General features: G+C 32.4%; 8 protein-coding genes and 1 long non-coding RNA gene across 13 annotated transcripts; 4 read left to right on the forward strand and 5 right to left on the reverse strand.

Annotated features, from left to right (window-relative positions):
* The first annotated feature begins 7,769 nt into the window (after positions 1-7,769).
* On the forward strand, positions 7,770-15,221 carry LOC123193390 (probable sodium/metabolite cotransporter BASS4, chloroplastic). Of its 2 annotated transcripts, XM_044606357.1 has the most exons (14): positions 7,770-8,107; positions 8,455-8,562; positions 8,901-8,968; positions 9,572-9,650; positions 9,734-9,792; positions 9,877-9,945; positions 10,461-10,574; positions 11,585-11,606; positions 12,083-12,150; positions 12,740-12,825; positions 13,362-13,491; positions 14,310-14,411; positions 14,483-14,592; positions 14,880-15,221. In XM_044606357.1, exons 1-13 carry the CDS (start codon positions 7,858-7,860, stop codon positions 14,555-14,557), a joined length of 1,230 nt encoding a protein of 409 aa, XP_044462292.1. In that variant the 5' UTR covers positions 7,770-7,857; the 3' UTR covers positions 14,558-14,592; positions 14,880-15,221. The 2 variants fall into 2 exon arrangements, with proteins under 2 accessions (XP_044462292.1, XP_044462291.1); XM_044606356.1 differs by lacking the exon at positions 14,880-15,221 and having other exon boundaries at positions 7,771-8,107; positions 14,483-14,878.
* Positions 15,222-15,395: 174 nt separating this feature from the next.
* Positions 15,396-17,672, reverse strand: LOC123193559. Its single transcript, XM_044606593.1, has 5 exons — positions 17,422-17,672; positions 16,770-17,032; positions 16,465-16,676; positions 16,001-16,250; positions 15,396-15,925 (listed from the first exon to the last, which is right to left on the reverse strand). The coding sequence occupies exons 1-5, from the start codon at positions 17,522-17,524 to the stop codon at positions 15,617-15,619; spliced, it is 1,137 nt and encodes a 378-aa protein (XP_044462528.1). The 5' UTR covers positions 17,525-17,672; the 3' UTR covers positions 15,396-15,616.
* Positions 17,673-18,397: 725 nt separating this feature from the next.
* Positions 18,398-18,742, reverse strand: LOC123230307 (formate--tetrahydrofolate ligase-like). The gene has a single exon (XM_044656475.1). The coding sequence runs from the start codon at positions 18,702-18,704 to the stop codon at positions 18,447-18,449; it is 258 nt and encodes an 85-aa protein (XP_044512410.1). The 5' UTR covers positions 18,705-18,742; the 3' UTR covers positions 18,398-18,446.
* Positions 18,743-32,770: 14,028 nt separating this feature from the next.
* Positions 32,771-33,155, forward strand: LOC123193772 (formate--tetrahydrofolate ligase-like). Its single transcript, XM_044606865.1, has one exon. It carries the CDS (start codon positions 32,849-32,851, stop codon positions 33,104-33,106), a length of 258 nt encoding a protein of 85 aa, XP_044462800.1. The 5' UTR covers positions 32,771-32,848; the 3' UTR covers positions 33,107-33,155.
* An 18,480-nt stretch (positions 33,156-51,635) lies between these two features.
* LOC123230346 (diphosphomevalonate decarboxylase MVD2, peroxisomal-like) lies at positions 51,636-55,697 on the reverse strand. The gene is made up of 10 exons (XM_044656534.1): positions 55,298-55,697; positions 54,587-54,785; positions 54,223-54,286; positions 54,009-54,072; positions 53,839-53,919; positions 53,018-53,104; positions 52,570-52,727; positions 52,436-52,484; positions 52,145-52,269; positions 51,636-52,061 (listed from the first exon to the last, which is right to left on the reverse strand). Exons 1-10 carry the CDS (start codon positions 55,508-55,510, stop codon positions 51,839-51,841), a joined length of 1,263 nt encoding a protein of 420 aa, XP_044512469.1. The 5' UTR covers positions 55,511-55,697; the 3' UTR covers positions 51,636-51,838.
* Positions 55,698-60,727: 5,030 nt separating this feature from the next.
* Positions 60,728-71,069, reverse strand: LOC123193467 (proline-, glutamic acid- and leucine-rich protein 1-like). Of its 3 annotated transcripts, none has more exons than XM_044606480.1 (13): positions 70,679-71,069; positions 69,966-70,063; positions 67,727-67,791; positions 66,972-67,077; positions 66,423-66,494; positions 66,042-66,101; positions 65,802-65,931; positions 65,276-65,460; positions 64,895-65,079; positions 63,982-64,109; positions 62,750-63,033; positions 62,140-62,383; positions 60,728-61,667 (listed from the first exon to the last, which is right to left on the reverse strand). In XM_044606480.1, the coding sequence occupies exons 1-13, from the start codon at positions 70,716-70,718 to the stop codon at positions 60,922-60,924; spliced, it is 2,343 nt and encodes a 780-aa protein (XP_044462415.1). In that variant the 5' UTR covers positions 70,719-71,069; the 3' UTR covers positions 60,728-60,921. The 3 variants fall into 3 exon arrangements, with proteins under 3 accessions (XP_044462415.1, XP_044462413.1, XP_044462414.1); XM_044606478.1 differs by having other exon boundaries at positions 69,966-70,082; XM_044606479.1 differs by lacking the exon at positions 66,423-66,494 and having other exon boundaries at positions 69,966-70,082.
* An 11,705-nt stretch (positions 71,070-82,774) lies between these two features.
* Positions 82,775-89,110, forward strand: LOC123193078 (ACT domain-containing protein ACR12-like). 2 transcript variants are annotated; one of them, XM_044605864.1, is made up of 10 exons: positions 82,775-83,022; positions 83,711-83,765; positions 84,037-84,159; positions 84,328-84,422; positions 87,040-87,124; positions 87,288-87,350; positions 88,137-88,192; positions 88,369-88,474; positions 88,565-88,633; positions 88,856-89,110. In XM_044605864.1, the coding sequence occupies exons 1-10, from the start codon at positions 82,850-82,852 to the stop codon at positions 88,916-88,918; spliced, it is 888 nt and encodes a 295-aa protein (XP_044461799.1). In that variant the 5' UTR covers positions 82,775-82,849; the 3' UTR covers positions 88,919-89,110. The 2 variants fall into 2 exon arrangements, with proteins under 2 accessions (XP_044461799.1, XP_044461800.1); XM_044605865.1 differs by having other exon boundaries at positions 82,777-83,022; positions 87,288-87,347.
* LOC123193079 lies at positions 84,429-85,974 on the forward strand. The gene is made up of 2 exons (XR_006496992.1): positions 84,429-85,512; positions 85,620-85,974. It is a non-coding gene; the product is annotated as an uncharacterized LOC123193079 (long non-coding RNA).
* Positions 89,111-90,931: 1,821 nt separating the features above from the next.
* LOC123193077 (protein trichome birefringence-like 36) lies at positions 90,932-93,520 on the reverse strand. Its single transcript, XM_044605863.1, has 5 exons — positions 93,069-93,520; positions 92,308-92,479; positions 91,866-92,044; positions 91,481-91,639; positions 90,932-91,397 (listed from the first exon to the last, which is right to left on the reverse strand). Exons 1-5 carry the CDS (start codon positions 93,410-93,412, stop codon positions 91,079-91,081), a joined length of 1,173 nt encoding a protein of 390 aa, XP_044461798.1. The 5' UTR covers positions 93,413-93,520; the 3' UTR covers positions 90,932-91,078.
* Between the last annotated feature and the right edge of the window lie 11,183 nt (positions 93,521-104,703).

Here is a 104,703-nt window from a genome sequence, read left to right on the forward strand (position 1 = left end):
TCAGTAGGATCAGTAACAAGAGAGTTGTCAAGTGCATTTTGAAGAGGGCTTGAACAAGGACTATCCAACTCTTGACTTGATTTATTAATTTCATCAACGGGCAATTGCATCTGATTACTTCCTACCGGAGTTGCAGTATGAGGACCACTTTCAGAAGATGTTAGCTTTTTAAAGGATTGAGAATTTTGCATGTTAACATCTTCAATATTTTTCCTTTTATTAACCAAAGAGTTTTCAACAGACATTCCTATCAAATAGTCTAAAATTTAAAATACAAGTTAATATATAACATAAATATTAAAACTCATAATGCGAATCACAATCAATAAACTTTACTTTTACTAAAAATAAGTTCAAAAAATTTGGGTCAAATACAAGCACTTAAATAAGAATAATTATAACACACAAATCACTTAAACAGAAATTTTCTCGTACTAATGTTTTTTTGCTTTTCATGTCACCTCCAAGAAAAAGAAACAGTTATATGGGGGCTACACAAACAGAACTGAAATAAATGGAGCAGATGAAACCAAAATAAAAAACTTACAATGTGATGCAAGTTTTACAGGGGAATACATAATGTACAAGTATGTGCTATTACTTTTGCAAAAATAATAGTGTGTACCTTGAAGTTAGATTTTCTCACTTTTACCTTTCATATATTTATCTGTTGTAATCTATTCATTTTTAACGATTTTTACCCATAGCTCCCTATTGCCACAGCTGACTCCTATGACTAGAATGAAGAAACAAGCAACACTATATTTTTCACACGGAAATCAATTCACAGACTTGCAGTTTCTTAATAACCAAAACCTCTTCTATACTAATCATGGTCACCTTGACCCAGTCATAAATTCATACAGTAGTCAATTTCAATAGTTAATGAAGATCCTTAAACTTCAATTATACAGGACCATATTCACAATAATACCTAAAAGAAACACTTACATGCTAAATTTTACATATCCCAAATGCTAAATCTTGCCAAATCTGATAAGAAATCTTGCATTCCTTTTGGGTTTTTTCTTTTTCGGTTCATTTGTTTTAATTGTTTATAAAGATTGAAAATATTTTGAACAGTAAATTATAACATTCTCGTAGATCTGACTAAATGATCTCTTCTGTCTTGGATTTAGAATTTTTTTTTTATAAAATACGAATCAAGTAAATTGCTTTGTGTATTTTATCTTACTTTTTTCATGTTCTTGCATTGTAAACTGAAAATCAATCCTAAAAACTCCGACAATAACAATTGGTTACATGATACATGATAAGCAAGCAAACTCGTGAGGATTGCATCAGCTGTGGAATATCCACGTTTCATTCTGTTGGTATAAGTAAGCTACCTCATATAAATCTAAATGTTCTAATACATTTAGCACATTGTGGAGGGAAGAAGCTTACCTTCAACTACAAGACAAAGAAGCTTTAGCTGGGAGAGGGAGTGTGCAGTGCAGCTGTGGAGTGAAAAATGGAAGCTTTGGCTGGAAGAGGAAGTGTGCGGTTGTGGAGGAAAAATGAAAGGAAAAGGGGATTTAGGGTTAAAAGATAGGTGGCAATTTTGTAATAAAAATTATTAGTAATATATGTGACCAGCCAACAAGAATCAAGCTTGATTTTGTCCATTAGCTAGGTTTCCTTGCAAATGTTGTAGTACGAATCTCTTACTACAACACTGGTACAAATACAATTAGGCCTGGATAGGATTTTAAATTTAAACTGGAATTTTGGTGTTACCTCCTCTTAATTATAATGTAGTATATGGTTAGGAAACATGAAGTGACATGAGATTCATTAAGTGCTGAACTAAATCTTTTAATTCTTCCTCTAGGGTAGCATTAGTTATAAATTTATATTTATTAATTACTCCATTTTGGGGGGTTAAGTTTGAGATGAGATTTTAACCAATTAATTAAGAGGGATTTATTCAAAGTTTAGCATCAAAGAATCACCGTGTGTTACCACTAACACTAGTCTTGTTTCCATTTTTTATTATTAATTAGTTTATGCTTAATCTTATTTTTTTCAATTCTAGGGTCCGAAAGGAAATAATTCAACAGTGATACCATTATTAAATTATAAATTCAAATTGAATCAAATTATAACTACGAAATCGAGTTAAATTTAAAATAATGAAGTAAAATTATAAATTCAAATTGAATCACACTAGTATTGTGTGATTGTTAATGAAGTAAAATATTGATGTGACATCAATTTATATAAATTATAATGTAAAAGTTTTATATAATTTAATAGTTCAAAAAAAATTATATTAATATATTAGATTTAGGGGGTGGGGCGGGCCGGGGAGGGGAGGGGCGGGGCGGGGCGGGGCGGGGAGGGGCGGGCTGGGGACATATGTATCCCCGTCCCCGACCCGTCCCCGATTACGGAGATTTTTTTCATCCCCATCCCCGCCCCTTTCCCCGTTTTTATCGGGGAATCCCCTCCCCGTTAGGGTCGGGGAGAGTCGAAGCCCCTATAATAAGGTCTAATTTGCCATCTCTAATATCAACTCATTAGTCCGACAACAAAATAAATGTCAAATATATGCATATCATAGCGTACGTAAGACTTCTAACTGCATTCAAATAAGGTACCATGGATATTTCTTTAGACTCATCTTGAGTTTTAGGATATATTCTTGGCTTAACAATTAACCTTTTGACACAGGATTATCCATAGGTCTGTAGTTTACCTTATTGAATTATTCTAGAATCTTTTAGATATAATACTTTTGTGACAGAGCTAAAAGTTTCTTAAAACGATCTTTCTTTATTTTATACGAAAATGTAATCAAGTTTTCTACCTATCCATAACTCATAAGGAGTGTAAACAAATTATTTAGTAGGCATTTGGTTAAGTACATAGGTAATAATTAACAATGCATTTCCTTAAAATGATATTGAAAGATTTGTCTACGTCATCATTAATCTAACCATTTCTAGTAGAGTTTGATCTCTCTTTTTCGCTACTCCATTTTGTTGTGGAGTTCTTAGAAGTGTTAGTTGCTTCACTATACCTTAAATTCGATAAATAAATATTCACGACCTCTATTAGTTCTCAAAATTTTGATTTTTCTGTTTAATTAATTTTCTACCTCGTTTATATAATGTTTGAAACAATCTATTGATTTTTTGTAGTCTCAAAATTTTGATTTTTTTTGTAGTTTTTTAAATTAGGCAATGCTTATAAACAAATAGATCTAATTTTGTGATAGGTCATAATAAACCTTCACAAGGTAATTTATTCATTTTATCTTAACTAATGTGCCATAATCTAGTAGGTCATATATTGCATCTATACCTGTACTATTACGAGTCATAAATAACGAAATACTAATAACATTATCATAATCATAAAACAAGGTGTCAATACCATAAAACCATTCAAAAGAAAATAGATTCATAAAAAATAGTACCAAGATAATGTTTAACAATATTATAAGAGAAATTTAAATTATATCCTGACTTTTAAAGAACAAACACAAAGACCAAATTTTGCTGAATTTTTTAAGCGTATAAGGCTTCATATAGGTATAAGGTTTGACTACCTCGGAAAACTAATATGTATGTGCCCATTCCTTTTACTTCAATTTTTGTATTATTGTCTACACAAATCCATCGAGCCTCTTTTGGTATCTAACAAAACTCTACAAAAGTTCTCTTATCATGAGCTATATGGTTTATGACTTCTGAGTTTACACTCTACATAGGGTAAGATTCAATTAATAAAAAAAATATGGGAAATATAAATCTCATAATTTGAGATAGGATAAGACAACACCTTTTTTGGCTTTGTGAATTCATAGGCAAAGTGACCCTTCTTGCCACAGTTAAGTTGGTCGGTTTAATGTTTTCTCTTTTTCCAAAGTGCTTACCTCTTTTGCTCTTGAATTGCTTATTCTTATTTATCAATCATTGAACAAACCCCTTCTCTTTCTTAAACTTATGCCACTTTTGCTTAAAGTTAGAGAATTTCTTAAAATTGGATTCAACAACATATGCATGAGCACTTGATTTAGCAACTTCTAAGTGCTCATCTTCTTGCTTGAGGTGGTGAGAAAGTCTCAATATTCTCATTATAGGTCATGTTGACTTCCATGTGCTTCCACACTGTCAGAGAAAGATCGTATAATAATTTGTACTTGTTGCTCATTGGTCAAGTTATGACCAACCATTTTTAGCTCTGTTATCATATTCAATATTTCCCTTAAATACTACTACATCGGTTTGTTAGGGATCTTTTTATAAGTGTCAAATTTGATAGTTAATTATCTAAGCTTGGAGATAGTGGTTTCTCCAGACTTATCTTGTAATGCCACCTACATGGCATGCGTAGTCTTATATTGCTCATACTTATAAGCTAGGTCATTGTTCATGGGGTTGATCAGAATTCCTCGAGCTGTTGAGTCTTTCTTTTTCCATATGTCATATGTGTCCATGTCATGCTTGTGTTGGGCATTATTAGAAAGATGCCTCTCAACCAACTGGGGTTTTTGCATTTCTTGATTCACGGCTTCTAAGGCTTCTTGTTCATCAAGGATATAAAACATTCTCAAATGCTAGATATTCTAATTGTCCCCATTCAATTTCTCTCCTTTATTTAAATCAACAATAATACTTTTTGAAACCATTATTTATAAGACTATAAAGACATATTAAACACAACATCAACTAATGATGCTATATACACATATATTGCCACAATTGTGCATTAAAATTAAAAAATTTCTCACATAAAGCAAAAAATAAAAAGTTTATTATATTCTCAATCATTTTTTATGATTTGAATGTTTGATATTTTAAAATTTTATTCAATTGTGACAATCTTAAATCAAGATGAGAATTATATTAAAGTCTATCAATCTTTGAATTCCCACAAAACAATATGACAAGTATTGAATCAACAAACTAGTGAGAAAGGATTCAATTTTTATATGTAATGCAAGAAAGTTCAATACAAAAAAACATTTCTAATATAAAAGGTTATATACATGAAATCCAAACATTTCAATTATGATTAAGACCAACTTTTGAACTATCCTTAATTCGAGACTTATAATCATTAAAACAAGACATTCTAGTTGTTAACCAATTTTCATATCTATACCATTTAAGAATTGTAGGGAGGGAGGGAGGGAGGGGGGGCAAGGAGGATGAAAGACCATTTCTTGTTTCCCAACATTTCTTGGAGTAATTTTATCCGTGATAAAATTCTCATATTGTTTGCCATAATTTACATGTCTTACACTCTGTTAATTTAGGAAAATAGAAAAAGCTATGGATTTTCTCATATTCATTACGATATTTCGCTTTTCAGCAAATTGTAATTCATCCACATAATCCCAAAAAAGTCTTTATTTTTCTTGTCTCAGACAAGATTAATAATTGTGAAAGTCCAATGATCAGATATGGACATCAGAAGACCATAAATCCTCTCTTTTTGGGTTAAAAATATGTGTTCTTATTTTAAATCATAATATCTTTCAATCATAATCCCATTGTGTATGTAAAGATTGTGAGATGGCCTCATTTTATAGTTTAGATGATGGTTCTTAGTCAACATGCTCATCCTATATATAAAGATAGGCAAAAATAAATTATACAGGCATAATAATATAAACAAACATATGTTGACATGTCAATAAGCATTACATAATCTAAAACATATGTCCAAAAATACTGTTATGAGTTTGCTTAATACGAAAAGAGGTCATACAAGCTTTTATGTTGAATTGGTACCACTAAATTCAAGTCTACATGCTGATCCAAAGAGAAACACAATACCATGCACTGATAGGAAAGGTCCATGTGTGCTTATGCGCCAGAATAAGATTTTACGCATCAAAATAGTGTCCATATGCGTTGTCACATGTTGGAATAGTGTCACATGTGTCGTCACATGCTAGAAAATGCTATTTATGCATTGGTACCAAATTTTGATCAGCTGTTGGTTAAACATTGATTGTTGATCGATTAACTGATTTGCGGGTGTTGACTCAGGTTAGGCCACTTGGTTGATCAGGTGGGTTGACTCATTGATTAACGGGTTTGGGCAACCCATTGACCGATGAGTCTAGTAATCAAGTTTTTCCAATCCAATTCAAACCCATACGCATATGAATCCTAATCATTCGATCGATTCAATTGGCCGTCCTTCAACCGTTAATCGAAGATAAGATGTTGGGGTTTTGGAAGAGCTTTGATGACGGTTCTACTCGGACCAATACTGGATTGAAACTTGTCAAAATCCAATGAAACGCAAGCAAAGATAGTAACGTTTTCCTATGCATTTTGATTTTTGATTTCAACAATTTAAGGTTAAATTAAATGCAATTCAACATGCAAATCATGTAAAAAAGCACTGATGATTCATCGTAACATAATTCTAAGCACCAATTACATGTAATTGCATCAATTTAATGTAAACCCAAAAATTTGATTTTAATAAAATTGAGCCAAAAATTAATCATCAACACAAATTAAATTTCTAGAATTAATAGGTATTGTTTCAATTTAATCATCAACATAAATTCCACATAAACACAAACTCTGATATTAATGTTGGAATATCTTTCATACAAGATTGAATTGGTGTACCTGAAATAAAATATGAGTAGATTGATGATGAAGTTGAATTGGTGACTATTCGAGGTGTTTCCACAACAAAATTTGCTTCTTGATGTACTAGATTTTTTGTGTTTAATTTCTTCTATAAAAACAAAGAGTAAAGGAGAAGCAGGAGTTTTTGGTTGCGTTTTCATCATAATGCTCTGTTGTTGGTTATGCGGTAGTTTTGCAGTATTTTATACTAAGGTAATTGCTTCCACAACTATTATGAGCAGTATTGTAACTCAATATTATATTGGGCATGAGTCAAGTCAACCAATCTTTACATAGTAAATGACCATAAAACCCCTTAGCTTTTGTTTTTAACATAAACGTCCTCGTTTTAAGTTTGATGTTGGTCCTTAAATTATCATGAAGTTTAGCATCAACATTAAATTTGCTTTTCTAGCAAATAATTTGATTGAATTAACTTTAATCTCTTTTAATATACTCAAATCATACTCTAAACTTAATTAATTAGAAACAAATTTTAAATCTTAATCAACTAAACAACCCCAATAATGATAAAATTAACCGAGAAACCCTAAAACATCAACCCTCAAATATAAATCAGAATAATCAAAATTAACACATCATTTTTTTATATAGTCATATTAACAAGTAATATTGTTACACAAAATTGTAAAATTTTAGTTTTTTTCTTATATTTTTTGTTGAAATCTCTTTAAAAACGAGAGGTAGAAACTTGATGAGGATGGCAACAAGTAACATCTACAATGAACTCCAACGGTGAGAAAAACAAACCATAACCTTGAATATTGCATTCTAAAGTTTGAAGGATGAACACAAATAATGTTTTTTTTAGATTTTTATCAAAAGCTTACATGAAATTTTTAAAATCGGCTGATGAATAACAAAAGTTTCCATTTATAAAGAGATACTTTGATTATTTTGTATTTTATTGATCACAACGGTTATTTAAAATAATTTATTCTAATTATGGTATATTATATAAATAATAAAATTATACAAAAATATTTTTAAAATATAATTTGAATATTCAGAAAATTTTAAATTAAAAATATAAAAATTATTAATCATTATATATTATTTATGTACGGTAAAGTACATAGTGTACTGACGTGACAGTGTATGATGTAATCGTGATCGACCCTTCGTACCGTCATTTTTGGCCTTGTTTTTTTTTTTTTTTAAAGGTCCTAAAATTAGAGCCAAGAACCATTGTCGACTGTTATCGTGTTCAGTCGACGTCAACTGTTCAATGGCGGGAACACTACAAACCCTAATTCTCGCTCCTCAACCTACTAAAACGCCGTCATTTCATCACCGGAGCCTGCATTTCCCTTCAAATCGTTCTGTTCTTAGCCGTTCCACATCCTTCAATCACGGCCATTCAATTTCAAGATCCATAAGAGCTTCTCATCCTTCCGATCAGGTTTCCGGTTCTTCCAATATCTTTAATTGGACAAAACCTTTGTCGAAGTTCGTCGCCAATAATTTTCTTCCTTTAGGTAATTTAACCGAACGCTGTAAAATGTACTTAAAAATTGCTTCTGTAGGAAGCGCTTTCTGGAGAAACACATGTGAATTGTTATTTATATATTTATTTTTCTAATGGTATTTCTTGTGTTCTTTCTCCTATTTAAAAAGAAATTTACTTAGCCTGTCCTTCTGCTATAACCACCTCTGTGTCTTCCATTTCAACCAAATACTAGAAAATTGACTCAAATGTGCTTTTAGCTTTCAATTGTGTTAAGGTGCTCTGCAAAATCCATATAAGTCTATTTCTTTTATAGAAAGCACTTTCTGATAGAGCAATATGAATTTGGTTATTTAAGGATATTTATGTTATGTGCAGCTCTTGTTGGTGGAGTGACATTAGGATTTGCAAACCCTAGTCTTGGCTGTCTTGCTGATAAATATCATGTATCTAAAGTTAGCCCTTTTGTCATATTCATTATCTCAGGTAAAGATTTCCCATTTCTCAATTGTTTCAAAATTTTGTGGGTGATTTATACAAAGCATTTTTGGGTTAAAAAGGCCTTCTACGAAATTAGTAAAATAATATGATTTCTTGAAAAATAATTTCAAATGCTTTCCTTATCTAAAAGTACGCATCAAGGGCTTATGAAGTTCTAATATCAAATGGTATATTATCAAGTCTTAAGAATTTGACGAGAAGGTTTTTGAATATTTTGAAATACTTCTAATGTTGTCAAAAGTGCTTCCAAGCTCGCCATTAACATATTAGTTTATTTGACTTCGTGAGTTGCATCTTACCTGTTGTTTTGCTTTCTAACATAGGTTTGACATTGCGTAGTCAAGAAATTGGTGCTGCTGCTGAAGCATGGCCTGTTGGAATCTTTGGGCTAGTATGACCTTCAATCTTATAAGCCATCATGCATTTTGTAGGTTCATTCGCTATGGTGTTTTGGTTTCTTAATTTCTTTTCATTTCAATTTCATTTTTTCATGTTTTCATTCAAGTTTGGGTTTTAGCTAGATGATAAACTGAATCTGCATTTTTCATACCAGATTCGAGCATGGATTACATAACAGAACTGTCAAAATGAATAGATAAATGCATAACTAGGGAGAGAAGTGGTAGAGGAAGCTTTAGATTGGATGTCTTGTAAAGCTAATCTCAATAGCAACTTACTCTTGTTAAAGATGTTGCAGCTTTAAGAAAATTTTATGACAAAGAAATTCCTCAATTTCCATTTTCTTTTTTGCATTGAATATAATGGGAATAAGTTATAGCATTATTAAAGAGGAAGACAGATACAAGGAAGGACAAAATGTCCTGTTGAAGACCATGAAAGCTGAGAACAGAAAATTGTGATGTTAGTTACTTAGTTTGTGTTGCTTCCTTTTTTTCCTTCTTTGACAATCTTGATCATAAAACAATTCATGCAACTCAGTTGCACGGGTAACTCTTATGCTGACTTACAAGCTGCTTCTCCCTTATCAATGCAGTGCTCAATTCTATTATTTACGCCATGCTTCTCAAAGCTAATATTGCAAGTTCATCTCCAGCCTCAAGAATTTGTTACAGGTTTGATAATTGAACTTACTTCATTATAATTATTATATTTTGATCTTAAATAAGAATCTCATTACTGTATATTTTGGTTACAGGACTGGCCATATTTAACTGTATGCCAACAACATTATCAAGTGGAGTGGCTCTTACTAGTGTATGCCAGTCTTTGTTTGTCATAGTTGCAATATCATGCATCTTATACATTTGAGTTAATAGTGATTTGAATTTCTCAATGCAGCTTGCTGGTGGAAATTCTGCACTTGCTCTCGCAATGACAGTAATATCAAATCTGCTTGGAATTTTGATTGTAAGCAACTCATGCAAGAGTGACATTTTTTTTTGTGAACTATTGGAATTCTGACATGCCTCAGTTGAACATTTCTTTTTTGTTGTTGGTATATGTATATGTTTTTCACATGTACAAGATCTGGAGTGCAATCAAGTGTATACTTGCAACAGAATGGCCTTTAGATATTTCTGACTGCAAAAGTTATTCTTTTATTGGTATGGATGAATGGTTTTTCTGATCATTAAGTAGCTGCTGATCTTACATAAGGCATTCTCTTCCCTGTATTTCTTGGACATGTGTCTTCTTGCACATTGTATTTACATTTTAATTGAAATAATAAAATTGTAACTTACCTTATCAAGTTTAATTATTTAGCAGAATTGGATTGGTCTATGCACTTTTTTGCTGTCTTTTTTCTGCCTTACTCTTATGCATACATGTCCCATTTATCTTATGCATTGGTTACCTTGCTGCATAGAATGCATTTGCTTCAGTTTTTTTTGGTAACACCTGTTTTATATTTTTGGCCTCAGGTTCCATTTTCTATCTCACGATTCATAGCTTCTGGAGTTGGTGTTTCTGTTCCAACTGAGCAACTGTTCAGAAGTCTTGTGCTCACTCTTTTAATTCCTCTAATTTTGGGGAAGGTGATATCTTCATTGGCCTTATCAGAGCTTGAAAGAAGAAACTCTGATGTTAATATAACAGGACAGGGGTTATTTATTTATATTTATTACTGTTATATTATAATAATAATTTTTTTGGGGTGGGGTCAATGCGCTGGGGGTGGGTGAATGGGTTCTGAATGTGTATCAAAGATTTTCATAGTAGATTATTAGCAAACTGAAGAAAGTCTAGTCCTTCTGCCTTGGTCAAATCTAAATTATTGTTAATAATTACCAACTAGAGATGAACTTTGACACTGTTTGTTCAGAAGTTAACTTTTTTTGCATCTGCATCAAGAAATGGTATGTGAACATCTTGGGGTTGTCTAGATAAATTTGTTGCCAGCTTATGATCACTCTAGGAAATATTGAGATCGCCAGGAAGGTGCCTGACAATGCCTAGACAATTTAGGAAGATTTAGGTTTTGAACATTTCACTTCAGTTTGTTCAAAATCTATTGCCTCCTTTTTTTCCTCCCCAGAAACAGTTATCATATAGCATCTCCCTGTGAACCAAAGACTAAGAGAATTTCCTTGGGTATTGACTGATGATAGAGTTAACTAGAGAATTCCTAAAATGAAAGCATGCAGTGATAGGATTCATCAGATATTCTATTTTTTAGTATGCAGTGGAAAAGAGCCTAGGAGAGAAGGGATAGTAGGTGATGAACTTCATAATGCTTTTCCTCTCACTCTATACTCAAAAAACAAAGAGGAATCAGTTTGATCAGTGGACCCTATTATTTCTAGATTGAAAGATTGCAGAAATTTGTTAGTTGTTGCAATTCATTTTCTTCCCTCTGTTTCCATTGACCATATAATATGTTCTCTTTGCTGTGGTGGCTAGCAGCATATGAAGTGGTTTGTATGCATTTTGTGATACTTCTTGCTTGTATTACTGGTCCTATGGAATAATAGAAATACATCACTGTGTACATTTGACTTCATAAGGTTTTGTTGTTTTAAATAGTAATTCATGCCTTTATCTACAGATCTTACGAGAATCCTTCAAAGGTGAGTGTCTCTCTATTATTTCTGTCTTAGAATTTGTTGCCTCTCCCTGTCTCTCTTACCTTTTTTTTCAAAAATATTTTTTGATGCATCGGATGTGATTAGACAAATACACATTAAGCATTAATTTTCTTTAAGTAACTAATATGTAAGATGTCACAGCAAAATAAGCAAGGGTTGTTGGCAATTTCTCAACGATAATACGAATTAAAATGGTAAAAAAGAAAGAAGGAAATTTCTGTTGTAAAAACTTTTCCGAAGGAACTTGTTTTTTTAAAATTAGCAACATAACATGAGGTTTTTAAAAAAAAAAAAAAAATCATATTTTAGTTTCACAAACAAAGACATGCATAGCATGGAAATAATTTCATAACTTTGAAGAGCAGTCTAATATTTGGAATTCTCAAAACACATGATCTATTTTCACATACAATAACTCTTTTCAAGCATTCCTCCCAATTAGTATATTTTCATTGCAGGGTTGGCAAAATTTGTTGATCATAATCGTAAACTCTTCTCCCAAATCAGTGCAATCTTCCTGAGTTTGGTTAGGCTTTTACCTTGATTTCAATTCATTATTTTTAAAGTACTCATAATTTCATAAAATTTACTACTACAATTTCAAATTTTACCATAATAATGATATGATGGCACTGTTTCTCATTCTAGTTTTTGTGTTTATCAGACAGTTTTGGTTTTACAATTCTTTTTTGTAATGTTCAGATCTTTATTTTTTGCATGATCTAAATGGTTTTATAAGAGTATTTGGTCTGCATTATTATGGTTACTAAGCTTAGCCTGTGCGTTATTGTTCCAACAAAACTTTCTCTGTTACTGTCCACTTGAGAACACTGAAAATATTGTTTGCTTGCACATGCGCGACTTGAAGAAAGTGGGTTTCTTTATATTTTTTAGACTCTCATGCATTCATTAGTATTGTTGTTCTTTGTCACTGTCCAATTGAATATGCAAATCCTCTTAATGCTCAAAATTTCGATATTTCTTGGAAATAGCATCTAATCTTCAGGACCAGTTCTGAAGAAGCAAATGTGGATCTTATGTCATAAAGACGATAGATGTTTTTGCTGTTTGGTTGGAAATCTCATTAAGCTCTAAAACCATGGTGGTCTTTTCAGGTGCCTTGGATACAAGTAAGCAGGTCAAGGTCATTGCTGTTAATGGTTAAGCCTAAAGTTTTTTTGCTGGCTATTGGAATGGGAATGTATGTTCTCCAGTGTTAATGCCTTTGTACTCCTTGGTGCATTTGTATGTTTGTTTGATATTTACAAATATTTTGTTTCTATATATTTCAGTTCAATGGTTGATGTCAAGCTACCATGAAAATGAAAAAAATTTTCTGCACTCCCTTTTAAGGACTAAACAGTGTAACAACCATCATTATTTTGTTGTTATTGGGTTTGATTGATGATTTTGTTAATATTAACCAGATTATAGGTAGTTCAGGTGTAGAATTGATGTAGGTATTATGTTCTAGTTGTACTTGATCATGTGATATCTTCTCCCCTCAGGATTTGATATTTCATATTGAACGTTTATCAATCCATGGTTGAGTGGTCTGGTAAAACCTCAATCTGGTTGCATCCTAACATTTTCATATCAGATTTTTTTTTTCTTTTTCTTTCTCTCGGGAGGGGTAGGGATATTACAGCCAGTCACTCACAATCTGGATGTACAGATATCTTTCTTGAACTTCAAAGGATTAACATCAACTAAGAAAGAAATTTCCTTGTACTGCAGACTTCTTCATCTCATCCTATTAGCTTTCAATGCTATTGCTGTAAGGAGCCTCTCTGCTGTCTCTGGTGGTAGTCAGTCAGCATTTGCCAAGAAAGAGAATGTCAGTGCATTTGTACTTGTTGCAAGCCAGGTGAATGGAATCTTAATCCTTTTCAATACAATCATAATACTGTGATATCTTTAGACAAATCTTACATTGACAAAACACGAGAGAGATGCGAGATTTGTATGTACATTTTACGTCATTTGGGAATGCTAAGAGAAACTAGTTAAATAGTCTATAAATTTATTAAGCTATCAAGATACATTTTGGTTTGTAAAACTCAAAATTAAAACTATAATGGACTATGTTCAAAGTAGACAATATTTTGATAATGAGTTAGACTCTTAAACCAAGAATGTTAAAAATAATATTAGAACCACTCCGCTTGTCCTCTTAAACAATGTTGGGAATGTTGAGTTTGTATGTGTATTCCATATCGCTTAAGGATAATAAGATAAAGCTAGTTAAATAATTTGTGAACTCTTTAAGTTGTCAAAATGCGTTTTGAGTTGCAAAATCCAAAAACAAAACTATGATGGACTCTATGTTCAAAGTGGACAATATCTTAACAGTGGATCAGACTATTAGACCAAAGATATTACAAATAGTCAAATTTGTATAAAAATTATTATGTAAAACTTTTTCGTTCCAAGTAATGTGGCATTATTTATAATCATGCACTTAAAATGTTACCATGAATTAATGACAAATCACTTTGTATAAAAAAGTTTGACATAAGAATTCATCATGTGTAACATTATTCTGGTACTTTGTATAAACACTAGAAGTGAGCAGAAAAGTGGAAACATAATTTTCTGAATTGTCTTTCTTCCTGCAGTCTAATTAATCTGATGCTTCTCTGTTCTGAAGAGACATTTCTTTATATTGCCTGCGTTCTTTTACAGAAAACTCTGCCTGTGATGGTGGCTGTTGTGGAGCAGCTTGGTGGTGCATTTGGAAAATCTGGTTTACTGGTTCTTCCCTGTGTTGCTGCGCATTTAATACAGGTTACTTTGTTCTTTTTCTTATCCTTCCATTATGTGAACTGCACCGTTTCTGACCTTTGAAACTAATGTAGATCATCATGGACTCTTTTCTTGTTAACTCCTGGCCTCGGGAAGACATCTCATCCAACAACGTCAAGATAGCCTGAGCAATGGGAACAAAGACCAGAATACTTTTTTTTGGGTAATTAAAGACCAGAATACTTGATATGAGCAACATTCTTCAGAGAGCATTTTCATTTTCCATGGAATTGCAAGTAAATTTTAACTTTAAAAAGGGTTAAATCTGCTAGAGTTATCTGATCAGTTTATTTGCTATTTTATCCACCTGCCCATTCTTTTGTGCATGTAAACATCTGTTTATAAAGGTTATATGCATATATTTGTTGTTAGTTGATAAATTTCAACTAATCCCAACAAGTATTGAGACATTTATAATTCAATTCAAATAAATCATTTATCATGTCTAAGGTGGATTTTAAGTCAATCCAAAGCTGCTGGTGACTTATTGATTGCTGATGTATCCCAAGCTGAAACTCAATGGGTGAAGGATTGAAGGCAAATTACGATTCTCAGTAATCTTTTCTCAAATGGTGGAATATTGACAATAAGCAAAGATCAAGCAATTGCGGGCTGATTGAATGGGTGATAATAAAATACCCTGGTAATTTAAATGTCTCATGATTTTTGTGCCCACCGAGATTCTGACTGTAAGTACTCCATAATATTGACTCTCTGCAACTTCATACCCTACTAAATTTGTTATTCATTGCCATGATCATTGAATGCAAAATTCTCTGTTGCCCAGTGTTACTTTCTTTCTTAATGGAGGGCTGTTTTGTTAGAAATATATGTGCACACACTTTTAAATACACAATTAAATTTATAGATGATATGTCATCATATGTATAAGTGATTTTAAATTAAAAATAAAATAACACCTAATCACATGATGACATTTAAAAACGTGCATATAACATTGCTCTTAGGTTATAAATACTGCACTGATTAGTAATCACTTATAAAAACAGTAGTTCACTCTCACAAATTATAGCTCAAGGGGAATAATTTATATAGAAACCAAATATTGAGCTCGCAGCTTGCATTTTGCCTAGAAAGCAAGAATCAAGTGCTGAATTGCTGTGGACTTACTACTCCTGAATAGTTGCGTAAGTTAATAACATTGATGAACTAAGTGACCTTGCTTGCTATGTCGAGGTTACTTTGTTAGTAAGCAAAAGAGCCTTTAAGATAGATTCACTCATCCCATCTAGAAATGGAAATAGGTGTCCAGCACCTGGTAACTCGTGGTAGTGAATCCATGGAAGTCTTTTGGCAATGTAGCGTTGCAGGATTACTGGCACAAGCCTATCATCATCACCATGCCACAGATGAACAGAGCCATGACCCTCGGGAAAAGGGTTCTGGAGATCCATTGGACTGAATTCCCAGTTCCCGAATCCTATTATCATGTCACGATGGTTGGATTCAAATGCTCCTTGCTGAAGTACCTGTGACTGCAAGAAGGAGGAAACACAAACTCTCAAGTAAAACGAGCTTTATGAATGAATAGAAGGTAAATTAAAAAGCACCTTGTAAGTCTGTTTCCCCGAAAGCTTAGAGATAAGTTGCTTATCTTGAGTAGAAAAAATTTGAGGATTCCTTGCTACAACAGCAGATGCAGGAAATAATTTCTGAGTGTTCCACCAGTAGATAAGCCATGGAGCATAGTGTGCGAAATCCTGCGGTAACTGTAGATAGTAAGCTTCAGCTGATAAGTTTCTGGGAAATCCAGACCACCAGTAGTTGATAACTGGAGCAATAAGTGCTGCTCCGGCTAGCCTGTAAGCACCCAAAAAATTCCAACTAGAAAGGTCAGCACCAAATTCTAAGAAATTCAGATTCAAATACAAATGCAGGCTTGAATATCAGATATCTACTCTACGATATGATTGTCCAATGTTTCAAATACGCTTACCATCCTTACCATTTGATTGGTAGAGTTTCATTTTTATAAAAAATTAAATCTGGGAAATCTGAAATGTGTTACTTTTACCTATGAGGGATGTACTTGAGGCAACTCCAAGCAGTCTGACCTCCCATCGAATGACCAACAACATAAAACTTGGTTCCAAGTCCTAACTGATCAGCAAACTCTTCTGTATCCATAGCCAAACTCTTTATTGTTCTCTTTGTATTTGGATCACTCTCGCCGTACCCTGCTCTGTTGAACGACACAATGTATATCCCGAGTTCGTCAACAGTTTCCTGAACGCCAGCAAAGTTAGCTCACACATTCTGGATTTGAACAAATGAAAATTTCAGAATCATGATTATAATTGAGATAAAGGAGTTGAGTACTTTTGAGAGGTTCTCTGCGATGACTACATCATGTCTGCAAGAGCTAAAACCATGGAAAAATATAATCTTATGTTTGGCCAAGTGTTTTGGCAAACCATACTCTTTGTAAGCCAAATGCCTTCCATCCTTCAACTTTAGTCTAGGTCCTGTAATGGCAGGGCCACTGGGAGAGCCACAGATTCTTGGAGGTGGAGGAATGGTAGTCTGGTATGCCCACGCCAGAGTTCCAATCAACAACACAACTAGAATACCCCGAATCATTTCTAAGAAAAGAATTTAGAGGAAAAAAAATTAAGACTCTTGGAGCAGAGATGGCTTTTGATGAAATAAAAGCTCATTCAAACTAGCTAGAACTGTAGTCAGTGGTTCTACTGTTAACTTCTAATGATGATAACTCAAGAAGTAAAGAACAAGAGCACATACAAAATGTACAAAGCATGTTGAAAGATTTGTCTTCATAAAAAATTAGAGTTACCATACCATACAAGTTTCTTTTACTCTAGAATCATATTAGTGAAAATAGACAAACAAACTATATACATATATATGTTGCTTTCAAGTACTAGAAACAAAGTGTTTCCACTAAAAGATGAAGAAGTGTTGTTACATGAAACCAATGTGTTGATTTCTTTATGAGAAAGAGAGAGCAAACCTGAAAGAAACTTATGAGGAAAAAAGTGAATTCTACTTGCAGAGGCTGATATTTCTGCCATAAGTTTTGAACTTATGATCTCGTCTGTCTTCTCTTTTAGCATTCAAACTTCCCGTCACAGCCAAAACTTGCTTATTGATATAAAAATAATTGCAATTAAGTTACGCTAAGCGAAATTATATTTAGACATGCAAGAAGCCAACCAAGCCTGGTGTTAAAATTGCTTACATAGAATTAACATAGGAAGTATTATTTCTATATTTATTAGAACCTATTAAATATATATACGGGTAAGTCTTAATCTCAGCACCACCAATTATACTGAAGCATGCTGCAAATCAGAGATGGTAGCTGGGACATTGAAGGATAGTAGTTGAGATCACTAATGAACTTCGTCTATTTCATTTGCCATAATTGATGGAAGACAATAAAATTATGTGTATTCATTTTATGTATATAAATAATACATATTTGATTCGTATCGTCAAATGATTGAATGATTGTAAATTAAAAATAAAATAATACTTAATCACATAATGATATATTTTATATATATATATGATTTGTATACTAAAAAATGAACAATAGAAGGTTGGTCAAATTGACAAAAGAACTAACTCTTTTTTAAATAGAATAATATTATTTGTTTATATTTCTTTTAAATACATAATTGAATATATAAATAATATATTATAATATAATTTAATATTATTTTATCTTTATTTAAAATTATTTAATTATTTATAAAAATATTATTTATATACACATAATTTTATTATTTTAACCAAGGATTGAAAAACCGGACCGGACCGACTGGTCTAACCGGTTGGACCGTGAACCGGTACTGTAGACGAATAAGGTAGAAAACAAAACCGTTTTAGTTTATAAATCGGGTTGGACCGTGGTCGAACCGCCGGTTGGCACCTGAACTGCGGTCCAACCCGGTTTAGGCTGTTTCCCTTTCAAAGTTTCTGGTTTATGAACATTTTTGAGGAAAGTAAAATCTGGGAAATTTTCACGCACCCTTAAGAGAGACCAACAACCTTTCCAGTTGTAGTGTCAATATCAATATCATAAAAGCATGGCCTTGTGGGGAGACCTGGCGTTGTACTCATTGTCTCGACTAGAGGATAAATGAACCTAGCCCCAATGCTAGCTCTTACATCCCGTATTGGTAAGACAAATCCACTTGGGGCTCCCTTCTCAAAAGCATTGTGCGAAAATGAATACTGAGTTTTGGCCATGCAGATAGGGAGACCAGAAAACCCTTGCTTGTTGTACATCTTAATTTGTTTCTCAGCCTAGTTGCACAAAAATGAAATTCCAAGTCAACAAAAGAAGTCCTGAAGTGACTGTGGATAAAGGAAGAAATAACAATATTTTGGCTCGATGTTTTGGAGACTGCAAACTTGACAGGAGTGAAAAATTATCAAAATATTCACAACACAAAAATATGCACATATGTGTGTCCGGTTTAGACTGTTTCCGGTTAAAAGTTTTATTTTCAACAATAAAAATAAGTTTTATTACTTATTAAATTAATGTTTAATAATTTATATATTTTGTTAATTATGAAAAGTATACATAACATAAAATTTAGTATATAAAGTACTGTTAGAAACAATTAAACATGCCAGGATCCGAATTCTGTGAAATCTGTAAATAAAATTTGCGTACCCGTTTGTGTGTTCGATGAAGAGTCTTCGAATTCTACGCGAGGTGTTGACGTTAGTCTGTTTCCATGACGCCATTTGCCCACGTACTGATTTCCATTTGGGAGACTCATTTACTGTGCGTATTCGTTTTGGCAGGAGAGAAAGGTTCTCTGTAAAATGACCTCTCATTCTCATTACATTCTCATCTTTTTTGGTTCTTATGCTTTGGGAGGCAGTTAAGACTTTTTATATAAAAGTCTAACCGCCAATAACCGCTAATTGGGTCGGGTTGGCCCGTCATGGGTGGACCCGGATCCAATATCTCCCACTCACACATGATGGAAGACCCAAACCAAATACTTAACCACAAAAATCTCATATAGCAGTACGTTTCATACTTGCAAATGTGTCGTGCGACCTCGTGAGCAACCTGCACTTGGGAGCTAAACACTATGCATCTGTTAGGAATAACATAGCTGCTTCAACCCGAATAAAACAAAAATAAAGCGTTAGGCTCGCAGCACCCCAGACTTACTCGATAACACCAGCTCCCTTTAATCCCTTATTTTTCATTGTGTTATTTTCCTATGTATCCATGATCAAGTCCAATCTCCATATGAGTGACATGATCGGCTAGCCAATGGACACGTAATATATATAAGTCTTCCTCTTCTACTTGAAATTCTCAATTCAAACTTAGCTGCTTTTCTAGTCATGTTCCATAGACCGAATCATGCGTGGCCATAGGTTCCAAGCTAAGATAGCAACACTAAGAGTAAATATCAAACAACAGTAAAGAGTCAAAGGGTACCATCATGAGTTAATCCTCATAAAGTCTCACACAGTGAAGGAGTAGGGATTCATCCTTCCACTACTTTAACTGGTCGTCTTACTTATACACACATGGTATGAATCATGTGCTACAGTGTGTATTTTCTCAAATGTCATTCACAATACTGTACAGATCTTAGTTCAGTCGCTACCCCGAGCGCCTAACCTGAGTTCTTAATCATCTTCACACTTGCAGGTATTTATTTATATTAAGAACTCACATCTGACATTCATAAGTTATTTAGACGTGGGGAATCCAAATCGGTCATTTTCAAATATATCTATTTATGACCTCATCTTGATCAATCATCAAGGCGACATTTTTATTTCAATAAATCTTTTCTTGAGAAATTTGTCTCCCATTGGTATGCTCTCTCAGCATCACAATTCTCAAGAATAATGTCTCATCTTTGCTCGTTTTCTCAGTGTCAAAGGCGATTGCTCGTGTGAGTGAGCCAATCTCTAACTTGTGTGACATTACAATCTTGTTGAGCTAAAAACGATGTGTATGTAGTGAAAACCCAAGAATTTCGGGATATAAGTTTAAAAACATAAATGAACTTAAATTCATGGTTTTCGACGTTGTGTCATTAGTACAATATATAAGCTCAACACTCATCAATTATTGTCTACGCAATCCAAGAAATTTAACATGTGCAAGATATACTTTTCTTGGAAGAATCTCAGTCAAAGGATCAGTGACTATACAATGCGTAAAATTATATTGTACATTCATTTTCCTCTTGGAAATTGAGTCTCTTATTACGTTGTGTCTAGTGTTAATACGTTTGGTTATCTTATAAAAAAAAATTAAGATCTTTCATTTCAATAGACAACCATTGATCTAACAATATTGTCCTGTTTACTCAGATTCACAAAGAATCTTTTTAACCAAACAATTTCTTGCACATTTACTGAATAGGCTATATACTAGGCTTCCGATGTGGATACGGTTACGCATCTCTGTTTCTTATCACTCCAAGATATGGGTTTTTTTGGAGTAAGAAAACTTAGCCGTAATCTAATTTGCGTTGGTTTAAAAACACTTCCCCAACTGGCATCTCAATGGCCAATCAAATGCAAGTTTGATCCTTAATCACATAATCAATCATCCACAGAGCCTTAAAAATATCAACAATTCTACATACAACCTTTCAGTGCTCTTTTTAACATTTATTTATATCGACTAACCAGCCCAATAACAAAATAAATATCTGGGCATGTACGCATTATAGCATACATAATACATCTGATGATATCTGAATAGGTAACCTTTGACATTTCTCTGCTTCTATCTTAAGTTTTGGGACATATCTCTTTTGGCTCAATAATTCATCATTTGTCACAGGAATATCAACGGGTTCACAATATACCATATTGGATTGTTCTAGAACCTTTTGAATATTACGCTCTTATGACAGAGTCAAAAGTTTCTTTGAACAATTTCTCTCAATGTAAATTCACAATATGTATTCTGTTTACCCATATCCTGTAAATCAAAGATATGGATAACCATCCTTTGATGATTATCACTTACTTCAAATCATTTCTAGCTATTTATACATCATCACACATATTGATAGAATTACAAATTTGTTATCAAACTTTGTCACATAGACATGATGGTCTTGATTAATCATTTCAAAGTTCAAGTACCAGAATCTCAATGACAGTTTTAGGTCATTCAATGTCTTTGAAGCTTGCACACTCTACGCTTCAAACCTATAACAATAAGATTTATATCTTATTTCTTGCAGATTTCTTTGTCAAGTTTTCCACTAAGGAAAATTGTCTTGACATTTATCTGGTGTAATTCTAAATTTAAATGTGTTATCATAGCTGGAACCAAATACACTGAAGTAAATATTATAAATGACGAAAAAATCCTTCTACACAATCTATACCTTCTCATTGGGTATAGTTTTTCACTATTAAGCGAAATATATATATTTATTGAGTCATTCGCCTTATGACTAATTTAGGAAACTCATTTATTCCCAATAAATTTTCGATCTGGCGATAAGTCACCCAAAACTTAAAATTGGTTTGTTTTCTTAGTATTCTATCTCTTCTTCCAATGCATTTCAAATTTTTCTTATCAAAAGATGAGACATTTATTTCAGGTTCTTTATCATCTTGGGGAGTGGTTATGAAAACTTTGTTTTCACTTTAAAAAACGTCACTTGAATACTTTTGGACGTCCACTCCAATGCAATTGAGAATTAATGCTCTCACTATCCGAAATAGATTAAAGCTTAATCTCAATGCTCGCACTAGGGTGAGATGAATGAAACAAACAATTAAAGATCATTACTCCCACTATCCGAAATAGGCTGGAGCTCAATTGCATTTGCTCCCACTAACTAGAATAAGTATAGGTCTTATATCTTAGGACTCAACCAATGGTCATTAAGATATACCTATCCTCATTCTTTTCTCATCTCATTCAGATGAAACCTATTATCAACATCATCCATTTTAAGAAAAATATCCTCTATGAATGTAGTATCTCTAATACAAGTTCAATTAATCTTTTAACGAAATCCTCCCTTATGAACACATACCTTTTGGAGTGCTCAGCGTATCTGATAAAGATACATTCATTTCTTCTCAGTCCCAATTACTCTAACTTATGGGAAAAGTTATGGATTGATATTGCTAACCACTAAGGTTGCAATCAATTAACTTAGATTTTCTATCTGACCATAACTCATAGGGAGTGGAAACAACTGGATTAGTAGGTAATCGGTTAAGTTCTCAAGCAGCAATAAATATCATATCATCACAAAGTGACTTGACGTTTTGCTTGCGTTTTCACTGACTTAACCATTTCCAATAGAGTTCAATTACTCTTCTTCGCTACACCGGTTGTTGCAAAGTTTTGGAATTACTATTTACCATACTATTTATTTCATTACTCAGTTCCTTGAACTGTTGGAACAAATGCTCAAGATCACGGTGAGTTTATAAAACTCTTATCTATTTTGTCTAATTGATTCTCAACCTCAATTATATAGTGTCTAAAACAATCTATTGCTTCTGACTTATGAGAGATCAAGTAAACAAGACCAAATCGAGCATTGTTATCATCATTAGTAATGAAAAATGAGATACATTCTCAAACTTTACATTCATAGGAAAATATATATACCTAAGTATATAGATTGCAAAGGAAGTCAAACTCATATAGTTTTGTCAAATGGTTATTTTTTTTTTTTTTAGAAGTTTTTCTAACTAAGCAATGCTTACATATGGACAATCTTATATATGTGAAAGTTCCTAATAAACTTTCATAAGCCAATTTATTCAACCCACCTTGGCTTACATGCCCAAATGTAACATGTTATATATTTGCATTCATATCCATACACATAGGAGAAGCAAATAATGAAAAACTTAACATCATAAAAAATGTAAGGTGACAAACACCATATAACCATTCAACCAACAAACCAAATCTATAGAAATCAATTCTATCACATTTCAATAAAACACTTAGAGAAATCCAAATTATATCCTAGTTTAAGAAGAACAAGTACTTTGACCAAGATTTACTGAATATTTGGCGCATATTGGATTTCGTGTAGGTATAGGATTCGATCATCTGTAAAACTTATTTGCTTGTGTCTATTCCTCTTACTATAACCTTTGTGTTGTTGCCTACATATATCCAATTCACTTTATTCAGAATTCGATAGAAATCTACTAAAAATCTTCTATCATGAACTACTTGGTTGGTGGCTTCAGAGTCTATAATCCATGTAGGATAATACTTAGTTAATATCATAGTACCAGAAAATCAAAGTTTCATCACTTGATTTTAAACAAGACTATCATTTTCATCTCTGTTCATTCACAGGCGATATAATTCTTGTTGCTTCTATTGCAACTACTCATCTTGTTTTCATCTCCTTTTCTAGTACTTTTGCCACTCTTCTCATTTCAATTCCTTGTTCTTATTCTTTGAGCATTAAACGATCTCCTTTTTATATAAGGACTTGAGCCACTCACTTTTGAAAATTGATTTTGCAACGTATGCATGAGCATAAAATTCAGCTACCTCATGGGCACTTATCCTCCAATTTTATGTGGCTAGAATAGTTGACAAAAGTCCTTTATTTCTCATTATGGGTCATATGTACCTTGATACACTCCCACTTTCGAGAAGAAATCATTTTTCTAAATGAACTTCCTGTTCATGTATCAGGTTACGCGTAGCTAACTTTAGTTTCATAATTAGATTTGACATTCAATCAAATTCAAAAATCAACTGTCATTAGTTGAGGACTGTAGTTCCTCCAAACTTTTCAACTAAAACCAGACTTATGGCATATGCAGTTGAACTTTCATGGTACTTATATACCAGATTGATAATCATGAAACTAATCAAGATATCACACGAAATGGATCTTGCTTCTTATATACGTGATGTGCGTCCACATCACGTTTGTGTAAGGCACTGATTAGGGTTCTATCCCTTAGTCAGCCACAACTAAATCTTAACCTGATTCACAGCCTCTAAAGCTTTTTGCTTACCTTGGATATTGTGCATTTCAAATGCCACATGGTTTAATTCTCTCTATTCAGTATCATTCTTATTCAAATCAGCAATCATTTTCTAAGATGTTATGGTTAACTAGATCACAGAGACATCTATCAGACACAACGTTATCAATGCAATCAAATACACATCAATTGTCGCAATTACGCATTAAAATTTTAAAATATCTTACACAAGGCACAGAATCGAAAGTTCACTATGTTCCCAATCATCTCCCATGACACAAATGCTTGACATTTTAAACTTTAATCTAATTACGCCAATATTAATTCTAGATGAGAATTTCATTAAATTCTACCAATCTCAGAATTCCCACGTTTAGCAAATATATATGATACAACGAATGTATCATCTATTTTGACTAGGACCATTTCATCAACCCGTATCGATCTTTGAGTCACTTTATCCATGATAAAGTCTCTATAACATTTGCGTTAGGTCAAATACCTCGCATTACGTTAGTTTTAGGAATAACGATAAAATAATGAATATTCTATCGTATATTACTAAGCATCGCTCTATAGCAAGCTGTAATGAATCCATTCATTCCCAAAAAGTTTCAAATTTTATCCCGAATAAGATCATTGGTTACGGGGATTATATTCACCCATGTATATTTTCTCTTTCCCAATTAAGAGAATTCAATAGGATATTGATAGTTTTGAAATGCAACATGATGGTCTCTAATCAACAAACTTGCATGAAATAGAAACATGTATCCCAAAACACCATTATGTGTTTTTAGGAGTCAGAATAAAATATTGCATGTCATTATACGCCGTAAGACCCATGGAACACATCTCATATACCGATCCAAGTATTACATAACTTCCAACGTCTGTTTCCACGACGCCATTTGCCCACGTACTGATTTCCATTTGGGAGACTCATTTACTGTGCGTATTTGTTTTGGCAGGAGAGAAAGGTTCTCTGTAAAATGACCTCTCATTCTCATTACATTCTCATCTTTTTTGGTTCTTATGCTTTGGGAGGCAGTTAAGACTTTTTATATAAAAGTCTAACCGCCAATAACCGCTAATCGGGTCGGGTCGGCCTGTCATGGGTGGACCCGGATCCAATAAATACATATGATTAAATATAATTTTTTTAGATTATTATCTATAATTAGAATTCCGGTTGAACCGACTGGTCCAAACGGTCCAACCGGTTCGATTGAAACCAATACTTAAAACCGTTTTTATTCCAATCCGGTTTTAAAAACCTTGATTTTAACTATACGCATTAACCATGGTGATAAAAACCATGACATTATAATTTCTTACATTAAATAGTCTTGGGGATTTTATTTTTTTGTGATTTCCAGTGTTGAGTGGTTGTTAAGTTAACAACCACAAAATGACATTCAAAAAATCCCAATTTTTCACTTTTATAGGATGAATACAATGCAAACCCACTGCAGTGCTCAGGCCCCCTTATATTGGCATTTTTTATTATTTTAACAAGTCATATTAGGCATGTAGATTGTATCGGTGGTCTTGCGGACCAACCTAATGTGGCTTGTGGAAAATCATTTAAAAAATAAAAATAATAAATATTAATTAAAAATTATTATAGTATTATATAAATTATATAATTTACGAGACCGGCTCATTAAAGACCCATAAAGACATTGAACCAAGAATGTCTTACTGTTTTTGTAGGTCTTACAACTTTTGCAAGTCAGCTCAGCTCGTAAGGCCCGCATGTAGCAACCCTTGGCTCGGCATAGCCTATTGGCACAGTGTGCCACATTAAAGTTGGCCCGACACAATCCATTACCACCTCTAACACAATGAGTGTTGTGGCATACTGTGTAAATTATTAATCCCAAGATGGTTTATAAGATGTGTTGATTGTATTGCGATGTCTCAAAGATGCCTTATTTGCTCTTAGGATGTGTCTCACCAATATTTTCTCTTAGATGTGTCTTCTCTCTTGATTGTCTTTTATATTTATGGGATGTACGAAGAAATGCTACATTTAAATTAGAATAATTGGAGAATAGTTAATTTAAATATGATTTTAAGGATTTATTTATATTCTAACTGGACTAAAAAAGAATATTTACAATAACGATAATATCCTGTTTGAAAATGAGAAGATAGTTTTCTTTTAATGTCACAGAAAAGAATAGGAAAATCCTTGTAGAATATTTTACTAAATGGATGTTTTCTCGCTATCTCAAGTTAGGGGGTCTACCTACATCCTATGTAGTTTTGACGGATAGAAGAGACATTTTGGGCATAAACCTTGTGGTTGGTTGTTAGTCATAGTTGTTTAAGGTTAGTTGAACTTGAAAAGATGTTTCTTGAAAATCCTACAGGATAGAGAATACTGTATAATAATTGCTTCCTGTTTTTGGGAGTACGAGAAGGGTTTCAACGACTTCAATCACTTTCTTCTTTATAGGAGCTGGTGCCATACGGAGATTTTTATATCTTTGTTATAAGGATATATTAGTTAGCATCACAACAACTTCATATGTTTTGAGTCGTGTATCAATCACATCACTTTCCCATGACATGTAATAAACATGTTCTATTTAAATCGCAAGATAACCAACACATGTCTAGGGATTGCATTGAATGATTTGGATTAGTCTTTGTTTGTTACATCATTTTGACTATAAAAAGAGAATGGTTGGCCTTAGTTTCTCATGTTTCACATACTTTTTTCTCTTGATATACTTGTGGGTTTTTTGTAAGTCTAGTATTCTTTTTTATCAAAGGAATATCATTATCAGTTTGTAAAATGGTGAGTTGTTCAACTACTAGCTATAGTCTTCAACGATAAGGGCTCAACTATGTTTTACTATTTTTATGCAAGTAGGAGTAGAGGTACTTTTGACTTTATGGCAGAAGAGGGAGGTTCAGAGTTTGAGTCTTCTTTGAAGGGAGAGGATGTAATTGATGGGTTTCCACATGAATTTTCATATCAATCAATAAGGATCATTTACTTTCTTGCCACTGAAGCAGAATAGGATCATACACCCCTTATGGATGCTTTAAGGCATCTTATGTCGTAATAACTTAGTTAGACCCTCATCCATAAGCTAGTTGTATTGCTAGGTGGAATTGAAGCTCGAGTACTACCTCATATCACATTTGAACTCTATCAAAAGAATAATGTAAGATAAATACTTGTGTCTTTGGTGTAGAGATCAGGTTAAAAGTGAAAGGTTTTTTGGAGAGGCCTCAAGGTTCACCTTGAGGGCTCAACATTCCTATATTACCTAACTTTTTCCTATATATGTAATATTGCAGTAAATATGTGTGCCTTTTCAGTTAGTTGTCTTATTATCTCTTTTTCCTATTTTGACCTGTTTGCTTATGTTGGCAACTTTTAGACAATTTCCTGTCTTAAGATGAAGAGATGATCTGATTCATGAAGGTAGACCATAGATTCGTAGTCAATACCAATTATCATAAGAAAAAACTCATGTAAGTAGAAAGCTTTGGGTAATAACTTTTTGTGAAATCTCAATTTACTAGTAGTTGGTAACGAGAGCATTTAATGTCTGAATAATGCAGATTCAAACACAAATTTGAAATATTAACTTGTAACATAAAAATTCTAAATGTGAAAACTTAATTAAGTGTCAAAAGGCTTACAAAGAATAAGTATAAATGTATCTTTTTCATGTAAAATGTCCATTCTCTGAAATCAAAATGTCTTCTTATTACTTAAGAGGGATGTGCTTGAGGCAGTTAACTCTAAACTGTTTGGCCTCTTATAGAATGTCCAACAACATAAAACTAAGAGTTTAGGATCCAAGTCCTAATTGATTAGAAAGCTCTTCTGTTTCCAATGCCGAACTCTTTCTTTTTCTCTTCAGATTTGGATCATTTTTTCCATATCCAGTCTCTCAAATGATACTATCAGCTTAGCTCAATGCTTTGGCAAGCCCTACTCCTCGTAAGCCAAATCTCTTCTATCTGTCAGATTCTTACAAATTGTTGCCTTAGTAAATCGTTGAGTAGGGATGTAAGTTATTAGATTTTTTTCTCTATGTTAAAGCATAATGCAATAAGCAGAATAATCTTGAAATAAGTTTTTGATTGGTTAATATGAGTTTATATTAGAACTCTATTGATTTGTACTATGATATTAGACGACCAGTTAATCAAAAATTCATGGCCACGTTGAAATTATCGTCTGATTTCTACTGACTCCGATAAATAAGATAAAAGACACAAGCTAAATTAAAACCAAGTTACAGAGGTGAAGGTAACAAACAACAACTTATAGAAATCAATATTAAACTTTCATGATCATGATTTTGGAGAAATAAATGGCAATCCCAGTAGGAATCACAACTATTACATGAAGCAATGTGTACATACAATAATCTTTACATAAAGATTATAAAAGGCTGTAGAAAAATACAACAAAAATATTATGTAACTCTACCAAAATCACTCTATGATCCCTATCTACTTTTCCATCATACCCATTTCTTGAAATCTTGATAGCCTTCTAAAGAATTAGGATAACACCAATTAGGGTTTTCAAATTCTAAGGCATGGTCGAATCTTGGCAACACCAATCAGCTTATCAAATTCTTAGGCTAATTCTAGGGGATAATTCCACTCTACCATTTGAACAATCTTGTCAATCGCTTGTTAAGCAAGTGCTCGTTCTTTTTGCCTTTACTCTTTCAACTTCATTTGTGCTTCTTTAATTCTAGCTTCTACCTCAGCTTTCTTTCTTTCCTATGTTTCCTTGTCCAACAAGTTACTCTTAATCATCTTGTCTTAAGCCCTGAAAATGAATTCAACAAACATGTTCTTAATCATTACCTTCTGATGACTTGGTTCTAAAATAACACCTGATGTTAAGGAGAAACCATTTGGATAGGAAAGAATGGTGTAAGAAGAAAACACATAAGCCATTGTTTTAAGTGAGAAAAAGAAATGTAAACAATACAAATTCAAGAAATCTTGGATGTGTACATATATATAAACGGATATTGAATTTTTTGCCCTAAAATAGGCCTACCTATACATCTATACCCTCATTTTTATAGTCTAAATATTTTTACCACTTTATGTGTTATAATACTTAAATTACCCTTGTCTTCAACCTTATAAACACAAGAGAAGGAGAATAAAAAATTTCATTAGAGAATTTACATATCTTGCAAAGATTTCACACTAAAAGCATCCAAATCCAGTTCAGTCTTGATTCAACCACTTATGTTATCTTTTTTTTGTTTAACAATTGAAAATCAAATAATATAAGATAGATTCATGTTTATGGCTTTATATAAAATATAATTTTGTTGTGATTTCATGTTATTATATTGTTTAATGTTATGATTTAATGTTATTATATTGTTTAATATTGTTATATAATGTAATTGGAGTATTGATGGTTAAAACTAGGAATGAGTTGATAAGTTTTAGGTCTAGATCAAAAAATAGAAGAAAAATAGGTTGGTGTCGATGCCAACCCCTAGTGTTAATGCAAAAGGCCTTTAGCGTTAATGTCAACCCTTCTGGTCCTATATTTAAGTTACATCTTAGCCTTAATGCCTAGAGTTTATGTTTTAACACAGGTGTTTTATGCTTTAGGTTTATTTAAGCCAAGATGGAAAAAGTTGCATTTAAGATTCGCTATGGAAAGTAATGGATTTTAAGTGATGATAATGTGATAAAATATATTGGTGGGAATGAGAGAGGGATGTGCAGTGACATAAGTGTTGATTTCGAATGATTCATAACGAGAATAAGCTATCGTCTAAGACTCAATCGAAATTAGTCAAATGTATATGTCTTTTCCCTAAGTGATGTAAGCCTAAAGTTGGATTCGAATCGAGCTTATTCAAGCTCGAGCTTGAGCTCAAATCGAACAAGCCCAGAACAAGCCAGTCTTACTCAAGCTCGAGCTACTTGCCAAAATTTTCAATTAAAAATTTTGATACAAAATGATGTCGTTTTGATTAATATGTATTAAAACGACGCTATTTTAATAACGAAATAGTTTAAAACTCGAGCTAGAAATAAGCTAAGCTGAATTCGAGCCAAATTCGAGTCTAGTTCGAGCTTTGCTGTATATAAATAGAGTCGAGCTCGAGCTTGAGCTCAACTCGACTTGAATCCAGCCTTATGTGAGCCTAATAGAGATTGTAAATGATGATGATCTCAAGTATATGATGGTCAAAGCAAGAAGTTTACGGGGATCGACCAAACTTTATGTTACTGAGAGTCCAATTGAAGGAAGAACAATCAATAAGCTGAAGATATCATGAAAAAGAAAAACATAATCATCCGATTGACAAATGGACACAACCATAAAGTTTCCAAGTGTTTGGTGGGAATTATAGTGATGATGATAATAACGACGACGTGGATGAGGATTATGAAATTAAGGGTAATAAGGATGATGACAAAGATGGTGAATTCTTAAGGTTTGATAAGGACATGTACGATATACTGAGCCAAGATGTTGGCAGAAGTCAATGTAAGATTTTGGTAACAAAATTAAATCATGTAGATCATGTTCACATCATATGCAACAATGGTGATATGAAATTTACATGTTATTTCAAGAAATAAAGCATAGAAATATATAAATTACCTTGCACCTTATAATTTAATTTGAAGTTAAGAAGCTTGAATCACTAAAATAAGTGATCTCTTGACTTGCACCCTTCAAAGAAGAAAAATGAAGGCTTTTATGGCTAAAGGAAGAAGAAAAGGAAATACTCTATATTTTTTTATTCTTCTCTCCTATTTTTTAAGCTTCAACTTGATATTTATCAAGTTAATCATGTGTCCATTTTCTATTGGTTTATAATTAAAAGTAACTAATATTTTGACACATGTTGAATGATTTGTGCCTAAAATTATGTATTCAATTTTTTAAACAATTTCAAAAGTGTAAAATGATAATTTTGCCCATTTTCTGAATTTTATTTGAAAAGTGCCATTTTTATCCTCGAAAAGTGCTAGCCAACTGTGAATAAATATTTTTATCTTCATACCACCATTTTCTTCCTTGAAATATAAGTGTGACCTTCAAGATTCACAGTGTTGTAGGCATGGGCCCTATATCAGATGATACATTTCGTTATATCACTGTATAACCTAAAACTATCGTTAACCGATATACCTCATTTTCTGTTATGAAACGAAGCTCCCACTGATCATGTGGTGTCATCTAGCAATGTCTCATGACCCTTATATCACAATAAAGTACAAACCTCATATTATGTCGAATGAATCTTTCTTACTCATACTTAACATGTAGTCTAATCCCTCTGTTGTTACATCCTAATTAAATTTGGATTCATGGAATATTAAAATCCAATAGTTAAACTCTTCGAATATCAAGTAATACATCAAAAGGTGCCACATTGAAACACTTTTCATGTGGACTTTTATTTACACTGACTAGTGTCTCAATTTTTCATGTTTCTTGATATTCATATGAGAACTCAAGAGTAATCAAGCTGACAGATCCCTGTATGATCATCACTTGTCCTTTCGCTCAAGTAACATATGATCAATTCGACTTTTGAATGAGATATGATTAGCCTCGTGGTATACACCAAGTGAACTATATGTCCCGAAATGAAGTACAACCATGATATCTCAAGCCAAAAGATCTATACACTAGTATGATTTACGATGTATCATTGAATGCATATCAATGCCTATGTGATCATCATTTAACAGTCACGTTCGATAAACAATATAATATAACAACCTTTGATTAGTTCTTCAACCATCAAACAGTTCAATTGTTTACCCATGTGTATATTCACTATGCCTAATATCATCCAATGATACTCTATAGTAATATAACACACACCCACTATGCAATACTACTGCATAAATAGATTGTCTATATAGGAAACAATTTGATGATGTTTATTAAAACTCATCAGAACCTCTTACATGTCATATACAAGGTTTTTAAAATCGGATCGGAATAAAAACCGTTTTAAGTGTTAGTTTCAGTCGAACCGGTTGGACCGTTTGGACCGACCGGTTCAACCGGAATTCTAATTATATATAATAATCTAAAAAAATTATATTTAATCATATGTATTTTATATACTAAATTTTATGTTATGTATACTTTTCATAATTAACAAAATATATAAATTATTAAACATTAATTTAATAAGTAATAAAACTTATTTTTATCGTTAAAAATAAAACTTTTAACCGGAAACAACCTAAACCGGACACACATATGTGCATATTTTTGTGTTGTGAATATTTTGATAATTTTTCACTCCTGTCAAGTTTGCAGTCTCCAAAACATCAAGCCAAAATATTGTTATTTCTTCCTTCATCCACAGTCACTTCAGGACTTCTTTTGTTGACTTGGAATTTCATTTTTGTGCAACTAGGCTGAGCAACAAATTAAGATGTACAGCAAGCAAGGGTTTTCTAGTCTCCCTATCTGCATGGCCAAAACTCAGTATTCATTTTCGCACAATGCTTCTGAGAAGGGAGCCCCAAGTGGATTTGTCTTACCAATACGGGATGTAAGAGCTAGCATTGGGGCTGGGTTCATTTATCCTCTAGTCGGGACAATGAGTACAACACCAGGTCTCCCCATAAGGCCATGCTTTTATGATATTGATATTGACACTACAACTGGAAAGGTTGTTGGTCTCTCTTAAGGGTGCGTGAAAATTTCCCAGATTTTACTTTCCTCAAAAATGTTCATAAACCAGAAACTTTGAAAGGGAAACAGCCTAAATCGGGTTAGACCGCGGTTCAGGTGCCAACCGGTGGTTCGACCATGGTCCAACCCGATTTATAAACTAAAACGGTTTTGTTTTCTACCTTATTCGTCTACAGTACCGGTTCACGGTCCAACCATTTAGACCGATCGATTCGATCCGGTTTTTCAATCCTTGGTCATATATATGTAGCTAATATGGATGCAATATACAATTATAACATAGATATAAAAGTGATGCAAAAAAATTTTGGGGTTTCAGTTAGGTGATCTTCCTATTCGTTATTTAGAGGTACCATTAGTTACTACTCGTCTACAACATTCTGACTATCAGCCTTTGATTGAGAGGATTCTTGCTAGAATCAGACTTTGGACTTCTACCTCTCTTACATATGTTGGGCGCTTGTAGTTGATTAAATTTGTCTTGTTTTCTATACAGGTTTATTGGTCTTCCATGTTCATCCTTCCTTTAGCTGTTATGAGGAAGATTGAAGGTATCTTACAGGGGTTTTTGTAGAGTGGCACCTCGTTTTTGTATTTAGGGGCAAAGGTGGCTTGGGCATTTGTTTGTTACTCGCTGAGGGATGGGGGTTTGGGGATCAAGAGATGTAAGGACTAGAATAAGGTAGCAGTATTGAAACACATCTGACGGCTTTTGACTGATCATTCTTCCATTTGGTCTTCTTAGGTTCACAAAATCCTTCTTAGAGGTCGCTTATTTTGGCATGTCAGAGTTACTTCAGGGGTTTCTTGGGCTTAGAAGAAGATTCTTATTAGTAGAGATTGGTGCAGGGGTTTCTTTGTTAGCTGCATTGGTGATGGTCAAGACACTTCCCTCTAGCTTGATTATTGGCTTCCATAGGGCCAGTTATGTGATCTTTTCTCTTTTCAGGTCTTGTCAGCCACAAGTCTTACTAGGGATGCTAAGGTTTCTGATAGTTTTCATGATAGCATATAGGTATTTCCTTAGAGTTATTCGGAGTTATAGCAAGTTTGGGATTCTATTGTTTCTTCCCATGCAGTGGGATTTTTGATCACCTCTTTTGGAGAGGTCACTCATCTAACAAGTTTTCAATTGATTCTGCTTGGGATATGTTGCGACCCCGATGACATGTTAATTTTATCAATCATTTGCTCTGGTTTTCAGGCTGCATTCTATGACACTATTTTATCTTATGGTTTGCCACTATTGGTCGCCTTCGTACCATGGATCGCCTTCAGCATTATGAGATAATATACTCTGTAGTTTGTGTGGGTCAACTATTGAGACTCATGACCATCTTTTCTTTAGCTATGATTTCTCTACTTACGTTTAGGGGGAAATTAAAGCTATGGCTCTTCAGGCATGGCTGAGCTTCTTATAGTCTTCTTTTGTTTATTGGGTTTTCTTATACCTTAGACGGAGGAAGGACTTTAAGCATCTTATTTCATGGCAGCAACGGTTTATTTCCTTTGGTATGAAAAGAACAACCGGGTGTTCTATTAGGCTAGTAGGCACCACTGAGAGCTTATTCGGGATATTTGTGATGTTGTTCATGTCAAGATCATTTCTATGGGGCACAGCTATGATGTCTCACCACAGTTTTAGGCTATATGGCATTTGCCAAGCTAGTTCTCTTTTAAGTTTTTTGTATTTTTCGGTTTTTGTTTTACTATCAGTTTATGACATTTTAGTGTTTGCTTTGGATTTGAGCATTGATTTTACTTGGGGTATGCCCCTCGTATGACATTTTAGGGTTTAGGGTTTGTACTATATTTATTCTTTTATGAAGTCTTTTAATTTCTCCAAAAAAAAAACATGTATTCCTTTATTAATAATGTATATGCAATATATACATAGCCTTGAAACCGACAAAGCAATTGATTTCTAGGGTATACTCTAACAAGAACTCCTACTTGCACTAAAACCAATCGTTGTAGTACTTAATGCCCATCTTTTCTAGATGTTAGTCCAATAGTCTTTGCGTCAGTGCTTTAGTTAGTGGGTTTGCAAGATTGTCCACCTAAGCAATCTTCTGAATGACAATATCTCCAGCTCCAACGAATTCTCTCAAGATGTGATATTTTCGCTAAACATGTTTTGACCTTTGATGTGTTTTTGGTTCCTTTGCCTGTGCAATGGCACCGGTATTGTCACAAAATATAATTATTAGTTGACTCATCTAAGAAACCATGCCCAACTTTATAGCGAATGTGTATATCCAAACGACCTCTTTCATAACTTCTGAAGCAGTAATATATTCAGCTTCTATAGTAAAGTTTGTAGTAGTCGATTGTTTGGTAATTTTTCAACTGACTGAGCCTCTATTGCAAACAAAGACAAACACAGATGTAGACTTTCTATTGTCTACATCTGATTAAAAATTAGAATCTGAGTATCATTTAAGCGTTAACTTTAAACCCCTATAACCCAGTATCAACTCTTTGATCCTCCTAAAATATTTTAGGATAGCTTTTACTGTTGTCTAGTGTCTTTCTCCAGGATTTGACTGATATTTGCTTACTACACTAACTGCAAAAGCATATGACACCTCACACATTCGCTATCACTCTTCATCAGTCTTTGGACACATATCTTTTGATAGGTGTGTTTCATGAGAAAACAGCAGAAGACCTCTCTTAGAGTCTTACGTATGAAAGCATTTCAACACTTTCTATATGTACAACTTTTGAGATAAACCTATTAATCCTTCCGCTCTATCTCTATAGATGCAAATGTCTAGAATATAAGTTGTTTCTCTTGGATCCTTCATGGAGAAAGATTTCGTTAGTCATAACTCAACCTCAGTCATAGTACCAATATCGTTTCCAATTAATAATATGTCATCTACATATAAGATTAGGAAAGCGACAATTTTATTCTTATCCAATTTGTAAACACACAGCTTATTCGAATTTTTAATGAAACTGAATACTCGAATCGTTTTATCAAACCAAATATTCCAACTTCTTGAAACTTGTTTCAATCCATGTATAGATCGATGCAGTTTGCATACTTCATGCCTCTTGGTAGTGGATACAAAACCGATTGGTTGTACCATGTACATATTTTCCTCAATTGACCCATTAAGAAAAGCAATTTTAACATTCATCTGCCACATCTCATAATTATAGTGTGTTGCGATGACTAATAGAATTCTGATGGATTTAAGTATCGTGATTGGTGAAAAAGTCTCTTCATAATCCAACCATTGTTTTTTAGTATAACCTTTAGCTACCAATTGAGTTTGATAGGTTTTGACCTTTCTATCATTACCAATTTTCCTCTTGAAGATCTATTTATATCCAATCAAAACTATTCCATTAGGTAGATCAATAAGTGCCCATACTTGATTGGCATTTATAGATTTAATTTTTGAATTTATTATCTCTAGCCATTTACTGGAGTCAATATCCAATATTGCCTCCTGGTAAGTTTTTAGATCCTTTAAATGCTCAATTTCTCCTATTAGAAGCAATTCAAAATCTTCTTCTGTCAGAAATCCATATCTCTTAGGAGGTCGAGATACTTTAGAAGACTTTTTTACTTGAGTCATTGTAGTTGGTACAAATGATTGTATATTGGGAGGACTTACATGAATAGGCTTGGTTATTAGCTCTTCGGACTCTTCTTTGAGCGTAATTTTCATTTGTTGCACCACTTTTTTCTAAGAATTATTTCTCGAGAAAATATGCATTTTTACTTACCATAATCTTTTAATCAAAGTGAAAGTAGAAATAATATCCTAAACTTTCTTTTGGATACCCGATGAACCAACTCTTCTTTACTCGGGACTCCAATTTATCTAATCTGACCACTTTGACAAATGTTGGACATCCTTAGATTTTCAAGTAGTTTACATTTAGAAGTCTATCATACCATAATTCATATGACGTTTTTCGAATGAACTTTGATGGTGTTTTATTTAGCACATGTAGTGTTATTTGTGGGGCATATCCCCATAAATAAACTAGTAAGTTAGTAAAATTCATCATAGATCGTACCATATCTAACAAAGTACGATTTCTTTGTTCAGACACACCATTATGCTATGGTGTGAATGACGGAGTCAACTGATATAGTATTCCTCTGTCTCTTAAGAACTCTTGAAATTTTGTACTCAAGTATTCACCTCTACGATCTGAACTCAAAGCTTTAATACTCATTCCAGTCTGGTTTTCTACTTCCTTTTGGAACTCTCTAAACTTTTCAAAAGCTTTAGATTTATATTTCATCAAATACAAATATTCGTATCGAGAATAATCATCGATAAAGGTAATGAAGTACAAAAAACCTCATCGGGCCATTTCATTAAAGGGGTTGCACACATCAGTGTGTATCAATTCCAATATATCTTTAGCTCGCTTCCCTTTATTTTTAAATGGAAGTTTAATCATTTTTCCTCGAAGACAAGATTCATAAGTAGGATAGGGTTCTGAACCCAATGAACCTAAAAGTCCATTTTCTTCTAATCGTCGAATTTAATCCTCTCAATATGACCAACTCTGTGATGTCATAAGACTATTGGATTTATGTGTTCTCTAGTTCTTTTAGATGATATGGAATACACGATGCTATGTAAATCAAGTTTTACCACATACAAACCATTTGTATTGATAGCATTTCTCACTAATCTATTTTTAAAATAAATTAGACACTCATTTTCGTTAAATGTAAATTGATAATCATTTTTACACAAAACTAGAATAGAGATAATATTTCTGGTGGCATTAGCAAAATACAAACTTTTTATACAAAGTTATTACATGCCTAATAGGTAACTGTACACAACATACATCTATAGCCTTTGTAGAAATTTGTGTCCCATCGGTCAGTCTTAGTGTGATCTCATCACGTCTCAATGCAAAACTATTCTACAGATGTTGTAAATAAGCATAAACATGTGAAGTTGAAGTAAATCCAATATCCAGCAATCAATATTTGAATTAACATTTAATTCAAATTCAATTACATAACATTGATATGTACTTGTTTTGCCTTTTCTCGGATCATCAAGGTATAGAGGGTAGTTCCTTTTCCAATGCTCCTCTTGGTTGTAATAAAAGCAATTTTTCTTCTCTTGTTTCTTTTCTTTCTAGAGAACAAAAGGTCATGGAGACTGAGAACGTGATGCCCCGATGTTAGAAACTTTTATCCTAGAAGGCCTGGTAATTGTTTTCTTAAAACCTTTTCTTTGTACTTTTGGTCCACCAGATCCCACCTATGAACCTCTCCTCCAAGGCTTTTAAGCTTGCCTCTTTTTACCGCACCTGGCAAAGACAGCTAGCAACTTAGCTGGTGTTTTCCATTTCTTCCCATTATTGTAAAATTCTTGAATATCATTAAGAAGCTTAGGGAGAGTGCGCTAAATCATATTAAGATTATAATTTGTAAAGAACGACTTAAAACTTAGAGGTAATGAATGGAGAATCAAATTCACTCGAACATTATGCGACAAATCTGTGCCTATAATTTGTAACTCATCAGTCTTGTTAATCATTTTAATAACATGATCATCTGGGGAAATGTCTTCCTTAAGCCACATGCTGAATAGTGAAGTCATCAAATTATATTCCTTTACTCAAGCATTTTCACTATATAACTCTCTTAAAGTAGTGATAATTTTATACGCACTCTACATGTTCTCAAACCAAGTTTGGAGTTCAGATTTCATTGATGCTAGCATATAACTGCAAACTTGTAAGTTAACATCCACTCATTTAGCAAAAGCCCTTTGCTCCTCCTCAGAAGCGTCAAGGTCCACTGCTGCTGATAAAGGTACCTCCAAGACATAGGCTGACTTTTCAAGATTGAGAACAATTATCAGATTTCTTAGCTAGTCTTTAAAATTGGGAGCAATAAGCATATGCAAGTCTATCAATTTCAAGAATATATTGCTTTTCGTTGACATTTTAAGATTCTATATCACAAGAGAGAATGCTGCAAGAAATGACAAATTTATTAGTAATTATCAATAAACCTAATGTTATTAGCTCCCATTATTTTATTCAAATCTTATACTTCCCAAAGTGAAGTTTTGGAAAGTTCATTGGATCACTTTCTAGTAGGGAATCAAGTTTTTATCAAACTTGGCAAACCACACATAATAGATCTAAGTCTGTCAAGCTCAATAAGTAGGAAACGATTTCCTTTTGCATTCCAAATGCAAGCTACGATTCATGTGAGCTTTTAGCTTTGAGCATCGCACATAATAGATCTAAACACTCTAAACTAGTCATATTTAACCCATTGTGCTTTCCAGACATAATACCCCATCACTCCCACACATAATAAAATCTAGGGAATGACAAAAATATTACTCTAGACACCAATCGACTAATTTTACGCCATATTGCATAGTATCCATCACATAATAGAAATCTAAGATTTCCAACCGTATGACATAACCCTAATTGACCCGTAATGGAAGACTAGAATTTGATATTGAAGCTTTGGGGAAGGTTTTATTATTATTATTAGGTTCAGTTTATATCTCGAGTAGTCTAGTGTGTATCTTTGGATACGTATTTGTCACCCAAGACATATTACTAAACCATATTCTTATGATTTATGTCATTGAAAGCTTATCTAATAACCTAAATGGTATTGTAAGAATGTTTCATGCTTAAAAGTTTTAGTTCTTTAAAACACAAAACTATGTATTATATATCCTAAAAAAATAAAACATAAAACTTAGACATGCTACTGAATACATATCAACTATATTATTCAATAATAAAAAAAATTCATATTTTCATACAACTTAGCATAACACATATCTAAAATGTACGTTAGGTTGATTTTGCATATAAGAGATCCAATATCTTATAACTTAATTCTAGACTAGCAAACTTGATTTCTTATTTATGCATATAAGACAACAAACATATCCAATATTTTATGTCCATTTCAATACAACATACATAATGTTAAGCATTTAGATGCATGATGTTTAACATGTCATAATGTCTCACATATATAGCATACACATGTCACACATTAATGTTATCACATATACCTATAATAACATGACATTATGGGCACCATATTAATATTTGTAACACCATGGTCGAATATTCAAACTTAGAAATTAAAGTTGTAATTTGGTAAATTTAACAAATGGTTTACTATACTTTATATTTTTTGTTCAAGTTTGCTAAAACACAAACACATCCAACGTTTAGTGTTTACAATATCAAACCATAACAAGTATACAAAGTAACTAAACCAAATTTTGTATTACATTTTTCTTGAAACCAAACATAAAACCCTAACTCTTAATGTTTCCAAAACACATACCAAGTTCACCAAAATCTCACCAAACATGTTTCAATTCATACTTAAACATGAATAAGTTTTAGAATGACAAGTTATAAACTTCATACACAACACATGTCTAATGTGAACCAAATTCACAAGTGTTATGCATTTTACCAAATCATGACATATATGAATCATTCATCACTCAAACATAATCCATCTCGCCATATGATGATTATTCAAGCATGAATAAGGTTACACATAATGTAATTTATCCAAACTAAGCCATCAAGAATCTAATTCTCAATCAAACCAAGTCAACTACTAATTTAATGAATTAATAACAATTCAATCAATATTGAATGTTATTTCTATCAACCAAATACATGAAAATCATGTCAACTTGTGCATGCCCTTCACCAAGTCACAAACTAAGTTTTTTAAAAACACATTTCCATGTAAAGTCAAGATTAAAATTCATGTGTACATCATGATAATCATGTATAAATCATGATTAAACTATTAATTTCAAAAACACCCAAATTTCCAAAATTAGGATTTTTTTTTGTCAAAATTTGCTCAACGTAATTTCAACAACTTAAAGATTCTTAAATGCTATTAAAACATTCTTAATAACATATGTACACTTGGTTTGAACCAATCACACATAACAAAACTTATATCTTAGGTGTTGATTACTAACACTTCCAAACACCTAAAATTATAGCATATTCTTGTCATTTAAGGATCAAACTCATGCTCTAATACCATTTGTAAGATTTTGGTAACAAAAGTAAATCATGTAGATCATGTTCATATCATATACAACAATGGTAATATGAAATTTACATGTTATTTCAAGAAATAAAACATAGAAATATGTAAACTACCTTACACCTTGTAATTTAATTTAAAATTAGGAAGCTTGAATCACTAAAATAAGTGATCTCTTGACTTGCACCTTTCAAGAAAGAAAAATTGAGGCTTTCACGGCTAAAGGAAGAAGAAAAGGAAAAACTCTATATTTTTTTATTCTTCTCTCCCTTTTTTTAAGCTTAAACTAGATATTTATCAAGTTAATCATGTGTTCATTTTCTATTGGTTTATAATTGAGAGTAACTAATATTTTGACGCATGTTGAATAGTTTGTGCCTAAAATTATGTATTCAACTTTTTTAAACAATTTCAAAAATGTAAAATGACAATTTTTGAATCTTATTCGAAAAACGCTATTTTTATACTCGAAAAATGTTAGCCAACTGTGGATAAATAATTTCATCTTTTCCTTGAAATATGGGTGTGACCTTCAAGGTTCATAGTGACGTAGTTATGAGCCCCATATCGGATGGTACATTTCGTTATATCACTGTATAATCTAAAACTATCAATAATCGATATACTTCATTTTTCGGTATGAAACAAAGCTCCCACTGATCATGTGATGTCATCTAGCTTCACATAATGCCAAATGAAGTACAAGTTTCACATAATGCCAAATGAACCTTTTTTACTCATACTTACCATGTAATCCAATCCATCTGTTGTTACATCCCGATTAAACTTGGATTCATAGATTATTAAACTCCACTAGTTAATCTTTTCGAATATCAAGTAATACATCAAAACGTGTCACATCAAAACTCTTTTCATGTGGACTTTTATTTGTATTAGCTAATGTCTCAATTTTTCATGTTTCTCGATATTTGTATGAGAACTCAGGAGTGGTCAAGCCAACAGATCCCTATATGATCATCACCTATCCTCTCACTCAAGCAACATATGATCAACTAAGCTTTTGAACGAGATATAATTAGACTTGTGGTATACATCATATGAACCATATATCCTAGAACGAAGTACAACCGTGATATCTCAAGTCAAAGGATTTATACACTAGTATGATTTACAATGTATCATTGACTACATATCAATGCCCACATGATTATCGTTTAGTGGTCATGTTCGATAAAAATATAATATAATAACCTTTGATCAGTTCTCCAACCATCAAACGGTTCTATTGTTTACCCATGTGTACATCCACCATGCCTAATATCATCCAATGATATTCTATGGTGATATAGCACATGCTCGTTATGTAATACTATTGCCCAAATAGATTGTCTATGTAGGGAATAATTTAATGATGTTTATTAAAACTCATCAAAACCTTTCACATGTCATATGTATGTAGCTACTATGGATGTAATATACAACTATAACATAGATATAAAAGTGATGTAGAAAACATGTGAAATGTGATAGAACTCTTCCTTTATTAATAATGTATATACAAGATATACATAGCCCTGAAACCGACAAAACGATTGGTTTATAAGACATACTCTAACAGTCAAAGCAATGCTTGTAATGATTTGCCAAAATGTAGCACGAGACATCATGGTTCTATAAATATTAAAGCATATCCAAGTCACATCTAGAATTCAAATTTGTTTCAATGGGTTTCTAAGTCTGCCATTGATGTTGAGAATACAAGTATTAGTAATCAGACGATACGAAGAGACAACCATTTGCAAATGATAGGTTTTTATAATTTTAAAGCAGAACTAAAAATATTATTTCAGACATATGCATTAAAGACTGGAATTCAATGAAAAGTCTATCACTCTGATAGTATACAATATAAGATTAAATGCATATATCCACAATGTAAGTGGTGGGCATGAGCAACAAGAGAGAAAGATGAAGACTATTGGGTGTTACGATGTATGGATGAGACACATACTTGTCAACAGGATCAAATTTTGCCGCACCATAGACAAACTAGTGCAAAGTCGTTGGTGAACTTTTTTAAATCAATGTTTATGGTAGATCGCATTTATTAATTAAAGAAAATTATTTTGGACATTATAAGCATATACAAAATTGAGATATCATAAATGCAAGCGTGACGTGTCAAAACATATGCACTAAATATATTATGAGGATCTCCCAAGAAGCCTTTCATTTTTTACATGAGTATTGTCATAATTTGGAGCTCAAGAACCTGGGAACTGTGACACATATTGATATTGATGTAGAAAATAGGTTTAAGTTTTTCTTTATATGTATGGGTTGCTCAATAAAAAGGTTCCAATGATTCTATTTCTAGGTGATATATATTGATGTTTCACACTTAAAGAGAAAGTATCTTAGGTCTCTGTTTTATTGTTGTTGCAAAAGACGCCAATAATCAAATTTATCCACTCACATTTGGTATTGGGCACAAGGAAAGAATCAATACGTGAACCCTTTTTTGATATACCTATACATGTGCATTGGAGATTTGCCAAATTTGGCTATTATTTATTATTGCCATCATTCAATAATTACATCAGTGGCAAACGTATTGTCCAATGCTCGTCATAGGTTTTGTAATTACTATATAAAGGGTAACATGCGTACCATATTTAAAAAAACTAAATATATTAAAGGATTATTTTGGAAAGTTGCTAAGGTATATTGCCTCAAGGACTTCCAAGCTACCATGAGTAGAATTACACGAGTAAGTCTAGTTGCGGCAACCTATTTGACAAACATTGGGTATGAAAGTTAGGTATGTACCCACTTTGAAGGATGGCGATACAACATCATGACATTTAATATTGTTGAGTCTTTCAACACTTTGACATAGACTGCTTGTGTTTTGTGTGTTACCATATTAGTTAAGTTTATGAGGAGTACAATACAACTTTGGTTTTTCAATAGGTAAAACATGACTGGTACATCTGACTAAAACTGGTTTAATATTTTTTTTCAATGGGTTTTATTAGTTGTTTTAACAAGTCAAAGATCTCACATTTTAACACTATAGGCTGAGGATAAACTTATTGGACATGTGATCAAATCTGCCAATATGGTGGTTTAACCCATCAACATACAACAATATGAAGTCCATTATTCACGGCAACAAATGTTCATTATGAATATTCTCTACTAAATGTGTGACTATGAGAAATTTCAATTTTCCCAAATTCTATGTGTACACATTGCGACCGTTGCAAGGTATAATAACCTCTCGAACTGTGTAAGATACTCAATGGAATTTTTATGAGGGTTGTATTGAGAAGATGTTAATCCACTAAAGGGTCAATCAGTTTGGGTACCATCTAATATGTCTGTGATTTATTCGTCAATAATGGAACAACAGCGGTCCGATTGTCTGTCTAGCTCTGATACGTATGGTTAGCTTGTCCTGCGTATCGAGGAATAGATGAGGACAAGGTTGTCGTAGCCATGGTATGACCTATCCAGCTGAATAGGTTATTATAGTTAATTTTCTTTATTGACTTAGATGATAATTTTAAGTTTATAGACATTGCATGTTTAATTGAATTTTTGGGGTTTTATCCAAATTTTAATATATTAATTTAGTGATTAATTATTTTCAGGCTCTTACATGTACAAGAGGGTAGTGGCTTAGAAGGAACAAGTTAACATTTTCCCTATAATGAAGCCAACTATATTTATGTATATATTGGATTTCATTGAATCAACACCATATGTCAAATAGATATTGGATTTCATTGAATCAACACCCAAATGACAGAAAAGAAATACCATGGCATTTATTTATTATTGTTCATTTTATGTATATATTGGATTTCATTGAATCAACACCATATATTTTGTATTAACATACTTTATTTATTAATCTAATTTCATGATAAGCATTAAGAAATGAATATAACTACATCATTATATGTCAAATGAAGCTAGGATAGAAAATGCAAAAACATCAGTAAAACAATAATCAAATGAGGTCGAACACTGCTACATGCCCACCCAAACCTTAAGCAAAATCCTTAAAACTTGTATTTTGACAATTCCAATTGAATTTAATAAATATAGTCAATTAAGTAAAGTTCAGGGAAAAAAAAACCCTAAACCCTAAACCCTAAATACTTACTGAGGACCTTCCCGTGGAATATGGTTATGGCCACACGCCTTCTTAGCCTCTTAGAATGTTTGGATGTCAAGTTAAATGGATGATCCCAAGTAAAGTATTCTATAAACATAAGCATACAAATGTCAGTCTTTGCTTGCTACATCTTGTTTCTGCACGTCACGAACACATTGAATTATAACGTTGGTGGAGTTTCTAACGGTTAAATTTCCTTTGATGTATAAAAATTGATTACATTTATTAGGTGTGTCAATGTCCTATATGGTGCCATCAACTTCTTCATTCTATCCAAATTAGTGGTATATTAGGCGCAGTAGTATACATACAACTTTTGCTCATTGATAACTAGTATGTCGCACACCCAACGTTGGTTGTCGAAGTTGATAGGAATGAATATTTGTCAACCAATGAACAATTGATGAGGGTCATTCCATATTCCCATGTAACCTACCTTGTCGACACTATTTCATGGTCGAAAGTTTTCATTAAGCTATACACGTGAGACGTTATTAATTTGATGTAGGAAAAATGAGGGTCATTCCAAATTCACACCCAAATTCACACCCAAATTCTTGAAGTTTTTATAAGACTATGAAAAATGTGCAATGAACTAGTTCAATAAAGTTGTCTAGTTACTATTTTGAAAAGATTTTCAGAGTATTCCTAAGAAAGCTTCAATGTGTTATGTGTACAAAAAAGTTACACCATAAGTTAAAAGTGATAACTAAAATAAACAAAAATATACGAATGGTGCATACCATGTTTTCCAACCATTACTCCTCACTTACAATTACAGTCCACTAGGCTTTGCTCACATTAGTTGTCGTTCTGTTCAGTCCCCTAAGGAAGACACAATTGTTGTTATTATCTTTAGCATTGTAGTACCATAATAAGAACTCAGAGTAGTTCTCAGCCAATCTCGAGTCCATAAGAGTCACCTCAAATACGGGTTGTTTGTTCTTTCACATCTTTGTTGGATCTATTACCAATTACTTACCTTTTCACAACACATGTCCAAATACTGACAATTTTTTGCAGTCGAAAACTTCTTAGCATTTGTCAGTGTGTCATCCTTTTATTGTTGCACATCATCATCCAATAAGTCCTCTAGCTGGAAAAAAAAATATAGTTGTCATTATTTTATAACATAACTAACTGAAATAAAAAAATATATAGTAGATAATAACCTACAATGATCTTGATGTCTGAACATATGAATCCTCAAGTCTCGTAATCATATTTATTATGGAGGACTGGAGTTCCTACATCTACCTATGAAACACTGATGTCTACTACTGCAACTGCTCTTATAGCTACCCATGAGACATTAATGCCTACTATTGATGAAGCTTTTGTATCTACCCACAAAACACCAATGCTGATTGTTGCCACTGTTCCTGTATCTCCCTATGAAGCATTGATGTCTACCGTTGCATCTTTCCACGAACCATCGATCCATGTTGTGCCACTTGGCTCGTATTGTCATAGCTTGCTGATCAAGTTACTGTTACATTTGAGAGCTGATGACTTTGCATGCTTCATTAATAGTTGTTGAAGACGGTCATGCAATATATTGCTGTATGCAGTCTTGTGAATTGAGTGTCTTACTAAGGAGGCCTTCAAATACTCTCGAAGATAGGAGGAACAAATGGTAGATATCTGTGAAGGGGATGCACATATATGATGGAAGGGATCCTATCCAATACGGGAAACACCAAGAACAATGAGTTAAGGGCCTCGTGATAAAGAAATTCATAAATAGATGAAAACGGTAGACACCTAGAGGTTAGCCACGTGGGCAAAGGAAAACTATGCTGGGGGATTACCATGGGGACATAGGGGAGCTAAGACCTAGTGGTGAAGGATTATTAAGACCCTTTAAAGGCTACCTGAAAGGCATCAAGATGAATCGATAGGGTATCATCATTATTGTCTGATTTTGTCAACTCATCATTTGATGATGCCTTTGGTGCATATTCTCCAGTAAACTCTAAAGCTAGTATGTACCACTTAGAGTCATGCTCAATCTCAATCGAACATAATGCAGTTGTAATCACTTCTTGGAACATAAAGGAAATCTATAAAAATTAATGAAATGAAAGATAGAATGATAAAATATAAATTTATCAATGAATAACTTATTGAATGAATGACCCAAAATATCGATATGTCATCCTAGGTCAGCAATTCCTTTCTTTTATACATACATATATATATATATATATATATATATATATATATATATATATATATATATATATATATATATATATATATATATATATATATATATATATATATATATATATATATATTAAATAATATAATATAATATTTAAAAAATATAATAAATATATATATTAAATATTATAATATTTAATATAATATACATAAATAATAATAATAATAATTTTTAAATATATATTATAATATAATAAATATATATAATAATATAATATATATTTAAAAATTATTATTATTATTATTTATATATATTATATTAAATATTATAATATTTAATATATATTTATTTATTTATTATATTATTTAAATATTTTATATATATATATATACACATGTACACAGTGCGCGCACCCTTTCTTACTTTTATATATATATATATATATATATATATATATATATATATATATATATAAGTAAGAAAGGGTGCGCGCACTCTGTACGCACTGTGTACGCACCGCACACACTCCGCACACACCGCACCTTCCTTTCAGTGCCTACGCATACAAAGGCTGGGAGGGTATTTTTGGAATTACAAATAAGTTTACTTATAAAGGTAAAATGACTATAGGTTTGCCTAAAAAGGTTTAAGCGGAAAAAATTTTGTCTATTTTAATTAATATCCCTAATAGGGCCAAATGACTTATTTTCACCCAAAGTATGTTACTTTTCCAAATTCCCAACTTATAACTTTGAAAAACTCATTTACCCACCTATGGAGGGTTAAAGTTAATGAAACTCTAACTCCTTAAAATTTTATCTCTTCCCCTCACCCCTCAAACTCTAAAAACTAACAATTTTCCCTTAAGTCAAAGTTTAAAAAAACAACATTTTTTCCTTAGGGTTGAGTTTTCAATTCCCCATGACATCTCCAACAACCCCTCCCTTTCGACGCTTTCTCTTCCTTTGGTGGTGTCTTTCTTGACATCTCTTCTTCCTTTGGCCAACTATTCAAGCCATAAAAGCAAAGAGTTTTGTCTTCCTGATGAAGCTCTTCGTTTTTCTAGCTCGAATAGTTAGTTGAAAGAGGAAAAGATGTTGAGAGAGACACCGTCGAAGGAAGAAAAAGATCGAGAGGGAGATGTTGTCGGCAATGACATTGGAGATATCACCGGGAATTGAAAACTAAACCTTAGAGGGAAAAATGTTGTTTTTTAAAACTTGGTATAGAGAGAAAATTGTTAGGTTTTAGAGTTTAGGGGGGAAAGAGATAAAATTTTAGTTTATTTTTAATATTATAAGTAAAATGATGATTTTACCTTTAAAACTAACAGACTTAACTATTCATGGGTTAGTAAATGAGTTTTTTAAGGTTAAAGAGTAAAAATTAGGGATAACAACATACTTTGGGTGGGAATAAGTCCTTGGCCTAATATATTAAATGTTAGTTTGCACTTTGCAATGTTGGAGAAATAGTATGCATTTTCAATTCAGTCTAGAAATTTAAGTATAATGGTTCATTTTAATACAAATAATCATTTTTTTATTATTTGTTAGACTGTCACAATTACATTATGATTATTTATAACTCGAAAATCATAAATTGTACCAAACATACAAGAATTGCCTATCATATAATCAGTTATTCCTATAATCATAATTTAATAATAATAAGTTACACCAAAAAGACACTTAAAAGTCAAAGAAAATTTGAATATATATCGTAGTTTTTCACTCAACACTGTCTTGAGTAGACCTGATAGCTTGTGTTATCAGGTCATATTCGTATTATGTTAATTAAAGTTTTGTGTCAAAAGTTCTAAACTCTAACCTAACCTAAAATAGTTTCATGTAACAAATTTACAACCCTAAACTGAACCAAAATATTTTCGAGTTAATTTGACCCGTTCTGAATTAACCCAAATTATGCAACTAACAAAGTCATGTCAAAATTTAACATATAACAATATAATTTGTTACGAAATAACATGATTTGTTAAAAAAAATGTGAAAAGACAATTTAACACGAAATGATATTTTGTCAAAATAAAATTACTCTATTTCAAGTTAATACTAATGATTTGTTTTTTGTCTTTTTATATAATCAGTTGTAAGGATAAAAACAAAATATCATAATCAATAACCTAAATAAATCTAAAACTTCAGTTTCAACATAATGCAATAGATAATAATACAATTAACAACTACATGTCAAATATTTAAGAAAGTTAATTTTTAATTCGTATGATGAATATTACTATCATAAATAATAAAATTATCAATAAGTTTATTAATATGACACACCAAACATCAAAAGTTCATATTAATAGAACTTATAACACTTCAACAAAAAAAACAAATAAACTACAAATAGTTTTTTACAACTCTGTAAAAAAAAATTGTTATATTCGAATAAATCTCCTTAGTAAAAAATGATAAATTTCTATCAAAAGACCTAAGAGTAGCTTCTGCAAGTAGACAACCAACTAACCTAGACAATGTTTTTAAAAGCAAAATCATTTAAAAATTAATTTAAAGTAACTATCATAATTGCACTAATGAAAGAACTAAAATTAAGTTTTAACCGGAAAATAACTAATACGAAAGAGTGTTAGATCATTGTTTTTATTGAATATCTTGTTTGTTTGTATTAGTATTAGTAATATCATCTATGAACTCATTCAAATTAAAGTCATTATCTTCTGAATTAATATAAAGAGGAAATGGTGAAAAATATATATTTAAACCAGATTTGAAATTATAATAATAATAATTCAATAGAGTGTTACAAATTTTTTGGGTTAATTCGAGTCAATTCGGACTAGCTTCACATCAACCTGAACACAACCTAATTTTTTTTAGGTCAACCCAAACTATTTTTCATATTGAAAATTATAACTTTAACCTGATTTTTTTTTTGTATTACATTGAGTCAGATAATCGTGTCAAATTTTGTCAGGTATAATTATATCACTATTTGGTCTTCATTTATAAAATAGTAAGACAGTTCTGCTTAAAGAATTTTCACTCTCTCTCTCTATATATATTATTTGTATAAATAAAATATATTTCAAGACTTCTTAAGTTGTATTTCCATATTTTTAATATTTAAAAAATTAGCAATAGAAAATTAAGAAAATGATTTTTTTTAAAAGTAATATTATATATATAAATATTGATATATCATCTTATAATTAAATATCATTTTATTTCTAATTTAAAATAATTCAATCACATTGCGATATATCATTATTTGTACTTAAAATTATATAGATAGTTTTATTGATTTTTTAAACTCATTTCCATGTAATTTAACTTCATAAAAACTTTTTAAATTCCTTGTTGTTAAAAAAAAAATCTTATTTAATTCTATATTAAACAAAATAATAAATAAGAATAGTTTTTAGGATTGTATTAAAAATTATAGGCTTTCTCAGACAAAGACAGAACACTGTTGATTCGATGGGACATATTCATTGTTTTGAATCTTAACCTTGACGTTGTCAATGATGTTAGCAATCTCGAACTCTTATTAACATGGCCTTGTCGGTTAGAGTTTCCACAAAGATATGCAAATTCAAGAGATTAGTCTATTGTTTATGGGGTTGATTCGAATCGAATAAAATCCAAACGAAGTGAAACTCATTTTCGAAAGAGCTCGGTTCAAGCTCACCGAGCCTAGAGAATAACTCGTTTATCTTTGGCTCACTTCATAAATAGAGAGTTCGTGTTTGACTCAGGTTCTTATAAACAAGTCAAACTTAACTCGAATTCACCAAACTTATTCAATTGGATTTGGTTCCTTTGTAGATTGTGCAACATTATTTAAAAATTTTTTCAAATACATTTTAACTCGAGTTCATATATATCAAGCTCAAATTTGAATTCGTTCAAACAAAGCTCATATCAAACTCAAACAAGCATACTTCAAGTCCAATCCTAATTATTTATCATCAAAGACGATGGACAATTAGTGATATAGATATTTTGTAAAAGGAAGTTCTCCATTTCCAAATACATTACAGTACCACAGGAGTTTTTTTTTCATAAAAATAACTTTTGGGTTATTTCAGCCTTGACCTTATGAGTTTACTCACTTTGCAGAAAATGTAGACAGGGTGAGGAAAAAAACCAAGAATATTAATGCCAAAATATTTATTCATTATTTGTCTCAAACAAGAGCACATGAACCTCAAATAAATTAAACTACATGCAACACAAACTTCAAATTTGCCATATAAATTCAGAGAATCACTTTACAGTAATCTCTGATACATTGAGTTATGTAATCATGCTAATATCCAGATAAAGCATGAAATTAAATAATTATGTATGCTCTAAGCTCAGTTAGGCAACCCAGTTTGAGAGTTGAGAAGAGCCTTGCTTTCATCAGAAACTAAAACAGGACCTCTCCCAGGCTTTGTGCAGATGAAGTAATTGATTTCGCCTTTGTATTTCTGGGCTGGAATGTTATTTATTTCGGGCGGGGATTGCTGCAATGCTTCAACATCCTTCAGATGCTCAATGCCAGCATCATGTAGAATTGACTTATCACCGAGCACATAACTGAAAATGAAAGAGGAAAAAATTAGAAGAAATTTAAATTTAAATTATCATTCAAGAGGAGGATGCTCTAAAAGAAAACTTACCTGTTCAAGTCTCTATCAGAATTTGGGGGGAAGAAGAAAAGCAGCCTCTGAAGCAATTGAGCCGCAACATTTCTATTTCTTGCAATCAGAACTGCATTCGGCCCAGCATCAAAAGTATAAGCCACCTGTCAAATTTTCTACATCAGGTACATGATCTGATGAGCAGAATAAAATTTTTACTTCTAAAAAAAAAATTATGACAGCCCCAAGGCAGGAGTAAATTCACACTAGGGCATCAATAGCCGATACATCCTTAACAAGCAGGTCAATAAGGTTGTAAAACAATCATACCTGAGCTGATCCTTCAGAACGGTTCCATTTTTCAACCAAGCCAATGATCCTGAAACAAGTTTCCACATAAATATCTAACCCTGCAATTGATGATGCAGATGATAAGCAAATAAACATAATAATAAATGACTTACTTGTGGGATGTGTCATTCATATAGAAAATAGGGGGACATGTATCCAAGCAGACAGCATGAAACTGATTACTATCAGCACAGGTCAATTGTGCAAAAGATGAAAAATCGCAATTTTTTATGGCCTCTTCCATTTTTACTATGCGTTTCGGTACAATTTCCTATAAAAATTCAATAAATGAAGAACATGTTAAATCTCTTGAACAATCTCAAGAATTTGACAAATGTTCAAGTAATAAGGGCTTTAAAGCAAGAGCTCAGGAATATTATCACACTAAAAATACTCTACTCAAGGTAAATTACCCAAAAAGACAAGATACCATGAGAATTTCAATATATTATCATCTAGAGTAACTGCTAGGTAGGTCTGTTGTTGTAAAAATTGTGTATAACTTCAAATGTCACTCAAGAAGAAAAATGGCAGACGTCAGATAGTAAAATCAAACTGCACCTTTGCTCTATGCTGTAACAGCAAACTTGTTTCAACACTGTCCCGCATTCCTGAGGTGCTACTTGTTTCCTTCTGCCGCGAACTCACCTTAAATTTATATTAAAAAATGTGTTTAAATAATCAGTTGAGCACAGAAAAGTCATAACACAGATGTGCTTAGGTTACATGTCTCTACAACCAATTTGATACTCGATAGTTATCTCGTTAACTTAATTATAGCTATATGATACTTCCTTTTTTTTTTTTTTTTGTGAGGATAAAAAATGCAATACTTCATATTCAAATGAAATAGTTCATCTCAAAAGGCAGTTAACTGCAAAATTCCAAATGGATACTTGAAATGGAAACGAATATGTAAAACAGAGTGGACATGTCTATAAAAAATAATAGTACATGGAAAAAAATCATAACTCTGACTTAAACAACATAGGACTCCTACTTAGGTAAGAGACAGATAGGTCAAAAAAACAGCATTTACATACATAAATAATCCCCCCAGATGAAAATCCTAGCAAACCATTGACAATAACCTAAGACTTACATTCAATGTAATCATAAATCACTGACAATGAAAAAGATGCACATGGGAATGCATCTAAACAGAGAGTTCAAACTTCAAAAATCTTAGCTGATTACTATTACTCTCATAAACAAGTTAGGAGTAAACTAAAACAGCAATTTGTGGAGGTGAAAAAAAAACAAGCCAAAACAACTGAGATAAAAAACTGGCTATGCAAAATTTCAAGGAAATGTAAGGGTCCAAAGCAACCAGTAAAGTTGTTCAAATGATGTAATGCCAAATGGAAAAACGAAGTGCATACCACAGCAATAATAATAACAAGCTCATTCCAGTGCTCCTCATCTACGAGTTGAACTGCAAGGCTGTCACTTCCATTTTCATCCTTCACATATTAGTAACTGTCAGAATTAGTTGCTCTAAATAAATATTTCTTGGCAGATAAACAAAGATGAATCTCAATATTAATCTTACTCCGCCCATAATCCACTTGACAAATCCACCGAATAGACTACGACAAGCACTGCCTGAACCTTGCCTATATGGGGACATTAAGTACAAGAAGTATTTTAAATCCTATTTATAAGAAAGCACTCAACAATTAGATTAACATAATACAAAGAATACCAAGCAGCTAGAGGCATGAAATTTTATGTGTGTGGGTGTGTATAAACTGAACAAGGCATACCTGGCTATAGCAGAAAGCTGGCTCGGAGTTTCTTTCAAATTCATCAGCTTTGCAAGGGAAAAAACTGCAAAATAATCAAATAAATTGATGCTGAATTGCTTTTGTTTCAACTAAATATATATATATATATATATATATATATATATATATATATATATATAAAATCCCGTAAACAGAGATATTCATATCAAAGCTTATATAATCAATCTGTAGGTTGCCAAAAGCAGGACAAAAACGAATGCCACACATACACATACATTATATCATCACCATCTTCCATCAATGAACTTTCAAAATATAAGCACAACACTCTGAATGAAAATTTTTAAAGAGAGAGTAAAGAATAGATAAACATATATATTACCAAGACAAGCAAAACCAGCAGCAGAGGAAGCCAATCCAGCAGCAGTAGGGAAATTGTTATATGAAGCGATATGCACATGCAATTTTTCCCAGTCCTTTTTCTCTATCTTGATACCTTTTTCCTTATCCTCAAAGTCACATGCCCGACTTCGAATTTCCCTCAAACAACTTTGGAATCTCCCTCCAGAAAGAGAAATTTCCTACACTAACCAGCAAAATAAAAAAGTGCCATGAATCAGCACTACCCAAAAAGATAATAACCTTTAAGAGAATAAATCTCAACATCCATGATGTGATCTTGACTAAAAAAATAAAAACAGCTAAACTACTTTGCTATTCTTTTTTCTCATAATAAAGCAATAAAAAGATGACATCAAAAGATTCCATCACATGATTTATTTTACTGATTTCACTAACAAAAATTATAATCTTTGTATTCCAGAAATTAGAAATCCAACCACTTTTCATATAAGTTTACCCACTGGGAATTTTACCTTTTCCTCAACCCTAATAGTAAAACTTTTTTCTTTCAAAAATATTAGCTCATTTATTAAAATATCACAACACAAAACTGCAACAAAATCAAATCATACAAAATACCAACAAAAATTTTCCTCATTTAAAATTCATTCTCTCAACATTAATCAACCCTATCAAATCAAAATACCACTCTAAACCCGGATTTTTTTTTTTTAAAAAAAAAAAAACCCACCTTTCCATTGAGCCACATCCGATCCTGCTCAAAACCGGGACTGACAGCAACGGTAGTGGTGGTACAGAGGTGCTTGGGATCAAGCGTAACACTGATACTATCATTAACAGGCAAAATTAGGGTTTCATCTCGCTTGCCCCAGTATTTGATAACGGCTATGTTGGTGGGCGTCTGAGCTGTGGCCATCAACACCCATTTGTCGGATTCCGCCATTGAAGTCAACGAACAGCAAAACAAAAACAAGAGTACTAATGATGTTAAAGGGTAAGCGTTGGTGGTGAAAGATTTGAAAGGCAGATGGAAGGGGGAAGTTTAAATAAGGAGAAGTTGAAGAAGAGACAAAGATGGCACAGGCACAGGCACAGCTCTCCCTCGGTCCCACTTTAGTGCGTCGCCAGAAGGTTAATTCCTTCTCCTCGTATTTGCAGGTCATTGTCAAATTGTGACAGGTAGGTGGGTGACTATCTTGCTCTCCTTTCGGTAATTTACTTTAGGCCAGAAGACTCATCCCCCTAAGGTATAGTGGAAATTCAAATTCCTATATTATAATTTTCAAAAATTTATTTATGAATTAATTTTTGTTAAAAATTTTAGTTAAAAATTATTGTTTATTAAAAAATTTTAAAAAATAAAAGTTTTATCATATTTTTCTTCCAAATTTTAAAAATTTAACAATTTTTCTCACTCAAAGTTTGAAAAATGATTATTTTCTTCCTAAATCCCTAGGTTTTTTTTTTCTCTCTCTAGTGATAGCAACATCTCTAACATTATCATTGTCTCTTCTTGAACAAAGATCCGTCGATGAAAAGACGTCTTTTCATCTCTTTTTCGAAAGAGACGAAGCTCATCTCTTCTTCTTTGTCCAGAAAGAGACGACCATGCTTCAAAACCAAATTGCATCACCATCGCACTAGAATTGCGTTGCCGTTGGATGTTTCGTCGCCATCTAACATCAAGAGAGAAGAGGAAAAGAGGCCACAGAACTAGGTCATCATCGCGTCAAAAGTGCAGCACCCACAGGTAAATGCAAGGGCATTTCAATCTTTTTTTCTAATTTTAAATTCAATGATTAATAATTTTTAAGGGTACATGTCTGGGTCATCATCGCGTCAAAAGTGTAGCACCCACAAGTAAATGCAAAGGCATTTCAATCTTTTTTTCTAATTTTAAATTCAATGATTAATAATTTTTAAAGATACACGCCTGTGTATGGAAGCATACATGGTTGTGTTTGGTTAACAGAAAGTTAATTTAATGGATCTAATTGTAATCACGGAGAAATTGAGAGTTGTCTTAGTTATGCAATTTGATACACAACCATGTATAGCCCATTCATGCTTGTTTATCGCGTCTTAAAATTAAAATAAAACACGATCAACCTAAATTATCTCATATTTTCATTCTTAATCGCAGACTATTGAGAAAGGGTCATGGGAGGATAGTTGCTTGGACGCCTCTAAAGTTGTTTTCGATCACCAAAAGTGAACAATTTCGAGAAGAGTTCATCGACAAGCATAAGAAGTTAAATAAGTGGTGTTTTGGCTTGACTTCAGTTTATTAAGCATGATTAATTGTTGTATGAATATTTGAAGGACTTCTTGTATGGATTATAACTTGAATATGTTGTTTTATAGTTGTATGAGTTAATGACTACTGCCCTTGCATTTTGAATAAATTATGAATACCATATATGATTCTTTGACATGGTCATTGGCTATAAAACACTATGGATATGCATGTAAAATTTCTATGGCAATGTATGACATGATTGATGTACTGTTAGGATAAAGGTATGCTTGAATGGTCAATGTTCTTAGATTCATACAATGGGACTAAATAAGCGTTATGGTTAAAAGAATGGTAGAAACAACATGTTTAGGATGCTTAAAGACTATTGTTTGTACCCAAGTTGTGTGAATATTGTCTCAATCGTGATCAGAGAGGCATAGAAATCCTAGGATACGATTTTTAGACGGCAACACACGATCGTTTATGGTCCTCTACACATCGGTGTGTCATTCTAGAAAATTCAAAAGTCTAAGATTCTCACGCTTGTTCTGAGGGAAAACATGCATGACTGTATAATATGAGATAGACGCCCATGTATAGCTTTCCAAATGTGGATGGCTTGCAACAAAAGACACATGACAGGTACACGTTAAGCAAAGTGCATGGGAGTGTGTCCAAGTCACCTCCCTGTGTGCACCTGTTATATGCACAATCATGTGTTAAGTACCACACGCATGTGTATATGGGTCAAGAGGCACACGTGTGTAGGTCAAAAAGCACACGATCATGTACCCTTAGACAAAGGCAAAAGATGAGGCTATGTGCATAAAAAGGGAAAGTTAAGTATGAAAAATAATGAGCTATTAAAGGATAAAAAATTCAAGAAAGACATAGATAAGATGCTCAACTATGTGGACGATAGTACAAGCTCAAATTGAGTCGAATCTAAGTAAAAAAGTCAACAATCTTAAGCTAGTATAACACATTTAGATAGTTATCAGATATGTGCATAAGTAATGATAATTGTGAAAGTGATAGGGTTGGATACCCATGAGATGCATCATGCACTCTGTGCTAAGACACATTACCACCATGTTCAATTCAAGTATGCATAGTAAGAATGTGGCTTTTAAATATTCCTCATGTGATCAGTAGAATGCATCACCTATGTACCCAAGGTTGGGGCCATTTTCAGATGGTTAGTTAATAGCTTCGATCAACTTATAAGATAAAAAAATGAGCTGTTATCAAAGATTTTCTCGTGTGATTAGAATATCCCAATTAGTTAGCCCAATAGGTTATTTGGCATGTGCGCAAGACACAACAGTAATTTTCACCAAGACATCAGATATGTCAATTCCAGCGTTGGTCTCCCCAATTTTCATGGATGATTCATGTTAAGGCACCAAGGTGTCATAGTGTGCCCATATTTAGCTTACGAATGGAAGGCAAGTTTTATCGTCAGTTAATTTAATAGTTAGGGACATCGAAAAGTCTCCATTTACTGAGTTTTACTCTTGTATTTCCTTTCAAATGTCTTGTAGGTAAAGGTAAATAGCGAGACAGGCAAAGGGATCCAATGGTTCAGCGAGCAGTTGTATGAGGGTAAAGGGTTATTATGTTATTCCAATTTATTTTCAAACGATCAGTTTTCTCTCTTGACACTTCAGAAACAATTGTTTATATTCTTTGCATTTATTTCGTATAGAGATTTTTCAAATATTGGTTATGATTTTATGAAGTATTTATTTGTATTTGTCACCTTTTTGCGCGCTTTACAATTTTGATCATGCATTAAAATTTTCAAACAGTTCGGTTGTACACGTCTCTTTTAGTATATTTTTATCACAAATATATATCTGAAGAGAGGTGTTACAAGAAGAAAGTGAAATTGCCAATGACGGATGCTAGGCTAACTAGTTACTCGATCTCTGGCATAAGGATGATGGAAGATAAAGGGAGGAGATCGCTAGAAGAAGGGAACAGATGGAAACAATTTGGGGGGTGAAATGAACATTTTAAAAGTTTGGAGGACGATTGTAAAAAAAATTGAAAAATATGAAACCCTAAGGTTAGGTGGGGGAAATGGTTATTTTTTAAATTTTGGGTTGGGGGAGAATTGCTAGTTTTTAAAACTTAGAGAGAAAAATTATAATAAATGTTTTGTTTTTTAAATATTTTTCTAAATGTCATTTTTGCCTTTTAACTCTAATAATAAATTTTAACATAAAAGTGGGAGTTGGGTTTTCCCTAACCCTTGGGTGCGATTAAGTCTTTTGGCCTAAATTTTATGGTCATGCCATTGAGTTTTTACCATGTTAATTATTAGAAATTTCTAAGCAAACCTTCCAATTCATCCGACGAGGAGATATTATTTAAAATAAAAACAATTAATACGTTTTCCATCGTGATATATGAAGCAAGAATTGAATTTCACGGTAAAAGTTTACAGGTCTTTTGTTTCAAAAGTAGTTGAATAACTATTGAAAGCCTCACCTAAGCAAAATAAAAATATTATATATTCAAAGCCAGGTGCAAATAATTTTATTGATTTTTGTAAAGAATAATGAATAATTTCACATAAATTTTTGAAAAATGGACAAAGGAAAAGGTTACTAGAACAATAATTTGAAGATGCATTTGATCCAACTAATTATTTTATTATCAAAAATAAAATATTAAAACAAAGATATATTATGTGAAAAATTACTATAAAGTTTAACATAAATATAGATTATTTAAAAAATTATTGGGTATATTAATTTGTATAAAAATTAATAAGTATAAATAATGATTGTATTTAATTGAATATAATAAGAAAATGATAAAATATTATTTTACTTAAATATTTTTTAGTATAATTATTTTAAAATATTTTTATATTACCTATTATATTAATTAAAAATAAAATTATTTTTGTCTTACAAAAATTAATAAATAAGAATAAAACTATAATAAAATCAATTTAAATATATAAAGTGATACGTTAATCAGATTATTAGAGTCTAAAAAATGCATCATGAGAGTTTTATTGTTATTATTTAAGGTAAGTTTATTATATTTAGAATTACAAATTTACCCTATGGATAGCAAGTGATAACATGGGCGGAGTCTTATAGATAATGAAGATGCTAATGTTCAATAAAGGGGGAAAAATGAAGGTTTAAACTAGATGCTCAAACTTGGGAGTAGTCAATAAAGCCAAAGAAAAAAATAAAATAAAATTGGGTTGATAAGATTTAGGCACATTTAGTAATTAAAAAAAAAAAAAACTATGGGCATGTGCTCTTACTGATATTAAAGCAAGCAGTTAGTAGATGTGGCCTGTTGTTTTCTAATGTTATTGCTTTGATTCTATGTAACAATAAAGTTTAGAAAGTCATACTTGCCATCAGAGAATTTGTTGGCAGTTGATAGTTGTATCAATCTATTATTTATTATGTGTTTCACAAGCTTCTACCGTAAATTCCACTCATGAATTTCTCAATTAAATTGGAATTCAAACAGAGAGACAAAGAGCAATATTATATGCACATAATTTTAAATAAATAATTACAGATGACATGTCATCATGTGATTAGATTTTTTTTTTTTTAAATTTAAAATCACTAAATCATATAATGATATATTATCTGTATATCAATTATGTACTCAAAACTATAAACACAGAGATTTATTGAATTATAATCTAATAACATAGCAAAACATTAATACAACCTAATCTCTCAAGTCTTGACATTGACTCAAATCAATACATCAAAGACTTGCTGCAATATATCTCCTAGTTAATGGCACGCCTTATAAAGTTTGTGCGAGTGTTTTTTTTAGTAGGGATATATGCGCAACTTTGTACACAAACAATGACATGTCATCATATAATTTGATAACTTTAAATTAGAGATAAAATAACACTTAATCATATAATGACATGTTATTATTTGTGCACATAGTTTTATTAAAAATGAAAATTAAAAAGGAATTATTTGCTGATATGGGCTTACACTCCATAGTCTATATAACTTCATTTGCGTTATGATATAAAAACTCAAGACTGGAATATCTAAACTTTAACAGATAATATCTCCTTTTGACAGTTAAATAAATTGATTAAAATCTCATCCTAGTTCCTCCACATCAGAATCAGGATCTCCATGTACGATATCAGGAAAAGAATCCATGGACGAGTCATCTTTCAAATCACATACAGATGACTTACCTTTGCTAGAAGATGGTGCGCCGGCAATGTTTCCACCTGCATTACTAAACCCATCTTGCTTGTCTGTCAACAAATCCTCACTTGATGCTATTTCATGATCGTTGACATCTAAACCACCATCCAGCATGGTTCTCTCAGTTCCCAGTTCAGGGCCTTTAAGATCCCCAGTCACATGTTCCTCAAACTGCCCAGTGGCTTCTTGAAATTGCTGTGACTCAACCATAACTTCATCTTCATTGCTTCTCATCCCCATAACAACTTGCTCCTTGCTTACCCCTGAAATTTTATTGCCAGATGAACCAGCCACAGATTGATTTCCAGCACAATGAGCTCCTAAGGTGTCAGAAGGAATACCCTTCATTTTCTTACTAGGGCTGAGAACTGGAGCCTCACCAGTATCGTTATTACCCCATTTGACATACAAGTCGTCATCAACATCGTCTGAATCAGGAGGACACTGAGTGTTGTGATTCTGACCACCTGAGTATACACTTTCTGGGAATCTGTTGCTAACTTTATCAGGAGAGTTCAAATTTGAAGCGGGAAAGCATTCCATTGGAAGGTCCCTAGGATGTACAAGCACCTCCAAGGTTAAAAGAGCATGGGCACAAAATGCAGCAAGCTTTGTTCCAGCTTCTTGTTTTCCTGCAGAAAATAATTACATAGTCGAACTAAGTGCTACAAAAACTGATATAAAATAGCAACGTAGTAAATAATCACTTGTCAAAAACTGCTTGTTTTGCTTGTAAGCATGATTCAAGTTGAAACAATATTTGGCATTGAAGTGGGTTGACATTTTTTCATTTTGTATCAATCTTTATAAGGCAGGTGGTTTATAAACGCACAGATAAAACCATGATAAGTAAAAATAGAGCAAACTGTTAGGCTAACTGTTATGATTTGACTCCAAACTTATGCACTAAACCAGAACATATCACCCCTAGTCTTATTTTCAGTGACCTGTGATGTGAAGACATGATAACTGATCAGGCTACTTGAGAAATTTTAGTGAGCTTTTTCTTTTCTTGGAGAAATGTCGTTATACAATAACATGCTTCTCCCAGGATGAAGAAAAGTGTAAAGTTTGAAAAATGTTAATTTTCCAAAAAAGTGTTACCTCTATGGAAAAGCTCTAGTGCCCGGGCTAAATATGGGGGACGGCCACGAGATGGGGAAAGAAGAGACGCCAAAAGTGCACGCAATGCTGAAAGCTGCAACTCTGCCAAAGTGACAGTTGGACCATTGGGAGAGGAAGTACTCTTCTCCCCATTGCTCCACCCCTCTTTACAACAATCGGTTGCTAATGAAATCAAAAGAAAATCCACTTTCGGTCGCCAGGACTCTGATCTCAAACTGCCACCCTGTCAAAATTTACAAGAGTTCAATTACTAAATACTCTTTACAGGTCAGAAACATGAAGCTAAATGCTAAGCACTTTACAAGGAACTGAATTAAAATTTTCAAGCTTTGATTTTGTATTTTGTTAAGCTGGGGGAAAATTTAGCCATTATTTCACCCTGATAAAGTGTGGATATTTGCACCAGAGAACAACTACAGAATTAAGTAGTTCTGCCATTTGTAGATGGGGATGCAAATGGAATTTTTGAAATAGAACATCATTTTTTTTTTTTTTGGGGGTAAGTTAGAACATCATTCTTCTACTAAGAAACAATAAAAAAGAAAAAAAAAGAAAAGTTTTTCTTTAACCTTTTAAGCAGTATACATACCACAGTTAGAAGAACTTCTATTGCCTTAACTGCAGCAATCTTCAGAGATATAGGAGATTGTTGGCGTTTTTTTGGTGATACCAATTCAAAACCAATTTTGTCATTTTTCTGTTCAAAAGATCCAGTGGTACCATGCTTCCTTTTCCTATGATTAGATTGCACCACTGCTAAAGAAGCAGCTTTCGAATTTGGAATAGAAACTGTGATGCCACTGTCATCATCAACCGGATGCAAATCAACAAATGCATAGTCAACTACTTCCTGTCTGAGGTATAGTGCCATTCCTGATCAAAATATGAAAAGTTATTAACAGCACCAACTCAAATAGAACAGCTAGGATAGATAAATAAGGAAGCAAAGAGCAAGATGAAAAGGATAAGATATCAGAACCAATCATATAGTACAAGCAAGATAAAACACTTGAATATGTAGATTTGAAGATCAACGATGAACAACCAAAAGTAATGAGATGTGCTAACTGAAATGACCATAAGGGAGTGTTTGGTTGGGGGTTTTTAAGATTACCTTGGTAATCTATCTTTTATTCCCTTGTTTTGTTTGTCAATAATAAAATATTACAGTAATCTTCTATTACCAATGCTGACATGGCAGGTAATATAGGTGGTAATCTGATTACCACCTTCACCTTAGATATTTAAAGATTACTGAGGTAATCTTGAGTTTATTATAATTATATTATTATTTATTAATTTTTTGAGATAAAAATAAATTTATTTTTAATTAATATGACAAATAATATAAAAAATATTTAAAAATAATTATATTCAAGGGCATTTAAGTAAAATAATTTATTAGTAATCTTTTATTACCTTTAACCAAACACAATAATTATTTATACCTACCAAATTTTATCAAACATAGTAATCATTTATACCCAGTAATTTTCTAAGTAATCTATCTTCAAGGTAATCTTTTTATTTTAGTAATAAAATATTACCCAAACCAAACGCCCCATAAAGGTCATTCACATATGGACAAACACGTACTTCAACAGAGGCATGAACCTCTATCTAGAACATAAGACACACGGAAAACACCCACACACCTGCAACAAGTATCTATAACAATAAAGCTCTTCAATCCATTAAGCTGAATAAACACATCATTTAAGTTCAACCCATCCAGAAAAGGATAAAGCACACCAGAGAAAACCACACGGAATACAGATGGTTGAGAACTGTTGCAAAATACATAAAGTAGATCTTACATACCAACACCCATATATAACACCATTGATTTTGTAATTGAGTATAACTTTATCCTTAACTCTGGCAATGTACATCTCTTAAAGTACTGTTTAACAAGTCGCACAATATAGGCAGCATGTGGTAATAGTTGACTGCAAAAGTAAAACAAGGAATAGCCAGAGGGTGAACTTCCAAATTCTTTAAGCAGATTAAGGATCAAAACCGTAAATGAAATTCAATAACCATTGGTTATAATTTATTATTGTTGTGACTCATGTTCTGCTTAAACAAAAAAGGAAAACAACATATATGAAAATGATAGGCACCAGCGACAAAACTGCAGGATGTATCATAACAGATTTCTTTTATATAAAAGGGAAAATATAAATCTGACTTGAGAGTGATGTACAAAATAGAAGTAAAGACTAAATGAAATAATAATTTAATAGATGTCTCTGGTCATGCCACACAACACCTAAAGCCAAGCCAGGCAAACAATAAGTCCAACATTGTTTGCCATATCAATTAAAAGCCTTAAGTTGGCTAGATTCAACCTGGCCAGAAGAGTTTACAAATGTTAAGCCCAAAAATGTTTGCCACACAGCAATATCTCAACATTCAATCAAAAAAGAAAGTTAGAAACATCCTCTGTTATACACCCAGCATTTAGCTAGATAAACTCAGCATGACAAATCCACGTCCATAAAATTCCATTGAATTCAATTAGTAATCATAAAAATGAAATTTTAATCTCCGGGTGGATGCAGCATGTAACTATAAAATAGAAAAATAAAGCAACTTAGTGAACTGTGAAAGGAAAATGCTTTCAGAGGCTTTTAATAAATAAATCTTGAAATTGGTTTACATGATTAAAGACTGGCTACTGCATAGAAGATTGAGAATCACGAGAAAATTATGGACACATGATATTGATTACCTGCGTGTGCCCTCAATTATTGCAGTTAGTAAGTCCAAACTGCACAAGTGCAGTGATGGAAGTTCTGAACAAACAAATTCTTGTTGCATTTCGGTCATAAAGGGCAATGCAACACGTGAAACAGAGCCATCGACCATGATCACCCTATGAACAAGGGCTAATAATGGAACAATAGGAACGGTCACCTGTGAGTCAAACCACACAATGTCTTCAAGCAATATCAGATTCTACTTAAACGTAGGTATTTCAAAAGAGAAAAAAGAAAGGTTTAGAACCATTTTAAGTTGTCAACACATTAAATAAGTTTTTAATTCTGATTTAATAAAAATTGTCACAGTAAAAAAATAATCAATAATAAATGAGCAAATTCTACATCTTTACCTGAACAGGATATGGGCTTGTAAGCATCATACAACAAGATAGTATCAGCACAGAGATGCTGGATATTGGCAATTGCTTTCTTGCCTTGTCTAAGGCCTCGCCTAACAATGTAAGACCTCCTAAGGGAGGTGGGGGATCTTTTCCTGGAGAAACCAATGCTCTGACAACTTCAGTACCTTTAGTTTCTGCAAGATGGGGAAAAAGAATTTCCTCTCATTAACATTACACAAGACTTAAACATCAAATATCTGTGGAAAAAATATTAATATTAATTTATGTAATGGTGAGAAATTAAAATAAGATAAAAAGTAACAATTTTGAGACTAAAAAATTCATGCAAGAAATTACATGAGATATTTGAAACTCAAGTGCCAATAATGTGAGGTATATTCCAAAAGTAACAGCAAAGAAAATCATCAATGTTTTTTTATGAAAACCTAGTAATAAGTTGAATATAGGTTGGTGAAAAATGAAAATCAATGGTCCAGACCAGCACTAGCACAGCCAAACAAGTATTACTATGTACCTTCTTCAAAACCTTGGAAGAAATCGTTTAGTTGAACATTAATCAATAACAAGATCTTTTGCATCATCAAGCACCAGCTATGATCATCTCCTTTTGATTTTGGGAGTAATGCTAGACAATATGCCAGTTTCTGAATATCAAACATCAAGCAGAAGATGCAATAAATCAGAAAAGGTTCATGTCTGTCTTCATTAACTTATTTAGTCATATGCCAACACAAATATACCAAACAAGCATTACCTTCATCATATTGAAGCTGCAGCTTCCTGAAATAAGTTTGGACACAATGGCAGCTTCAGCCTACAAATAAGATATTATTGTCATTATATGTCGAATGCAGTAGCCATCCAAATCTATTGTTCTGAAACTCAAGTCCACACCAAGTAAAAGGATAAATTTTAGGCCCTTTTGTCTCATAAGGCCACAGGAAAACCAAACTACTCCAGGATGCAATATGTTAAGAAATAATCGATAAGACTTGTTTGATTCAGAGTGATTTTGATTTGATTGAAGTATATTAGTACAACTCCTATACCCCTTTGCAAGGATAATAATAAAATCTCATTTCTCTTCTTGGAAAAAATGGTTAAATGTCACAAAATGAAAGTATAAGCAACTTACATTCTCATGAAAGTGATGAAAAGAAGCTGGAAAGGAAGTTAATATGGTACATAACAAATGAACTGCTCCTTCCTGTCCAAACGGAAATTAATAGATGAAACTAGAAGATTGTTAACTAGACCATGATTGAAGTACACAGCAAACAACAATTGTAGAGAAAGCTTCTTCCCTTAATTTTGCACAAAAACATAGTTGAAAATATCCAGTAAAAGGAGATAAACTGTGTACATTGGCATCTCAAACCCTTCAAAACTCTCATGATACCATATGTCTCCTAACCCAGGTAAATTCAAGAACAAGCATATAGAACAAACTTTATCTCATATTAATTTTTTATAACATAATTTTAGTCCTGAACATCTTTCTAAAAAAATGTAGAAAAGAAGACTTACAAGCTGGCCTTCAGAAACCAAAATGATAGACCAACTCTAATGTCAAATGACAATTTTCAAGATATTACATTGAAAAGTAAAGAAGGTGAATTTCAAGGTCTTTTTTTTTTAAATAAAGCTCAATAAACAAGTTTATCAAATAAGCTATGGCATTTACCCAAACAGCTTCTGAATCATCTTCATTTAACAGCCTCAGAAGCGGTTGAATAAGTTTACCAGCAAGGGAACTCCCATCTCTCTTTACATTAGGTAATCCATCCAGTCTATATTTGGAGTGATAATAAATTCAGAAGTCAAGAACTTGAGATATAAGCACTCAAAACAGACTTACTATAAGAACATATTGTGCATTGCATACTGAAATTTAAGATAAGTATTCTCCTGACATAGTTGCTAAAACAAAGCCCATGGAAAAAGGTATGCACCAATGACATGGAGCTTTCTTTAGAAACACCTGTTTCAAGTAAAAACCAACGAGTGATAAGAAAATACTTTTACTCCAGAATCTATATCTACAACTTGGCTAAACCCTGGTAACAAAGGTTGAACCTCTGTCCTAATCTAAGTGGAATATTATGGACTAATCATATTCAACCTATGTAGTGAAACTTTTCCCTCTCTTATTTCAATTTTTTTTCTTGTTCTGCACTGAAATTTAAGCATCAACAAAAAAGTCGGACAAAAATTGCAATTAAATAATAGCAATTCTGAATTGATTAATTTTAGTGTAAGGTAATCTGATGTAAATGCACTCTATTAATGATTCTAAAAGATTTATGTTTCATCATGACATCAGAAATATTAACAGATTCAATTAAAGTCATGCATTTCTACATGCACGAATGTAAATGCAAGCATATGTATATCTTTGTGTGAAAATGATGCACTGAATGTAGCAAAAGAAAATCTAACCTTGATAATAGATCTGACAATGTGTTAAGAGAAGCCACCCTAACAAACTGAGATTCTGCTGGTGGCTGATTAAAAAAATATATATATAAATATATATCTATTAGGCACAAAAGAAGTTTAGGAGTTGAAATAAAAAATCACTGTGCATTATATTCAAAAAACACAAAATTCTATAGAGCAAGAAATTTCTCAGAAATAAATTACTCTTCACAATATATTTCAAAGATTATATCAAAACTATTTAATCTTCTGCAACCTTTAAATATCTAACTATCAATCTTAAAAATTCATACCCTCTCGTGGCTTCCCACTCATCCTACGCATTGAACTAGAAGGCTTATTGTTAGGCCACTCAAGGTGTATATGAGGAAAGGGAGTTATACGTGGCATGGAGGGATTGGTTGAGGGTGATCATGGTTTTGGATCAATGTGGCAACATGAATAAGAGGGAAGATTTATATTAAGGGTTAAGAAAAGAAAAGGGTAGGCTTCCATTTTTGTAAGTAAATACTAGGAGGCACCGGATCCTTGAAACGCTGAGAATTGTTCTTATTTCTGTTATTTTCCTTGGACTGTTTTAGCACAGTAGTAGGTGCACTGCTAGGAGCTCAACCACAGTTAAATACAATTGACGAATATTTCATCAGACTATTTCTTTTTTATTTAGTTTCATATTGTATAGGGATAGTGTCTTTGTTTTGAGTGTGTTTCTGCAGGTTAAGGAGTTTTTGAAGATTTTCAAAGGTTATTGAGCAGGCGGTTTACAGAGGTGATCAAAGAGGCACGCAACAGTGGTAACAAAGCAAGGATTGAGTATCAGTGTTATGGTAAATAATAGAATGAATTCAAGAGTGGAAAAGTTGAGAAAGACTTAACTGAGAAAAGGGATTCAATCAAAGGGTTATGTTTGTTCATGGACAATGTGAAAAAAATACATGACCAGAGCGAGTAAAGGAAAGTCGTAGGTTGGTGGAGCTTTCCTTCAAGAGAGACTTTTGTCCAAAGTTCTGAACCAAACCTGAATCCTTTCCAATGAGTGGAGATGAATAGGAATAGACGACAATCCAATTGAAACAAAGGACAAGGAAAGTAGTTGGAATTGTCAATTTTCAACGGTGACAATCCCATGGTCGGATTTATCATGCAAAACAATATTTCTATGTGAACAGAATTGAAGATTAGGAGAAGGTGACATCAAACGTTGTATGTATGGATGGGGTAACTTTGAGTTGGTTTCAATGGGTGGAATCTTGTTTTCCGGGTAACTCATGGACCGAATTTAAGATGGTGCTACCAAATTGACTTCATTTGACCCCAGGTGGTTCCCCTCATGAGCAACTGATGGCTCTACATCAATCAGGGGCAATTGTAGAATATTGCACCCGTTTTGAGATGTGGGCAGCCCTTTGGAACAACATGTTGAATGAACTGCTAAAAGGGGCAATTATTAATGGGTTGGCTGAAAAAGTTGATGTGGATGTAAGAATGTTTGGGCCTGAAGATTTAGCTGATGCAATGGCTATAGCCCAAAAGGTGGAGGACTGCATGATTTCTTTGGACTGTGTACGAGCCCAACATAATAGAGGGCTACCATTTAGAATTGCCCAAGTGGGAGCGGAGGGGGCAATAAGGGAGAGGTCCAATCCAGCAATAAAGGATAAGTGGTTGGGTAGGAATATTCCACTGGGCAGCATCAACAATCAACCAATTGGACTAAGTCAGGTTCTTCAAATATAACTCAACAAAAAAGGGGATTTATAGGGTCAAAATTCATTCACAATCCCTAACGAAAAGTCACTCGACAAGTGCTTTGGGCACTTATGGGCACCAATCAATGACCAAAAGTGAAGCAATAGTGCAACCTGTAATAAGCCACTGTTGTTTTGGAGAAGAGGAATCCTTTTCAAGGTATAGAATTAGCATCAAACAATTGTCAAATGCTAAGTTCAAGGTGAAATAGGAACATGGATTTTGTTTTAAATGTGGTGAAATTTTTACAAGGGGTCATCAATGTAATTTGGTTCAAAGGCCTTCAACCTGCAAAGGCAATAACATTTTCAAATCCTAAAGTCCTTTAGTCTTTTATTCCATGCTGTAATAAAGTAGTTCCCAGTAGTACTACCAGGAATAATTTATCTTTTATTCCATGCTGTAATAAAGTAGTTCCCAGTAGTACTACCAGGAATAATTTATATAAAATAATTCATTGCCATGCAGAAAAATATTTTCCTTGAAATACCTGAATGTGTGAATAAGTATTGTCGAACCAAACTGAGAATGATGCCAGGAAACGGTCAACTCCACATTCTTGACAAGTCACCCCAAGCAAACAGATTCCTGTCCAACATTTATTAGACTGGAACGAAGTCAGATATTCAAATGAATAGGCATTAAACAGAAAATTAAAATCATTAAGAAATTTCATTTATTCCTTTACATAGCATGTAATCATAAACCAGGCTGAACACAAACAATCTCAAATTTAAAATTAATTTCACAGGTATCACTCACTTTGATAAACAATTCACAAAGCAATTGAAAGACTTCAATTTGCTTCAAGTGCTAACTGAAGAATACAAGCTTAACCTAGTAAGTTGTATGTTTGTTTGCATACACATGAAATAGCCACAGTGTTTATCCTTATTTACCACAATAAAATATCAATTCAAGGTCTCTAACTCTAGTAACAAATAAAGAGAGAATTTGAAAGAAAAAAAATTATTTTTCTTCCTTCCAAACTTTCTTGCACAACCAAACATGAATCTCAAAAAAAAAAAAAAGAACCATCACGTTTTACATCATGTGTCATACTGCTTCCAAACATTATCCTGATAATATTTCCGTAGCAATCAACTTCCAATATTACAGATACTAATTAACTCTAATATAGATAAACAAAGCAATGATTTTATCGGACATTAAAGCATATGTATTAGGAGAATTAAAATGTACCATATTGGAGGAAACAAGGCTGAGCACGGCGTGGAGCCATTCATCAACGGCAGATTTCCAGCTCCCAACGAGCTTTTTATCTACCGAATCATCGAAGGATTCCGATAAGAGTTTGTGAGTTCGGACGAGGGAGATGAGTTTTGTGAGCCCGGAGGGGAGCCGACCGGGATGATCTTCGTCCGAAAACTGTTCTCTGATGATAGTTCTGAGCATCCGTGGCTTCAATTTGACATCGTACATGTCTTTCAAGTTGTCTAAAACGGACATTGTTGAAGCAGAGAAAGAGCAGCTGATCGAGAAGAACAGTTGTAAGGGTTTTAGGAATTTTGATCGGGGCCTAAACCCTGGAATTAGAAGTAGAAAAGACTTTACATTATTTGATAGCATTTCATACGTTCTAACTACTTTTCTTATTTAAGGAGTACTTTAAAGTTAGAAATTAGCCCGGTGAAATCAATTTGTCTGTTTACGGGAAATTAATTAAACTGCCTCAAAGTTAAGGGGGCAAACAGAAATTTCCCCTGTATTTAAATTTTAAACAAAAATGCCCTAAATTTGTGCAGAGACCAAAATGACTCTCATATCAAAATCAACAGAAACGACATGTTGTGCCGTCAGACACACAAAAACAGTAAATCCAAACACACATTTTCGCGTAGTCGACACCTTCGATTTTCGCAATGTTTTTCGGTGACGAAAATGGACAAAATGGTTAGAAAAACAATCATTGTCATCTCTTTATGTGTTTCAATTCAAGATTTGTGCAATTTGATATGAAATTTGCGTGTTTAGTGTTAAGGTTCTGATTTAAAAATTTTGATGAAATTACTTGATTTGTTGGTGATTTTGATAAATTTTCTTAGCGCTTTTATGTTAGATTAAGTGTAGAGTTGATTGTTGTTGAAATGAAGTTTGAAAAACGAAGTTTGGGAAGTGAAATGTAACCACACAAATTTGGCAGTAACCACACGATTGGCGCGCTGACCACAAGAATTTGTGTGGTGAGATTTGCCGAAAACAGGGAGGTTTTGTGTATTTTTCAAACTTCATCGTGTAGTTGGGGGTGAAAATGCCAGTTTTAATCATGTGGTGGGGCAGAATAAAAATTCAAAAAGTTGGTTGGCACGCAAGGTGATGGTCAACCACACGAATTCGTGCGGTTGACAAGTGAATTTGTATAGTTGACAAGCAAATTCGCATGGTGGGGGGCAAAATACGCTTTTTCAAAGTTATCCACCACGTGAATCGCATGGTTGGATTTAGGGGGTACAATGATAGTATGCAAAATTTTAGGGCTTTTTAATATTTTTCATATGAGAGGCAAATTTAAATTTGTGCATCTTAAGGTTTTTTTATGTGTAGAATTCAAATTTAATATCTGTTTTTTTGAATAAGGTCTTTATGTTCAGAATTGAAAATTTTATAATACAAAATTGATATAAATTTAATATAATCGTAATTTAATTTTGATACCGGGAGCTCGACAAAAGAGAAAAAATGATGAAAACAAGGATAAAATGTGATTTCCTTTCAAAATATACTTCAAGGCTCAAGTTATTACACGTAGATATAGAGATGTGGGAGTCATGATCAAAAACTTATTAACAGAGAGGCAATTACAAATTTTTCAACATACCTATTTCGGATACTTCTTGCATTTGAAGGATAGCCGATTTAGTGGGGTTCTAATACACTTTTTCATCCTTAGAGCGGTAAATAAGGTGACTTCGAGAGAAGAGTTACAGTTTCGAGTTAATGATGTGGATGTAAGATTCAGTCCGTATGAGTTTGCCATTATGACAAGCCTTCGATTCAGTCATATGGTAGATATTGACATCTATATTCCATCAAAGGCCACAAATTGGATTCTCTAGACATATTTTCGCAAGCGTAAGTCAGTTATATATGTTGATATGAGTCGTGTTTTCTAACAGAGGTCGTGGGGGGAGGATGACATTGATGCAATAAAGTTAGCATTGTTGTTTGATCTTCACATGAGGTTATTAGGGAGTGATTTGAGAAAAAAATTCTCCAAAAGATATTACAATTGACTAATCATTTTAATGGATTTAATGCATACCTATAAGGAGTATGGGTGTGACTGATGACATATCGCTTTATATGTGATAATATCTCCTGAATTTCTATGGATGTCGACCTGAAAAAGAATAAGGAAAACCAGTTTAAATAGTATGGTATCATGAGATTTCTACTAGTGTTTTAGGTAATTGTGACATTTATTAATTTAAAAAAATTATGTGATTAAAATATAACTGATTTAATACGATTGTAAAGATATACAATAACATATTTAAGTTGAAATTGTAGTTTTAGATATACGAGACACTAGAGTCGCTACATCAATAGGGGGATATCTCATTGGTTTTAGAAGCTCCCCGAATGTTGAGATGACACACGAAAGACATTCCGAGATGAGATTTTATCTCAACTATCTTCACTAGAGATGCAGTAAATATTAATTTGTTATTAATTAACATATGCATAAGGTATAATAACAAAGTGCACTTAAAAAAAAAATTTGCAGGATGATGTTAATTTTTCACTAGTTTTATCTCTAGTAGAGAAAGGTATAAACTAGTATAATGATATCGTCTGGTACACAAGGATGTCGAATAACCGATCTTTTTTGTCCACATCACCTTGACATCGTCAAGAGATGCATCATCGAGTCATTTTGATGTTAGTTCTCTGATCGTAGTTCCTCCTCCTACCGAGCTCCTATTTAGCCTCCTCTCATTGAGCTTTGTCCAATTAGTGACCCTGTTATGACCCCTATCGATGAGCACATATCACTGGAGCCTGTGCCTCTGCCCCGTATTATTGAGCACACGTCAAATGATCCTCCTATCAGTGGACCAGATTTCTCCATTCATTATTTTGATACTGCATTGGCTCGATAGAGAAATCTATTTTAGATCGATTCATTGGTATGAAGGCTATAACGGAGGATAGGTTTAGTCGGATTGAGGATATGATGACTCGTATGGAGGAAACATGATTTCATCACCACGCAGATACTGTCCGACAAGTAAAAAAATTAATAATTTACTAGATATTTCATCTATTTATATATGCAACCATGTAAACCTTATAATAATTGTATATGTTGTTACAGTCTTCTCGTGATAATGGTGACGGACTATCGAAAAGGGGTCCGACATTTCTGTCTCCCCTTGTTGTCGATGTGAGTGCTAAATGTTTTGAGTATACTAGAAATGATACTTTATAAAGATATTTTGTCTTCTATTAACTTGTGAATGTTGAAATTATTACAACATCAGTTGTTTGATGAGGGACCATCCAAAGATGTGCCTATATTGACTTTTGATGTGAGTGATGACATATTATCGCATGAGGTTTTTCCAATAATATCTTTTATGATGGTTCAGATAGTTATAACATCCTTTGTAAATATTATATCTGAATTCAATAGTCGTTGATGGATTATTTGTTAACAAGTTTCTGTCAACATTGTCATAGTGACTTAACGTTTCTGAGGTTATATCAATGGGGGATCCAGAGATGACATCAACTCCAAAAGTAGATATACATACACCATCAATAGTACATCTATTAATCTTGATAAACGTAACTCTTTGATGAACCAATATAAATTGTTAATACTGTTATAGGATGTCGGCGATGACAGATCATCTCACACAATTTCCTTATCGACACTTTCTGTGATGATTCTGATAAGTATAACATTGAGTGTTAATATTATATCTCATTTACAAATTCGATTATTGATTTTCTCTAAACTCGTTACTGTCGACATTGTCACAGTGGCTTGACATTTCTGAGGCTGCACCGATGGGGGATCCAGAGATGATATCAACTCTAAAAGTATATGTATGTATACCATCGATTGTACATTTGTTAATCTCGATAAATGTAACTCTTTGATGAACCAATATAAATTGTTAATACTATTACAGGATATCGGTGATGATGGATCACCTCACATAGTTTCCCCGTCGACTCCTTTTGTGATGATTCCAGTAAGTATAACATTGATTATTAGTATTATATCTCATTTATATATTCGATTATCGATTTTCTCTAAATTAGTTATTGTCAACATTGTGACATTAGTTTGATGTTTCTAAGGCTGCACCAATGAGGGATCCAAAGATGACATCGGCTCCAAAAGTAAATATATGTATACCATCGATTGTACACATTCTAATATTGTGATATTGTGATTCTCTGTTAACTCGTTATTGTCAATATTGCGATAGTGTCTAGGTGTTGAGAAGGTCACGTCGAGTGTAGATCCCATTATGACATCTGTTTCGACATTAAATATATGTATATTGTTAACTGTATATTTTATAATTTTTGTTAAACAGTTTGACTTACTAATACTACTATAATATTTACAACATAGCGTATGTAATTTTTATTATTTCACTTTTATACACAACTATAATTTATTATATAAAACATCATATATAATTACATTATTAATAAAATAATAACGATTGAAGTAATAGTAGGTATAAATACCTCAATATCACGAATTTTTCTCTTCTTGTTCGAAATTCTGAATACGAACTTCTTTTCTCTTTCCAAAAATCTCGCTCAGATATATTAAAAATGAAAAAAGATATATGGCTTATATAAAAATAAAAGAATGGTAGTTGTATTTTTTGTTTAAATCCCTTAAAATAAGAGTATTTTGTTTAAACCCCAAAATTAGGGGTAATTTTTTATTAGGGAAATTAAAATAAATGCCCTTTTTCAGGGGGGTAATAAACAAATTTACCCCAAATTTTGGGGTTAAAGCATAAATACCCTTAAATTAAAGTATTTAAACGAAAATACCGCAAATATCCCCTTAAATACCAAAACTACCCTTCTAATTTAAATTATTATTTTATTTAAGGGTAATAAAAAATTTACCATAAATTTTGGGGTTAAAGCATAAATACCCTTAAATTAAAGTATTTAAACAAAAATGTCCCAAAATAATATCAAAACTACCCTTCCTCTATTTCTATATAAACCACATATCTTCTTTCATTTTTAACATATCTGAGAGAGATTTCTGAAGAGAGAAAATAAGTTCGTGTTCAAGATTTCGGGTGTGAAGAGAAAAGTTCGTCATTACGAGGTATTTATCCCTGTCATTACTTTAATCGTTATTATTTTATTAATAATGCAATTATATGTGATATTTTATATAATAAATTATAGTTGTATGTAATATGTAAAATAATAAAAATTAGATAGGTTATGTTTTAAATATTATAGTAGTATAGGATAACATGATATTACTTCAATCGTTATTATTTTATTAATAATGTAATTATATGTGATATTTTATATAATAAATTATAATTGTGTGTAATAAGTAAAATAATAAAAATTAGTAGGGTATATTTAATAATATTATTTTGTAAAATTGAAGTATGAAATAGATATAATTGTGTAATAGATATCTGTAAATACTATTTTCAGTCGTATTATTTATGTTGATTATATATTTGATTTAGGCAATATACAATTTACCCCCAAATTTTAGGAGTTAAGCGAAAATACTCTTATATTAAAATATTTAAACGAAAATGCCCCAAATATCCTCTTAAATACCAAAACTACCCTTTTAAATTAAATTATTATTTTTTAAAGGGTAATACCAAAACATGATATATTTAAGTAGTCACAATATATAATTGAATTATGAAATAGGTATAATTATGTAATAGACATCTGTAAATATTATTTTCAGTCGTATTATTTATGTTGATTATATATTTTATTGTAGGATTAATCTAAATGGCTGGATATGTTTCAATTAGATATGGGGGAAATTGGATAAAAAAGGGTGATAATGTTATAAAATATGTTGGAGGTAATAGGAAATTGATTAAAATTCTAGAACACACATCATTCGAAGAATTAATCGAAATAGTGAACGACAAGTGTAATATAGATCGACAGATATTTAACATTCAGTTAAGTATGAAACCGAGGCATCTCGACGACGGTGCTCCGATAGAAATTTCGAATGATGAGGATGTTGAGGTTCTTAATGGTCTATCTAACTTCTTCAAAGAATGTGTTCCAGTTTTTGTTATAACTACAGTTATTGATGATAGTTATGAGACTCAACACGCAAATGAAGATTTTCAAGGTAGGGAGTCGAGCAGTTATCCAGAAAATCAAACTATTGGTGTAGAAGAGATTTAAAATATCGAGATCAATCCAAAACAAGAATTCTTAGAGGAAGATTTTGCACATATAAATGAAGTTAACGTTGATGCATTGTATCGCGCAGAAGAATTCCTTAATGGGGACGAAACAATTTTTCCAGAGTGGAGTGAATTTAATGGAAAGGTTGAACAAAATATTCCAATCGAAGAACCAGAGATTGAAGAGAAGACCTATGGTAATAACGATATTGGAGGTACGAGTTATTTTCCAGAAATAAATCCTACTGGTGGGAATGTTCTTACTGATGCATTTCATTGGTTACCACCTTTTCCTGATCAACCATCTACATCTAGAAACTCTAAAGCATCGACCGATACTGATTCTCCAAAAGCTGATACATTATTTCCTAGTAAACAACATGTCATTGATGCGATAACTCAAAACGCGCTTTGTAGGGGATATCAATTTTTTGTGGAAAAATCAGACACGTTTAGATGGGTTCTTAAATGTCGCAACAAAGAATGTAAATAGGGTGCACGGGCAGTTAGGGTGGGAGAAACTGATAGCTTTGAATTACGTCGTATGGATAGCTGTCACACATGTTGCAGAAATCAGATATTACCTCATCATAGGCAAGCAGGTGATCGAGCTTTGGGGTAGATTTTGAGGACCAAATTCATTTTAGTTGATTGTGCTTATCGATCGAAGGAGATCATTGTTGATATCGCCGACCGATATAAAATTGATATATCATACGCACAAGCATGACGGACGAGAAATTGGACGCTTCAATCATTGAGGGGGACACCAGAAGAGTCGTTTATGTTGCTACCAGAGTATTGCCTCAATTTAGAGCGTTACAATTCGGTGACGGTGACACATATACTAACGGATGAGGAGGATCGATTTAAATACTTTTACATGGCATTCGGTTGTAGTATCCGTGCATTTCAGCAACATATTTGACCGGTTATTTGTATTGATGCTACTTTTTTGAAGGGTTGATATCTGGGTCAACTATTTATTGTTGCCGCATTAGATGAGAATAATCAAATATATCCACTTGCTTTTGGGATTGGTCCCAAGGAAGATCATGACACATGGTGCTGGTTTTTAACAAAGCTGAGGGATTGTATTAGTGAGGTACCTCATTTGGCCATCATTTCAGATCGACATGTCAGCATATTTTCTGCATTGGCTAAAGTTTTCCCTAGTGTGCATCACGGTTATTGTTGTCACCATCTCCATTATAACATGCGGTCCAAGTACAAAAAGAATGCTAAAGTCGCATGGATGTACTGGAAAGCAGCCAAGGCGTACATTGAATTTGAATTCCAACAGGTCATGAAGTCACTGTCCTGTTTGCACCCTAAGGCAACTGCATACCTGTGTGAAGTGGGTTATGATCGATGGGCACGAGCATATTTTCCAGGCTATAGGTACAATATAATAACTACCAATATTGCTGAGTCATTTAATGCTTTGGTCAAACACGCTCGAGGTTTACCTATTACTATGCTGATCGAGTTCATTAGAGGTACATTGCAGCGATGGTTTTATGAAGGAAGAAATCATGCCAGTAAGTTCATATTCACTGTTATACTATGTTATAAATGTGTGTTACTAAACTTATACTTGTTTACTAATGAGATGAATTTATATTTATATGATTTACAGATGCTTGTACCAGTTCAGTCACATCTTGGGTTGAAGATAAGATCGTAAAACGTGTACAAAAGTCTTTGAACTTAGAAGTGCGTCCTATAACAACTGAGCGATACCAAGTTCTTGGTAGTGGCCAATATGATGCCCTGGTAGACCTGACGGAGCATACATGTACTTGTAGAAAATTTCAATTATCAAAGATTCCCTGCATGCACGTTATTATTGTAACCAGATATATGAAGCTGCCATCGAGAAGACCTCATGCGATGATATATAATCGCCGATATCAATAGTCAATATCATATCTTCTCGGGATGGTCTCTCATCAAACAACTAACGCTGTAATAATTTTAACATATTAAAATTTATTTCATAAATAACATTCTTAAAATACTCGAAGTAGTTAGCACTCACATCGATAACAGGTGGAGACGGGAACGTGAAAGCACCTGTCGAGTGTCTATCACCATCATCCTAAGAAGGCTATAAGATAATGTACAATTATTATAAAGTTACAAAAAATTACGTATATAAATAGATTTTAATATCTTGTAAAATATTAACTTTTTTACCTGTCCGATAGTATCTGGATGGTAATGAGAGTATCCGGCCTCCATACAACTCAATCTCGTCATATCCTCTATACGACTCAATCTCGTCGTATCCTTTATACGACTCAATCTATCCTCCATAAGAGTCATCCTACCATCAATGCGACTAAACCTATCCTCTATCCTAGCCTCTAACCCAGTAAATCGAGCTAAGATAAGATTTCCCCATCGAGCCAATGCAGCATCGAAGTGATGAATGAAGAAATCTAGTCTAGTGGTAGGATGATCATCTGGTATCTGCTCAATGGTAGGGGGCATAGGCACGGGATCCGGTGATATATGCTCGGTGGTAGGGGGCCTAAGCCCGGGACCCAGTGATATAAGCTCCTCGATAGGGTCGCTAATCGGGCACGTGGGAGGGGGCTGAACAGAAGCATCAACAGGAGGAGGAGCTACGATCGGAAAAATAACGTCACGAGGACTCGATGGTGCATCTCCTGACGCTGAAGAAGATCGACTATCCAACATCTCTGTATATCGGACGATATCCTCATACCACTCCGTATCTCTCTCAACCGGAGATAACTCTAATGGAAAATTAACATCATCCTACAAGATATTTATTTTCAGTATTCATTATTGTCATATCTAGAGTATATGTTAATACTTAATAAATTAATACTTACTGGATCTCCAATGAAGATAGCTGAGATAGAATTCCATCTCGGAATGTCCTTCGTGTGCCATCTCAACATCCGGGCGGCTCCCACATACGACGACTCGTCTACCCATCGAAATAACGAGTCCAGCGTCTCGTAAATCCAAAACTGCAATATCAATATAAATCGATTATTGTATATATTTACAATCATATTAAACTAATTTTATTTTAAATATTCATTTTTTGTTTGAATTAAGAAATATCATAATTACCTGAAACGCTAATGGAAATCCCATAATGTCATACTGCTTAAGCTGATTTTCCTTTTTTTTTTTTCGGACCGGAATCCATAGAAATTCGGGAGATGTTATCGCATATAGAGCGATATGTCATCTGTCACACTCGTACTCCCCACGGGTATGCATTAAACCCATCCAGATGATCAGTTAATTGTAATATCTTCTAGGGAATTGTTTTTCTCAAGTCACTCCCTAACAATCCCATGTGAAGATAAAACAACAATGCTAACTTAACTGCATCAGTGTCATCCTCCCCCCACGGTCTCTGTTGGAAAACATGACTCAGATCAGCATATGTAATTGATTTACACCCGTGAAAATATGTCTGAAGGATCCGATCTATGACCTTCGATGGAATGTAGAGGTCGATATCTACCAAATGACTGAATCGAAGGCCTGTCATAATAGCAAACTCATATGCACTGAATCGAACATCCACGTCATTAACCCGAAACCATAACTCCTCTCCCGAAGTCACCTTATTTACTACTCGAAGGATGAAGGAATGTATTAGGACCCCACTAAATCGACTATCCTTCAACTCTAGGAAGTGTCCGAAACATGTACGTCGAAACATTTCTAATTGTCTCTTTGTTAATAATTTTTTGATCAAGGCTCCAACATCTCTATATCCACGTGTAGTAACTTGAGCCTTAAAGTGTTTTTCGAGAGGAAATCGCAGTTCATCTCTGTTTTCGTCTCTTTTTCTCTTTTGTACAACTCCTTGTATGAAAATTAAATTACAATTATATTAAATTTATATAAGTTTTTTGGAATAAATTATTCAATTCTATACATAAAGGCCTTATTTGAAAAAACAGATATCAAATTCGAATTCTACACGTCAAAAAACCTTAAGATGGTTAAATTTCAATTTGATCCCATATGAAAAATATCAAAAAAGCCATAAAATTTAATAGAATTATATTCTGCCCCCTGATTCCAACCAGAGAAAACGCATGCTGGATAACTCTGGAAAACCGCAATTTACCCCACCACACGAATTCGCGTGTCAACCACGCGAATTCGCGCGTCAACCACGCGAATTCGCGCGTCAACCACGCGAAATCGTGAGTCAACCGCACGAATTCGGGGGTTTGATCATGATTTTCCTAGCCCACAAAGTTTTCCAATTTCTACTATGCCCCACCACACGATGAAAATGAGCATTTTCACCCCCAACCACACGATTCCGTGTAGTCCACGAAGTTTGAAAAGTTCAAAACACCTCCCCGTCTACATGAATTCGTGTGGTCACTGCGCCATTCGCGTGGTGACTGCCGAATTCATGTGGCCATATTTCACCTTCCAAACTTCGTTTTTCAAACTCCATTTCAACAACAATCAACTCTACACCTAATCTAATATAAAAGCCCTAACATAATTCATCAAAATCAGCAAATAATCAAGCATTTTCTTTGAAATTTTCAAATCCGAACCCTAACGCTAAACACCCAAATTTCACATCAAATCGCTCAAATTGTGAAACGAAATACATAAAGAGATGACAAGGGTTCTTTTACTAACCTTTTTGTCTATCGTCGTTGCCGGAAAACATCAGAAAAATCGTCGGATGAAATCGGAGTTGCCGAGTGCACGAATGTGAGTTCAAACTTTTCTGTTTTCGTGTGTTTGGCTACATTGCGCGTGGTTATGGACGATTTTGATTGGAGGGGCATTTTCGTCTCTTTGCAATTTTGGGGCATTTTAGTTTAATGTTAAGATTTAGGGATAATTGCGCTCTGCCCCTTAATCTTTGGGGTATTTATTTTAATTTCCCTTTTTATTATCCTTAAAAAAAAGGTAATTTTATTAAGAAGGATAGTTTTGGTATTTTATAGGATATTTGAGACATTTTCGTTTAAATATTTTAATATATGGATATTTTCATTTAAACCCCAAAATTTGGGATAAATTTATTTATTACCCCAAAAAAAAGGGATAATTATTTTAATATCCCTTAGGGGGCGTTTGGTTTGAGTTTTTGAAGATTACTTTGGTAATCTATTTTTTATTCCCTTATTTAGTTTGTCAGTAATAAAATATTACAGTAATCTTCTATTACTAATACTGACGTGACAGGTAATATAGGTGGTAATCTGATTATCACCTTTACCTTAGGTATTTAAAGATTACAAAGATAATCTTGATTTTATTATAATTATATTATTATTTATTAATTTTTTGAGACAAAAATAAATTTATTTTTAATTAATATGACAAATAATATAAAAAATATTTAAAAATAATTATATTTAAGGACATTTAAGTAAAATAATTTACTAGTAATATTTTATTACCTTTAACAAAACACAATAATTATTTATACTTATCAAATTTTATCAAACATAGTAATCATTTATACCCAGTAATTTTTTAAATAATCTATTTTTAAGATAATGTTTCTATTTTGATAATAAAATATTATTCAAATCAAACGTTTGCTTAAAGTTATGTTCACTAGCGGTTTCAAAATTTTGTTTGGTTATCTACTAATTTAAATTTAGTTTATTTTATTATTTTATAATTTCTTTTAAAATATCAATGTTTTATGCAGCCAATAAATATATTTATATTTTAATAAAAAATAATTATAAAAAAATAAAACAGATGCATTGATCACCAAACAAATTTTGGACAAAAAGTAACTGGCATGTACAGAACTTATCTCAGAGAGGTCCCACATCAACAACATGACACGTCACCCGAAAATTAATGCAGCAAACCCTCTGTAGTCTGTTCTGTCTTCTTGAAACCGAAATAAAACCAGAACTGAAGCATTTCCATTTCCCTTCCAATAATCTCAATTTCCTTCATGGCTTTTACCAATTCTCTCTTCTCTTCTTCAACTCTTCCTCGATCTCGACTGGCCTATTCCGATTTATCCCCTCTACTTTCTCACGATTCGTCTCTTCTCAATTTCAGTGGCAATTTCTCTCCGATTTCTCGCAATTTCTCTCAACAACGACTTCTCCACGCGAGAAAGCAGTAATCAATTTCTTCTTCTTATTTTTTCTTGTTCCTTTTGATGAATTCGTTGTGCTAATGTATGAGATTTGTGCTTGTGTTTATGATCGTTCAACAGCTTTATTTTGGTTGTATTCTGATTGCATTTATTTGGATTATTGAGGCGTATTTAGCAGTTGATAGTTGAAGGTTTCTGATAAATAGATGATTTTTAGAGAGGTTTCTGAGGAAAAGGAAGTTACACGTTGAATTTTTGTGTCCTAGTAAATTTTATAGAACTTGAGTAAGTTATCTTACATCTATGTACTTTCAAAGATAAGACCATTACTTAACCGAATTTCTTAAATATTTATTGTGTGATCGGTGAAAACTGGAGAAAAGAAAAAGAATTGACTTGTTGAGATTACTGTTTTTAGTATTCCAATCAATTTTCAGCTGTTGTTTGCATTCAAGTTACTTCTTTCTTTATTTGTTGGATAGGTACTCTATGTTCTAGAGTATCAAACTATTTTTAAGAAAATTATTTGTGGTGCCTTCTCAAATTTCCTTTGGACATAGGACAAATGTGTTGAATATTTTTTATTGTATTTTGTGCATTGGACGTGTATTTGGTGGAGAATATTTTACAGTGTAATTCAAAATTTCATAAAACTAATAGCAGTAATAATGGTTCTTTTGATGTTCAATGATTTGTTGAACTGTTATTCAGGAATATTCTGTATGCTACCAGTGATGGTACGAATGCTGTCAGTTCAACCCCATTGGTCAGTAATGTGTTCCTGCCTTCCAATTCTTTGTTGTTTTTGTTAAATGTTATGAATAGTAAATTGTTAAGGAAGAATTTTGACATGATGATATGGAGACTCCCTTTTAATTGAAGGAATTCAATAACTAAGTTTTTGTGCTTTTATTTTTACTTCATCATGTTTAACGTTTCTGGAATTTTATTTTTTACATAGGTTATCATTAATGGCTATAAGGAAATATTTTTAATGTATTTCATTATGTTGACTTGGTGGACAAATTTAATTGCAGAAGTCAGAGCTAGATGCTAATTATGTGCCGATGCCAATAGTTCTGATTGACCAGGATTCAGATTCAGATGCGACAATTGTACAAATCAGTTTCGGAGACCGTCTTGGAGCTCTTATTGACACGGTGAAATGCAAACTTTATCCATTTTTTTGTTTCCTTGAAATTACAGTTTAGTTACGTACACACATCAAAGAGTAAGACTTGGCTATTCAACGAACTGGTAGTCTTCACCCATCACTAGTTCTACACTCATATGACAGGTTTTTTCCCTGTTTCTTTATTATTGGGCAGATGAATGCACTGAAAGAATTGGGTTTGGATGTGGCTAAGGGAACTGTTGTTACAGAAGGATCAGTCAAACAAACAAAATTTTTCATTACACGATTGTGAGCAATGGAACCTTTTCTTATCATTTCATCAACTTAGTTTCCGGTGAATGATTCACAAGCTTCTGTAATTTTCTTTTGCCGAAGAGGATCTTTTCATGCAATCAGTTCAACCATTTTTGTCATCCAGCTAATGTGCTTAATTTTCTGTAATAATTTGATTACTATTAAGTATGAGACCATGATAGTTTATTAATGTTTATGCTCGTAATCTGATATGCTCTGTGTTTGCCATTCACTTTTTTGCGTTTAGTTATGTTGAGATATGTTGAGATATTGTTGAAATATTGTATAGATAGTGAATCATAGATACTCATATAGAATAGAAATGCTATAATATCCTTCCTAAACTTAGATAGGAGTAGTTAATAGTCTTCCTAAATTAGCTATCCTAATATCCTATATAATTATAATTCTATTGAACATGAAAAAAAAACAGAAAATTATATTCTTTCATGGTATCAGAGCCTAGCTTTTAAAATTTCTGTTCCGGCGAATCGAACCCCCTTTCTCCACTGTTTCTCTGATCACTGTGCTTCCGTCATTTTTCCGGTGATCGTGCCTATACCAGTGTGATCAAGATTCTCTCGCCGACACATCCGTCAAAGCAACCCTTTCCGGCTGTTTCTCCGATCACCGTGATTTCATCATTTTCCGGTGATTGTGCTCACACTGGAGGGATCGGAATAGTCTCGCCGTCAATCCCGTCAAAGTCCCGTTGTCGTTCGCTGCTGAACGCGCCCACACGCGCCGCTTGTCTCCTCGGCATCTCCGTCGTCGATCTCCTGTTCCGGCGAACGTGAAACGACACCACCCTCTCAATCGGACTCAGACGATACCGGCGATTCCATCCGTGGAAACTCCGCGGCCATCCGACGCCGGAATAGCTCGCACGCGCTGGCCGTTGTTCGTGCTCCGACTGTGATCTCCAATCTGCTTCTCCGGAGAGCGTGCTGCCTCACCGTCGGCACTGTCAGTTACAGAAAGCTCCGGTGATCCTCCTCCGGCCATCCACGCGCCGTTCTGTCACTATTCGCTTCTGTTATCACCGGAAATCAATTTCTGCAGATCTTTCTCTTCTCTTCAGACTGTGAGTCTTCTACCGGCGTCATCTTCGAGAGCTTTTCAGCGTTTCTACTCAGATGGATGTTCCAACCTCTTCTAATAATCAGTCTCAACCATCATTGACTCTCACAGGTGCTGATTACGAAGAATATCTCAAGTATCAGACATCGAAACAGTCCTCATCCAATATTGCTTCTAGTGCACATCCAGGTCACCCAACCATATGCTTTACTCAGTCCTCTTCTTATGGACCGTGGGTTCTCAATTCTGATGCTTCTGACCACATCTCTGGACCGCAGTACGAGACGGACGATTGGTACAGGACGTGAGTCACAGGGTCTCTATTTGTAACAAGCTTGGTGCATATGATTTATATGCTCCAGCTTGAGGGGGAGTGTTGAGATATGTTGAGATATTGTTGAGATATTGTTGAAATATTGTATAGATAGTGAATCATAGATACTCATATAGAATAGGAATGCTATAATATCCTTCCTAAACTTAGATAGGAGTAGTTAATAGTCTTCCTAAATTAGCTATCCTAATATCCTATATAATTATAATTCTATTGAACATGAAAAAAAAACAGAAAATTATATTCTTTCAAGTTACTCTATGGTCTTCTTTTTATTTTAAACTGGGAAAGAAGGTTCATTAACCAACCACGTTGCTTTTTTACTTTGATGGTTTGTTCAACTAGGAAAGAAGGTTGATGAACTAACCATGTTTCTTTTGTTTGAGTGCTTCATTATAATTGTTTATTTTAGTTTTGGTGATACTTCATGTTTAGGTTAAAAAAGCATCTTTACCTTATGTTATATCATGAATCAACATTTGACTTGTGGTATTTTCTGTTAAGGATGGATTCATAACATTTTATATGCCCAAGAGACTAAAAGTATGTCATATTGCCTATTTGCTATATACATGTTGACACTTGTCCCATACCCATCTGAGGTAATGATCTACAAATGTGTTTAGTTTCTGGAATGCTATTTTGAAATGCATGGTCATACTTGTAATCGTATAAGAAGTTACTAGAAATTCTCATTTGCATTAGTGCAAAAACCTGGATGTAGATGTGGAGTTATGGCAAAGTAGTGACCTATAATGGCTAAAATTCCACGCAGAATTGTATCCCTTCTGTTAGTCCTTGGATATTTTAAATACTGGGTGTCTCAAAAGGATCTTTTCCTATTCAAATGAAGTAAATTTCATCTAGACTGCTTCACATTGATCATTCTGAGAGATTATTAGATGTAGATTGGACTTTAAATCTTTGTTTTATGCAGAAGTTCGACAAAGTACTCCTTCCATCCATATCTTAAATTTCTTTTAGTTCAAGAAAAATATGTTTTTGTTTTGTTTGCATTGATTCAGACAGAGAGTATATTTGTTTCTTTCATGAGATGTTTTCCTTTTTTTTTAAGTTGGCAATATTTTCTGTACCAGCATTTTAAACACTTATATCAGCCCCATTTTTAGACAAACTGTGAAATGTAATTTGAATTGTAAGTTCGTAGCATTTTGATATTGATTTTTGTTATGCTAGGGACACTGGGCGCAAAGTTGAAGATCCTGATTTGTTAGAGAGAATTCGACTTACTGTCATTAACAATCTCTTGAAGTATCATCCCGTATGTATGCTGAGTTGATACCTTTAAACTTCTGTACTTGCATCTATGTGTGTGTGTGTGTGTTGGAATATGTGAAGCAAGAAAATTCTCCTCTCTAGCCCTGTTTAAGTTTTCAAGCATTTTTTTCTTCATGTATAGTGATTTGTTTCTCCCTTTTTTCTAGGAATCTAGTGTACAACTTGCGATGGGTGAGGCTTTTGGAATAAAAGCACCAGAGAAAAAGGTGGTGTGTTTGGAGAACGTTTCAGCTCAGCAAATTATCTGCATCAGAATTGTCTTAATCTGTTCTTATGTGTTTTCTTTGTGATGGACATTGCTTTTATTGCCTATGGCCTGCCTTTGCTAACTGTAAATGTCCACATTGCCAGCCTTTCTAATGCATATGTATGGTCTAAGAGCTAATAGTTATTGTTGCTGAGCGAAGAAAATTCATGGTGCTCTGCTGAATTATGATACCTTAGCTCTAAGCTTACTCGTGAAAAAATAATAGAGAAAATATAATATAATCTAGGTATATCACAGTTGCATGTATGTTGATGCCTTGCTCATGGTATACCAATTTGGTATGTCATTGTTTGCGGCTGCATATGATCTATATGTCTCAGTTGAGAATTTAGAAACTTAAACTAAAGGGACAACTCTCCATGTTGTCACTTTAAAGATTGAGGTATCTTTGATTGTTACTCTGTGTCCATGCAGTTCTTCTTTTCTTTGGATTATTTAGGCTACTAGTCTATCTTGTAATTTCACTTTTTCTCAGAAAAAGTACATTTTATGCATAATTCTGTTTAATATCTTAGATTTTACAATTGGTTTATTTATCAACATTTCTTTTAATTACAATGATTTACTGGATTAAGCAGATCAAATGAACATATTCAGGATATGTGAGGTTTCTAAAAGCATCTTTTTAATAAGCATTAGGATTTAAATTGTCTCATTTATTTTAGACCTCTTATGTTCATTGTGCTCCTTAGCGCTTGAATTTATTTAGTTATTTTGTTGTTGGCAGCTTAACGTTGATATTGCTACTCATGTACATGTTAAGGAGGATGGACCTAAGAGGAGGTTTGTAGCTTTTCAATATTGTGAATATCTCTGAGCATAATAGTTCACGCAATTTTTTTGGTTTTATTTTGTCCAAATTTTCCTACCATTGGGGGACCAAAATAAATCAGTGAATCTGTTATTGGCTTGTTGAAAGTATTTGGTACTGGCATTCTTATTATTCTGTATTTCACCAGCTTGCTCTATATAGAAACGGCGGATCGACCTGGATTGCTGGTGGAAATCATTAAAATTATTGCTGATATCAATATTGATGTGGAATCAGCAGTGATTGACACAGAAGTATCTTCCTTTCTCTTGCTTTCTCTCTAAACACAAATGTATCTAGAATCCTGATCTTGCATTCTCACTCTGTCTTCTCGAATTAAACAGGGTTTGGTAGCCAAAGACAAGTTTCGTGTCAGCTACAGAGGGCAAGCATTAAACAGTTCCTTGTCTCAGGTAATCCATTTTGTGTCAACATAGATAGTTTCATTGGGTGGTATACCTCTCAATTGTCGTTGCTTTCTACTGTCACTGAGAAAATTCATGGATTACAGTTGTTTGAATTATCAATTGGCCATACATGATCACTTTAATGACCAAGACATTATATGAAAACAATTATGACTCTATACGTATTTACAGACAGTCCCTCACAAACGGTTGTCTTTGAACCTTCAGGTGCTGGTAAATTGCCTTCGTTACTACCTTAGAAGGCCAGAAACAGATATTGACAGTTACTGAGAATTGGATGAATAACCTGTTTTTATGGTGGTGAAGTCGAGTATCAAAATTGTATGTTGTGTATTCTGCTTTCATCTTACATAATTGCATTCTGTTCCTTAAAAAAGTACTACTGACTCATTATCAATAATTTTAAGAACATTGTAACTATAAACAATTAAATAAAAAAAAAAAATTTAAACTTTTTTGGCCTGTTATAGTGTGTTCATTGCATATTCACACTTGATGATGGTAACTAAACACTTCATTCTAGTTCGTTCTGCTTATTGACTTGAAAATTAAAATGCTTCAATGAAGTACTTGAGGAAAGAAAGGAATATTACCTCCATAAACAAAACGCATATGCATATTCTACTTTTTGTGTTGTGTAGCAGTAGGAATTTTGAGTAGTCCGGATAAAGATTTAGGTGGCAATGGCATGCTTTGTGAGTGTTGTTCAGAGTCAATATTCAATTCCATTAACTTAACTAATTTCCCATTGGCAAATCCCAAAGGCTCACTTTCCTTTCCTTTCCTTTCCTTTCTAGTGGTCCCCATTTCCCCTTCCCTTTTTTCCCAAGCAAAATTTTCATTTAAAACAATCTTAGGGTTGCATTTGAGTTGAATTTGGATAGTGTCGAACTTGAGTAAAGTCAAGATCGATTTTGTTTCAAAGTTGTTTGAACTTAGCTCAATATTATATCTGAGTAAAAAATAATTAAAACAATATCACTATGATGCATATTAGTCAAAATAATATTATTTTGGTCTATTCGTGTCAAAGTTTTCCAGACTTGTGAGTTGGTCAATCGAATACCTTTAAAGCTCGAGTTTTTAAATATGTAATTTTCAAACTCGAATTTGTTTGAACCAAACTTATTTTGGATTTATTCAGATTGAGTTTGTTTTCAAACTTAAATAAACTCGGTTTAAATCTAACCCTAATAAAAAAATCTTCGAATTTCTTTTGAAAAATAAGAAATCCAGAATGTGTCATTAATTATACTAGCTTTAAATCACACATTACGATTTTGCTTTAAGTGTGTTATTAAAAAATCACAAGTTAAATAGTCTTGAAACAAAAGCACAAGGAATATAAATTTGGCATTGGCAGCCTCCACTTGTTCTTTGCATTTTTTCACAGGTGTATATTATTAAACCAAACTGTCCAAAACTCCTGAATTCTCCATCATGAACTACAAAAGCTCAGAATATAATGTCCTAAAACTTTTCAATTCTAATTCTTTCTCATTTGAACAGTTGCTTGATGATGATCACTTTAACTTCGGACCTTGATCTAGTTTTTGACTTCTGTTCACCAATCGCTAGAGATGAATTCTAATCGAATTAACTCGAATTAAAATGCAAACTCAATCCATCAGGGTGTTTGGTTTGATAAGCTCACGAGTGAGTCACGTTAACGAGTTATTCTCGTTAAACAAATAAAATAACATTATTTTGAAAATTCAAAAACTGTATATTATATTAGGTAAGAAAGGCAAATCGAAGTTATTTTGTTATATATTTGCAACAGAGTTTTTCCTTCTTTTTATAATCGATTTGACTCTAAAGAGCTTGGATGCCCGGTACTTTTTCTTGAGCAGCAGGAGTGACCAGGGATTTTTCTCAAGACGAGATGATAATGATGCAGAATCATTATAAACCTATGTTGAAAAATCAAGTCTTGTTCTTGAAAGAAGTGTAGAAAAAGTGAAAGATTATAGCTATGATGGTTATCAAATTTCCTCTTTTTATTAAAGTAAAAGTTATGGTCAGCCATAGAGAAGCTTTTCTTCAATTAATAATATATTAGAAGCACCAGCAAAAAGTAAAAGTTAGAAGAATTATGAAAATTTGATGATACCATGTTACTTTGATCCTGCTTTTCTCACTTCTTGTTGAAGATTTGTTGCCTTGGAATCGAAGACCCCAAGGTATTCTCTTCAATCACTGCTTTATTTAAGTAATTTCAACTTTTCAACATGTAGTTTTTCATAAGGCAACAAAGAAAATTGTGAGAGGTGCAGTCAGAAATTTGTGGCAAGTAAAGGTATCCTGCCCACGCATATCATTCACTCAGCATCTGATAAAATCTTCTTAAAACACTCAAAAACCGAAGTACCATAACTTATTTACAGACTCAAGGCCAACCCAAACAAAGTCTAAAGTTTTGTAGAACCGTTATTCTACCAAGAGGGTATTTTTCAGCATTGCACTTAGCATCTCATTCCAGATATCAGGCACTCCAGGAAGGCACCAGTGGCTGCAGTCGGACGAGAAGTCTGTGGGGTGCTGCTGCCTTTCTTGATTCATCACCCTACGGTACACAGACGGGTGCCCATCTCTACGGAAAGCTGAAATTGTTGTAATATCTTGCAAATATACAGGAAATCTCATTCTTCTCAGCACCTCTTTAAGTACTAGTAGTGTCTCGGGAACATATTGATGACTGATATAAGGCAAAGGTGTCTTCTGATTGTAACATTTCCAACCATTTTCCCTGTCGAAAGAAAAAAGAAGAGCCACTAAAAAGCCATACTTGAAAGGAAATAACAGTCTATATTTTCAGTTAATTTCATGTACCTGTTATGCTGGGGGGAGATGCTTCGAAAAATAACTCTGGTTTGCCGAGGATCTAGATTCAGATCAACCCATTTTGCCCATGTAGTGAGTCCCTTTTGATAAGCAACCATGTTATTTATATTTCTAAACAAAGAATGTCCCTCCATGTAGAAGTCCCACCTGAAATTCATTTACTAGTTTAATTCTCTCTGCAAAGTTAAAACTACTGCTTTAAGTAATGCAATTGAAATTACAAATCTTGTCCATGTATGCAACTCAAAATAGTGAAAAAAGCTCAAATCTTTTTCTCTTCTTTCCCCTGGTTCCTCGTCACACGAATAAACACACACAGGAAGATCATAAATGGAGATGAAAGTAAATAATAGAAGTGAAAAATGTATCTTACGACTTCTTGACAGGGTGAGTCCACCAGTGAGCCGAATCAAACACAAGAATGTCGACCCCTCTCCAGTATCTTGCATTCTCTTCAATCAAATCCAAATGAAGGATTCTCTTGTTTTCAGGTCCTTTCTTCAATTCCACTAGAAGTGGCGCCCAACAAAACTCAATCGAGGTATCAAAATCCTGAAAACATGCAGCATGCTATCAAAAATTCCTCCTTGAAAGAGAACAATTTAACTTGAGGCTTCACCACTCAAAACTTACCATAATTAAATTCTACTTGCTCTATAATTAACCAATAAAATTACAAAGAAAAGCAGTTATACTCATGACCCCTTACATGATGCTGATGCACTACTGTGAAAAGCTACATTCTTTGCATAATTTTTAACATAGTAATAATCAGGGCACAAATACTTGTTTTATAGAGAATTTTAATGACTTACCAAAGCATGAAAGGCCATGGAAATCCCATTATATGTCACCTTCTTACGCCCGGTTGGAACAACTCCCTGGACTAAGCAGACTAGAGATTCCCACTGGTTCCTCATTATAGAGTCCCCCACAAGCATTACCCTTTTCCTTCTCACCTTTGCCAGAAATTTCAGTGCATCAAACCTGTAACCACAAAATTTACCCATCAAAACCACTCAGACATGCATCTACACTACACAGTTAAAACTCCAACAAGAAAATTTAACTTTTATTCCAGCTGATTGCTCCTAAATTTCACATTCATTTTCAACATTCTGCTTATAAGAAAAGGGTCTGAACACAAACCCTCTTGCTGATCTCTAACGCTGAGAAAATACATACATTTGAAGCAAAAACACATTGTGATTGAACAAGAATGTGGCTTCTGAGTTCTACATTCATCATCATGTTACTTACCAGGATCAGAATCAAGACAAAACACACAAGTAATTTATCAACATATTGCTTCTGAAGAAGAGTTTTGAACAGCTGATCTCCAACAATGAGAATACAAACTTTAAAGCAAAAACACTTGGGAATTGAAGAAGAATGTGGCTTCTAAGTTTCACTTCTAAATTCTACATTAATCACCAGATTACTTGACATGATGAAAATCAAAACAAAATGCAGAAGCAATTCTCAATATTTTGCTTCTAAAAAAGAGGGTTTTGAACTCAAATTCAATAGGTGATCACTACCACAAAAAAGATACAAACTTTTGAAGCAAAAATACCTTGGAATTGAACAAGAATGCGGCTTCCACTTCCACTTCTGATATTCAGAATCCGGACGTCCATTTTTCTGGCAGTTGACTCCACGACTAAGATAAGGGCAAGTGGTGTCATAAAGAGGATAAGAAGGATCATAAACCCATTTACCAGCCGTATAGTCACAACTCCTGGAATTTTGAGGCCTGGTATGAGCCATGTTCGCTTCATTATCGTCTTCGTTAAGCTGCAGCCCACTGTTGTACAGGCCAAACTGAGATGACTTGCCACGAAAGAAGCATAGAAAAGTAGCAAACATGAAGATGGTGAAATGAAAGTGACGCTTTGGATTTGCATTTGGTTCAGCCATGAGTGACTGTGAGTGGAAGTGGAAGTTTTGGAATGAAGAAGAAGAAGTTTGGCGGATTGTCTTTAAAGCTGTTTCTTTCTTGGACTGGTTTACGGGAATTCCGGAATTGAACTCCTTTTATTAAAAAAATAAAAAGTTATATCTATATATATATATATAGAAAACCGAGGAACTTCTTTTGGGTTGGTTAGAAATCAAAATTAGAACTTGTACATATTTATCTCTTTTCTATTCAAAACTTTCTTGATCGGTTTCGATTTCAGCTTTTTCTATACAAAACCCAATTTTAATTTAAAAAATGTAAGAAAAAAACATCATCTCAATATATGTGGTAAATTGTACCACTTTCTCATAATTCAGAGTACGGTATTATTGGGCCATTTTGTGAAAAATGTAATGACAGGAGGAGCAACGAATTTTTTGATACATGATGAACATAAAATGTGAACCACCGACCCAGTATATCCAATCCGAGTAAGCAGGAAAATAGGAGGTCGAAATGCATGACACTCATGGGTAAGGTTAGATTCGAATCGAATTAAATTTAAATTTGATTTGATTTGTATAGAATTGAGCTCGAACTCAGATCCATTTAGTTCGCGTCAAATAAGCTCGAGCTCAGTTCATTTCAAAAGAGTCAAGCTCGAGCTCAAATCAAGCTTTTAACTAGCTCGTTATTAAAATGACATTATTTTAATACATATTGATCAAAACGATATCATTTTGTATCAAAATTTTTAGTTAATGAGTTTCACAAGCTAAACACTTTAAAGCTTGAGCTCAAAAATATTGAATTTTCGGGCTCAAGCTCAAGCTCGTTTGCGCTTAACTCATTTCAGGGTAATTCAAGTCAAATTTGAGCTTGAATTCTAATAAATTCGATTCGAATCTAGCCCTACTCACAAGCGTTTAAATTAAGTAATATTTTATTATTAAAACTAAAATATTATTAGAAAAATAGATTATTTAAACAATTATTGGATATAAATTATTACAATATTTGATAAATATTTGTGAGAATATATAATTATTGTGTTTAAATAGATGTAATAAAATAATACTACTATATTATTTTACTTAAATATTTTTGAATATAATTCATCTAAAATATTATTTATGTTATTTTTTATATTAATCGAAAATGATAGTATTTATGTCCTAAAAAATAAATAAATAAATATATAATTATACTAAATTCAATCTTTTAATATTTAAGATAGAACTGATAATAAGATTATCTCTTGTATTATTTGTCACATCTCTACTACTAATTAAATATTATCATATTATTTTATTATTTATAAATCAAATAAAATAATCTTAATAATTAAATATTTATTGTGAAAATAATATTTTATTTTCTTTAACCGAATAACCCCTTAAGAAAAAAATATAATTTATGATCATATAATTAGTACGTGAAATCTATTTATATATCTATATATAGGTATGTGGCATGCAATTTTCAGAGGTACGTGGATTTTGGATACAAATTGGAATAAAAAACTGAATACCCAACAATTCCTATTCGTAAAAGATATTTTATTTTTTTTAACCATTATAATAGATAAGTTAAACATGTAATTTTAAAATATCATTTGTAGGGATTCAAACTTAATTATATTAAATAAATTAGCCATATAATATGGAAATATCGTCAATACAAAATTAAACCCATATTTTTTTATACATAAATTTTTTTTTCTTATTTGAACTATTAATTTAGGCCTAAAAATTTTTATTTTATTTTATTTTTTTAACTAATTTGGTAATGAATACCGAGATGATCCCGGTATTCTATAAAGCAAAAGAAGAGGTGGAATTGGGGCTATACGTCAAGGCAGGTAGGGCCATTTTGACTCATTGCCCATTGATGACAGTAATTACATTTTTGCTTTCTCTTTAGACAAATGACCTTCTTCCCCCTCTATTTATAGAAATGACTTTCCCTCCCCATATATATTTGAAAGTATCATTAACATCCTATTAAAATCAATTCACATATAAAATTATTATTTTCAAATTGGAGATACATAAAACAATTGATATTAGCTATTTTTCCTAAAATGAATCACTTAAAAGTAATGAATTTTACGATAAAACTATATGTATCCAGTTTTAAATATCTAATTAAGTATTTTGATAATATGTCATGAACGATTTTAAATTAAAAATAAAATAATACTTAATCATATAATATATATCATCTGTATACATATTTTATATGCTTAAAATGTTTATACATGGTTTTATTGATAATAACTCTATTATAAAAATATGTGACATTAAGAGTGATAAAAAGATCATTTGACAAAGACGTTGCACATAATATATAGGTGGATATTGAATCTAACGGCGTTAACTTGTTACCAGGGATCAACAAATTTTCACATCACAGTACAAATGAAACCTATTTTAATAAGGAGTTTTAGTAATTCTTAATTCAATAAGTGAATACATAAGTAAAGTTGTACATTTGACAATGTACAATGTGTGACGCGCATTTTATTGTAAAACAATATTAAATTATACTAGAATTTATGGATAATAAAACTGATAGAATATTAGAATTTTCAAAAAGAAAGTTTGGATTTGAGTTTTCACTATATTTGTGAAATTTTAACTTATCTAATATAGTGATTATGAGTCTAATCATTATATCTTAAATTTATGTTTAATCAATATGAGCAGGATTGTTCTATTTTAGGATGTAGTTGTCATAAAAGGACCAAAAAAGATTGTTGGCGTATCTCCTTAAACTTGAAGGGTCGCTGAAAATTTGCCTTCTCTTTATTGGTGCTAGAGAGAAAGGCAGAGAGTTTTGGTGGCGAGATTAGCGGATGTGCATACAAGATTTTCATTGTCCAAATTTCTACTCTCTCCATAACTACTTTATATATAGTTTGAGTAGTATTTTATTATCAATATTAATATATTATTTAAAATATTATTAGGTATAAATTATTACTATATTTTATCAAATTTAATAAAATTTATAGGAATAAATAATTATTGTATTTGGTTAGAAGTAATAATTATTACTATTATATTATTTTACTTAAATATCCTTGAGTACAATTATTCTAAAATATTTTTTATATTGTTTATTATATTAATTGAAAATGAGGTTAGTTTTGTTATTAAAAATTTAATAAATACAAATATAGTTATAATAAAATGAATATTATCTTAGTAATTTTTAAAAACCTAAGGAGGAGGTTATAATAATAATAAAATTGTAATTTATATTATCTATTATAATATCATTAGTAATAAAAGATTATCAAAATATTTTATTATTTATAAATCAAATAAAATAATATAAGTAATAAAAGATAAATTACAAAAGTATTCTTTTTTTTACCCCCAACTAGACCGTTTTTTAAGGAATGTATTACAAGTTATTGTAAAACCCTAATGAAAATAGAAAATGGTGTTTTCACAAAGATTATTATTGGAGAAAAATACCCAACTCCAATATGAAAATCCTTGATGAATAGGAATTTTCTTTTGTTAAAATCATCATAACATATATTTGAAATTCATTAACGGCTAGGTTTTATAATCCCTCATTGAAGCAATTTTTGTCTACACTGTGAACTTTGTGTAAAATAGGTTATAATAGTGAAGATTAAAATTAGGAAAATTATATTAAATGTCTTAAATTAAGGGGGTCTATTCAAAATTGTCCAAAACAATTAGGGTTAAGCAAAAATGCCCCTTTTTGTGAAATGACCAAAGTACCCTTATATACAAACCAAGAATTTTTCATTTAACCCACACTATTTTTCTACGGTTTCACTGTACAAAGAATTTTGCCTTTCCCACGGTCATCTCATGGGCATTCCAGGGGTGAAGAGATTTCAGTCGATTTTCGTGTCTTCTGACGATCGAAAATGACAAAGAAGGTTAGTACATCTTCCTTACTCTTATTTGAATCAAATTGTTCATATTATTGAGATTTGAGGGAGATTTTGAGGTTTGAAACTTTAGGGTTCTAATTTAAATATTTTGATTCTTGGTTGTTTTCATTGAATTTCTTGAAGGTTTTGTGTGATAGGCTTTATATTGATTTGTTTTGAAATTGGAGGCAGAAACGACAATTTTTTGGCCAAAAAATAGGTTAGAAGCCATCAACACTTGGTCCATGGGAACAGTGGAACCCACGGACCGAATGAATTCTTCCACAGTCAGGAGAGATCGATCGTGAATTGAGGGAAAAGTTAGTTTTTTCAAACTTTTAGGGATCGAGGGATAGAGGGTAGTCCACTGGGGGCCTTATGGAAATTTTACATGAAACAGTGGGCTGATGCTGTGAAAATCTTGGGTTGGGGGAAATTGACTTTTTTTACACTGTAAAGGCTATAAGAGATTATAAAATTGCTGAGGGGGCAAGGGATAAATATTGGACTTGTTATAATAGAAATTTTTTAGGGGGTAAATTGATATTTTTCATATTTAGGGTTTTTTGACATATAGTTTTTGAATTTTATATTTATTTTTTCTGTTTTAGGGTTTTTCGAGATATAGTTTTTGAATTTGATATTTGGTTTTTTCATTTTTGTGTCTTTTTAGACACATTTTAATCAATAGTTTAGATCCTTCAATATATTTTATTGTGTTATTATCACTTTGAATCCATTCTTCTTGGTAACGAACCGATGCATAACCATTTATTTTAATTATCAATCCTACAATGACAAATTTTTGGAAAAAAATAATCATTTATAACAAAAAATTTGTAATATCTATTTAAAATAGTTGTACAATGATTAATATGAAAATACCCTCTATATTTTTTTAATATTTTATTTAACCCCCTATAATTATTTAACATTTTATTTAACACCTTTATATGTTATCTTGTATTAAAATACATTTATCTATTTTTAACATTTTATTTAAAACGTTCTTATAATAATTAATATCAAAATACCCTCTACATTTTTCTAATTTATTATTTAACCCCCTATAATTATCTAACATTTTATTTAACACCCTTGTATGTTATCTTGTCTTAAAATGTATTCATATATTCTTAATATTTCATTTAAAACGTTCTTACAATGTTTAATATCAAAATATCCCCATATTTTTTTAATATTTCATTTAACCTCTTATAATTATCTAACATTTTATTTTTATACCATTGTATGTTATCTTGTATCAAAATGCATCTATCTATTCTTAACATTTTATTTAAAATGTTCTTACAATATTTATTATCAAAATACCCCCTATATTTTTGTAACATTTTTTTAACCCCTCATACTTATCTAACCTTTCATTTAATAGTCTTGTATATTGTTTTGTATCAAAATACATCTATCTGTTCTTAATATGTTCTTTAAATCCTTCATATATTATATAATATCAAAATACCCTCATATTTTTTCTAACATTTTATTTAACCCCTATAATTATCTAACTTTTCATTTAACACCCCTGCATTTTGTCTTGTATCAAAATACATCTATTTATTCTTAACCTATTATTTAAATCCTTCATTTATAATATACTATCAAAATACCCCCTATATTTTTTTAATATTTTTTTACCCTCTATAATTACCTAACATTTCGTTTAATACCTTTGTATGTTGTCTCATATCAAAATACATCTATCTACTCTTAACATTTCATTTATAATGCTCTTACAATGTTTAATATCAAAATATCCCTCCTATTTTTATAACATTTCATTTGACCCATCATAATTATCTAACACTTCATTTAACTCTCTTGTATGTTGTCTTGTATCAAAATATACCTATCTATTCTTAACATGTTATTTAAATCTTTTATATAATGTGTAATATCAAAATGTCCTCCATATTTTTATAACATTTCATTTAACCCCTAAATTATTATCTAATATTCAAATACCCCTTTTATATGACATACAAACTAGATTTAATAAATAAAATTAAGTTTTAAGTTAAGATTCATATAAATATTTTTTTTTTTACAAACTGACTTTTTCGATTCGAATTTAGAAATACGAATTTTTTTTTTCGAACGAACTCATAGTAATTGATATTGAGTAAAAATGAGAGTGAGAGTGAGAGTGAGTGTTTGAGTGATATGAGAAGTGTGTGTAATAAAAGTGAGTGAGAAGTTTATATAGATGTAGTGAAGCGTAATTTTGGTATTTAAAAAAAAAATTAGGACATTTTTGCTAAGGAATAGAAAAAATGGGCATTTTTGCTTAAAAATAGAAAAAATGGGCATTTTTGCTTAATGAAAGGGTAAAATGGGTATTTAATATAATTTCTCTTAAAATTAGTTATATGACCTTGTTATCCATTGGTATAAAGATGATTGAAAGTGTGTGTGAGAATTGGACAAAAAGAAGATTTTTAATGTGGTTTAACCTACTCATCGAAACCTATGCTTACGGTTATGTTATTGGCAATTCCAAAAAAGTGTTATGGTAAAATGTGAACAATATTTATAAAATAGATATCCTAAGAAAGATTTGATGTTGGAGAGATACCTAAGGAGGATGTTTAGATCTCTGTCAAAGTCTTCTCGTCCATCTTTATATAATCTAGTATGTCTAATCATATTATTTTATCCCTTTTTACTTTTGGTAATCCTATATATTTATAGGACAAAGAGGAAATGTTATTGTCTTATCAATTACAATTCAAATTTAAATTAAAAAATTAAATTCATATTCTTTTACATAAAGAAAAAAATAATGATTGCGTCTTAATATGGTAGGAAGTTATGGCTTGTACGTTGACACAAGATAAGGAAGAAATTCAAGCTAGCAGGGCACTTCATTTGGATAAGGGATGTCTACTCGCATGTCAAGTTGCTAGTTGATGTTCTTATAGCTAGTCACTTCTCTAATTATCACTTTGTGAATTTGGATCAAGGAAACATTTTACGATATATTAATTGCCCCCAAGTTTCTAGAGTGCGAGTAAAACTTTAAATTTTGTTCGTTTTTTTACATGGATAAACGACGCATGCAATTAATTTTTCGTACACTTCACATCATGCACTAGTTAAGTCGTTTTGCATTACCTTGAATTGGACATGTTCTATTCAAATCATGAGATGGTCAACACATTTCTTAGGGCTAACTTTGACAATTATGATCAATTCTCATTTTTTTTTCTCAATTTTGCTATAAATGAGAAGGCTAACTCCTAGTTTTAGCACACCCTAAAAGTTCTTGATTACATCTTTGACAATCTTGTTAGAGTTGATGCTCCAGATTCAATTATTTTGGCTATAAACATTCTTATCATGTCATGCTTATGTATCAACAAAATGACACTCTTTATTTGTTTGCATATATTTGAAGATAATAAAAGGATCAAATATGTCTTGATTGTGAGGACCTTATAAACACGTTAGGTGACCATTCTATAAACATTTGTACCCTTAGTATTATATTAACCAAGTACACATGATTTGGTAAGTTTATCATAATGTTGAATGACCATAGTAATAAGCAATGACAAATCTCATAAGTCAAGATAGTTTATTGACTATAAGTTTATTGGACTGATCCATCAGAGGATTCTATATAGAAAGTAACCCATTGTCTATGGGACAAATTTTCTAATAAAAAATGATACATGTGATCTTTAGACTTGAGATTACTAGAGCGTCATGTGCACTGATTAACCTAGTTTGATATTAACCTAACGTAGTCTTTATGTTAAGGCTATTAGAACAATAGATATTGCTTATGATAGAAAATGTATTAGGGTTCAGTTATGACAACGCCTTAGAAATCTATAACCATAGTGAGAATGTGTTGATGTTTAATCCATTATTAGTTTAGTTATTGTTTGACTAACCAAACATCAATATCAAGGATTGTTATAAGGTAGACATTACTTTTATGTTTCAATCTTGATAAAATATTGAATAATGAAAGAATTTGATTACATGGTGACCATACTGTTAAAAAATTTGTCTTCCACTGAATCTTTATCGTTTGTGTGGTCATAATGTCTTGCTAAAAACTTATATTGGCCTTAAATAAAGGGTTGACTAATCAGAGTTTGATCACAATTTTGCTCACTTTCAACATGACAAAGAATCTACGAGTCACACACAATAGGTGTAATGCCAATAAGTGTGTAGCAAAGTTATTTCAATTTTTTTTATTGAATTATAAGTTGAATGGATATATGAGTTTTTCAGAAAATGGTTAAGTATGAGAAATCATAAGAAAAATACTTATGAATGGTCGTGCATGATGGATGAGCCTCTGTTCATGTGTGCTAGGTGGACGAACTAGATAACATGCCACATCGATTAGTTTTAAGTGGTGAATGATCATTCATTAAGGCAAATGCTTGTTTCAAAAAGTTATCTAATTCAAATTCTATAAAAGAAGACACATCTCTCACGTAGCCACATCTTCTATCATATACAACTTTTTCAAATAATGCATAAACTCATCAACAACTATTTGGTTTTTACTTTTGACAATAGAAAGGAAAATTTTCAACAAACCATGGTGAAAAAAAAAGAGATTATGTTGACATTATGTTGTGAATAAACACATGTTGAGAAATGGTGTGCAAAGAGAGAGAGAAAACATGTTGCTTGAGGTTGATGAAACTTTTCAATCCAAAAATCAAAGGTGCATCATAAGTGATACCACTATGGCATAAGTTATTAACTCCTGGTATGTTAAACACCACACCATAAGAATTGTATATACATTGAGTTTTGGCATTTTCACGATGTGAACTATTTTATATGTTGTAGTAACATATTTTTTAGGATATATCTGTTTAAGGTGTTTTTTGCCATATTTTTGTATAAAGATGTTTTGTGTAAGACTAGTAGGCTTTAGATTTTGCTTGTTTTCAGAGGTTGACGATATGTTAGGAATTCTTAATGGTGGTCCTTCCCTTAGTACGAAATTGTTGATGTGAATTTATTATCACTAATTGATGTATGCAATTATGAGTTTTATGCAAGATAAACAATGAGAATGTGTGTGAAAATTGGTTACAAAACACATTTTTAATAGGGTAAAGGACTATTTCCCACCTAGGTTTTAGTCGAAATTTAAAATCACACACCGCAGTAGTTGAAAAACTCAAATTCCTGCTCATAGCCTAATTTCTGTTAACTTTTTCTATTAGAAGTAAGGGGTAAAATGTTATTTTACTATTTATATTAAAAAAATATAAAATTTATTAGTTTTTCTCCCAAAGTTTTAGAAACTAACATTTCACATTTGCCTAAAGTTTTTAAACTTTGAAAAGTAACATTTTCACCCCCAAACCTAGGGTTTTCATATTTTTCAAACTGTAAGCACCCCCAAAACTTTCAAAAATAGAAATTTCACCCCTATTCTTCAACTTTAGCTTTTGGATTCCTTTCGACGTCGTCTTTGGCCTTGTCTTTCTCTTGGTGCATCAAAAAGTGATGTGACGAAGTGACAAAGATCTCTTCATCACACGGTGCAACGAGGTGACGAATATCTTTTCGTCGCACGTAGAAGTTATTGACTCTTGGTATGTTAAACTGCACACCTTAAGAATTGTATATACATTAAGTTTTGGCGATTTCATGATGCAGACCGTTTTATATGTTGTAGCAACATGTTTTTTGGAATATATTTGCTTGAGGTCTTCCTTGCCATATTTTTGCATAAAGACGCTTTGTGTAGGACTAGCAGGCTTTAGATTCTACTTGTTTTTAGAGAATGATGATACGTTAGAAATTCTCAATGGTGGTCCTTCCTCTAGTGTGAAATTGTTGATGTGAATTTATCATCACTAATTGATGGATGCAATTATGAGTTTTATCCAAGATAAACTACGAGAATGTGTATGGAAATTGGTTACAAAGCACATTTTTAATGTGGTTTGACATTGATAAAAAAAACCTACATTCATGATTATGTTATTGATGACTTTGAAAAAGTGTTTCAATAGAGTGTGAATGGTGTTTATAAAATAGATTGTCCTAAGAAGAACTTGATTTTGGAGAGATGTTTGAGGATAAATGATTTTTTTTTAGTCTCCTCATCTATTTTTATATAATCTAGTATACTTGAGCATGATATTTATACTATTTTTTAGAGTCTCCCTATAAGGGAGTTGGCCAAGGATCAAACACTATTTTTCTTTCTAAATTCATATTTTTTGATATAATATTATTTCATTTACAATAAAAGTATCTGTACCTAGTTTTAAATACCTAATTAAGTACTTAAATAATACAATAAAACTATGTGTACTCATTTTTGATACATAATTTATATATATAGATAAGATGTTATCATGTGATTAGATGTTTCTTTATCATATAATGACACATATTTTAAAATCACCTAATTATATGATGACATATCACTGTGTACATAAATTGTGTACCAAAAATAGATATACATAGTATTACTCTAAATAATATATCATCATGTGATTAAGTGATTTTAAGTTAAAGATAAAATAATATCTTATTATATGATGACATATCAATTAAATATCTAATTAGATACTTAAAACTAAACACACATAATATTACTTTTTCATTCAAACATGGGTAAGGCGAGGAGACAATCTATCAAACACTCCTTAGCAACAACAATTATTATTATTATTATTATTATTATTAACATATTTCTTATGGTAATATTAAAATGTATTACCGCAATTAAGGCGTATATAGTTTAGTCCTAATTAAGAGTAATTATAACGTGTCACATTATTTATTGTGCTACTATAATTCTAAGGTTTCCAATCATTTTGCTTCTCTCCCAAGGGAGGGCCGGAATGGTTAATTTCATATTAATTATAGCATAATATTTTATGCTTCTCTTTTTATAAGTTATGAAAGTCATACTAGTAAAATTATATATCAAAAATTTAATTTTTTGTATTATATAATGAATATAGTATTATATAATATAGTTTTTAAAAAATAAAATATAATTGATACATTATCATTTAAAAAAAATCATAAATACTTTTAAAATTTTAAGATTTTTTTATATACATCTTTATTATATTATTATTATTTTAAAAAAAGTATCAGTGATATATATCATATCATAAAATATGTTTGTTATGTTATATTCATTTAATATATTTTATAATATATATCTTTTTTACTTATATTATATTATATTATAAAATACATATAGTGTATTATATAATACTAATAATTATAATGAAATTGGTTGGCCAAAGTTCTTTTGATGTATGGTGAGTGTACTCAGAGGACTAGATTTTAAGGGAATGAAAATGCTAAATGCACTTATTCTGTTTCATCCATTTGCTCATAACAAATTTACACGTGTGG

This window comes from Mangifera indica, chromosome 12, assembly GCF_011075055.1.
Source record: "Mangifera indica cultivar Alphonso chromosome 12, CATAS_Mindica_2.1, whole genome shotgun sequence".
Classification (NCBI taxonomy): Eukaryota; Viridiplantae; Streptophyta; class Magnoliopsida; order Sapindales; family Anacardiaceae; genus Mangifera; species Mangifera indica.

Coding starts and splice junctions, on each gene's coding strand:
- LOC123193390 (XM_044606357.1), top strand. CDS start 7,858: ATGGCGGGAACACTACAAACCCTAATTCTCGCTCCTCAACCTACTAAA. Junction 9,651..9,733: donor GCCTCAAGAATTTGTTACAG/GTTTGATAATTG, acceptor TTTTGGTTACAG/GACTGGCCATATTTAACTGT. Junction 14,412..14,482: donor TTGCTGCGCATTTAATACAG/GTTACTTTGTTC, acceptor AAACTAATGTAG/ATCATCATGGACTCTTTTCT.
- LOC123193559 (XM_044606593.1), bottom strand. CDS start 17,524: ATGCTAAAAGAGAAGACAGACGAGATCATAAGTTCAAAACTTATGGCA. Junction 16,251..16,464: donor CTCAAGTACATCCCTCATAG/GTAAAAGTAACA, acceptor GGGTGCTTACAG/GCTAGCCGGAGCAGCACTTA. Junction 15,926..16,000: donor CGGGGAAACAGACTTACAAG/GTGCTTTTTAAT, acceptor TCCTTCTTGCAG/TCACAGGTACTTCAGCAAGG.
- LOC123230307 (XM_044656475.1), bottom strand. CDS start 18,704: ATGTACAACAAGCAAGGGTTTTCTGGTCTCCCTATCTGCATGGCCAAA.
- LOC123193772 (XM_044606865.1), top strand. CDS start 32,849: ATGTACAGCAAGCAAGGGTTTTCTAGTCTCCCTATCTGCATGGCCAAA.
- LOC123230346 (XM_044656534.1), bottom strand. CDS start 55,510: ATGGCGGAATCCGACAAATGGGTGTTGATGGCCACAGCTCAGACGCCC. Junction 52,270..52,435: donor GTTCTGAAGGATCAGCTCAG/GTATGATTGTTT, acceptor AAAATTTGACAG/GTGGCTTATACTTTTGATGC. Junction 52,062..52,144: donor TCTGATAGAGACTTGAACAG/GTAAGTTTTCTT, acceptor TTTCATTTTCAG/TTATGTGCTCGGTGATAAGT.
- LOC123193467 (XM_044606478.1), bottom strand. CDS start 71,065: ATGCTATCAAATAATGTAAAGTCTTTTCTACTTCTAATTCCAGGGTTT. Junction 67,792..69,965: donor ATACTTATTCACACATTCAG/GTATTTCAAGGA, acceptor TTTTTTAATCAG/CCACCAGCAGAATCTCAGTT. Junction 65,461..65,801: donor CTTCCAAGGTTTTGAAGAAG/GTACATAGTAAT, acceptor CCCATCTTGCAG/AAACTAAAGGTACTGAAGTT.
- LOC123193078 (XM_044605864.1), top strand. CDS start 82,850: ATGGCTTTTACCAATTCTCTCTTCTCTTCTTCAACTCTTCCTCGATCT. Junction 83,023..83,710: donor CTTCTCCACGCGAGAAAGCA/GTAATCAATTTC, acceptor ACTGTTATTCAG/GAATATTCTGTATGCTACCA. Junction 88,634..88,855: donor TAAACAGTTCCTTGTCTCAG/GTAATCCATTTT, acceptor TTGAACCTTCAG/GTGCTGGTAAATTGCCTTCG.
- LOC123193077 (XM_044605863.1), bottom strand. CDS start 93,412: ATGGCTGAACCAAATGCAAATCCAAAGCGTCACTTTCATTTCACCATC. Junction 91,640..91,865: donor ACTCACCCTGTCAAGAAGTC/GTAAGATACATT, acceptor AATGAATTTCAG/GTGGGACTTCTACATGGAGG. Junction 91,398..91,480: donor ATCTCCCCCCAGCATAACAG/GTACATGAAATT, acceptor TTCTTTCGACAG/GGAAAATGGTTGGAAATGTT.